Source organism: Haematobia irritans, chromosome 4 (genome assembly GCF_050003625.1).
Source record: "Haematobia irritans isolate KBUSLIRL chromosome 4, ASM5000362v1, whole genome shotgun sequence".
Lineage (NCBI taxonomy): Eukaryota > Metazoa > Arthropoda > Insecta > Diptera > Muscidae > Haematobia > Haematobia irritans.
Window position 1 is genome coordinate 218,155,868 of NC_134400.1, and position 121,896 is coordinate 218,277,763.

Sequence of the window (121,896 nt, forward strand, 5' to 3'; positions counted from 1 at the left end):
TCTTAATTCCAAACAAACTTTAAACCAAAGATGCTAAATCCTCGGAACAAGTCTTAGCCTATGTTTGAAGCGTTTTTATCTGTAATCTAAAGATTCAAGATTTCATTTAACCCATTACCGCCCTCTGCCCCCCATGTGAGGACACCTGTTTAAAGTCAAACAACTATGAGCAACTGTTATGTTTATTTTATTAAAAACTTTAAAATTATACTACCAGGTAATGGAGATTTTTGGAGATTTTCACACCTAATCTGCCCAATGTATCCACATGGGGACACTCATTTTTCTAAAAAGTTTCAAATTTTTTGTTTAAATCTTTTTATTTAGTCGTTACTGAGTTAATAAAAACACATAAAATCAATTTTGTCCAGCAGTTTCATTTTGTGCGTTAATGGGTTAATTTATGAACAATTTCTTTAAATCAAAAATGTGTTTCTGTACTTTAAGGAAAATTTGTCTTAGTTCAAAGACCTATATTAAATAAAAAAAAATTGAATCAAAGATTATAAACTTTATTTTCATTAAAATTTCATTATTTAAAAAAAAATGTCCTGTCAGTCCATGTTTTTTAAACATATATGTATGTTTGCTGGAGAAGAGACTATTACATTTAATTCATGGTGGTGGGTATTTAAGATTCGGCTCGTCCGAACTTAATGCTCTAACTCCCCAGCAAAAAAAGAGCTTCCAAAAAAGTAGATTGGATTCCCAATTTGTGATCCGAAAGTTGTGCAAAATTGAATCATCTTCAATGAATTTTACATGGTCTTGTCATAGGATGGAAGTACTCCATTTTTGGATCCTTTGCATTGCTTTAGAATTTGTGCCTGGGAAGTTCATTTGGATAAAGAATTAAAAAAACAATTAAATAACAATTTTTTCTTTTTCAATTTCACTTTCTATTTTTATTAATTTTTTTTTTTGTTACACTTTTATTTTCTTATTATCTAATTCTAACAAATTGAAAAACTTCTTCGCTTCCCCCGAGGGTTCAACCTGGGTCTGTTGGCACCATAGCAGAACGCCTTAGCACACTCAGCCACAAACGCCATTGAACACGATGCATCAAAACGTCTATTCAAATGTTTGTGATATGAACCTAATATGTATTACACCACGGCATGACATTCTAACTCCTTTCCTGAGATGTTCTTTATTATTATTAATGAAAAAATAAGGAACGCTGGTTCAAATCAATTCAAATTAAATTAACCCTCTAATGCCCCAATTGTTTGGCCAGCTGATTAAATTTTCAATGTTAACGACACAAAAGCAAGAAAACTAAATAAGAAAAATGTATACGGTAAAACTCAGTATATGCAGCAAAGCCTCTTGAACAATTTAAACTAAGTTTTCTTTTTATTTTACCCATTTTTGTTGTCTTAAAGTGCGTTTTACTAAAAGCTTCCTTATTAAATGAAGACCGCCTAAAGGCGGGATTGGGCATTATAGGGTTAAATATTTTTCTAAAAAAAATATTTTTTTGTTTTTTTTTGCGAAATTTTATTGTCCAAAACTTAAATTTTCACTTAAAACGGCCTAATTCCGTACTTTCTATGTCCAAAAGGATTTTACCTATGAAGACTATATCAGATTCTGGATTTATAAGTGTGCCAGAAAACGATGAAATAACGCCTTGATTTGAAATCTAAAATCTGTAGATTTTCACCCCCTTAATTTAAATAATTACGAGAAGTAAAATCTGGAAATTGTACATTCAGTTTCAAGCACTTTTCATGATCAGTGCGCCTTCTCTACCCTCAATAAGTGAAATCGGTCTATATAGAAGCCTTACCAAATGGAGCGATAAAAACTAAATATAAATAAAAACTAAATACTCGATACTCACCGTTTTCGGCACACCTGTTTATGGTATATATAAGCAAATTGGATAAAAACTACAGTTTCTAGAATCCTAGAATCATTTCTTGCACACCTATTTATAGTCTTTCAAAACCTCCAGATTTCGTACAAATAGGATAAAAAACGTAGCCTATAAGCCCAAGAAATAAAATCGGGAGATCGGTCTATATTGGGGACATACAAAAACATGGACCACTACACGTCATTTTCGGCAAACGTATTTTTGGTCCTACCTCAAGATTTTCAATTTCAGGCAAATTGAATAAAAAGTACGGATTCTATAGCCCATGAAGTAAAATCAGGAGATCGGTCTATATGGGGACTATACCAAAACATGGACCTATACTCACTATTTTTGACACACCTCACCGTTTTCGGCACACCTCTTTATGGTATATAAGCAAATTGGATAAAAACTACGGTTTCTAGAATCCTAGAATCATTTCTTGCACACCTATTTATAGTCCTTCAAAACCTCCACATTTCGTACAAATAGGATAAAAAACGTAGCATATAAGCCCAAGAAATAAAATCAGGAGGTCGGTCTATATGGGGGATATACCAAAACATGGACCACTACACGCCATTTTCGACAAACGTATTTTTGGTCCTACCTCCAGATTTCCAATTTCAGGCAAATTAGATAAAAACTACGGATTCTATATGCCCAAGAAATAAAACCAGGAAATCGGTCTATATGGGGGCTATACCAAAACATGGACCGATACTCACTATTTTTGACACACCTCTTTATGGCCCTAAAATACCTCTAGATTTTCAATTTCAGGCAAATCGGATAAAAACTACGGTTTCTAGAAGCTCAAGATGTAAAATCGGGAGATCGGTCTATATGTGAGCTATACCAAAACCTATACTCACCATTTTTGGCACACCTCTTTAAAATACCCCCAGATTTCCAATTTCAGGCGAATTGGATAAAAATTACGGTTTTTATAAGACCAAAACCCCAAATCGGTTTATATGGGGACTATATAAAAACCTGGACCGATATAGCCCATCTTCGAAATTTACCCGCCTGCAGACAAAAGACGAGTTTGTGCAAAGTCTCAGCACGATTGCTTCATTATTGAAGACTGTAGCGCGATTACAACAGACAGACAGACGGACATGGCTATATCGTCTTAGAATTTCTCCCTGATTAAGAATATATATACTTTATATAGTCGGAAATCAATATTTCGATGTGTTACAAACGGAATGACAAACTTATTATACCCTCGTCACCATTCTATTGTGGTGGGTATAAAAATATTAATGTAAAAGAGGGGTCAAATTTACCCCACGTCCCAAATTACGCCAAAAAATTCAGCTCACCAGTTAAAGGATAAATTAATGTAATATACTCGTAAGATATATTGTATTGAAATATATTGCAAAAAGCTTGATATAATTAAAAGAAATATAAAAAAAAATTAAATTAAGCAATCATTAGAGGGCACCTTGTTGGGACTACGTAGTGCAATAATTTCGGTCAACACGACTATTTCGTGGTTGTTTTTTGTTGAATAAATTATTCCTGAAGATCATTCTTCTAATACCAGCCCAGCTCACGTGTGGTATTATTTTCTTCCAGCAGCCACTGACATTTTCACAACATTGAGAAAGAAATTTCACCAACTTGATGAGCTCAAAAACATCCATACTACATCTATCCAGACCAGCAGCTGGTATGTTATCCATACACAACGCCTCAAAAGCGAAAGGTCACCTTGGAGCGGGCATCATCAGCCAGTGGTGGTTTCCTCAATATACAATACCAAAAGAAAAAAAAAAAACAACAAATATACAAAAACGTTGCCACAATCACGGAGTGCGTTAGTAGAGAACACATTTGCTCACCCAAACAGAGAAAATACCAAAAATACTCTCTGTTTACCTCTCACTGAGTCAACAGTTCTGTTTCAATGAATACTACGAAATTTCGTCATCAATTGTACTGGCTGGTTTGATGGGTTGGAAAGGTGGTGGGAGGAGTGAGATAAAAGAGAATTGACCGTCTGGATTGTAGTATGGTGGTATTGGTTATAAGAAATTGCATACACAGCTGCCAGACTATTGTGTATATTTTTCAAAAAAATAATCGCCTTAATATTTGCGAGAGGGGATAATGACTACCTAAACGCAAAAACTGCTATATGATGACATTTTAAGGATTTTTTCTTAGGATTTAGAATTGAGACATTGGTCTTATAAAACGGTTTAAAATAAGATAGTTTTGATGAGTTTTGTGTTGAGGTCGTACACCCAAAGAAAAAATGCTTTCCTCCGGGGACGAAATTCCAGTTTCTAATAAAGTATTTTCTTTGAGGGCACATAAACCCGAATTTATACTGAGCGATTCAACTATAGTCTCTAAAAGAAAGAAAACTCTTCTTTCAGTGTATAAGCCTGATTTATCTTTCTTTAGAAAACACCGAAAACAGCATAATATTTGGCCAAAATTTTCTTTTTGGTTTTTTTGTATACCCAGATAATTGGTTGGTTGGAATGCGAGCAGTTTAACTGAGAAATATTTTATTGAGACGTAATGGATAATCAGCCTCTCTATACATTGAAAAAAAAGCATGCCCACTTTCAAAGATTTTGTCTTTACTCCAAAGAATTTGGTATTGATTCCGAGTCAAAGAAGTGGAGAATTGTTCGAAATACTTGATACTAACAGGTTGGCTGATAAGTCCACAGTCTGACACATAGATGGCGTCGCTAGTATTAAATGCATATTATTTTTATATAGTACCAACCTTCAAATGTTTCGTGTCGAAATTTGACGTCTGTAAGTCAATTAGTTTGTGAGATAGAGCGTCTTTTGTGAAGCAACTTTTGTTATTGTGAAAAAATGGAAAAAAAGGAATTTCGTGTTTTGATAAAATACTTTTCTCTGCAGGGAAAAAATACGATGGAAGCAAAAACTTGGCTTGATAATGAGTTTTCGGACTCTGCCCCAGGGAAATCAACAATAATTGATTGGTATGCAAAATTCAAGCGTGGTGAAATAAGGACGGTGAACGCAGTGGACGCCTGAAACAGGTGGTTACCGACGAAAACATCAAAAAAATCCACAAAATGATTTTGAATGACCGTAAAATGAAGTTGATCGAGATAGCAGAGGCCTTAAAGATATCAAAGGAACGTGTTGGTCATATCATTCATCAATATTTGGATATGCGGAATCTCTGTGCAAAATGGGTGCCGCGCGAGCTCACATTTTACCAAAAACAACAATGTGTTGATGATTCTGAGCGGTGTTTGCAGCTGTTTACTCGTAATACACCCGAGTTTTTCCGGCGCCATATGAAAAGAAAAAAGTCATTGAGAACGATGGCAAAAATTCATGAATTGGGCTTCGAATTGCTTCCCCACCCACCGTATTCTCCAGATCTGGCCCCCAGCGACTTTTTCTTGTTCTCAGACCTCAAAAGGATGCTCGCAGGGAAAAATTTGGCTGCAATGAAGAGGTGATCGCCTGAGGCCTATTTTGAGGCAAAACCGAAGGAGTACTACCAAAATGGTATGAAAAAATTGGAAGGTCGTTATAATCGTCGCTCTTGAAGGGAACTATGTTGAATAATAAAAACGAATTTTGACAAAAAATTTATTTTTCTTTGTTAGACCGGGGACTTATCAGCCAACCTGTTAAGATACACATTTGAATTTATTATTTTTTTTCTAATTTTTTTCTTCATGTGCTAGCAGAGTCCTTTAAAAACGTGTGAACGGCAACACATATATTTCCAAATTCAGATTCGATTTCAAATATAAATGTTATCGATCGACTGAAATGGAAACAAACAGCTGAATTTATAACCAAAAATCAGTTGTTTCTATGCATTTCAGTCGACCGATAGTTCGGTATGTATTATTGAATAAATAAATGTCTACATCCTCAAAAAAAAAAATCGCTTCTGTAACACACCGAAAAAAAGAGAACTGTTTTATAGGGAGAATGAACTACCTCGCACGAAAATTGAACTACATTTTACTCCACATTTGGAGATTTCCAGTTCAAGAAATTACATCATCTCATAGAAGAAAAAAATTAACTAAAAGTAAAGAAGAAAATCATTGGCGCCAAATCATGACCATTTTAACCATACAGTAGTTCACTCTGACTATTTTTGGGAATCGTACGAAAATGTTCATTTGTTTTAGTTCATATTGAACTTATGTAAGTGCGGTCATTGAACTTTATACTCACGTTTAAATTTTTGAGACATACTCAAAAAAAGTAAGATTTCATTAAGCTGTGGAAAATTTCGATAAAAATAATAAAATTTATCTACAAGCAAATAAATTTTTTCCAATAAAAATAAGTTAAATTTACTACGAAAATTTTTTTCTGTGTATATACCCCAAACACATTTTGCTTCAAGCATATATATTTTTAGGTGCAAATTAAATATTGTTTATATTATTCAAATATATTATGTTTCACATTGGGGCATACACTGGTAGAAACAAATTTTAATGAAATTTTCTTTGTGTGGATATATTTTTATGGCTATTTCTACCAAAATCATAAGGGATCGATTTTGACCCAAAAAAAAAAATGGCCTGGAATCAATTTTCAAGTCAATTGAATTAAAACTGCGACCTAGACTTTAATTGCAAAAATGTTTCCGTAGACGGACGGACAGACTAATATCGCTAAATTGACTCTGGGGACGGTTCTAGAGTTGGGAAAGTAACGAGTATTTGATTACAAGTACTCGTTACTGACTAATTTTTTAAGTACTCGTTACTAGTAAATGAGTACTCAATATCTTCAATATCATTTTATTTCTACTTCTGGCGGTAGCAAGTTTCCGAATTGGAAGCAAAATCATTGGGTTTTGGGAAAGTATTAATTAAAGTTTTGGAAAATCGGGTTTCCCAATAAAAATGACGAGAAAAAACAAAATTTGGCTTCACTTCAAAGAAAGTATTACAGAAAGTGAAAAATGTAACTTGTTTCTTGTAAAGGATTGTATTTGCCACATGGGAAGAGCAATTGTAATAATGAAAAAATTTGCATTAGTTTAAGGTGGGTATTAAGTTCGAGTTTAGCCGCATTTTATGGAATAAAAACCTTGTGAAAATTTGGTTGAATGGTGAATAGCCCTCTAGTTATAATAACATTTGCAACAAAAATTTATAATTTGATGCCTTTCTTTACTGATTTAGTTTTCACTTTATCGGCTTAACTCGAACTTAGTACTAACTTTTAGATGGAAGCGTTTCGAATTTAAAGTATTAACTGTTGATTGGAAACAACGTTTCATGCGAATAGTATGATTAATAATGTCGTTGACATCAAAATTATTTTTTATAGAAGGTACCAAGCTTAGTCAGAAACCCTTAAAAGATTTCAACATTGGCTCTCATCGTAAAAATGAAATTGGTGAATATTTGTTTCTAACGAGGCCTGTATATCTAAAACTTTATAACACTTGAATAAAAGTGGAACATGGAATCCGCTTTTCTAAGCTTTTAAAAACAAGAAAATGTCTTTTTTAATTTATATTAAAGTAACGAGTAATCAATTCAAAAGTAACGAGTAGTCAAAAGTAATCAAAATTTCCAACATTAGACGGTCCAACGAAATTTTGTGATTTCTAATATCTGAACATGTGGGTGTTTTTGAAAATTTCCTTAAAACTTCATCTGGCAACTATGATGATGATGAATCGTTGTTCGGTGACGTTGATAATTGAATTTTGTTGCTTATAAAAAACAGGCATGTAACAGAATAGCCGGCATTGTTTCTAAAAAGTGAGTGAACGTGAGAACAACTCCACAAACATTAAACAAAATAAAAAGAGAGAAAATACTCGACAACAACTATTCCAGCCACAAACAAGCAAACATTAATTCCGTCAACATTCAGTCAGGCACACGGTGAGTGAGTGAGTGTGTAGCTCAGCTATAAGGCAAATTGGGCAATATCCAAGTGAAGCATTTTAACATTTTGTGGAAACAGTTCGTTTTCAAACGGCTAACAGTGCAGACCTTTAGAGCATAAAAAATAATTGAATTCTCAAGTAAATTTACCAGTGCATAAAATAAAGTGAGTGAATGATAAAAAAAAAAATAGAGAAAAAATTATCTATCCACTTCAAGGAAATGTTTATAAGGCAACAACATAAATTTAACCTCAATGTACAATTGTTGTTTGAAGTGATTGCTTTTCGAATCAGTTCACTGATGTCAATAACTCGATACTTAAAACATAAAAATTTTGTTTTACTTTATTTTTATTGTCACAAAAAATACAATTGAAATTGAGAGATTTTTAATTCATTTGATATGTGAAAATGTGGTTATTCATTTGGGTTTAGTATTGATCTTTATATATGTAATATAATTTGAAAAGTTCTTAACTTTAAATAAAAGTGAAAATATATTGAACATTGTCCATATGTTAAGAAAAAGCAATTTTGTGATAAACAAAAAAAAATAGTAGTTATTTATTTCAACTATTTCAATTATAAATTAATTAGAAGTTTATAATTGTAACAATTCCCTATGTTCCAATAATAGCAAGTTTTTGCCCAGGATGATTTCAATTTCAAACTTTACTTTGTTTTTAACTTCCTCAATTTCCTACTCAATTTTTATTTTATAAATCCTATACTCAGAAAAGTGAACTTGAGCCAAAAATGCTGCTTTTTCAATGCAAAGAAATTATTCGTTTTTAGATTTAAAACTATTGTGGTTTGGATAATATAACCAAATCAAAATCTTGTGATTTGCCATTGCGATCAAAGGCAATAGTACGAAGCAGATGTGAAATTAGCAGCTGAGACTTTCATGTCATTGACGGTGCTATGTCACTGCTTTAATTTGACTTTAGTTGCTCTTAATGAAAATTCTTTATAAAACAGCGGAATTTCGTGTGTCTAAAATTTCGTTCCAGAGGAAAATATGACGCAAACGAATTTGGTGTGACATAAGCTAATATCCCATCTTCTCTTCTCCATTGATTTGGATAATATAAAGTATATACACAATGAAACATCCAGGTCGCCTACAGTTGGGAGGTGTCCACTTATGAGAGGTTCATTTTAATGTATACGCAAAAAATTAATTCATTTTCTAGTTTGAAATTTGGGAGCCACCGTGGTGCAATGGTTATTGTGCCCGCCTAGCATACACAAGGTCGTGGGTTCGATTCCTGGATCGACCGAAAACCAAGAAGTTTTTTTAACGGTGGATTATCCCATCTCAGTAATGCTGGTGACATTTCTGAGTGTTTCAAAGCTTCTCTATGTGGTTTCACTGCAATGTGGAACGCCTTTCGGACTCGGCTATAAAAAGAGGTCATTGAGATTAACATTGAATCAGGCAGCACTGAGTGATAAGAGAGAAGTTCAATACTGTGGTATCACAATGGACTCAACAGTTTAAGTGAGTCTGATACATTGGGCTGTCACCTAACCTAACCTAGTTTGAAATTTGTCCACTTTCGTGTGGTGTCCTGTTTTTTTTTTTTTAGTGTCCAAGGTAGAAAGGTTTTCAAGTTTATAAAATGTTAAAAAGTATAATTAATTTTAGAGAAACAAAATTCTTTTCTATTATAAAGTATTTTCTTTAAGAGTACATAAATTGGAATATATGATAAACGATGAAACGTTTAAGAGTACATAAATTTGAATATATGATAAACGATGAAACGATTGTCTCTAATCTTATTTATTAACCTTTAAAGAAACTTCTGTAGCGTTAGAACAAAAAACTTCGTTTGTTTAAATTTTCGTTTCCCAGAAAAGAAAACTATTCTTTCAGAGTATTATACTATTCAACAATGAGAGCAAAGTTTGAAAAGATTTTGTTTTGGTCTGCCGATATTGTCTCCATATAAAACAATTTCCCGATCACCCATTGAGGTGCTCCAAGTATGCATTGACAGAAGAGTTTTCGTTTCCGAGGAACAAAAATGTAGACAAACGAAATTTTCTTTTGACGACACACAAGTTTCTTTAAAGACAAAAAAAAACAAAAATTAGAAACAATCGTTGCATCGTTTATCATAAATTCATAAAAGCAAATAAAAAAAAATTAAGGATATTTGTTAATTTATTTTTATCCAATCAAATCCCTCTTGAGAACTGACAATATCTGATATTGCTTTGTTTTATTGTTTACGGAAACAAACACACAACTCTTCCGCATTGAACTAACCCCTCTATAGAATTGAAGTTTATTCACCTTAGAGTGCCCTTGCGAGTAAGGAAATTCAAACTTACACTTTTTAAATGGACATGCGCACATAAAGTCAAAACAAATGCCGCAGGATATCATATGGTTCATTTTGAATTTTCAGGAATTCCTTAACAGAGAGAGAGATAACTTCTCGTATGTACCAGACACCGCCAAAAAATGACTTTGAATAAGATTTGAAGGTTAAATTTGTGGCTATCAGGCCATAATGATGTTGTATACAAACAATTCTTCCCCTTTTCCCAGGGACGGATTAACGAATTGTTTACAAATGTTATGGATGTTTGCAAAATTCTACCTATCTATGTTATATATAATTTTCATTTAAAATTTATTATTTGATAAGATAAGGTAGATTTGGCTATGCTTAAATGAAATAAAAATGCATTCCCAAAATAAACGATTGGAATTCTTCGTAAATAAAGGGTGATTCTTTTGAGGTTAGGATTTTCATGCATTAGTATTTGACAGATCACGTGGGATTTCAGACATGGTGTCAAAGAGAAAGATGCTCAGTATGCTTTGACATTTCATCATGAATAGACTTACTAACGAGCCACAACGTCGAATTTTCAGTGAATGGGCCCTAGAAAAGTTGGCAGAAAATCCGCTTTTTTATCGACAAATTTTGTTCAGCGATGAGGCTCATTTCTGGTTGAATGGCTACGTAAATAAGCAAAATTGCCGCATTTGGAGTGAAGAGCAACCAGAAGCCGTTCAAGAACTGCCCATGCATCCCGAAAAATGCACTGTTTGGTGTGGTTTGTACGCTGGTGGAATCATTGGACCGTATTTTTTCAAAGATGCTGTTGGACGCAACGTTACGGTGAATGGCGATCGCTATCGTTCGATGCTAACAAACTTTTTGTTGCCAAAAATGGAAGAACTGAACTTGGTTGACATGTGGTTTTAACAAGATGGCGCTATATGCCACACAGCTCGCGATTCTATGGCCATTTTGAGGGAAAACTTCGGAGAACAATTCATCTCAAGAAATGGACCGGTAAGTTGGCCACCAAGATCATGCGATTTGACGCCTTTAGACTATTTTTTGTGGGGCTACGTCAAGTCTAAAGTCTACAGAAATAAGCCAGCAACTATTCCAGCTTTGGAAGACAACATTTCCGAAGAAATTCGGGCTATTCCGGCCGAAATGCTCGAAAAAGTTGCCCAAAATTGGACTTTCCGAATGGACCACCTAAGACGCAGCCGCGGTCAACATTTAAATGTAATTATCTTCAAAAAGTAAATGTCATGGAACAATCTAACGTTTCAAATAAAGAACCGATGAGATTTTGCAAATTTTATGCGTTTTTTTTAAAAAAAAAGTTATCAAGCTCTTAACAAATCACCCTTTAGTTGATTATGGCTCACGTCTAATATTATTAGTCTTAATTAGCGACAATGAGTTGGTACTTGTACTTAAAGGTTTATTAATCTAATTATACAATATGTATGTTATGCCAATGATTATTAGAATTTATGTGAATGCGGTTTTGATATATTCTCATTTTATAAATATTGACTTCTCATGAATACTAATCATCTGCGGTATCCAAAGTTTCTGTTTCAATACCGGAGAGGAAGTATACACTCAACGAAAAGTTTACGTGTATCCAAAGAACTCGATCCTTTCTTTAAAAATGTTTGCATTGATTCCAGGTCCAAGTCTACTTGTGATATCACAATGGACTGAATTATCTAATGGTGATTTCGTTTGGGGAAAAAAGTGTTGCATACAAATGGTACAACATTTTATGGTGTTACCACAGTGTTGCCTAAACCCCTTGCAATGACAACACCGTTTGCGTTTGAAAACGAACAAAAAAGGTGCAACACTGATATAAAATCAAAACAAAAGAAATTTGGCGGAAATATTTCGATTATTATTAACAATTATTATTGGAATCTCGACTAACACGCAAGTTTTACTTGAACTAAGGGCAATTGTTAAAACTTTTGATTTGATATTTTTTTTAATGATCTTACTTCTACTTCAGAGTACAAATTACATCCTCCGTTGGTCATCTCGTCCAAGCAATGATGTTGTAACTTCTTCCTCGTCGTCAGAAGAACTACTCTCCAATAGCGCATCTTCAATAGTGTTGGCCAAAAAAAAAAAACGCATGTGCTTTTTACATTTTGCTATTATATTAAAAATATTTAATATCGAATTTTGTTGTCGCAGCACTAAATAATTGATATGCTTCTTCTTGGTAAATTAATCAGCTGTGTTGAAGAAATTGAAAAGCAACCACAATACACGAGTCACACACTTTCTTTTGTATTTGCAACAACGCTATTATTTAGATCGAAGAATAAAAGCGTCTTCAACATCTGATTGAAAGTGCAACCCTCTGCACCGTAGACCAGCTACGGTATAAAATGGGTTACACTTTTGCTCTTGCGATGGGTAACACTCCATCAATCGAACGTGCACATTTTGGGTAGGCTGCACCGAATTTTCCAATCGAACAAAAATTTTCGATTTATGGGGTTAAGGTGTAAATTATGCAACATATTATTTACCAATCGAAATCACCATAAGTAAGCCTGAAATAACGGACAGCCACTAACCTAACCTAACAGATACTACTTAGCCTATTTTTGTAACATAAAATTTTGGATACCTTTGTGCTCGAAAGTGACTCTGTGGTATTTTGACCCATTTTCGGCGAAGCAAAGTCTTGAAATGATCAACACTTTGGCAGTTTTTAGTGCCGACCTTACTCTCCAAAATGCCCCAGGCGAGGAATATCTTTCCTAAGTTATTCTTCGTTGATGTATGCTGAGTGAGATGGTGCTGAGTCCTGTTGGAATGCCCAGGTCTGCGTCCGAAATACGTGTCTACCCAAGGTTTCAGTACTGCCTTTAGGTCGTTTCTGATCATATTCAATATTTCTTTTGAGCCAACGGTCGATAAATACATGCGGCGAGCAACCAAAGGCCTTCATTATTACCATCGGCGGAAATTGCGTGTTTGTGACCAATCGAAGTTGTAAATTTTCAGATGACCTCCTAGCAATGTAGGTTAGGGTAGGTTAGGTGGCAGCCCGATGTATCAGGCTCACTTAGACTATTCAGTCCATTGTGATACCACATTGGTGAACTTCTCTCTTATCACTGAGTGCTGCCCGATTCCATGTTAAGCTCAATGACAAGGGACCTCCTTTTTATAGCCGAGTCCGAACGGCGTTCCACATTGCAGTGAAACCACTTAGAGAAGCTTTGTAACCCTCAGAAATGTCACCAGCATTACTAAGGTGGGATAATCCACCGCTGAAAAACGTTTTGGTGTTCGGTCGAAGCAGGAATCGAACCCACGACCTTGTGTATGCAAGGCGGGCATGCTAACCATTGCACCACGGTGACTCCTAGCAATGCAAACCCGATCATTTTGGAATGGCTTCTCATCGGAGAAAACCAAATTCAGTACCTGCACACAAATTTTTTTTTTCAGATTCAATCACGAATTTAATTAATTCAATAATTTTTTGATTGAAATGTCTTCAATCACGAAAATTATAGTATCAATTTTAATTGGGCATAAAAAAATATTTGATTAAAAAATTAATTGGTTTGATTTGAAAATTTCACTTAATTTTTGAATTGATTCAATTAAAAAGTTAATTAATGTTGAAAACATGACTATTTTCAATTACTTTCTTATCTGACTTTGTAGTTTGATTAAAAAACTTGATTGTTTGAAATAAATTTTTATTTAAAAATTAAAATTTAATTTTTTAACTGACTTACCCCCATTTTCATAAAGCTCCGTTAGTTTTCCGTTAACTAACCAACTTTTAAATAATTCTATGGTCATTTCTGGCATCATGTCTATATATTCCATATATCCGTTAGGAACTTAACTGCTGAAAATTTTTCTGTTAATTTTAACCGGAGAGACGGTATTTGCAATTTACTTTCTGTTAACTGGGAGTTAAAGCCTAACGGAGGTACATGAAAATTGCCGTTAGTCTTCCGAATTTGATTAAAAAGTTAATTGTATCGATTAATAACTTAACTGCTGAACAATTTTCTGTTAAATTTAACCGGAGAGAAGATACTTTCTGTTAATTGGGAGTTAAAGCCTAACGGAGCTACATGAAAATGACCGTTAGTCTTCCGAATTTGATTAAAAAGTTAATTGCATCAATTAATTTTTAAATTAAACATTTAAAAATTTTTCAATCATTGATTAATTCTTTTTTCATTGATTAATCATTAATTAATTTTTTTTTCTAAATTGATTATAAAGTTAATTGTATCAATTTGTTTATTAATTGAAAAATTTTTCAACTTCAATCAATTTTTTAATTGGAAATATTTTGGTGATATTTTTTTCCACTGTTTGACCACTTGCGTTCGACTCCTTGGCTCTTTATAGTGGATTTGATCAAATCTGGTCTTCAATTTTCGAATACATTTTGAAAATACGAATACATTAAGAAAATACTTTATAACAAAAGGGAGTTTTGTTTGTCCAAAAATTCGTTCCTGAGGAAAGTATTTTACCTTTGGGTGTAGAGTACAGTCACACAATATAATCATTTTTTTTTAATTCAATATTTTTCTGTGTGGGGAAAGGTTTTATTTTCGTATAAGACCAATAGACCCCGTATGTACTTAAATCAATTAGTTAGTACGGATATTGCCTAAATTAACAATAATACGCCTTTACGCAAGATACTATAACTTTGTAAAGAGTTATTATAAATTACAATTTTATTCATAAAGCAATCCATAGTAGACATAATTAGTATGTATGCGATTAACTCATAATAGCAATATCTTTCCTCTCATATCTCTTCCTATCATAGTTTTTCGGAACAGCTGTTTGATTTTTTTTTATTTTTTATGACAAACAGTTTAGTTTTGTCTATTGTGTCACTCCCTGTGTGCCCCAAAATCATGTTTGTTTTGTTTTTTGGAAATTTTTAGAAATTTCTCTATAGTTTCATTAATATGACCTTCGTGAAGGTTATATCCATCCTAGACCGAAATGGTTTTCTGTATTGATGATTGCTATGTTATTTATCCATTGTTCTCCCCCATAGGCATTCCCAGATTAACATAGAATATTTAATGCCAACACTGTGCGTGTGGAAGGAAATTGTATTTAGGTCGCACGTGCACCAAGAATATTGTTACGTTTTTATATTTAGGCGTTTTTAATTACCCGACAATTAAAACACGGTTCTTTTAAATAACGACAATCTACAATTTATTTACTATGACTTCACACTTTACAATTCGTTCACACTGAAGTTATTCGTTTGACGCTTTAATTAAGACTGACTCGTTAGCAGCATGCGAGCGCTTTTATATATGACGGTGTGGCAATACGAGAACATTCTGGTAGCACTACAATATTCTGGCAACGCCAGAACATTCTTAGACAATGCTAGAAGGATCTACGACCATTAAGTAATTCGTCTGGTGGCTGCCAAACACATACACACTCACATAGATATATGCTCGCATTACTACAACAACAATGACAATAGACAATGAGATGAAATGAGAAAGCAAAATAACAAAGCAAAGGGGTTGTTATTCTATGAGAGAGTAAGAACTAACATTTCGGTAAGCAAACAAAAGAACATAAAAGAAATTCAGGAAAATACTAGAAAATGAATGGATGATTCCAACAAGTGATAGCGAAATTTTATCGTTACAATTTTAAATTTTAAATTAACGGAAACTAATTTAAATAAACTTATATCTATAATTATCAAATTCGTAACAATATTTTATGTTGCGAACATACGAGTTGTCAAAAACGTGTTAGTGTTTAATTTAAATAAAATGAATAATAACTTATAATACTTGACATTTGTTAGTTATGATTAACAAGCATGATAGGAAGTAGTAATAAATACGGTCACCTTTGTGGTGACCATTCAAAACATGTTTGTAAACAACTTGATTTCGAACAATAATAGTAATTGAAATCTTATTTAATACAACCCTTTTCCAACATTTCTCTTCTCCGGAGTATTTCAAATATAACCGTTCACTAGTTGGGGTTTGTGACTATGCTAATGAGAAAATGTGGTTAACAGAGAAGAAAAATGTAAATGAGTATGAGAACATTTTAAGATATGTGTTGTATACATATATCCCTTCAAACATTTTCGATCACACTGAAAAAAAGGCATGCCCGATTCCAAAGATTTTGTCTTTACTTTAAAAATGTTGGTATTGATTCCGAGCCAAAGAAGCGGAGAATACAAGTGAGGATACTTTTAAGACACAATTCTCTTTTAAATTTGGGTTTTGTGTACTTGCTTCCAAGAAGCAAATTTTAATTTTTCGATTTTTCAGCTATTTTTCTTCATATACTATCAAAGTCCTTTAAAAACGAGCTAACGACAACTTTATTTTCCAAATTAAGACTCGACTTCCAGTAGTAATTATGCTATGTTTCAAGTAAAAAAACGTCTTTAAAATAAAGTGTTGAAATACATGTTCGATATTTGAACGATTTTTTGCTTTGTAGTCAAGAAGCAAAAAACAACAAATTTTAAGACAATTCCATTAGATTTAAAGAATTTTTCTGATTTATTAAAGTTAAGTTGACCTTAGTCCAAACATTTTTTCTTTCATGTTATGATACCAATTTTTAAGTGAAATCACTTAATTGTAAGGACAATACGACTTCATTGAAAAGTTTATCGACTTTTGGACAAGAAAAAAAAAAACTTTATATTAAAGAAATGCGTCTTCTATGCTAAGAAAAAAATGCATTCGAATTTAAAAGACATGAAATGTTTGACCTCACGACAATATTTTTTTCGGTGCATAATTGACTCATTATTGATTGCTTCAAGCTCACTCAATCAGTCATAGAATATATCATTTAAGAACCAGAACATGCATATTCTGCATACACACAAAAACATATTTGCTGTCATCGATCACGAAATTTATTGATACAATTAATTTTTAATAGGTGTGTGTCTTCAATCTCAAAAATCATTGTGTTAATCACCAACGTAAATTAAAAAGGTAATTGATGCAATTTTTTTGATGAATTTTTGTTTTAAGTGGAAAATTAGGTGTACCAATTAAATTTTTTAACATTCAATTATAATAGTTCTATGAAAACAAGTAATGCACAGTGATGGTGGATATGATTCAATTTGGGAAGAATTATTCGAGTATGTAAGACTGTGACGCAAAATTCAAGTTTTTGACTCCAAACAAAAAATCACTTATCCTAGCCCAAAGCACTCGGTGAAAGGGGAAAAGTAATTTCTGGATTTTGCCGTTCGTTTTTTATGAGCCTCTAAAGTTTTTTCACCAAATTCGGTTTATAGAACTTTTTTGCAATTTTCGCATGGCTATAGCTCGAAAAAAGCTGTGAATTTATTTTTGCAGTCTTCAACAAAGTTGTAGCTCTTGACTCGGCCAATAAATGTTCACTATATATATATTTATATGAGTCATCACAATGAGAACATTTCATTTATGTGCACTTTTTAGGATTCGGAAGCAAAATTGGCTCAGAAGCAATGAATTTTACATGGGATTGTAATTGGGAGGAAGTAATCTTTTCATGAATCCTATGCATTGATTTCGCATTAATTATTCATGTGTGATGTTTTTAGAAAATAAATAAAATTTTTTCTAGTTTTAACTCTACCTAAAGGTTTGAATAATATTTAATCGCACGTTCTACGTCTGCAGAGACTTTGATCGGTATATCAGTTTGGCTGATAAGTCCTCGGACTTACACTTAGATGGCGCCGCTAGTATTAATTGCATTATTTTTATATAGTACCAACCTTCAATTGATTCGTGTCAAAAATGACGTCTGTAAGTCAATTAGTTTGTGAGATAGAGCGTCTTTTGTGAAGCAACTTTTGTTACTGTGAAAAAAATGGAAAAAAGGAATTTCGTGTTTTGATAAAATACTTTTTTCTGAAGGGAAAAAATACGCTGGAAGCAAAAACTTGGCTTGATAATGAGTTTCAGGACTCTGCCCCAGGGAAATCAACAATAATTGATTGGTATGCAAAATTCAAGCATGGTAAAATGAGCACGGAGGACGGTGAACGCAGTGGACGCCCGAAAGAGGTGGTTACCGACGAAAACATCAAAAAAATCCACAAAATGATTTTGAATGACCGTAAAATGAAGTTGATCAAGATAGCAGAGACCTTAAATATATCAAAGGAACGTGTTGGTCATATCATTCATCAATATTTGGATATGCGGAAGCTCTATACAAAATGGGTGCCGCGCGAACTCACATTTGACCAAAAACAACAACGTGTTGATGATTCTGAGCGGTGTTTGCAGCTGTTAACTCGTAATGCACCCGAGTTTTTCCGTCGATATTTGACAATGGATGAAACATGTCTCCATCACTACACTCCTGAATCCAATCGACAGTCGGCTGAGTGGACAGCGACCGGTGAACCGTCTCCGAAGCGTGGAAAGACTCAAAAGTCCGCTGGCAAAGTAATGACCTTTGTTTTTTTGGGATGCGCATGGAATAATTTTTATCGATTATCTTGAGAAGGGAAAACCCATCAATAGTGACTATTATATGACGTTATTGGAGCGTTTGAAGGTCGAAATCGCGGCAAAAAGGACCCATATGAAAAAGAAAAGAGTGTTGTTCCACCAAGACAACGCATCGTGCCACAAGTCATTGAGAACGATGGCAAAAATTCATGAATTGGGCTTCGAATTGTTTCCCCAACCACCGTATTCTCCAGATCTAGCCCCCAACGACTTTTTCTTGTTCTCAGACCTCAAAAGCATGCTCGCAGGGAAAAAATTTGGCTGCAATGAAGAGGTGATCGCCGAAACTGAGGCCTATTTTGAGGCAAAACCGAAGGAGTACTACCAAAATGGTATCAAAAAATTTGAAGGTCGTTATAATCGTTGTATCGCTCTTGAAGGGAACTATGTGGAATAATAACAAAAAATGTGGTTTTCTTTGTTAGACTTATCAGCCAACCTGTTACTTTTCAATTTTTTTTTTGTTGCAAATTTCCATTATTTTATTTGTACTAGCTGTGTTCAACAGACAAAATCGAAGAATTTTTATATATCACCACAAAAAAACAGAAAATTCTTATGAAACGATAGTTAAGTCCATCTCTAGAAGAGCCCTTTGGATATTCACTGAAATTAATAACATAGGAAAAATTTCCAAATTTTTAATTGATCATCAGTTGAAGTAAAGAGCAGTCATTCCAATTATCAATCATCCTAAGGATTGAGAATGTTTGAAATGTTTTGCTTGTGTCTCTGGTCACCGTAGATGGCGCTGTATTGATTTTTTGATTTGATTTGATTTATTTATTTCAAAGACCTGCACACAAAAAAAAATCCGTAGTCAAACTAATGCTAAATTTAACTTATTTTTATTGGAAAAAAATTATTTGCTAGTAGTAAATAGTAGTAAGATATACAATTGCTACATATATTAAAACAAAATAATAATAATTTTTCTATTGACTTCTTTTTATTAATTTTGCATGTTTCTTTTCTTTCTTACAGTCTAGAAACAAACACAATGGCTTCAGTCAAGGATAATCTAATGAGTCAAGTTGCCGAGGTTTTACCATCTGCCGGTAACAAAGTGTCCATTGTTGGTATCGGTCAGGTCGGTATGGCCTGTGCTTTCAGTATTTTGGCCCAAAATATCTCCAGTGAAATTTGTCTCATGGATGTATGCAAGGAAAAATTAATGGGTGAAATGATGGACTTGCAACATGGCTCAAACTTTTTGAAAAATCCCAAAATTACCGCCAGCACAGACTTTGCCGCATCAGCCAATTCCAGATTGTGCATTGTTACCGCTGGCGTTCGTCAAAAGGAGGGTGAATCCCGTTTGTCTTTGGTGCAACGTAACACAGATATCCTTAAGAATATCATACCCAAATTGGTTGAACACAGCCCCGATACCATCCTATTGATGGTCTCCAATCCAGTCGATATTATGACCTATGTAGCCTGGAAATTGTCGGGATTACCCAAGAACCGTGTCATTGGCAGTGGTACTAATTTGGATTCGTCACGTTTCCGTTTCTTAATGTCTCAACGTTTGGATGTTGCTCCAACATCCTGCCATGGTTGGATTATTGGTGAGCATGGTGATAGTTCTGTGCCAGTATGGTCCGGTGTGAATATTGCTGGTGTTCGTTTGCGTGAATTGAATCCCAACATTGGCTCCACTGAAGATCCCGAGAAATGGAATGAAGTTCACAAACAAGTGGTCGATTCTGCCTATGAAGTTATTAAGCTAAAGGGTTATACCTCATGGGCCATTGGTTTGAGTACGGCATCATTGGCTTCATCGATTTTGAGAAATACTAGCTCCGTTGTGGCCGTATCCACCTCTGTTAAGGTAAAATCCAATTACAAGTTTGTCTAAACGAATTTCATTTAAAATCATTTTCTTTCTTTTCGTTTTGCAGGGTGAACATGGCATCGATAAGGATGTCTTCCTTTCACTCCCCTGTGTCTTGAATGCCAATGGCGTAACCCATGTTATTAAACAAATTTTAACCAATACTGAAATTGAGCAATTGCAAAAATCAGCCAACATCATGGCTGAAGTTCAAGCTGGTCTTAAATTCTAAGCCTAATGTTAATCTCATCGATAAGTTATGGTAGATCCAAATCAAATTAAATCACCTCATTTTCTTTAGTTTATATTAGATAAGGGCATTTGAGGCATAGAAACTACTGTATCTGTATAATAAAATGTTTATATAGATTATGTAGGGCCTTATCTATTAACTATTACAGATAACTTTTAAGAAAAATCTACAAGTATTTGTTATTTATTATAGATTTTTTTTTATGTTTTAATTTTTAACTTTGTGTTTGTCTAGTGTTCATTTTTTTTAAATAAATTTTATTATTTTTACAAAAATTAACTAAAACATTAAAACGGTTTTTTGTTTAAATTTTATTGTTATCTATTATTAGTTGGGCAATCATTTGTTGGTTATTGAAAATACTACATACTATAAATCAACCACTACTACCTCATTAGTGAAAATTTGTTAAGATTCGATAAAAATCTTTCGTTTCTTAGTGATTAGCCAAATTTTCTTCTAATGTAAAATTTACAAAAATAATGTAAAAAAAAAATATAGCACCGATTATTTTAAATAAATCATAGCACAATTAAATCATCTATAATGAAATTTGATGGGAGGTGTGGAGTATGTAATCAATGAAAACCACCAATATAATGTTGAATTTTTACAGTGTTTATGAATCAATGAAGGTATATATAACTATAACTACTATGTGCATAAAGTTTTTTTTTTTTGACTGGGAACCACGGTTGCCACAGATGGTAGAATTCTACCAAAAATTTTAGATTTTTTACACTTTGGTAGATTGGTAGAATTCTTGATGTTTTGGTAGATTTTGCAAAATATTCCTCTCCAACTAAGAGGCATTTTCAAAATGTTCTATAGAAATAAAATTTTGACAAAATTTTCAATGGAAATTAGAGGAGTGCACGTGACACGAAATTGTCGTGACTCACGAAAATTTTCGCGACTCACGCGTGAGTCACGCTAAGGGAAACGGCGTGAGTGTGCGTGATTCACGAAAATAATATCTTCGTGAGCGTGCGTGAGTAACGAATTTCGGAAAAACACGCTCACGAAAATAATCCCGCTTACGAACATAAAATGCTTAGGAGTTGAATTCATTTATAATTTTTGTGATATCCTAGGTGTTAAGAGTTTTATAACGCTCTCGATTTTAATCATACTCATGTTTTCAGTCAGGTTCTGTAGGTAAATTACTCATAAAATTATTCGTGAGTCACGAGGTTTTTCGTGAGTCACGACATTTTTCGTGAGTCACGATATTTTTCGTGAGTCACGACATTTAAAAGATTTTCGTGCGTGAGTACAAATTTTCTTTTCGTGAGTGTGCGTGAGTCCTACCAAAAAATATCGTACGTGAATAAGATTTCTCCGTCGTGAGTGTGCGTGAGCAAAATATTACTCACGTGCACACCTCTAATGGAAATACAATTTTGACAAAATTTTCTATAGAAATAAAGTTTTGAAAAAATGTTCTATAGAAATAAAATTTTGATAAATTTTTCTATAGAAATAAAATTTTGACAAAATTGTCTATAGAAATAAAATTTTGACAAAATGTTCTATAGAAATAGAATTTTCTATAGACATACAATTTTGACCAAAGTTTCTATAGACATAAAATTTTGACAAAATTTTCTATAGAAATAAAATTTTTGACAGAATTTTCTATAGAAATAAATATTTGACAAAATTTTCTATAGAAATAAAATTTTGACAAAATTTTCTATAGAAATAAAATTTTGACAAAATTTTCTATAGAAATAAAGTTTTGACCAAATTTTCTACAGACATAAAATTTTGACCAAAGTTTCTATAAAAATAAAATTTTTACAAAATTTTGAATGGAAATAAAATTTTGATAAAATTGTCTATAGGAATAAAATTTAGACAACATTTTTTATAGAAATAAAATTTGGCATAATTTTCAATAGAAATAAAATTTTCACAAAATGTTCAATATAAATAAAATTTTCACAAAATTTTCTATGGAAATAAAATTTGACAAAATTTTCTATGGAAATAAAATTTGACAAAATTTAATGAAGAAATAAAATTTGACAAAATTTTATGAAGAAATAAAATTTTGATACATTTTTCTATAGAAATAAAATTATGACAAAATTTTCTATAGAAATAAAATTTTCATAAATTTTTCTATAGAAATAAAATTTTCTACAGGAATGAAATTTAGACAAAATTTTCTATAGGAATAAAATTTTACCAAATTTTCTATAGACATAAAATTTTGAACAAAGTTTCTATCAAAATAAAATTTTTACAAAATTTTGAATGGAAATAAAATGTTGATAAAATTTTCTATAGGAATAAAATTTAGACAACATTTTTTATAGAAATAAAATTTGGCAAAATTTTCAATAGAAATAAAATTTTCACAAAATGTTCGATAGAAATAAAATTTTCACAAAATTTTCTATGGAAATAAAATTTGACAAAATTTTATGAAGAAATAAAATTTTGCTACATTTTTCTATAGAAATAAAATTATGACAAAATTTTCTATAAATTTTTTTAACAAAATTTTCAATAGAAATAAAATTTTGACAAAATTTTCTATAGAAATAAAATGTTGATAAATTTTTCTATTGAAATAAAATTTTGATAAAATTTTCTATAGGAATAAAATTTTGTCAAAGTTTTTAAAGGAATAAAATTTTGATAAAATTTTCTATAGGAATAAAATTTTGATAAAATTTTCTATAGAAATAAAATTTTGAAAAAATTTTCTATAAAAATAAAATTGTGACAAAATTTTCTATATGAATAAAATTTTGACAATATTGATAAATTTTTCAATAGAAATAAAATTTTCTATAGGAATAAAATTTAAACAAAATTTTCTATAGAAATAAAATTTTGACCAAATTTTCTATAGACATAATATTTTGACCAAAGTTTCTATAAAAATAAAATTTTTACAAAATTTTGAATGGAAATAAAATTTTGATAAAATTTTCTATAGGAATAAAATGTAGACAACATTTTTTATAGAAATAAAATTTGGCAAAATTTTCAATAGAAATAAAATTTTCACAAAATGTTCAATAGAAATAAAAATTTCACAAAATTTTCTATGGAAATAAAATTTGACAAAATTTTATGAAGAAATACAATTTTGATACAGTTTTCTATAGAAATAAAATTATGACAAAATTTTCAATATTTTTTTTTTACAAAATTTTCAATAGAAATAAAATTTTGACAAAATTTTCTATTGAAATAAAATTTTTATGAATTTTTCTATAGAAATGAAATTTTGCTAAATTTTTCTATTGAAATAAAATTTTGATAAAATTTTCTATAGGAAGAAAATGTTGTCAAAATTTTTTATAGAAATAAAATTTTGACAAAATTTTATATAAAAATAAAATTGTGACACAATTCCTATAGAAAATAGGAATAAAATGTTGATAAAATTTTCTATAGGAATAAAATTTTGACATTTTCTATAGAAACAAAATGTTGATAAAGTTTTCTATAGAAATAAAATTTTGACAAAATTTTCTATAAAAATAAAATTGTAACAAAATTTTCTATAGGAATAAAATTTTGATAAAATTTTCTATAGAAATAGAATTTTGACAACATTTTCTAAGGAAGTAAAATGTTGACAAAATTTTCTATAGAAATAAAATTTTGACAACATTTTTCTACAGAAATAAATAAAATTTAAAAACTTTCCTTTAGCAATAAAATTTTGACAAAATTTTCTATAGAAATGAAATTTTGATAATATTGTGACAAAATTTTCTATAGGAATAAAATTTTTGTCAAAATTTTTTATAGAAATAAAATTTTGACAAAATTTTATATAAAAATAAAATTGTGGCAAAATCTTCTATAGACAACAAATGTTGACAAAATTGTCTACAGAAATAAAATTTTGACAAAATTTTCTATAGAAATAAAATTTTGATAATTTTGTCAAAATTCTATTTCTATAGAAAATTTTGTCACAATAAATTTTCTATAGAAATAGAATTTTGACAAAATTTGTTATAGAAATTTTTTTTGTTTGGTTGTTTTTTGGAAGAATTTTCTCCAAATTTTGGTAGACTATTTTTGGCTCTTGTGGCAACCGTGCTGGGAACATGTGACATGTTTGTCGCAACCATGTTAGTTTCTCGTAATTTATGTATCTAATTTCGGGAAGCATGTTTTTTTTTGGTGAGAAAAAAATATTTTACAAAAGCCAGATTGTTGGACAGACTCAAGCCGATTGCAAGAAACTTTATTTAAAGCAAACAAACCACTTAGAATCCTTTCTCACAAGCTATACAACGGAAGGGAAATAATGGAAATTTACATATATACAAAAATATTCGAAAGGATTTTCCTTTTCAAAGAAGTTTTCATTTCTTTACTAATAATTGAAAACTTTGTTGATTTGAAATTTCAGTGGAAAGAATTATATTTTTGGGTGTAACTGAAAAAAAAAAACAAGTTCCTGCTACTGTAATGCAGAAGTTTTTTATTTTTATTTTATTTTTCACACTATTTATAGATTACGCATTTATTTTTTCATTTGCTGGGTCATTGACTTAACACACACACACACGGTTAGTTATCAACATCCGTTTCCACCAACTACGTCAATTAGCTACCTTCCAAAAGCCAACTCAATCATGAACATTAAAGAACTAAAGCCCAGTCCTATAGGCAGAATTGCCCAAACATAAATCAAATCATCAATACAAAGTACTTGCGTACTCTGTGGTGTATTGGGATCGTTTTTCGAGACTTCCTTCAATTTCAACATATCGATGAAAAGGAGATTATGCCAAGCTTCAACTAAACCCACAGCATGTACCCGATGTATAAGATAGTTGAGAGCCTCTTTATAGGGTGAATTATACTGCAGTTGAAATGCCCAAGGAAGCATGGTGTATATTTTGACACCTTCAGGAGCATGAAATATGGGACGTGAATAAAAATACTGCTGCTGACGATTCAGGATATTGAAGGTAGCTGTGGTGGTCCCATAAAAATAGGAAGTGTTCAATGATTTCCTCGTCTCATAATAATAAGAAGCATTGGTCGTAAGTTCCATCTGGTGTCTGACAGGAGCTAACTTTGGTTCGTCCAAAGCGGGATCACCGGCAATGGATAAACCTTTTATACCTCGGCGACGAAGGTCATCGAGGGTCCAGATTTGAGGATTATAAGGTGGCGAGGTCAAGAGGGTATTAATGTGGGCCGTAAATAAAGTGGCCAAGTTGAGTCCAAAATATCCCAATAAAATGTAATAGATTTTCAAACTCATTTTAGGATATGGATTTGAGGAAAAGGCAAGTCCTAGAACTCCAGGTAATATTTTGATATTCATAAGCAAATCCAAGCCAGAGATGAGACCCTTCTGCATATCAACTATGACCTTCATAGATGCTGAAAATATCACCGAAGCAAGGCCTAGACATGCAAAGAAATTCCCATTTAAGAGATTCCCATAGATCTGGGTGATGGTTAGAGGTTTAGATAGTGGTACCATAATCAGAATTTCATTTATTTCATAGAAATCTGAAGCATTCCGAGATGACGAATATGCTAAGGCGGCTAAAGCTACCAATGCTATGGGTATATCAAGTAAATTATCACTGACCATTTTATTGACCACGGTATAATGGGATTTATTGGTCACATCGAGGGGATAATACATTTCCAGCTGGGCATTATAAATTTCAGCAAAGAGTAGAACAAGTTTGGCCACAAATCCTGTCATATGAAGTTGTCCTTTGGCATCGGCATAGACGAGAGCCCGTGAAGGAGTTTGATCCACATAGGTCATGAGAGTCTTATTCTGTAAATTCTTCCAGTGTTTAGTAAAAAATTTTGTATTATTTTTTATATTCCATCTATGCCAATTAAAATCCGGATAAGGGTGAAGGTTAAAATATTGCCGTTCTTGTTCTCCATCAAGATGGCTAACAAATACCATTAACACATTTGTTAACTTGTGAATTTTAGCTAATGTTAAAATTTCGTTTTTGATTTTTGCCCCATCGAAAATATTTTCAGCGACAATTAGTAGACGACTTTGACGCATATAATCCAAAATTTTAACTGTTCGTTGAAATAATGAAAAATTCATTTTTGTAGACATAGTGAATATCACCAACACTTCGGAATTATAAAAGTCTTTGTATGTGAAGTCTTCCATATTATCTGTGATAATCATTTGTGGTATCATAAAGTTATCACTTGGTAAAATTCCAATTTTCCTTTGTCCTTGGCACAATAATATCGAATCAAATGTTTCCTCTTCATAGATATTTTTAATCAATTCGGTCAATTCAATTTCCATATTATTTTGAAGAACGTTTAGTTTGAAATGAAGTCCTAGAGCTTTGGAATATTCAACGCTTATAATAAGGGTGAGAAGTATCAAGCGAACTTTACCCGATAAGAAATTCATTATGACTGCTACAGAAATGTCTAAGGCTTTGATAAAGGTAAGGGTGATGCTTCTGGATGTTTTTCCTGTTTTTATTATTATTTTATTGTTGAATATGTTAGTAGTTATTTTAACCTCAAGGAATATGTTCACAACAGCGTTACACAATGAATTAATAATCTCTTAATGACAATTAGAATAATGTAATTTGATATATACACACAAAGGAAAAATTGTTTTCCTCTGGAAGGATATTTCAGACATAAGGTTATAACAGGTCGGCTGATAAGTCCCCGGTCTGACACATAGATGGCGTCGCTGGTATTAAATGAATATTATTTTTATATAGTACCAACCTTCAAATGATTCGTGTTAAAATTTGACGTCTGTAAGTCAATTAGTTTGTGAGATAGAGCGTCTTTTGTGAAGCAACTTTTGTTATTGTGAAAAAATGGAAAAAAGGAATTTCGTGTTTTGATAAAATACTGTTTTCTGAAGGGAAACAAGTATATACGGCCGTAAGTTCGGCCAGGCCGAATCTTATGTACCCTCCACCATGGATTGCGTAGAAACTTCTACGAAAGACTGTCATCCACAAATTTCAACTCACATGGTTGTTAAATATCACATACTACCACCACGTACCAAATTTCAACCAGATCGGATGAATTTTGCTTCTCCAAAAGACACCGGAGGTCAAATCTGGGGATCGGTTTATATGGGAGCTATACATTATTATGGACTGATAGGAACCAATTCCTGCATGGTTGTTGGATACCCTATACTAGCATCACGTACCAAATTTCAATCGAATGGGAAGAATTTTGCTCTTCCAAGGTGCTCCGAAGGTAAAATCTGGGGATCGGTTTATATGGGGCCTATATATAATTATGGATCGATATCGACCAATTTTTGCATGGGTGTTTGAGGCCATATATTAACATCACGTCTTCCAAGAGGCTCTGGCGGTCAAATCTGGTGATCGGTTTATATGGGGGCTATATATAATTATGGACCGATATGGACCAATTTTTGCATTGTTGTTAGAGACCATATACTAACACCATGTACCAAATTTCAGCCGGATCGGATGAAATTAGCTTCTCTTAGAGGTTCCGCAAGCCAAATCGAGGGATCGGTTTATATGGGGGCTATATATAATTATGGATCGATATGGACGAATTTTTGCATGGTTGTTAGAGACCATAACACCATGTACCAAATTTCAGCCGGATCGGATGAAATTTGCTTCTGTTAGAGGCCTCGCAAGCCAAATTTGGGGGTCCGTTTATATGGGGGCTATATGTAAAAGTGGACCGATATGGCCCATTTGCAAAACCATTCGACCTACATCAATAACAACTACTTGTGCCAAGTTTTAAGTCGATAGCTTGTTTCGTTCAGAAGTTACCGTGATTTCAACAGACGGACGGACGGACATGCTCAGATCGACTCAGAATTTCACCACGATCCAGAATATATATACTTTATGGGGTCTTAGAGCAATATTTCGATGTGTTACAAACGGAATGACAAAGTTAATATACCCCCCATCCTATGGTGGAGGGTATAAAAATACGGTGGAAGCAAAAACTTGGCTTGATAATGAGTTTCCGGACTCTGCCCTAGGGAAATCAACAATAATTGATTGGTATGCAAAATTCAAACATAGTGAAATGAGCACGGAGGACGGTGAACGCAGTGGACTCCCGAAAGAAGTGGTTACCGATGAAAACATCAAAAAAATCCACAAAATGATTTTGAATGACCGTAAATTGAAATTGATCGAGATAGCAGAGGCCTTAAAGATATCAAAGGAACGTGTTGGTCATATCATTCATCAATATTTGGATATGCGGAAGCTCTGTGCAAAATGGGTGCAGCGCGAGCTCACATTTGACCAAAAACAACAACGTATTGATGATTCTGAGCGGTGTTTGCAGCTGTTAACTCGTAATACACCCGAGTTTTTCCGTCGATACGTGACAATGGATGAAACATGGCTCCATCACTACACTCCTGAGTCCAATCGACAGTCGGCTGAGTTGACAGCGACCGGTGAACCGTCTCCGAAGCGTGGAAAGATTCAAAAGTCCGCTGGCAAAGTAATGGCCTGAGTTTTTTGGGATGCGCATGGAATAATTTTTATCGATTATCTTGAGAAGGGAAAAACCATCAACAATGACTATTATATGGCGTTATTGGAGCGTATATAAAGAAGAACAAAGTGTTGTTCCACCAAGGCAACGCACCGTGCCCCAAGTCATTGAGAACGATGGCAAAAATTCATAAATTGGGCTTCGAATTGCTTCCCCACCCACCGTATTCTCCAGATCTGGACCCCAGCGACTTTTTCTTGTTCTCAGACCTCAAAAAGATGCTCGCAGGGAAAAAAATTGGCTGCAATGAAGAGGTGATCGCCGAAACTGAGGCCTATTTTGAGGCAAAACCGAAGGAGTACTACCAAAATGGTATCAAAAAATTGGATGGTCATTATAATCGTTGTATCGCTCTTGAAGGGAACTATGTTGAATAATAAAAACGAATTTTGACAAAAAAAATGTGTTTTTCTTTGTTAGACCGGGGACTTATCAGCCAACCTGTTAATGTATTTTGTCTTTCAGAGGAATTAAAGTAGCTTGTATCCTGATCTTTGCGTCTAGGATGGGATGAGTCCAGAGCGATCTGGTGGAGAATCGGGTAGGTTTGGATGGAGAAAAGGAGACGCGTTTCATGTGACCCTTGGTTAAAGACGGGTCACACATCAGCTACGCTGCTATCAATCACTGAGTGGTAGGAATTGAGGCGGCTGAACTTCCTTGATCTTTGTTGGCCCAAAACTACCATAGGAGGTCTACTGTTCTGCCATAGGAGGCCTCATTCATCCAGTGCTATTGGCGAATTCCGAGAACAGGATTTACCTTGTAGCTTCTGACCTTTGATAACTCTAAAGATTGTGTTATTAATAAAAAGTCTTATTCGCTGCAAGAACTTATCAGCGGATAAGGAGAATATTTTGCTTTTTTCAGGTAATTGGAATTAAGCATAACAAGAGATTCTTTCAATTTGTGGAGTACAGATGTAGAGTATGTCCAATGATTATTATTTAACATATCATCTTTAGGCATTTGTTTTGAAGAACTTGCAACTTTTTCAAGTGCTCTGCACCAGTCCATTGTGATACCACATTGGTGAACTCCTTTCTTATCACTGAGTGCTGCCCGATTCCATGTTAAGCTCAATGACAAGGGACTTCCTTTTTATAACCGAGTCCGAACGGCGTTCCACATTGCAGTGAAACCACTTAGAGAAGCTTTGAAACCCTCAGAAATGTCACCAGCATGGGATAATCCACCGCTGAAAAACTTTTTGGTGTTCGGTCGAAGTAGGAATCGAACCCACGACCTTGTGTATGCATGCTAACCATTGCACCATGGTGGCTCTATCGACTGTTAATAAAAAAATCCTGTCTACGTGTCTACGCCCGGAGATGATTTTGATCTCCACATAAAAAAGATTCAGGCATGCACAGCGGAGACATACTGTCGCAAGGGCAGAGGTGGCCATACTGGCGCTGCATAGTTTGAACGGCCAATTGCCTTATATGTAGTCACCAAGAATTCTTTGTCAGCACCCCAAGTGCTGCCGATAATCGACTTGAGAGTCTTGTGCCTACCGAGGAGGTTATAACAAATTGCACTGGTGTGAGCAGACGTCTTAAAAAGACTATCGACCTCGAGAATCTTGGCTAAGAACTTGACGGCGGATATCCTTAAAATTCTGGTAGTGAAATAACTGGGAAATTCAGCAAATATCATCAACAATGGGCCCGGATGCTATGATTGTACAATCGCCCTCACAGAATTCAATCTCAACGCAGCCAGGTAGAGTGAGAATAAAGGATAGGTATAGGTGGAACAGTGCCGGAGATATCACCCCACCTTGGGGAACTCTCTCTAAATTCACGTACGATTGGAGCCCGCACATGCAATTAAGAACCCAACATTTGGTTCCCGTCGTTAGGGACGTGCTTTCTATACCCTCGAACGTCTGCCCATTTCGAATACTTTTGATAGGACAAGAACCACGAGTTTACTACTGTCCTGTGACACGTACTACGTATGTTCCTTTTTCGTAGAGTAGAAGACGCATCTCGAATAAACCAAATTTTTGTTTTTCTTGACCAATGAATTTGTGAAAATCTGATAAGCCTCCTGGCTTGCAGGGTCATGGATTCAATCCCAGTTTCGACCAAAACACGAAACGTTACGTGAATTCATCTTGGCAACACTGGTGAGATTTACAATAGGTTAGGTTAGGTTATGTGGCACCCCGATGTATCAGGCTCACTTAGACTATTCAGTCCATTGTGATACCACAGTGGTGAACTTCTCTACAATAATGAGATATTCCGTATAGAACACCAGTGCAACGATGTTCAGGATAGTTCAAATAAATGTCCAAATAATTATATCCTGGCTGTGGGATGGTTTAGGATATAACAACTAGATGTCCTGGCGATAAAGGAATCATGGAACTTAGGGTCACGGGGTCAATGTATTTTATAAAAATAACATTTTATAAAAATAACATGGAAAATCAAATGTTTATATAGCAAAATACTGGCTCTTTACGTACACGCGGAACTAACATAGCCGCTGCGCAAAACAAAGCTTCCGATATTGCACAACACCTACAGTGGGAACGTGACAAATGCTGCGAAATGCCATCAACTCAGGTGAACTTTAGTGATAACATTTTCTCTAGTAATGGCTTATAAGAAGAGATTTTGACACTTCATTGCAGACAATCAAGATTACGATCACAACACAGAATGACTTTACAAAGCTGGAAAATCGTAATAAGTTTAGGTCTGGTCGCACTTTGTCAGGCAGCCTCAGTGGAGGAGATACAACAGAATAACATCGAAATCTTAACGGATAGCTTTGCCAAGGGATGGAAAGAGTTTTGTAAGTAAGGATTTGCATAGACCCCTACTCCCTGGCCAATGTTTAAGATTGTCCATTTTTGTTTTTGGAATCCCCTTCCACATACCATTGCAGGTGAAGCTCCCGTTGATGAGGGTGTAATGTCCCTTTACAATGGCATCAATCCCAGCGATACCAGTATTCATGTTCTCACCATTAACAATCAAAGTGTGGAGTTGCCCATTCGTTCTTTGTCGGAGATAAGGGATTTCGATATTAATCCCCAGCGGAAGACATTGCTCTATGTCAATGGCTTCTATACGGCTGAAAGCTATTTCAGTGTCCAAGCCCATTTGCATATGATGCAGGCCCGTCGTAGAGATCTCAATGTGATCATAGTGAATTTTGCCAAGGATATACAACAGCTGTACTATGCTCTGAGACATCATTTGACTCTTCATGGTTATTTCATTGCCAAGATCCTTACAGTGTTGGTGGAGAATGGTGTCGATCCCAAGGATATCACTTTAGCTGGTCACTCGGTGGGTGCTAATGCAGCAGCCTTGGGAGCTTCTCTGCATACGGCCGATTATTGGCGTTACTATCAGAAGAACTCTACCATAGGTCAACTCATTGCCATCGATCCCTGTTCGTATGTATGCGATTCGAATGATATCTTTGTGCACAACAATGTCACATCGCGAGTGGTTGTCATTCATGGTGAAGGAAATGTTTTCGGAGTTCGTGAACCCATGGGAACCATTGATATTTATCCAAACGGTGTGGGCTTCTATCCCAAGCGTAAATTGCAGCCAGGATGCAAAAGTTGGATATGCAGTCATATGTATCCTTTCCTTTTGTTCATGGAATCCTTGGTTGAAGGTGTTTCAATTCCAGCTGTAAAATGTGCCAGTTGGCTACATTTCAAGGATGGCCATTGTGCCTTTGATGATATTATTGAGATTGGTATAAATTATCCCTCTGTCGCAGAGGGTGTGTATTTCTGTGTCACTCAGCCAACTCCACCATTTACATTGCATGAAATTGGCTTGGAATACCGAAGTCGGAATAACATACTGAAACAATGAGTCTATCTTTGTGAGATAGTCTAATAAATACAGATACATTGCCATAAAATGTGTGTTTAATGTCATTTTATTTATTGATCGGTTAAAGGGGCCTTAATTAAAGTTTTCATGGAGACGATAAAAATCTAGACTAGGGTTATCGTCTTCTTCTTTTAATTAAAATACGAGGGCAGTTCGGAAACTTCTTCTTAGCCTAGCACAAAAAGCGCGGAATAAACAGAAAAAAGTTAAGTGTTTTGGAAACTTCCATCTCTGTTATGAAAACATGTTAAATTTTCTTTCGATCTGTCAACTCCTGCATATAGAAACAGGTGTTAAAAAAAAGACACATCCGCAATTTTTTTACTATGGAAAAATTAGAAATTTTTATTTACATAAAAAAGGTTTATCGGGACAAAAAATTCATAATGATATGGTGAATGTGTTAGGTGAAAGTGCTCCTTCATATGCAACAGTGAAAAATTGGGATGCTGAATTTAAACGTGGTCGTACAAGCATTGAAGATGAACCACGTAGTGGACGTCCAAAAACAGCAACAACAACAGAAATTGTAGCCAAAGTGCATGATATGATCGGTATTAAATGATCGACGAATAAAAGTGGGTGAAATTGCTAATATCATGGGCATATTGCATGAAGAACTACAGGTGAAAAAGCTTTTTGCAAGATGGGTGTCGCATTTGTTAACAGTCGATCAAAAATCGCATAAGAATGAACTTGTTTGGATCGTTTTAAGCGAAATAAAATGGATTTTAAGCGTCGTTTCATAACTGTTAATGAGACATGGATCCACCACTATACTCCAGAGACAAAAGAACAATCCAAACAATGGACTGAAGCTGGAGGAAGTGGCCCAAAGAAGGCAAAAACAATTCAACCGGCTGGTAAGGTTATGGCAACGGTTTTTTGGGACTTCAAAGGTATTTTATTGATTGGCTATCTGTAAAACAATAAATTCGGAGTACTATTGCAACCCTTTGGATCAATTAAATGTACAAATTCGAGAAAAACGTCCTGGCTTACAACACAAAAAAAATAGTTTTTCATCAAGACAACGAACCAGCGCACAAGAGTGTTTTAACAATGGCTAGGTCTTTTTTATAAACACATTTTATAGTTCAAAATTTAATATACTACAATGTAATGTTGAACATTTTTTCGGAATCTTCAGAACATATCTGGAATATATGTAAAAAAAAACAAAAAAACTTTGGTCGAAGCAGGGATCGAACCCACGACCCTTGGCATGCAAGTCGGACGTAGCAACCACTGCTCCACGGTGCCAAACTAAATGTTTGTTTGTGTTAAATAAAATTTGTTTATTCGGTTCGTGGGCGCCGCAAGCTATGCTATATAAATATAACTTATATGGATAATTATCTATTGATGACCATAATAGGTACATAGCTCAGTGGTTAGTGTGTTGGCTTACAAAGTACATGGTCCGCGGTTCGATTCTCCGTCCAGGCGAAAGGTAAAAAAATTTTAAAAATTTATAAAATCGTATAATTTCTTCTACATTGTTGGTATTGCAGGAAAAGGCGTTAAGAACTAAAAAACCTCGTGGATGTGAGAAAATGCAATTAGCAAGAAAACAAATTATGAAATTGTTTTTACATCCTAGAAAAGAATAAACGTTTATCACAAAAAGTATATACTTTTCTTCCAAATACACTTCCTTACAGCGAAAAGCAAAAGAGAAACGAACTTTGTTTGTCTAAAATTTCGTTTGGGAGGAAAAAATTATTTTTTTTGCGTGTAGCTTTATTGTTTTTCACAATATTCCCTATTAAGATTGATACACTTTTGCATGTCTTTAAACCAATTTTCGAAGCACTTTTGCCACTCTGATTTAGGTATCTTCAAAACAGACATTCTGAACACACGAACCTCTTCTTCGGGTGTCCAAAAACATTGACCTCTCATTTTATTGTTTACGTACGGCAATAAAAAGAAATCTTTGGGTGCCAAGTAAGGACTATACGACGGATGAGTGCTCAAATATTCAGTTATTTGAGCCGATGTGTAAGAACTCGCATTGTTGTATTGAAGAGCGTTTGCATTTCCTGATTTCTTGGAAGACAATTGAAAATATGATACGATGTCCATTTTTCTGAAAAAGGGCTCGAGCAACTTTTGTTGGATTTGGCTCATCTTGAAACACCCGCGGGCTTATGTACGTCAATCCACGAATCGAAGCACCGCGATCGATATTTGAAACATTTCTTTTGACCAATCGGCACGAGCCTTTTTTTGACAATTAACAAATTGTGTGGGATCTAACGCGAACAAAATTTTTTTAACGGTCAAATGTTCATGCATTATTGAATGCATTCTGGTCCCCCTACTACCTAAGATTGTCTCAATCTCACGATATGTCATATGACCATTTTGCAATATCTCTTGGCTCACAGCATCAATGGTTTCCGGAACAACAACTGATTTTGGGAAAACTTCACGAAATTCGTCTTGGAGTGAACTACGACCTCGATTGAATCCACCATACCATCGCTAAACACTGTTCCTTGACACCAAAAAATTAATTTAGTTGACCGATGCACTGTTGTTCAGTTAATCCACGTCGAAAGTTCGTTCATCCGATGCGGTTGAAAGTTGGTATGCGATTGTTGCTTTCTAACAATCGTTCAAAACTTGGTCGATATCGGTTTATAATTATATGTAGGTCCCATATAAACTGATCCCCAGATTTGATTTCCGGAGCCTCTTGGAGGAACAAACTTTTTCCTTTACGTTAAATGTTTAACGGGACTTACCATCGACAACTGTTACCACAACCCAAGCAATTCGATTGTGGATGATAGCCCTTAGTACAAGTTTGTTTGAAATCCGTGGTGGAGGGTACATAAGATTCGTTATGGCCTAACTTTGAGCAGTGTATACTTGCTTCAAATTTATCCCCCATGTGCCGATATTCGGAATCGCAAAATATTCGTATGTCGATATTTTAATAATCCAACAAGTATATATGGCCGTAAGTTCGGCCAGGCCGAAGCTTATGTACCCTCCACCATGGATTGCGTAGAAACTTCTACTGAAGACTGTCATCCACAATCGAATTACTTGGGTTGCGGTAACACTTGCCGATGGCAAGGTATCTTAAAACTTCCTAACACCGTAATATATACCACATAGTCCATACGTGGTATATATTAAACTAAAAAAGGCCGATTAAATACGTATATAATTAAGTTTAAAGTTTCTATAAAAATAAAATTTTGACAACATCTTCTATAGAAGTAAAATTTGGAAAAAAAAATTCTATAGAAATAAAATTTTGACAAAATTTTCTATAGAAATAAAATCTTGACAAAATTTTCTATAGAAATACAATTTTGACAAAATTTTCTATAGAAATAAAATTTTTGACAAAATTTTCTATAGAAATAAAATCTTGACAAAATTTTCTATAAAAATACAATTTTGACAAAATTTTCTATAGGAATAACATTTTGACAATGTTTTCTATAAAAATAAAATTTTGGTAGATTATTTTTGGCTCGAGTGGCAACCATGATTATGAACCGATATGGACCAATTTTTGTGTGATTGGGGATCGGCTATATATAACTATAGACCGATATGGACCAATTTTGGCATGGTTATTAGCGGCCTTATACTAACACCACGTTGCAAATTTCAACCGGATCGGATAACTTTTGTTCCTCCAAGAGGCTCCGGAGATCAAATCTGGGGAACGGTTTATATGGGGGCTATATATAATTATGGACCGATATGGACTAATTCTTGCGTGTTTGTTAGATACCACATTCTAACACAATGTTCCAAATTTCAACCGGATCGGACGAATTTTCGTTCGATTTATATGGGGGCTATATATAATTATAGACCGATAGGGACCAATTTTTGCATGGTCATTAGAGAACATATACCAACACCATGTACCAAATTTCAGCCGGATAGGATGAAATTTGTTTTTCTTAGAGGCTCCGCAAGCCAAATCAGGGGATCGGTTTATATGGGGGCTATATATAATTATGGACCGATGTGGACCTATTTTTGCATGGTCATTAGAGAACATATACCAATACCATGTACCAAATTTCAGCCGGATCGGATGAAATTTGCTTCTCTTACAGGCTCCGCAAGCCAAATCGGGGGATCGGTTTATATGGGGGCTATATATAATTATGGACCGATGTGGACCAATTGTTGCATGGTTATTAGAAACCATATACTAACACCATGTACCAAATTTCAGGTGGATCGGATGAAATTTGCTTCTCTTAGAGCAATCGCAAGCCAAATTTATCGGTCCGTTTATATGGGGGCTATACGTAAAAGTGGACCCATATGGACCAATTTTTTGCATGGTTATTAGAGACCATATACTAACACCATGTACCAAATTTCAGCCGGATCGGGTGAAATTTGCTTCTCTTAGAGCAATCGCAAGCCAAATTTGGGAGTCCGTTTATATGGGGGCTATACGTAAAAGTGGACCGATATGGCCTATTTGCAATACCATCCGACCTACATCAATAACAACTACTTGTGCCAAGTTTCAAGTCGATAGCTTGTTTCGTTCGGAAGTTAGCGTGATTTCAACAGACGGACGGACGGACGGACGGACGGACATGCTCAGATCGACTCAGAATTTCACCACGACCCAGAATATATATACTTTATGGGGTCTTAGAGCAATATTTCGATGTGTTACAAACGGAATGACAAAGTTAATATACCCCCATCCTATGGTGGAGGGTATAAAAACATACAAGTTTAAAATTTGACATTATAATTCTCTTCAATAAGAAGTTTAAATGGAGTCCCAGTGTATCTCAAATTGTTTGTTATAAGAAAAATAAATTCTTGCGATTTGCGATTCCGAATATCGGAACATGAGGCAAAATGTTGGCTAAATACGATCGAAGTTGTAGCCGATTTTTGAAACCTGTCGAATATTAAGGCCGGTACTATGTTCGGTTTTCGGCTTGAAAATTGCGTGGCAACTCTACTAAAATGGTTTGATTCAAGTTCATATTATTGCGCCGTTACGGTTACTTTTCTTTAATAATACATTATTAAGATACTAACAATTTTCAACTGTTGCGTGGAACCTTTCCCCTTCAAGTTATAATAAAAGTTATAAAAAAAATGTCAAAAACGTTACCATTTTATTGTGTTTATAGAGGTTGATTTTAGCGGCTAAACTCGAACTAAGGATCCCACCTTAAAGCAGAAAATTTAATCCAAAAGGTGTGATTTTGAATTTTTATTTTCTATTTTGTAGTATAAAATATAACGCCTAAAAGTATACACAAGTATTTCTAATAAATTTGTAATTGAAATTTCCTCAACGTCTCACGGATCTATAAAACAGCTGATAGCTCTTTTATGCATGGCTGTGTGTGAGTGTGTGTGTTCAACTAGTATAGAGAGAATATGATAGAGACAAATATTTAAGCCAAGATCATGTACTCTTTAAAGAGAACAACAACGAATCTAAACATACCGACAAACAATAATGGCAACAGGTTAATAATTATACTGGCACAAGCAGAGTGAGCACAGTTTCGGCACGGGTTTCAAGCGTTCAAGTTGTGTGGCTAAAACGAAACGGAAAAAGAGTGGTCATACCAAAAAAAAAAAATACTTGCTGTGGTTAAAACAATTTGTACCAACTACATATATTATAAATAAATTCGAAACAAAAGAAAGAAGTAATTATTCAGACGGGGCGAAAACAAACAAAAAAAGTCAAAGTGTGGAGACCCCGCTAGATTAAAACGTGGAAAAAATGTAATAAAAATGAAAATTGTTTATTATGCATAGAAAAGTGTTGTTGTTCTTGAGTGTTGTAATCATAACGAAATATGGCTTAAAAGCTTAACTTGAATGAGGGGGGATTGGGGGAAACGGTTTTGTGAACATGGCCCTAAAAGAAAAGATCGATAAACAGAAGGATTGAAATCTCCACCACTATTATCTAAAAATGAAGAAGAAGAAGACACAAAAGAGTTGGATTCTATTGCAACAAAAACCAGCTGCAGGCTGATTGAAGCAGATAACAATGACAGCAATAAATTCCTTAAATAAAAAATAGTATTGTAGTACGACAACAAACACAAATTTTAATTTGTGCAAGTTTAAATAAATTCGATTTGATTGATTTATTGGGAAACTGTTGCCTACCGTTGTTTTTTGTAGTTGTGATAGATTGCTTAGTTGTTTATAGACTCGTGAAATTTACCTGCTTTACAAAACTTGTTAAACATTTTTTTTTGTTTTGTAGAATTTTTGTTTATTTTGTTGAGTGTGTGTTTTCCCCCCTTATTCTGAATTTTGAGAATACTTAAATTTATTAAGAAAATTTTGTTAATAAAAATTTGGAATGTTTGTTTTTGTTATAGGCATTGTATAGTTGTTGAACATTTCCGTTGCTGGTAATAGTGTTGTTTTTTGTTGTTGTTGTTGTTGCTCACACATTAGTATTGACTTTCATTTATTGTGTGCTTAGAGGTTGGTTGAACGTTGGCTATTCTGTCTGACTTAAACTTCAGGTTACAGCAGTCGTGGTTGTTTGGTTTATTTCCATTTTATTTTCACACATTTCGTCTGTTTGCTCATAGGTTTGAGTATCATGCATGGGGTCGTGTGTGTGTGTGTGTGGCTGTGTGTCTGAATTTGTAAATTGGCTAATGTTTCTCTTGACTTTCATTAGTCGCTTGTATTAATTACTACAACAATACACTGTGCGATTATTTTTCAATCAATACCCGCTTGTTCGGGTAAGTAGTGAATGCTTACTTATATGGCTACCTATTCGTAAACAGCCCTAGTTATAATCCTGACTACCGCCCTTGTATTTAACAAGGAGATGTCGCTCAAACAAGGAGATGTCGCTCAAAATAACCAATCGACTATTCTCTGCATTATCGATAACCCCCCATTTGGTAGCTGAAAGTTACTGACAGAAAAGGGTGGTGAATATGTGGTAGCCAAATAAGCACTTTACATCTATACCCCATTTGCTGGTTTATTCTGAAAATTAATTTTATTGTTTTTAATCAAGGCTTTTTTATTAAATAGTTTTTTAATATATAAATAACAAAATTACGTCAAGATTACACTGAAAAAAATATTGTCGTGAGGTCAAAGATTTCATGTCTTTAAAATACGAATACAAATTTTGCCTAGCATAGAAGACGCATTTCTCTAAAATAAAGTTATTTTCCTTGTCCAAAAGTCGATAAACTTTTCAATGAAGTCATATTGTCCTTATAATTAAGTGATTTGACTTAAAAATTGGTATCTTCACATGAATGAAAAAATTTATAGGCTAAGGTCAACTTGACTTTAATAATTCAGAAAAATTCTTTAAATTTAATGAAATTGTCTTTAAATTTGTTGTCTTTTTGCATCTTGACTACAAAGCAAAAAATCGTTCAAATATAGGACATGTTTTTCAAAACTTTATTTTAAAGAAGTTTTTTACTTCAAAGATAGCATAATTTCTATTGGAAGTCGAGTCCTAATTTGGAAAATAAAGTTGCCGTTAACTCGTTTTTAAAGGACTTTGATAGCATATGAAGAAAAAAAGCTGAGAAAGCAAAAAATTAAAATTTGCTTCCTAGAAGCAAGTACATAAAACCTAAATTTAAAAGAGAATTGTGTCTTAAAAGTATCCTTGCTTGTATTCTCCGCTTCTTTGGCTCGGAATCAATACCAAATTTTTTAAAGTAAAGACAAAATCTTTGGATCGGAGTATGCTTTTTTTTCAGTGTATACAAATAAAAAGAAAAAATGTTAATGTTGGTGTAAAGATGGTTTTACTATTAAATTGGTCCTTCTTTTTCCGCTGCATTGCCTCGCGTAATTGTTGTTCTGGAGGTCCATTGCTGCTAGGAAATGGAGAAGCCGCTTCTGAAATTAGAATATAAATATGAAATACATAAATACAACAGATATGTAATAGAATTATAATTAATTTTTTAACTTACATTTTTGAATTTCTTTCCTTTTGAATCACCATAAGCACTCCATATTCAGCCAAACGCATTGAAACCAAGATAACAACTGAACAAATCATTTGACGTGTTATAGCGATACTTCGCTTTTTTGTTCTTTAACATCTCTTTACGATTAGGACAAGCATAATATCTTTCTATGCATTACGCGTAAGCACCAAAACCAAATTAAGAACATAAATACTTTTGTGTTTTGTTTAATTTTGCTCGGCAAACTATTTCGTACATTACTTTTAGATACCGAAATTAAATGATCACTTTTTTAATTTCTCTCTCATTTTTTCTGTGAGAGTAACAGGGTCTTTCTTATAGATTTCATCCTCAACTGGTAATGCCCAATATAGTTTATCGACTATTTAATAGATTACTTTATGGTGCTGAATTGGGTGAAACGAAATGGTGCATTATATGCATTTAGAAAAGGGGTCTTTAGTACTTTTTGAAATCATTATTCTATACCAAAATAACCGCCTGCACATGTGGAGTGATTATATAAGCAGGGAAAAATCGACAATTGCTATTTGCCGACAATTGCTATTTGCCATTGTAATGCAATTGTAGTGCGATCGAATCGATCCTTACATCGTCAGTTCTCCCAAATACAGAAAAATCTGATTATATTATATTTTTTTTTCGTTTGGGAAAAATGGAAATTGGATCCTCTTGTCGTCAAAAGGGTCAATTTAACTTTAAATTTTAGTTCATGGAATTTATTTTGTTAACGTTTCCCCAATATGAGAAAGATTCCTTTACTTTAATAGTTTTTTACGTTAGTTAAATAAGTTAAAAAGTGAAAAAAGTTATGCACAATGAAACATCACATTTTAGTAAATTCCAATATTCCCCAAATAGCTCAGAATTTTTGAAATTTGTAAATTGGGTTTTAAATTTGCTTCGTATGGCACTTAAGACATTTTTGTTTTCGTCAAAGATTTGTTCGAAGTGGCTACTTTTGGTACGAATTATGGCCTTAAAATAGCCGACTGAACCGAAACTGTCTCTGTAATATCTTGGCCTATTATTGAGATGATTGACACTTTTTTGAGTGCCCTTACTCTCCAAAATTCTGCAGGCGTAAAAGTTCAACGGATTGAAATACGGAGATATTGGTGGCGGTGTACTAGAAATCAGAGATGGTCTGTATCAAACTTTTTTAGGTTTGCGACTGTCGCAAAGTTTTAAACGTCGTAAACGTCACATACGCGTCGTAAATGTAGAAAAAGTAACAAAAGTCGCAAACTCAAAATACTTTAGTCGCGTCAGCTAGGCAGCGAATTCGACGATATCCAAGACGATGGTATGTGCAAAGAAGTTTCAATTCTTAGGAATGTTCACAATTTTCGGTTTTAGTCCCCACACGCAGAGAAGAAACATGATTGTCACAATCATATTCGAAGAGCAAAATAATATGATAGGAGCTATTTTTGCGGCAACCATGGAACATTTTAACCTGCAACCATGTTGGCTCAATGAACATGGTTCTAAGAAAGTAAAAAATGGTTCATCTAAAATGTTATTATATTGATAAAAAGAAATTTGTTTTAATGAAAAGACAATGGTCACTATTTAAAATGTTATGGTATTCATTAAAAATGTTTTTCTCCTAGTTAAAAGAACATGGTCACAACCTAAAATGTTTTGATCTTTATGAAAAATCTTTTTTCATCGTCGAAAAAAGGACGCCACTTGAGAAAAGAAAACACAAAATTAAATTTATTTGTTTGTTTTTATTTATTTATAAACTAATTGTTTATTTGTATTTATATTGTCGTGCAAGCAAACACCACACGCACAGAAAAAACATGTTTGGACATGGTTGCCGCATCCATTTAATGCTTATTTAGAGTATGTAATTGTCCCGAAAACCATGTATTTTGTCTTTGTAAAAATAATTTTCGAGTGGAGAAAAATATATGTTGGCAATAAGCATTTAAATGGTTCTCAAATGCCGCAAACATGTTCTATTATTTAAATGATAGAATTTGAGACCATTATATGGTCAGGAAAATCATGTACCTGACCATTCAATTTTTTTTACTTTTTTGCAGAGAAAAAAGTATTTTTATAGTTTACGTATAGACATGTCTACAACCATTACATGGCCATAAAGACCATGTGCATTGTTTTCGTGACCATTTAATTTTTTTGCAGCGACAAGAATTTTATAAAAACATTGAGCAGGTACACACGATTTTCATTTTGCGCGTCAGTCGTGTGTTGATTGTTTCTTGGAATGGACGGAGAATACGGAATTATTGTGTTTTGTGTTAATTTATTTATTCAGAAATGGCACGTGGTTTTATGTGAATACAAAAAAGGAAAGTGTAATTGAAAAAATGTACCTGGTTTTTGTTCTGCATTTTGATATATGGTATAATTTATTTTTATTTGCAGTTACATGATGTGTGCGTTTGTACATTTGATGGGCACGAAGTAAATATGTGCCATAAAACCAAGTGCCACTTCTGAATAAATAAATTTACACAAAACACAGTAAGTCCGTATTCTCCGTCCATTCCAAGAAACAATCAACACACGACTGACGCGCAAAATGAAAATCGTGTGTACCGGCTCAATGTTTTTATAAAATTCTTTTCGCTGCAAAAAGTTAAAAAAAATTAAATGGTCACAAAAAATGTATATGGTCTTTATGGCCATGTAATGGTTCTAGACATGTCTATACTTAACCTATAAAAATACTTTTTTCTCTGTAAAAAAGTAAAAAAATTGAATGGTCAGGTACATGATTTTCCCGACCATTTAATGGTCTCAAATTCTATCATTTAGATGATAGAACATGTTTGCGGTATTTGAGAACCATTCAAATGCTTATTGCCACTAGATATTTTTCTCCGCTCGAAAACTATTTTTACAAAGACAAAATACATGGTTTTTTGACCCGACGGTCCAAATAAATACAATCGGAGAGCGACCATCGTTACGTCAGCCCACACCCGAACAGAAAGAATAAAATTTCAGCTGACCTCTTGGGCAAATAAACCCATCACTTTGTTTGTTCACAAACTGCTCAGTTTAGAATGGCTTCCCATCAGAGAAAAGCAAATTCGGTAATTGACCACTGACTCTTTCCATTCGAACTTTTTTGTGCATCGGTGAGCCTTGCACTTTTTAGAACTTCTATGACTTTAATCCAAGCTCATTTTTTAATATGTATTGCATCCGCTCTCGTGATATGTTCAGATTACGACTGAGTTTTCTACCACCGCAGCGTGGATTTCGGTGAAATTTTGCCTTTACTTTTCGGATCATTTCTGATGTTGTTACCGTTTTTATTTCAAACACTTTTTGCTACACTACCATTACCACTGTAATGTGCAATTAGAAATCCCCCAGTATTTTGCGTGGCTCAACTACACCCAAATAAAAGTGTAATTGGAATCGAAAGATTTTGACCTTGCACCCCAAGGATTTTGGTATAGATTCCGAGCCTAAGATGCCGCTTCTTTAAAATAAAAACATTTTTAGCGAGCTGTTTAGCTTTAAATCTAGGCTCTATAAAATTAGGATACAAATGTCAATTATCGAGTTTTATTTTGTGATGTATTAAAGCACACATATATTAAATACAAATATAAGTTCAAAAATCTAAATTTAAACAGATACTTAATTTTTTCTTAATTTAGAAAGATGCAGTGAAGTAAGTCTTAACCTATATTTGATGCATTTTTACGATTATTATCTCAGTTAACTAAAAGATTATTTCCTAAAATCAAAAATGTTTATGGAAATTTTGCTTTTCTTCAAAGACATACGACTTTAGCGAAGGAACGTAAAAAAAAGATTGGTGTCCCAAAATTAATAAAAAACAAGTATATACGGCCGTAAGTTCGGCCAGGCCGAAGCTTATGTACCCTCCATCATGGATTGCGTAGAAACTTCTTCTAAACACTGCCACCCACAATCGAATTACTTAAGATGCGGTAACGCTTGCCGATGGCAAGGTATCTTAAAACCTCCTAACACCATCTTCTAAATTGTATGTAAGTCCATACGTGGTATATATTAAATCAAAAAAGATCGATCCAATACGTATATAATTCAGTTTGACAAAGTAGACATAAAATTTTGACAAAATTTTCTACAGAAATAAAATTTTAACAAAATTTTCTATAGAAATAAAATTTTCACAAACTTTTCTATAGAAATAAAAATTTTCACAAAATTTTCTATAGAAAGAAAATTTTGACAAAAATGTCTACAGAAATAAAATTTTAACAAAATTTTCTATAGTAATAAACTTTTGACAAAATTTTCTATAGAAATAAAATCTTGGTAGATTATTTTTGGCTCGATTTTCTATAGAAAGAAAATTTTGACAAAAATGTCTACAGAAATAAAATTTTAACAACATTTTCTATATAAATAAACTTTTGAACAAAATTTTCTATAGAAATAAAATTTAGACAATGATGAAAATTTTATTATGAACCGAATAAAATTTTAACAAAATTTTCTCTAGAAATAAAATTTTGACAAAATTTTCTATAGAAATAAAATTTTGGTAGATTATTTTTGGCTCTAGTGGCAACCATGATTATGAACCGATATGGACCAATTTTTGTGTGATTGGACCAATTTTGGTATGGTTGTTAGCGACCATATACTAACACCACGTTCCTAATTCGAACCGGATCGGATGAATTTTGCTCCTCCAAGAGGCTCCGGAGGTCAAATCTGGAGAACGTTTTATATGGGGGCTATATATAATTATGGACCGATATGGACCAATTTTTGAACGGTTGCTAGATACCATATACCAATACCATGTACCAAATTTGAGCCGGAGCGGAGCTTCTCTTAGAGGCTCCGCAACCCAAATCTGGGGATCGGTTTATATGTGCTCTATATATAATTATGGACCGATGTGGACCAATTTTTGCACGGTTGCTAGAGACCATATACCAATACCATGTACCAAATTTCAGCCGGATCGGATGCAATTTGCTTCTCTTTGAGGCTTCGCAAGCCACATCTGGAGATCGGTTTATATGGGGGCTATATATAATTATGGACCGATGTGGACCAATTTTTGCATGATTGTTAGAGACCATATACCAACACCATGTACCAAATTTCAGCCGGATCGGATGAAATATGCTTCTCTTAGAGGCTCCACAAACCAAATCTGGGGATCGGTTTATATGGGGGCTATATATAATTATGAACCGATGTGGACCAATTTTTGCATGGTTGTTAGAGACCATATACCAACATCATGTACCAAATTTCAGCCGGATCGGATGAAATTTGCTTCTCTTTGAGGCTCCGCAAGCCAAATCTGGGGATCGGTTTATATGGGGGCTATATATAATTATGGACCGATGTCGACCAATTTTTGCATGATTGTTAGAGACCATATACTAACACCATGTACCAAATTTCAGCCGGATCGGATTAAATATGCTTCTATTAGAGGCTCCACAAGCCAAATCTGGGGATCGGTTTATATGGGGGCTATATATAATTATGGACCGATATGGACCAATTTTTGCATGGTTGTTAGAGACCATATACCAACACCATGTACCAAATTTCAGCCGGATCGGATGAAATATGCTTCTGTTAGAGGCTCCACAAGCCAAATCTGAGGGTCCCTTTATATGGGGGCTATACGTAAAAGTGGACCGATATGGCCCATTTTCAATACCATCCGACCTACATCGATAATAACTACTTGTGCCAAGTTTCAAGTCGATAGCTTGTTTCGTTCGGAAGTTAGCGTGATTTCAACAGACGGACGGACGGACGGACGGACATGCTTAAATCGACTCAGAATTTCACCACGACCCAGAATATATATACTTTATGGGGTCTTAGAGCAATATTTCGATGTGTTACAAACGGAATGACAAAGTTAATATACCCCCATCCTATGATGGAGGGTATAAAAATTAAACAAGTATATACAGTAGTAAGTTCGACCGGGCCGAATCTTTTCCTTTGAAAACTCTTCGTCGGTGCGGGTATCTACACGCAAAGAAAAAAAAAACAAAAACGTTTGGAAAACGTGTACCGAAAACGTTTTTCTTTTGTTAGAGTTTTTTGAATTGCTTCAAAAATGTTAAACTTTTATCACCAAAAAAATTCGTTTGTTACAAAATTTTTATATTTTCAATAAAAAAAAGTTATTTTTGAAACAACAACGCAGTCCATTTCGTTTATATCAAACACTCTTCTTTTCTGACTTTAGGTCTTTGATAAGACACATTTTACAGTTCAAAATTTAATATAGTATAATGTCATGTTGACCATTTTTTCGGAATCTTCCGAACATATCTGGAATATATGTAAAAAAACAAAAAAAAACTTTTGTCGAAGCAGTGATCGAACCCACGACCTTTGGCATGCAAGTCGGACGTAGCAGCCACTGCTCCACGGTGCCAAACTAAATGTTTGTTTCTGTTAAATAAACTTTGTTTATTCGGTTCTTGGGCGCATGGTCCGCGGTTCAATTCTAGACCTACCGAGAGGTAGGTCTATATGGGGGCTATAGGTTAGGTTAGGTTAGGTTATGTGGCAGCCCGATGTATCAAGCTCACTTAGACTATTCAGTCCATTGTGATACCACAGTGGTGAACTTCTCTCTTATCACTGAGTGCTGCCCGATTCCATGTTAAGCTCAATGACAAGGGACCTCCTTTTTATAGCCGAGTCCGAACGGCGTTCCACATTGCAGTGAAACCACTGAGAGAAGCTTTGAAACCCTCAGAAATGTCACCAGCATTACTGAGTTGGGATAATCCACCGCTGAAAAACTTTTTGGTGTTCGGTCGTAGCAGGAATCGAACCCACGACCTTGTGTATGCAAGGCGGGCATGCTAACCATTGCACCACGGTGGCTATACCAAAACATGGAACAATACTCAAAATTTTCGAAACACTGCTTAATGTTCCTCAAATGCCTCTAGAATTCCAATTTCAGACAAATTGTGTAAAAACTACGAAATCAAAATCGGGCGATCAGTCTATAAGGGGGCTATAACAAAACATGGACTGATACGGACCATTTTCGACACACCTCTTTATGGTGCAAATTGGATAAATTTGGACCATAAAGAGTCCAAGAAGTAAATTTGGGAGATCGGTCTATATGGGGGCTACAACAAAACATGGACCGATACACCCCATTTTCTGCACACCTATTTGTGGTCCTATAATACATCTCGATTTCCAATTTTAGGCAAATCAAATAAAAACTACGGTTTCAAGAAGCTCAAGACCTCAAATCGGGGGATCGGTTTATATGGGAGATATATCAAAACATGGACCGATACTCCCCATTTTCGACACACCTATTTGTGGTCTTAAAATACCTCTAGATTTTCAATTTCAAGCAAATCGGAGAGAAAATACAGTTTCCAGACGCCCAAGCAGAAATATCGGGAGATCGGTCTATATGGGGGCTATACCAAAACTTGAACCGATACTCCCCATTTTCGACACACCTATATGTGGTCTTAAAATACCCCTAGATTTCAAATTTCAAGCAAATCGGATAGTAAATACAGTTTCTAGAAGCCCAAGAAGAAATATCGGGAGATCGGTATATATGGGGGCTGTACGAAAACATGGACCGATACGAACCATTTTCGAGGCAGCTCTTTATGGTCCTAAAATACCTCTAGATTTTCAATTTCATGCAAATTACATTAAAAATACAGTTTCTGGACGCCCAAGAAGCAAAATCCGGAAATCGGTCTATATGGGGGCTATACCAAAACATGGACTGATACGCACAATTTTCGGCACACTCGTTGATGGTCCTAAAACACCTCTAGATTTCAAATTTCAGGCAAATTGGATAAAAACTACGGGTTTTAAAAGCCCAAGACTCCAAATCGGGAGGTTGGCTTATATGGGGACTATTCAAAACTTGGACCGATATAGTCCATCTTCGAACTTGACCTGCCTGCAAACAAAACACGAATCTGTGCCAAATTTCAGGACGATAGCGCCATTATTGAAGACTGTAGCGTGAATACAACAGACAGACAGACGGACATGCTTATATCTTCTTAGAATTTCTCCCTGATCAAGAATATATATACTTTATATAGTCGGAAATCGATATTTCGATGTGTTACAAACGTCACCATTCTATGGTGGTGGGTATAAAAATAGAATGAACTTTCTTATAAGTAAATTTTATTTTAAAGAAATTTGTCCTTAATATTCACACAAAAAAAATTTTTTCTGATTCAATCACGAAATTAATTGATCCAATTAATTTTTAATTGAAATGTCTTCAATCACAGAAATGATAGTATCAATTAAAAAATTAATTGAAGGTCAATTAAAAAGTTAATTGATGCAATTAAAAAATTTATTGATACTATTATTTTTGTGATTGATTTTTGTTTCAATTAAAAAATTTTTTGAATCAATTAAATTTTTAATTGAATATTTTTTAAAACTCAATTGAAATTTTAATTGGAAAATTTTTTTGTGAATTTTTTTGTGTGTTGTGTAAATTCCGTGTTATTTACACTGAAACATTTTTTTCAGTGTAGTTTTGATTTAATAAACAACCTTAAAAACCTCAATATTTGGGATGTTATTTGATTATTTTATATGTCCCATTAAATTTAATCTAAACAAATCACAAACTCCCGAGCTATACTACATATAGCTTTCTAAAGAAATAAGAATATGAGCCCCCTTCTATTATACATGCATACAAGTCGATGTCTAGGTAACTACCATAACGAATCGACCATCTACACACAGTTCAGCGCTTTACAGAATTACGTCTGTAGTGACTGATCACCCAGTTTATTGGAGGGGTGCAGAGACTAAGCTTTTATTTTAAACTCTCAGATACACTTGGTTGCTGATGTTGGCTTGGCTCAATGATTGCGTCGATTTTTGTTGTGTTTTGTTTTAATTTTCATTTGTTTATATGATAGTATTTCGTGGTCTCCACGCCATCAAGTAATAGTATTACATAGTCACTCAATTGTTATTTTGGCCCCAAAAACCATATAAAACAAAAAAAATAAATAAAATTTATTTACAAATATCATAATAAATAGAAAACAAATACTAGATGCAAAAACAATACAACACCAATAATAACAGACATCAGTTTATCGACAGAAATCGAAATGCTATAATCGAGTTCATTATTTTGAATTAATGGACATCACGAAACGTGCGGTGTTTTTGGTTTTGTATTATCATAGGGTTTAGCGACAGATTTTGAATATATGCTGGTATTAGTTTCCATCTACTCAGGTATTACCTTCTTTTGTGGTTTCTTGAGAAAAGTGCGGTGGGGATTACTTGCTCAATTCATTTTATTCGTTTTTTTTTGCAATTCAAAATCATCGGTATTCAAATATTCTATCTCATGGATGAATCTTTTGTTCTCCCTTAGGTAAGTCATCAACGTCAAGTTATTGTGATTTAAAGAATTAGAAATTCTGTATTTTTGTTCTAAAAACAATCATTATTAAATATTTGCTATCGATGTGGTTGCTGTTCTTAATTAATTGTTAATTATATCTCTTTTTGGCATTTTGTTGTTATTGTGTTTTTTTTCTGTTGTTGTTTTTATATAGACTTTTTGTCTAGTATCATATTGTGGTTGATGTTTATTTCACAGTTAATTATATTTGCTTATATGGCAAAAAATGTTCATTTATATATATATATTGTTTGACGTTAATCTGTATACTGAAAAATAAATGTATCAGTTAAAAATACAGTACATATATTGAGTTTGTGAAGTTTTATGGAAAATTTTTTAACCATATATATTTTTTTTAAATTTGCAAAGATTATTTATTTAGTGACATAAAAATCCACACAGAATAATTTTCATTTTTGAACTTATATTTATTAAAAAAACAAGTAAGGAAAGTCTAAAGTCGGACGGGGCTGACTATATTATACCCTGCACCACTTTGTAGATCTAAATTTTCGATACCATATCACATCCATCAAATGTGTTGGGGGCTATATATAAAGGTTTGTCCCAAATACATACATTTAAATATCACTCGATCTGGGGAGAATTTGATAGACTTCTACAAAATCTATAGACTCAAAATTTAAGTCGGCTAATGCACTAGGGTGGAACACAATGTTAGTAAAAAAAAATATGGGAAACATTTAAATCTGAAGCAATTTTAAGGAAACTTCGCAAAAGTTTATTTATGATTTATCGCTCGATATATATGTATTAGAAGTTTAGGAAAATTAGAGTCATTTTTACAACTTTTCGACTAAGCAGTGGCGATTTTACAAGGGAAATGTTGGTGTTTTGACCATTTTTGTCGAAATCAGAAAAACATATATATGGGAGCTATATCTAAATCTGAACAGATTTCAACCAAATTTGGCACGCATAGTTACAATGCTAATTCTACTCCCTGTGCAAAATTTCAACTAAATCGGAGTTAAAAATTGGCCTCTGTGGTCATATGAGTGTAAATCGGGCGAAAGCTATATATGGGAGCTATATCTAAATCTTAACCGATTTCAACCAAATTTGGCACGCATAGCTACAATGCTATTTTAACTCCTTGTGCAAAATTTCATCAAATTAAATCGGAGTAAAAGTTTGGCCACTGTTGTCATATGAGTGTAAATCGGGCGAACGATATATATGGGAGCTATATCTAAATCTGAACCGATTTCAATAAAATTTGGCCCACTTGACTACACTACTAATTGTACTCCTAGTGCAAATTTCAACCAAATTGGGCCAAAACTCTGGCTTCTGGGGCCATATTAATCCATATCGGGCGAAAGATATATATGGGAGCTATATCTAAATCTGAACCGATTTCAATCAAATTTTGTACACTTGACTATACTACTAATTGTACTCCTAGTGCAAAATTTCAACCAAATTCGGCCAAAAATCTGGCTTCTGGGGCCATATAAGTCCATATCGGGCGAAAGATATATATGGGAGCTATATCTAACTCTGAACCGATTTCAATCAAATTTTGCACACTTTGCTATACGACTAAGTGTTATGTTTGTACAAAATTTCAAGCATATCGGTATAAAACTCTTGCTGCTGGGTCTGGCTAGTGCATATCGGGCGAAAGATATATATGGGAGCTATATCTAAATCTGAACCGATTTCTTCCAAAATCAATAGGGTTCTATTGTGACCCAAATTAGGAACATGTGCCAAATTTGAAGGCGATTGGACTTAAATTGCTACCTAGACTTTGATCACAAAAATGTGTTCACAGACAGACCGACGGACGGACGGAGAGACGGACGGACGGACAGATGGACATGGTTATATCGACTCAGGGAGCATTATTGCCAAAGACACCATGTGTCTATCTCGTCTCCTGCTGGGTGTTACAAACATATGCACTAACTTATAATACCCTGTTCCACAGTGTGGCGCAGGGTATAAATATATATTTGGTTTTAATTTAATTTTGTTATTTTTCGAAAATTTCCAGAGCAAAATGCAATTTTTCTTATATTTTCTTTTTATTTAAAAAATTTTGTGAACTAAACGTTGATATAAAATGCAATAGTCGTACAACGGTCTATATGGAGGCTATATCAAAACATGGCCCCAGGCTACACTTATAAGGTATCTATAAAACAAAACCAATTTTCTCAATCATCTGGCTACTGCTTCTACCTTATAAGTGCACACTGCATGGACCGATACATACCATACACGGCACATTTATTTATGGATCTAAATCTTTTTTAGTTTCATGCGAATCACATTTTTAGTACAATATTAACTACCTCCAATTTTTCCTGCAATTTCTAAGGGTTTCGAATTTTTAACAAATTCTCAAATTGTTGTATTTGTAAAAGTTATGACTCGAATAGTCATAACATTATGAAGTATTTTTTCTTGGAGGAAGAAAGAAGTTGACTCTGAGAGCGTGAGATATTTCGCAGAGTGCAGTAGGGCTCAATTTTGGCTCCAATATTATTTTCGCTGTATGGGAATCAGAGAACGGCTGCGATCTACCGCAACCAACCAGTGTATTTAGTAAACACCAATATTTGCAATCTTTAAACACCAATTGGTAAAAAAAAAATTCAACCACCAATATCCAAGCAACCGACGACTGTCGGTGTTTGTCTCTCTAAAACACCGTAGTAAAGCAATCACACAAATTGGTTACCCATATCTCAGCAGTTTGGTATTCTCTTATTTGGTACTGTCTCAATTCTCTTGAGCTAATGCCAACCAGGGATGGAAAATACAATTTTTAAGAAAGTACAATAATGGTAATTTTTTGAGCGAAAAAGTACTTTTCACTAAATTTTAACAAAAATTCCATTGGAAGATTATTGTCAAGAACTTCCTTAAATTGAATTTTAAAGAAAATAAAATTTTTTTTGCCAACTCCTAAATTTTAAATATTTTCTTTTTTTAGTCTTATATTCGCTTACAAAGACTACCATAGTATTGTAATCGCGGCTGCCACAGCTCTACTTTATGGTACTACATAAATTTTCTCTGGATAAATAAAAATAAATTTTTGACAACATTTTCTATAGAAATAAAAATTTGACAAAATTTTCTATAGAAATAAAATTTTGACAAAATTTTCTATAGAAATAAAATTTTGACAAAATTTTCTATAGAAATAAAATTTTGACGAAATTTTCTATAGAAATAAAATTTTGACAAAATTTTCTATAGAAATAAAATTTTGACAAAATTTTCTATAGAAATAAAATTTTGACGAAATTTTCTATAGAAATAAAATTTTGACGAAATTTTCTATAGAAATAAAATTTTGACAAAATTTTCTATAGAAATAAAATTTTGACAAAATTTTCTATAGAAATAAAATTTTGAAAAAATTTCTATAGAAATAAAATTTTGACAAAATTTCCTATAGAAATAAAATTTTGACAAAATTTCCTATAGAAATAAAATGTTGACAAAATTTTCTATAGAAATAAAATGTTGACAAAATTTTCTATAGAAATAAAATTTTGACAAAATTGTCTATAGAAATAAAATTTTGACAAAATTTTCTATAGAAATAAACTTTTGACAAAATTTTCTATAGAAATAAAATTTTGACAAAATTGTCTATAGAAATAAAATTTTGACAAAATTGTCTATAGAAATAAAATTTTGACAAAATTTTCTATAGAAATAAAATGTTGACAAAATTTTCTATAGAAATAAAATTTTTTTTGATTATTAATTTTGTTCGGCTTGAGGTCATAGAAACACTCGATTATTGATTTGTTTTAATATTTATTTCCAATATTTCGGTTAGTGCCACTAACCATCTTCTGGGATTTTGTATTTGAGTTCGTGTGATGCTGTTCGTTCTGCAAGTCACCGTATTTTGACAAAATTTTCTATAGAAATAAAATTTTGGCAAAATTGTCTATAGAAAAAAAATTTTGACAGTATTTTCTTTATTTTTGCAAAATAAAATTTTTTGTTAAATTTTTCTACAAATTTTGGTAGATTACTTTTGTCTCAAGTTTCGACATTAATTGTAATGTTTTGCATTATTTTACAACGCGATCGATAACTTCTTATCTAGATAGTGTTCGTGTGGAAGCGTTATATAGAATCACGTGCTTTTTCGACTAAAACACTATTAAAATTCAAGCAAATCGTATTTGTGACTATGGCTTTTACAATATCGAGATTTTCTTCCCGCATGAACTTGTCTTTTTTGCCAAATTTGTACAAGACTATTAGCAAATAAGTTTGTTAAAGCCTTTCTCAAAATATTAAAATATTTTGTCAAAACTATTGTACCATATTCTGATATCGGCTCAAAAATGTCTACACAAAAGGTACTAAATCATTCGCGGGGGTACTACGATATTGACTAGGGTGAAAAAGTATTGAAAAAAGTACTATAGTACTGCATTTTCCATCCCTGATACCAACTGCTGGTAATTGTTGTTGTTGTTGAGTGCAATCACACTTAAGTGCCACACTAGTTTTTTGTTCACCGAGCGTTGTTACGATGTCGTTTGGTTTAAGATTGCAAGGCACTGCATACGAACATTGTTATATACTAGTGGTGTTTATCTCGCACTAGTATCAATGTAAAAGATCGCATAGTAATTGGTGTCTTACTCACTGCCACCGACATTTTATGGGTAAGATTGCAATACGGAAAAAATCCACCGGTTGCAGTTCTCTGATGGGAATGATGTATTTGACGTCTTGACCACTACAATCGCACTAACGATCAAGCTTTTGAGGATAGCGTGAATAGAGATTTGACAGATCTAAATAGTGGACTGGTATCGAGAAAATTCTATTGATGTAGATGTGTCGAAAATGGTAGATTCCGAATTTATCTACGATTTTTTTATAAAGGGTGGTTAAAATTTCAAGGTCCGATGTTGATTTTGAATAAAACACAAACTATTTAGGAAATTATTGTAATTTTATTGTATTATGATATAGTGGTATTACTCAATTATGTATGGAACAAAATATCGGCCAAATGGGCGCCGCGACCTCGGTGGCACACCGTCATCCGATGGTCCAAATTTTCGATGACGCTGAGGCATAATGGAGGTTCTATGCCGTTAATGTGCCGAATTATCTCATCCTTTAGCTCTTGAATTGTTGCTGGCTTATCGACGTACACCTTCTCTTTCAAATAACCCCAAAGAAAAAAGTCCAACGGTGTCAAATCACATGATCTTGGCGGCCAATTGACATCGCCATTACGTGAGATAACACGGCCATTGAATTTGTTGCGCAAAAGAGCCATTGTTTCGTTAGCTGTGTGGCAAGTGGCACCGTCCTGCTGAAACCACATATCGTCCACATCCATATCTTCCAATTCGGGCCATAAAAAGTTCGTTATCATCTCACGATAGCGAACACCATTCACAGTAACTGCCTGACCTGCCTCATTTTGGAAAAAATACGGCCCGATGATGCCGCCAGCCTATAAACCGCACCAAACAGTTACTCTTTGTGGGTGCATTGGTTTTTCGACAATCACTCTTGGATTCTCATTCACCCAAATGCGGCAATTCTGTTTATTGACGAATCCACTGAGGTGAAAATGTGCCTCATCACTGAAGATGATTTTCTTCGATAATTGATCATCCACTGTTGCCATTTCTTGGAACCATTTAACACGTTGTTGGATTGTGTATCTCTCCATGGTTCAAATTGAGTAAGTCTGAAATAGAGAAATGTCAAATAAAATTCGGAAAAAAACTTGGCGTTTAGGTGTGGTTCACATTCAACATCGGCCCTTACAATTTAACCACCCTTTAGTTGTGTGGTGTCTTCCAACAATTTTGGAAACTTGCCATTTGGAAAATGAAATCTTTCCTTAAATCGATAATTATTTTTTTTGGTTTCTAAGGATATTTCAGTTATCATGGTTCTGCCTACGTTTGCTCTATTAAATCGATCTTTTCACTTCAGATAATAATTACGATTGACTAAAGGCACTATCAATAATCGTTTTCTTGCATTACTATTTGCAAGAGTAACGATGAATATAGGTTAGGTTAGGTATAGTAATATTTCGGGGTCACTTATGGTGTTTTCTTTTTTTGTAAATAATGCTCACCTTTTTTGCATTTTGCCCGGAAAACGAGCTTTTTAGATTATTTTCTAAAAAATACAGGCAAAAGTGCGAAAAGGCTTCAAATTCTGTTGTGAAAATAGTGCCACGTAGAGAGGCAAATTGCTGGCATTTTCAGCACCGCCGACGATAGCATTTTTTTAGGTTGCTGGAAACATTTTAAAAATGCGCATTCTGTACAGACAAAATGAAGGCAAAGCACTTTTTTCAGAAAAGAAAACACCATTAGACTACACACATTTTTTTTTGATTCAATGACGAAATTAATTGTTCCAATTATTTTTTAATTGAATTGTCATCAATCTCAGTTTTAATTGGGCATAAAAAAAATATTTGATAAAAAATTAATTGATTTGATTCGAACATTTCAAATATTTTTTTTCTTGATTCAATTAAAAATTTAATTGATGTTGATTGCAAAACTCAATTAATTTCCTAAATTAAAAACATTACAATTTTCAATTAATTTCTTATATGACTTTGTGTTTTTAGTTTGATTACAAAATTAATTGTTTGAAATAAATTTTTATTTAAAAATTAAATAAAAATCCATCACTTTTTTTAACTGACTTAGTCTTCCGAGTTTGATTAAGAAGTTAATTATATCAATTGATTTAATTAAAAATTTAAACATTTTCAACCACTGACTTAATTAACTTAATGCTTCTATTTTGATTGAACAGTTAATTGTATCAATTAATTTTTTTAATTGAACAATTTTTCAACTTCAACATTTGTGATATTTTTCTGTCTATTCAGATCATTATGATATCACAGGGGTGAACTTCTCTCTTATCACAAAATGCCGGCCGACTCTATGTTTAGCTCAATAACAAGTGACCTCATTTCTCTAAGTGGTTATAATGAAACCACTTAGAGAAACTTTGAAACACTCCGAAATATCACCAGCACTACTGAGAGGGGATAATTCACCGCTGAAAAACTTTTTGGTGTTTGATCGAAACTGGGTTTGAACCTTTGAATCTACATTTTGTTTATTTATAATAAATGCTAAGGATCATATTCTAAATTATAATATTCAAAGTACTCCAAATCTGCTATAACTAAGTGTTTTCTTGGATAATTTCTAAAAATAGTCCATTCCAAATGTCTAACGAATTAAGCCATTGATGAATGTCATGCTAACAAATATTTCAACAAATTAATTACTTGAAGCACCTGTCAGTTTGTCAAATCATGCGATTATATAATTATGAAAATAAAAGAGTAAAAACAAAACGCCAGCAACCAGCACAAACGCATGCGCCAACAAAATTTTAAGTTTATATCGGCGTTGACTTTAAGATAATTGATGCTTTAAAACTTCTCTCCAGTCTTCAAAGGTTGTTCGATCATACATTCATTCGCCCGATGCTTTTAGTCTACCAAAAAAAAAAATATTAAATATGGGTAAAACCCAACAAAAAAGCTAGTTTATACTTTTTACAAAGTGTGTGTGTGTGTTTTTGGTTTTATTTCATATTTCGCATAAAACTCAAATGAGGTGGAAACCTTGAAATATTAGTGGGAATTCGGAGGAAACAAAACATTTCAATGAGGGACAAATCCCCCTTTAACGTTTAGATCAATCACATAAAAATCTTGATTTCTTGTTTTTTGTCTCGCGAAAAATTAAAGCTTACCTTTAAAGCGATTTTTTCTGGTTTGACATAAATGTGATAAAAGGCATTTATTCCGTTCTAGAAAAAAAAGTTGATTTAAAACTCCAATATTTACTTTTGCTTTTGAAATGGCCATAATATTGCCTGATAATAGGGTATTTAGCAATTTGTTCTGGTCTCGTAGTTCTGGTATGGTTAGTTATTTGGATCATATAAATGCTGTATTAAAATATGAAAAGACCCCCGGAAAGCGAAAATTCTTAGAATTTATTTATATTTTATTTGCTGTTAGTTGAATAACCAACCAAGTTCATGGACTTTTTTGTGAGTTCGAATGGTTATAAATAGCAAATTCCATGGGTTTTCTTTGTATCTCATAGGGAAGTGATTCTGACATAATCTCCTATGATTCGGGAATGGGAAAGGCTAAGTGAAAGTGCATTAGTCTTGTATGACGAAGATGTCGCAATAGATTCCCGGGCAGGGAGGTACAGGCAAAAATGATTGAATTCATCACTTGTTTGCTGATACATTTACAAACGGAAATATATCAGCATAAAATAAAATAAAAATGTAACTAACCAGTATCGCCTGTATCGGAGAATAGTGGCGAAACTCAACCAATAACCATTTCCTTTCATCCATTAACAAAAGCTGTTAATCTAAATGCAGATAATATAATCAGTGATTTAACAACAGTCATCCATGATAATCAGCTTCCTTGAAAGCAGGGACAAAGTCAGTTGGATTAGGTTGTATCCTTCTATTATTCCAGGAACATTGTGTCTCTAGCGAATTCCCTAATTTCATTCACCGATTCACCTCTGGTCATATATGGTTAAAATTTTGCAGAGTAGTGACAAGCCAAGGTCTCATTATCATCACCAAAACACGCCCTACATCAACCCCTACATACACAGAAAAAAATTTCACGAAAAATTTTCCAATTAAAATTTTAATTGAGTTCTAAAAAATATTCAATTAAAAATTTAATTGAATCAACAAATTTTTTAATTGAATCAAAAATCAATCACAAAAATTAATAATATCAATTATTTTTTTAATTGAATCAATTAATTTTTAATTGACCTTCAATTAATTTTTTAATTGATACTATCATTTTTGTGATTGAAGACATTTCAATTAAAAAATTAATTGGATCAATTAATTTCGTGATTGAATCAGAAAAAAATTGTTTGTGTGTAGGGGCAAAGTCAATATGGTTAGGTTAGGTTGAAAAGAGGGTTCAGATTGACATATTCCTAAGTTAGTATTCGGCTTATTGTGAGCTCTAACTTTTTCTTCTTTCCTTCGTACCCTTCTGTTATTCCAGGAACTCTGTTTCTCTAACGACTTCCCTAAGTTATTTGCCGCCCCCGTTTCGCAGATGTTCTAGTAAAGGATAGTGATATTCGAAAAACACGACCCACATGCAATATCATCTGCTGTTCCTATTCGGCACAGATGTGTTCTCAATTCTAGGGGCACGGTCATGATTCAAACGGTCCTCTTGAATGTCGTCCTACTCTCCATGAGTAGTTTTCCAGTACTTTTGTCGCCCATTCGACCGTTGAATTGGCCCACATCGCTTTATGTGTCTCCTGTACCCATTTATCCAACACGGCCCGCGTGTACTCTATTGGCTTTGCGTTATCTAAGGTCACTTCCTTATGTGTCCTAGCTCTTATAGCCAGTTCAATAGCTTTTACTTTTTCTCTTATTTCAGCATGTCCCGGCACCCATTTGATCTGGATACTGTCGTAGTCCGAGTATTCGTTTATCATGATTTTGCCTTCCAATGCTGTTCGAAATCGAACCGCAATGTCTGCTATTATATTCATTCATTGTCTAGCAATCTGCCTCGAGTTGGTTCCGAACAATTTAACACATTCCGTTATGTCTGTAGGATTGTACCATGTTCCGATAATTGGAATCAGTGTTACCGTTGTGCGACTTTAGTCGCATTTTGCAAACTTTTTGGCGCCATGCGACTTTTTGTGCGACTTTTTTAAAATATGCGAAAAAGGGAAGTGCTTAAAGTTGAAGCAATTTTTATAAATCGGAATTTGCCGTGCGTATTATTTCTTACGCGGGAGCCACCGTGGTGCAATGGCCCGTCTTACATACAAAGGTCATGGATTCAACCCCAGTTCCGACCAAACAGAAAAAGTTTTTCAGTGGCGGATGATGAGTGTTTCAAAGCTTCTTTAAGTGCTTCAGTGTGAAATGCCATTTGAACTCGACTATAAGAAGAAGTTCCCTTGTCATTGAACTACAAATATAATCAGCCATCAATCATTAATAAGATAGAATTTAATCACGTATGGTATCACAATGGACACCTATACTAAAACAAACCCTTTCCTGGATCCAAAAATTATGACCTTCCCTTAAGGATTTTAGTATTGATTCCCAGCCAAAGGTGCGACTTCTTGAAAATAAAGATAGTTTTTATCGACATAGCTGGCTTGAAAATCTAGGATCAATAAAAATAGAATTAGGATACTGCTGATCTCTTTTATCGAATTTTCATTCCCTTTTCGCGGTATATTAATAAAGCTATTCACGTACTAACAAATGCCAGTTTAAAAATCCAAATTATAACGTATACTTCAAAGTAACAATTATTTCCTTAATTCCAACAAAACTTTAAACCAAAGACCCTAAATAATCAAAATAAGTCTTAGCCCATGACTGGAGTGTTTTTATCTTAAATCTGAAGATTCAATATTTCACTGAATTTAAGGACGATTTCTTTAAATTAAAATTATGTTTCTTTACTTTAAGATTTTTCCTTAGTTCAAAGACATATGACTTTAACGAAGGGATGCAAATTTGCAAAATTTGTGTCCTACATTTAATAAAAAATTTTTGAAGCAAAGATTATAAACTTTCTTTTAATTAAAATTTCATAAATTTAAAGAAATTGGTCCTTAATACTTTTTAAATTGCGCCTCCTAAAATTTAGGTAACACGCAATGAAAGGTCAAGTAGTTTGATATTATAATGACAAAAAAGATTTCTTTTTATAATTTTTTTTTTTACGTTTTATTTTTACTGGGTGTTTTGACCAAGACAAATTCATCACTTGCACAATTCAATATGAAACAAATTATTCAAAACATCTTCAGTTAATCGGCCTCTTGACGCCGAAGACCGATTCGTGGCCGATTATCGATTTTTGGCCGAATACCGAAGCCGATGCTTCGGTCAAGCTCTAGTAGCCATGACAACCTTAGGTATACGATCATGGCTTCCGCCCACCTCCCACCAACCCACCTCCTATTATCAGTCTCTCCTATTATCCATTAATGGTTCGTCATGCTTCGTGTTTCCGTACTTTCTCCCAACATCTTCAATCGCAGCTATGTTTTTGATCTGAACCTCTATGGATCTTAAGTTCACTATCATTTCCAATGCTCTGGTCTTGTCCCAATTACGTCAAGACAACATGCCCGTTGGACCTGTTTGAAAATTTCTATGTTGCATTTTCTCTTCAATATGAACTCTAGGATTATTTGTTTGTTTATTATAGGAAAATTAAATTCTTCAAATTTGCGATGAATATTACAAGACCCTGGGGAATGCCAGAACCATTGTATGACAATATGATGATTGATTATTTGTCCCTTATATTAAAACCAAAAACAATTGAAGAAGAAGATGGGAAATTGGCCGACGTCATACCAAAGAGTTCATTTACGGTGTTCGATACATACACGTTCGTTCATTTTTAATATATTTTGTTAAATATTTTTTGTTAAAAGCTCACAAATGATGTTAAATTTTGTGTAAATAATAATGAGAAACTTTTGACCGATTGTTCTACGTCATTTCCTGATATAAATTTCTTTTTATTCTTAGTTTAATTTGTGGAACAAAAAATCATAAACGACACGTTTGCATCGAACGCCGTCAATGGTTTGATACCCTCTGCTGCCATTTTCCCATCTTCATCTTCCATTATTTTTGATTAAAACCGAGTGGCGTTAAGCTTGACTATGGCAAAGCTAATCCATCCTCCTTAAAGCGTAGATATGAATTAGCAAGTTTCGCGGACTTAGATAAAATTTCAAACCCATTACATGTCAATTTGATGATTTAAACAAATAAGAAAGCTAATGTCAAGGATAACTAGGAATTTAAAATTAAACACAGATTTCCCAGGGTGGGGAAAGATGATGCAATGATTATTTCCAATATTTTTATTTACTTTGAAAGAAAATTTTCTTTTAACGCCAAAAGAAAACGTTGTTGGATTAAAATTTTGTTCTTCAGGAAAGAAGACTCTTCTTTCAGTGTGGATATACTGTGTATACTTTACAGGGTTCCATACCAATCACCAGGCGCTCTTCTCACGGTATAACAATGTTATTACGCCCCCGGAATAAAAATTATTATCCAAAAATTACTCTGTTATTTAGGAACTCTATAGAAAATTGCAGATAGCATTTTCCATTTTTATTTTCTATGAACCACGTATAATTCATTGAGTGCATCTTTAAATTGTTGCCTACAGCTCATTCATGTATTCAATCTTTGTAAGTCGCTTAAAATATTAGCATAAACTTGAAGTGATGCTAATAATCAATTAAACAAAATGCTTTATTTGTTGTTTTATAGTTGTTCTTCACATTTCGTGAACTTGACGGTAATTAATTTTGTTCAAAATTAAGGTGTGTGCAATGAGGGTTGGCCTTTGGACACAAAATTTTTGTTTAACCAGAAACACACACAAAAAAATATTTCGAAGTTATTGAAGATGCATAGATGACATTGCAGTCTCTTCTAAGAATACAATTGAATTGGGCATTAAATGCCATGGATACTATCACGATTATTTGTTTGGTAGCAGTCTAATATTTACACGTACTTCGTCAGCATCCAGTAGTTCAACAGATAATTGTTAAATTGTCGGATAGCATCGTGATATATGATGAGATTAAAAGTGAGTTGATGCCGATCAAATTTTTTTTGTCGAATTTCTAGCACCTTGAGAGAAATATATAAGATACATAAGATTTAAGAGAGAAATTTTGTGCAAACGAAATTCCCTTTTGTTGGTAATATGGTTTCTTTAAGACCAAATAAAGATCGTTGGTGGAAGTCACCGTGGTGCAATGGTTGCATATAAAGTGTCCTGGGTTCGATCCCAGTTTCGATCGAACACCAAATTGTTTTTCAACCGGGGTTTATATCCTCTTTATCACAATGGACTGAATAGTCTAAGTGAGCATGAATCTTAATCGGGCTGCCACTTTAACCTTCTATCCTCTTAGTTATGGTGGTCACATGCTGAGTGTTTCAAAGCTTGTTTCCTCATGGTTTCGTTTTCTTGCTTCAAATAACAAAATTGAGAAAAGGAAATAAAATAAACTCCTCTTCCTTGTTCTTTTTGAGAACAATTAAACCGTAATTTATGAAAAACGGTCTAATGATTGTCTCTAAATTTTTTATTTATTTTTAAAAAAAGTTTTTTAGAGTCAAAATATTTCTTCGCTTGTCTAAACTTTCGTTCATCGGAAAAGAGAACTATATCAGTAATTCTTCTGGCTCTATTATTCTTATAAATCGAAGATATCAAGTTTTCATTAAAATATAAGAAAAACAAATTGGGTATAGATCCAACTCCCTATTAAATTTACTGAGTATACTTTAAAAGTATGGCAAGAGTTACACTGAAAAAAAAGAGTTTTCTTTTCTGAGGAACGAAATTTTAGACAAGCAAAGTTTTCGCTAAATTTTTTAGCGTCAAAAAAGCATATAAATAAGTGTAGGGACAATCGTTGAATTATTTATCATAAATTCGGATTTATTTGGGTATAGATCCAACTCCCTATTAAATTTATTGAGATTACTTTAAAAGTATGAAAAAAGTGTTTTCTTTTCTGAGGAACGAAATTTTAGACAAGCGAAGTTTTCTTTTGACGCTAAAAAATTTTGCGTCAAAAAAGCATATAAATAGGTTTAGGGACAATCGTTGAATCACTTATCATAAATTCGGATTTATTTGTAATAAAAGATAATACTTTATAAGAATGGGAAATTTCGTTCAGAAAATATTTTTTTTTTCTTTGGGTATATAAATAAATAATATAATTAACTAATTTAATAGGGGATTTTTTGATTATTCACAAAATCGTGTAAAATCGGTTTAGATGGCAGCCACCGTAGTGCCATTGTTAGAATGCCCGCCTTGCATACAGAGGGCCGTGGGTTCAATCCCAGTTTCGACCAAACACCAAATATTTTTAAGCGGTGGGTTATCCTAACTCAGTAATGCTGGTGACATTTCTGAGTGTTTAAAGCTTCTCACAGACAACACCCGGCTATAAAGAGGAGGTCCCTTGTCATTGAGCTTAACATAGAATCGAGCAGCACTCAATGATAAGGTAGAAGTTCACCACTGTGGTATCACAATCGACTGAATAGTCTAAGTGAGCCTGAAATATCGGGCTGCCACTGTACCTAACCTAACGTAAGGGGTTAGATCCCCTTCTCTGACCAGATGTTGAAAAATGAGATAACGTCAACTAGTATCGAACTTTTTAATGATAAAACCATTAACAAGGGAAACATCCCTACACACAATCACGAAATTAATTGATCCAATTAATTTTTTAATTGAAATGTCTTCAATCACAGAAATGATAGTATTAATTAAAAAATTTATTAACAGTCAATTAAAAAATTAATTAATCCAATTAAAAAATTAATTGAGACTATTAATTTGTGTGATTTAAATTTTTAATTGAATATTTTTTAAAACTCAATTAAGATTTTAATTTGAAAAATTTTCCTGAAATTTTTTTCTGTGTACCCAATTGTCAAAAAACTAATGTACAGATTTTTTTGTAGAGGAACCCATACTTATACCTTCAAGTACATCGAACAAGTTGATTTATTTCCAGATGTCCCGCAAAGAAGGCAAATATCAAAGAATGATATATCCTATTTGAATCACTCGAAAATAGCTTCAGCTTTTGTGCCACTTATAACTGGAATACATGAGATATACAACTGACATTGATAAAATAGAATTACTCTTGCAGTAAGATCATAAATTATTCACTTTGATGGAAGTATTATATGAGTGTAGCCATCCAATGTAGATCATCTGTTGACTATGATCTCTCCTGTCTCCTCAAATTTGGATGGATAAATCTCGCTTACTTCTCTTGTGGTTTCCCCAGTCTTCAGTATTTTTCTGGCGAACACATCACAGACCACTTTCAGTTTCCATGGAAATCACAACTGGCCTGTGACGTCGATTTACGCTAACTGACAGTTGCTGAATGAATCACTGCATGTTAAATATTTTCTTATGACAGAAAGGTGACCCATTTATCTTATCTTTACATAGTTGGCTATCTTGTCATATATTGTATATTTATATGTCAATATGTACACTTCCATTAAGATGGGATGAAAACCATTTAACATGAAGGAAGCGTACTCTTCGTGAAAACATCTTGCTCGTAGACTGAACTCTACGAATTTACACACAACATTTTTTTTATCAAATTTAAATATTTTTACATTTCATATTAGGCCGCTAATGCCCAATCCCGCCTTTAGGCGGGCTTCGTAAAATCAGTAAGATTTTAGTAAAAACGTAGTAAAATCCGTTCAAGAGGCTTTGCAGCATATACTGACAGTTAACGCATAAATTGTTGTTGTTTCGTTTTCTTGCTTTTGTGTCGTTAACATTGAATATTTTATCAGTTGGCAAAAAAATTGGGGCATTAGAGGGTTACTCGTGCGTTTCTACAAGAATATTAAGGATCTTGTTTATTTGACTCATACAAATCTACTATACCCACCTAACTTTACATGTTTCAATCCGGGCTAGTCTTCATTATAGGTTAGGCAGCGCGAGATGATTCAATACACTGATAGAAAAAAGCCGGTATGTGGCCATTACCGTTTGGTATTAATAAATTGGTTCACGTTAACTTTTAATTTTGATACCACTTTATATCAAATCATTTACATCCGGTATTACTATGATATTGACTCTCGCATCGCCGTAACATTTGATATGTAGCCGTTGCGACCAATTATAATTGGTCGCCTTGGTAGTTTATTTTTTTCATGTGGCTTGTAAATAACAATATTTTAGGATAAGATGGCTACTGAAAAAATGAATTCTGTGAATATAGCAAAGTAAATGTAAGTATAACATTTCTAAAGTTTTCTAATGCGAACCTTCTTAAATTAGGTGCGCAATTGAAAAACAAAAACCTTCCAAATACCACAACAGACAACTTGAGGGATGCAGTGACTGAAGTGCGACATGGAGCTGAATTGGGAGAAAAAGGCATGGAGATAAGATTAGTTTTATATATGTATGTTATGTATTAAATGAATTAAAGAAACAAATACATGTTACGTGTGTTTTATTAAACTAAATATGTATTACTATAATTAATACCAGGTTGGTATTAAACCCAAATAATACCTATTTGGTAATAACGCACTGTTCATACATCAATACCTTTATGGTATAGATAATAATACCGCTTTGGTGTTAACATATTTTCATTACCATATTGGTACTTTCATAATACCGAAAGGTACTTTCATGCTTTGCGTACCGGCTGTACCATTCGGTATTGATATTGTACCATATGGGGTTGGCTAACTATCAATAACGTATGGTATGGTTTTGAGACCGTATGGTAATAATTTTTCTATGGGTGTACGTTGACTTTTAATACAAGAATTATTCCCTTGCAAATCGAACAATCTAAATGAAAAAGTATTTTAGATAATACGATATTTACATCATTTCGCTATAATTTTATGATTTCATTCTTATAATTATCCAAGCTAAGGGATGCTTCCCATGGTAAGAAAAATCTAGCCAAGTCATGACTGTACCGCCACCTAAACTTCTGTTCATTCGAATTTGCTACTCTGTTTCGTACCACATTATGAGCCTAATTTAAATAAAATTACTAAGCCTAGTACTCGTTTCCAAACCATATTCTTAGCCTAATTTAATAAAATTTTTAGCCACATTTAAAGAAAGTTTTGGGGTTCATCGGATACTCTTTTTCGTACCATATTCTGAGCCTAATTTTATAAAATTCTTAACCATATTTGAAGATTTTCCAATATTTTTGTAATTGCACGATAAGGCGGGTATTGAGTTTGAGTTTATCCGCTAAAATCGCCATTTTTAATGATTACTTTTCTTTAATAATTCATTTTAAAGAATACAGACTTTATAAAAAGTTGCTTTGGGCAATTCCCCATCATGTTATAATAAAATTTGCATCAAAGAGGTATAATTTTATACTTTTTTGCTGATTTATTTTTGATTTTACCGGCTAAACTCGAACTTAGTACACACCTATGGGTGAGATTTCGATGCAGGTTACACAGAAAAAAATTTCAGGAAAATTTTTCCATTTAAAATCTTAATTGAGTTTTAAAAAATATTCAATTAAAAATTTAATTGAATCAACAAATTTTTTAATTGAAATAAAAATCAATCACACAAATTAATAGTATCAATTAATTTTTGATTTGGATCAATTAATTTTTTAATTGACTGTTAATTTTTTAATTGATACTATCATTTCTGTGATTGAACACATTTCAATTAAAAAATTAATTGGATCAATTAATTTCATGATTGAATCAGAATTTTTTTTGTGTGTAGGTACACAGAAAAAAATATTTCCAATTAAAAAGTTGATTGAAGTTGAAAATTTTTTCAATTAATAAATTAATTGATACAATTAACATTTTAATCAATATAGAACCATTAAGCCAATTATACCAATGATTAAACATTTTAAAATTTTTAATTAAAAAATTAATTGATACAATTAACTTGTTAATCACACTCGGAAGACTAAGTCACATAAAAAAATGGTCGACATTTTTTTAATTTTTCACTAAAAATTTATATCAAACTATCCATTTTTAATCAAATTAAATCACTAACCGCAATTTTCATGGAGCTCCGTTAGTGCTACGTTAGCTAACGAACTTTTATATCGTGATATCTACATATCTGTCATCTTGCGTATGCCATCTAGAAACTTAACTGCTGAAATTTTTCAGTTGAAAGTTAACCGGAGAAAAGATATTTTCATTTTTCTTTCTGTTAACTGGCAGTTAAAGCCTAACGGAGCTACATGAAAATGGCTGTAAGACAGTTAAGAAAGTAATTGAAAATAGTTACGTTTTTAATGGAAAAAATTAATTGAGTTTTGCATTCAACATCAATTAAATTTTTAATTGAATCAATTAAAAAATTAATTGAAAATTGCTAATAAAATCAATTATTTTTTAATCAAGCATTTTTTAAATTTCCAATTAAAACTGTGATTGATACTATCATTTTCGTGATTGAAGACATTTCAATTAACAAATTAATTGGATCAATTAATTTCGTGATTGAATCAGAACAAAATTTTTTTGTGTGTTGGTATAGCGGCATATTTCTGGCTCACTTAGACTATTCAATCCATTTAGATACCACAGTGGTGAACTTCTCTCTTATCACTGAGTGCTGCCACGGTTGCCACAGTGGGTAGAATTCTACCAAAAATGTTAGATTTTTTTAGTTTTTGGTAGAATTCTTGATATTTTGGTAGATTTTGCAAAATATTCCAACTAAGAGGTACTTCAATTTTATATAGAATAAAATTTTGACAACACTTTTTATAGAAAGAAAATGTTGACAAAATATTCTATAGAAATAAAGTTTTGCAAAATTTTCTATAGAAATAAAATTTGGCAAAATTTTCTGTAGAAAAAAAAATTGGCAAAATTTTCTATAGAAATCAAATTTTGACAAAATTTTCTATAGAAATAAAATTTTGACAACATTTTCTATAGAAATAAAATTTTGACAAAATTTTCTAGAGAAAAAAAATTTTTGAGAAAAATTTTCTATAGCATAAAATTTTGGTAAAATTTTCTATAGAAATAAAATTTTGACAAATTATTCTATAGAAATAAAGTTTTGGCAAAATTTTCTATAGAAATAAAATTTTGTCAAAATTTTCTATAGAAATCAAATTTTGACAAAATTTTCTATAGAAATCAAATTTTGACAAAATTTTCTATAGAAATAAAATTTTGACAAAATTTTCTAGCGAAAAAAAAATTTTGACAAAATTTTCTAGAGAAAAAAATTTTTGAGAAACATTTTCTATAGAAATAAAATTTTGACAAATTATTCTATAGAAATAAAGTTTTGGCAAAATTTTCTATAGAAATAAAATTTAGCAAAATTTTCTATAGAAAAAAAAAATTGGCAAAATTTTCTATAGAAATAAAATTTTGACAAAGTTTTCTATAGAAATCAAATTTTGACAAAATTTTCTATAGAAATAAAATTTTGACAAAATTTTCTAGAGAAAGAAAATTTTGAGAAAATTTTTCTATAGTATAAAATTTTGGTAAAATTTTCTATAGAAATAAAATTTTGACAAATTATTCTATCGAAATAAAATTTTGACAAAAGTTTCTATAGAAATAATATTTTGACAAAATTTTCTATAGAAATAATATTTTGACAAAATTTTCTGTAGAAAAATAATTTTGAGAAAAATTATCTATAGAATAAAATTTTGACAAACTCTTCTATAGAAATAAAATGTTGACAAAATTGTTAATAGAAATAAAATTTTTACAAAACTTTTCATAGAAACAAAATTTTTCGTTTTGTTTGGGAGCCACCGTGGAGCAATGGTTAGCATGCCCGCCTTGCATACACAAGGTCGTGGATTCGATTCCTGCTTCGACCGAACACCAAAAAGTTTTTCAGCGGTGGATTATCCCACCTCAGTAATGCTGGTGACATTTCTGAGGGTTTCAAAACTTCTCTAAGTGGTTTCAGTGCAATTTGGAACGCCGTTCGGACTCGACTATAAAAAGGAGGTCCCTTGTCATTGAACTTAACATGGAATCGGGCAGCACTCAGTGATAAGAGAGAAGTTCACCAATGTGGTATCACAATGGACTGAATAGTCTAAGTGAGCCTGATACATCGGGCTGCCACCTAACCTTCGTTTTGTTTTGTTGTTGATGGTTTATTCTTCAATCATTTTGTTGTTTTTGATTTCAGCTTAAAACCATGCATTGACTAAACTACAAGTTAGCTTAACCAACAGAGGAAATAAATGTTTGTCAAATTTATTTGGGCAAAGTCCTATAGACTATAGTATGAACGCACGTTTCGGAATTACCACATTCCTAATCAGCATCCTCTACTTGCAGCAAAACTATCAACCAATTATCAGAATAAATTCAGGCAGTTCACTAAACCCAAAGTGAATCACACTTGAAACAAAATTTTCTATAGGAATAAAATTTTGACAAAATAGGCCAAAAAAAAAAATTTTTTGACAAAAATTTTCTATAGTATAAAATTTTGGTAAAATTTTCTATAGTATAAAATTTTGGTAAAATTTTCTATAGTACAAAATTTTGGTAAAATTTTCTATAGAAATAAAATTTTGACAAAATTACCTATAGAATTAAAATGTTGACAAAAAAATTTTTAAAAAATTTAAAATAATCACAGAATTATCGAAAACGTCCAAAAAAGATATTTTTAAACTTGGTAGAATTGTGGTAAAATTTTCTTCAAATTTTGATAGATTATTTTTGGCACCTGTGGCAACCGTCAGTGCTGCACGATTCTATATTTAGCTCAATGGCAAGGGCCTCCTTTTTATAGCCGAGTCCGAACAGTGTTTCACATTGCGACGAAAGCACGTAGAAAAGCTTTGACACACTCACAAATATCCACCGCTGAAAAACGTTTTGATGTTTGGTCGAAACTGGGATTGAACCCATGACCCTGTTTATGCAAAGCGGGTATGCTAACCATTGTACCACGGTGGCTCCGTGGAATAGATACGATATGATATGTAGGTTAGGTTAGGTTAGGTTATGTGGCAGCCCGATGTATCAGGCTCACTTAGACTATTCAGTCCATTGTGATACCACAGTGGTGAACTTCTCTCTTATCACTGAGTGCTGCCCGATTCCATGTTAAGCTCAATGACAAGGGACCTCCTTTTTATAGCCGAGTCCGAACGGCGTTCCACATTCCAGTGAAACCACTTAGAGAAGCTTTGAAACCCTCAGAAATGTCACCAGCATTACTGAGGTGGGATAATCCACCGCTGAAAAGTTTTTTGGTGTTCGGTCGTAGCAGGAATCGAACCCACGACCTTGTGTATGCAAAGCGGGTATGCTAACCATTGTACCACGGTGGCTCCGTGGTAATAGATACGATATGATATGTAACGCTAAACAATGCTAGCACAGAAAAAGAGAACACATTTCTATGTGGACCTATATTTATTTCGTGTACTGTATTGCATATATGATGTTCGATACATATGGAAATATTTTAATTATTATTTTTTGTTCATGAAAATCTCACAAATGATGAAAACATTTTAGTAATTATTAATGAGGAATATTTATCCGATTTATCAATGTAATTTCGGACTCTCATATATTCTTAGTGTTAGTTTAGTTTGTGGAACAAATTATCGTAAACGATAAATATATATTGAACATCATCAATGGTTTCATATTTGGTAATACCAAAGAGGGTTCCGTTTGACTTTTTCTTGTATTATAAAATTCTATAGAAATAACTTCTCATTTACGAAAATATTAAAATAAAATAATTTATTCATAAATAATTCTTTCTAATTCCAGTGAAATGAATGCGATACAGAAATAACGGCAGATACAAAAAAAATCTGACTGGTAGTACCAGTATCACATCTATAGTACGGCACAATTTAGCATCAAAAAAAAAAATCCCCGTGTTTGGTATTTTGGTCAAAAGATTGAATAAAGGCAAGATGCAGTGATTTTAAAGAAATTCACCAACAATAACAAATTTAGCATCAAAAAAAAATCTCCGTGTTTGGTATTTTGGTCAAAAGATTGAATAAAGGCAAGATGCAGTGATTTTAAAGAAATTTACCAACAATAACAACAAGCGAATATATTTAAATGTAACAACAACAACAGCTACAATATACAATTGTTAACAACTCCGGTGTAATGGAACGTGTCGGAATTTTGCCTTAAAACATAATTGAATAGCAAATCACACCGAAAAAAACACAAACTAATATTTGTGAAATACACACACACGCGAATGCATGTGTACATGTAAACATAAGCAGAGTGTGAATCAAAAAAAAACAACTTAAAATACAAATTCAAATAAAATATAAATAACAAAAATTGTTAACAAATCGAAAGGTACCAACTCAAAAACTCGCAGCCATTAAATAATTAAACATTGATGACGTTTAGCCATCAGTGATTAGAGATGGCATAATACCTCAGTATAACCACATTCGAAGACGACGGTAATTTGCATTGCATTCGTAGTGGTTTTGTTAAGGTCTGAGGTGTCTTTTAAAAATGACACGTGCATGCTGTCATCGTTTCTTTACGAATTGGAGCTGAGAAATTGGCACAGTGCTGCTGGCCACTTTTTGCTTTGGAGGCGAGGGCGTTAACTCAAGAGCCCGGCCCAGTTTTTTTTTTGCAAATTTCTGCAACAATAACAACAGTGGTGGGGCAGCAAAAATCACAACATGACTGTTTCCTATGCCGGTGAAGTGCCAAATGGCAGTAGTTTTGGCTGTTTTTGGAAAATCTTATGGAAGTAAGTACCCACTTCGTAGTTATTTATTCACCTACACATACTTTTTTCGGGCACTGTATGTGTGAGTGCGATTTTAAATTTCTAATAAACAAATAAAATTTGTCAAGATAATATCTGCTACTTCAATAATAATTATTCATAAACTCACCTTCACCTCGTGGAATAATTCGTTAGGTGCTGTAATTTTTATCAATTCGTTAAAATCATTTCGCACAAATTCATGTTGAACTTAAAACAAATAATTTATTTTCAATTGCGTTTTACGAAGACGTAGAGAATAAACACAACACCTTCATTATGCAAAAGTAAATATACAATAAAAAATAATTTACATTTATCTACATTTTGATAATAATTTTACACAGAAAAAATTGGAGTTTTTCTTATTTGTTTTCATCATTTGGGAATAACTACAATTTAAATTTATAAATGCTAGTAAAATGTGTCTTTAAAATAAATACATGGAACACACTTTCTATTTTATTGTAGAGAATTGATCTTCTTGCGATATAAAATTTAGGACCAGCGCACAGTGGTTCGCAATCTTTTCTTAAATAATTCTCCAAGCTAATGTGTTTTCCTATAAATTTCGAAGTTTGTGACGGCCTATGGACGTTGATAATGAACTATCATATAACTATCTCGAGTGTGTGAAAGTTTTAGCCTCTAAACCTACAATTATGAACCGATTTACGGAGTAACGTTTTTATGACCCCAGAAAAAGGTGATAATCAACCGATCCCATCCCCTCTCTCTTATGCTGAAGCCATTTCGAAGCATATTAAAGCTTCTTTAGGTGATTTCACCCTAATGCAAACTAGCATTCGGTCATAAAAACGAGGTCCCTTGTAATTGAGCTCAACCCTTAAGGGCGCACTGTATCTTTTAAGATACAACCAGAAAAAATTCTGAGGCCTCAAAATGTTGACCGAATTCTATGAAATCAAGTTTATTGCATCAAACATCATAACGCTATTTATACCCTGCGCCACACTGTGGAACAGGGTATAAATCGACTTCAAATTTGGCACAAGTATGTGTTTTGACTCAGAATAGATCCCTATTGATTTTGGATGAAATCGGTTCAGATTTAGATATAGCTCCCATATATATCTTTCGCCCGATATGGACTAATACGGTCCCAGAAGCCAGAGTTTTACCCCAATTTGCTTAAAATTTTGCACAAGAAGAACAATTAGTACTATAGTCAAGTGTGCCAAATTTTATTGAAATCGGTTCGGATTTAGATATAGCTCCCATATATATCTTTCGCCCGATATGGACTAATACAGTCCCAGAAGCCAGAGTTCTACCCCAATTTGGTTGAAATTTTGCACAGGGAGTAGAATTAGCATTGTAGCTATGCGTGCCAAATTTGGTTGAAATTGGTCCAGATTTAGATATAGCTCCAATATATAGCTTTCGGCCGATTTACACGCATATGACCACAGAGGCCAATTTTTTGCTCCGATTTAGTTGAAATTTTGCACAGGGAGTGGATTTAGCATAGTAGCTATGCGTGCCAAATTTGGTTGAAATCGGTTCAGATTTAGATGCAGCTCCCATATAGCTTTCGCCCGATTTACACTCATATGACCACAGAGGCCAATTTTTTGCTCCGATTTAGTTGAAATTTTGCACAGGGAGTAGAATTAGCATTGTAGCTATGTGTGCCAAATTTGATTGAAATCGGTTCAGATTTAGATATATCTCCCATATATAGCTTTCGCCCAATTTACACTCAGATGACCACAGAGGCCAATTTTTAACTCCGATTTAGTTGAAATTTTGCACAGGGAGTAGAATTAGCATTGTGGCTATGCGTGCCAAATTTGGTTTGATATCGGTTCAGATTTAGATATAGCTCCCATATATATGTTTTTATGATTTCGACAAAAATGGTCAAAATACCAACATTTTCCTTGTAAAATCGCCACTGCTTAGTCGAAAAGTTGTAAAAATGACTCTAATTTTCCTAAACTTCTAATACATATATATCGATCGATAAACCATAAATAAACTTTTGCGAAGTTTCCTTAAAATTGCTTCAGATTTAAATGTTTCCCATATTTATACCCTGCGCCACACTGTGGAACAGGGTATTATAAGTTAGTGCATATGTTTGCAACACCCAGAAGGAGACGAGATAGACACATGGTGTCTTTGGCAAAAATGCTCAGGGTGGGCTCCTGAGTCGATATAGCCATGTCCGTCTGTCCGTGAACACATTTTGTATTCAAAGTCTAGGTCGCAGTTTTAGTCCAATAGACTTCAAATTTAGCACAAGTATGTGTTTTGGCTCAGAATAGAACCCTATTGATTTTGGATGAAATCGGTCCAGATTTAGATATAGTTCCCATATATATCTTTCGCCCGATATGGACTAATACGGTCCCAGAAGCCAGAGTTTTACCCCAATTTGGTTGAAATTTTGCACTAGGAGTACAATTAGTAGTGTAGTCAAGTGTGTCAAATTTTATTGAAATCGGTTCAGAATTAGATATATCTCCCATATATATCTTTCGCCCGATTTACACTCATATGACCACAGTGGCCAATCTTTTACTCCGATTTAATTGAAATTTTGCACAGAGAGTAGAATTAGCATTGTAGCTATGCGTGCCAAATTTGGTTGAAATCGGTTCAGATTTAGATGCAGCTCCCATATAGCTTTCGCCCGATTTACACTCATATGACCACAGAGGCCAATTTTTTGCTCCGATTTAGTTGAAATTTTGCACAGGGAGTAGAATTATCATTGTAGCTATGTGTGCCAAATTTGATTGAAATCGGTTTAGATTTAGATATATCTCCCATATATAGTTTTCGCCCGATTTACACTCAGATGACCACAGAGGCCAATTTTTAACTCCGATTTAGTTGAAATTTTGCACAGGGAGTAGAATTAGCATTGTGGCTATGCGTGCCAAATTTGGTTGATATCGGTTCAGATTTAGATATAGCTCCCATATATATGTTTTGCTGATTTCGACAAAAATGGTCAAAATACCAACATTTTCCTTGTTAAATCGCCACTGCTTAGTCGAAAAGTTGTAAATATGACTCTAATTTTCCTAAGCTTCTAATACATATATATCTAGCGATAAATCATAAATAAACTTTTGCGAAGTTTCCTTAATATTGCTTCAGATTTAAATATTTCCCATATTTGTTTACTAACATTGTATTCCACCCTAGTGCATTAACCGACTTAAATTTTGAGTCTATAGATTTTGTAGAAGTCTATCAAATTCTGTCCAGATCGAGTGATATTTAAATGTATGTATTTGACGGATGTGATATGGTATCGAAAATTTAGATCTACAAAGTGATGCAGGGTATAATATAGTCGGCCCCGCCCGACTTTAGACTTTCCTTACTTATTGTAGAGAATTGATCTTCTTGCGATATAAAATTTTGGACCAGCGCACAGTGGTTCGCAATCTTTTCTTAAATAATCCTTTGTATGAAAGCTAATGTGTTTTTCTATAAATTTGGAAGTCTGTGACTCCGCTGGCCTATAGACGTTCATCATCTCGATAGTTCATCATCTCGAGTGTGTGAAACTTTGTTTTAGCCTCTAAACCCACAATTATGAACCGATTTACGGAGTAACGTTCTCATGATCCCAGGAAAAGGTGTCATTAGATCAAAATTTTGTATAGTCCCCATACAAAGTGTATGTTTTCCGTCATTATATTCGCGTATTTTGGTTTTGCAACACAATAGGAAGCCACAATGGTGAAATGGTTAGCATGCTCCTCTTGAATACAAATGGTCATGGGTTCGATCCCATCGGTGGATGCCATTTCGAATTATATTAAAGCTTCTTTAGGTCCCTTGTAGTTGAGCTTAACCCTTAAATGCGCACTGTATCTTTTAAGGTATAACCAGAAAAAAGTCTTACGAATTCTACGAAATCATTTTAATTGCAATAAAAACATCATAACGCAGTTTTAAAACAATATGTTTTTCAAGAAAATCTAATAGTACACTGAAAAAATATTTACGTGATATTAAAGATTACGCAACCTAAATTTTAGGATGCGAAATTTACAAAATATTAAAGACAAATTTCTTTAAAATAATGAAATTGTAATTAAAATAAAGTTTATAATCTTTGCTTCAAAATTTTTTTCATTAAATTTTGTAAATTTGTGCCCCTCAGTTAAGTCGCATGGGTTTCAACTAAGGCTAATTTTCATTAAAGTAAAGAAACACATTTTTAATTTAAATAAATTGTCCTTAAATTAACTGAAATATTGAAACTTCAGATTTAAGATAAAAACGGTTCAAATATAGGCTAAGAATTATTTTGAGGATTTAGCGTGTTTGGTTTAAAGTTTTTTGGTTTTTTTTTTTTTGAATCAAGAAAACATTTTTTACCTTGAAGTATCCGTAATAATTTGGATTTTTAAACTGGCATTTGTTTGTGCGTGAGTGCCTTTATTAATAAACCGCTAAAAGAGAATGAAAATTTGATAAATGAGATCTGTATCCTAATTTTAATCTTATTGGTCCCACACTGAAAAACAGTGAACCCACCAGGAAGAAAACTTTCTGTTAATTTTAGAAAATTTTGAATATTTTTAGAAAATTTTAACTAAACAGTATTACAAACGTTGGCATCACACCGATGTCATAAAAATAAGTAAATATTTTTCGACAAATTCAAGAAAATTTATTAGACATAACTAAGTTTTGTTAAAGAAAATGTTGTAGTTTGAAGCAAAAACTTTTCAGTTCAAAATTGCAAAAATGTCTTTAGTGACATACGAAGTTCATAATGGACGCATTTTTGGTAAAATTTACAAATTTAATGAAATTCTGAACTATTTTGTGGAAGACACGAATTTAGTTAATCGTTATGCTTCATTTGAGTATATTTTTTCCCTTGGCTTTAGTTCATCTAGGTTAGGTTAGGTTAGGTTATGTGGCAGCCCGATGTATCAGGCTCACTTAGACTATTCAGTCCATTGTGATACCACAGTGGTGAACTTCTCTCTTATCACTGAGTGCTGCCCGATTCCATGTTAAACTCAATGACAAGGGACCTCCTTTTTATAGCCGAGTCCGAACGGCGTTCCAAATTCTAGTGAAACCACTTAGAGAAGCTTTGAAACCCTCAGAAATGTCACCAGCATTACTGAGGTGGGATAATCCACCGCTGAAAAACTTTTTGGTGTTCGGTCGTAGCAGGAATCGAACCCACGACCTTGTGTATGCAAGGCGGGCATGCTAACCATTGCACCACGGTGGCTCCCGTGGTGCAATGGTTAGCATGGTTAACTAACGTACACAAAAAAATTAGTAACGGAAAAAAAGTAAAGGAAACTTTCTCCAAACAACATAATTCCATGAACTAAAATAAAGTTAAATTGGCTTTAGTGAAATAGAGAGTTCACTTTTTTTTGAGTGTAGAGACCCTATACCAACACCATGTTCCAAATTTCAGCAGGATCGGATGAAATTTGATTCTATTAGAAGCTCCGCAAGCCAAATCTGGGGGTCCGTTTATATAGGGGCTATACGTAAAAGTGATCCGATATGGCCCATTTTCAATACCATCCGACCTACATCAATAACAACTAAACTTGTGCCAAATTTCAAGTCGATAGCTTGTTTCATTCGGAAGTTAGCGTGACGGACGGACCGACATGCTTAGATCGACTCTGAATTTCACCACGACCCAGAATATACATATATACTTTATGGGGTCTGAGAGCAATATTTCGATGTGTTACAAACGGAATGATAAAGTTAGGGGGCTATATCCTATGGTGGAGGCTATAAAAACAGAATTAAAAAAAATTGGCTATGCATATGTTCTTTTTTACCATTTTGCAAATTATATTTTAAGAGTTAACATAAAACCAGGCAGTACTCATTAATAAGAGAGAAGTTCTACTACATATAGTACTATGTATGACACTATTTTAAGAATCTCTGAAACCGACTTAAACTACATCATAATTTTTGTTAGTCTCATTCCCATTTTTATTAGGGTTTACTTAAAATATTCTAGGAAAGTGTGTGTTTTTTAACAATTTTTCTCAAATGCCATATCACGTAAATCATGCAATGTAGAGTATTTAAAATATTTTCAAAATTGATTTGCATCGCTTTCAAGAAACATTACACCATTATGGTAAACTATAAATATATTTGTCTCATGACATTTTCCATAGCTGGCGAAGGTGGAACAATGGCGAAAAAAATGTGAAATGGCGTAAAACTGTTGGAACTAACGTTAAATCACGTTCTGGCATGGAATATATTGGTTGTGGCAATGTCTAGAATGCATTTACGTCTCAATCTCGCGGAAGAAGGAATCACATATATGGTTCTGCTTTTTATTTTTTTTTTTCATATTAATGAATTAACAAATAGCTACAAATAAAGTTGGGAATAGAAAACAATAAAAAAGACTTAAATGTTTTCCCTTTACCAATATCAAAGAAAAAAAACAATTCATAGCTCTGTAATTAGCGGCGAATATGACGATTGTTATTTGTGTGACCATTGTCGTTGTCATTGAATTCCATGTCTTTTCATTGTTTATTTATTTTACATTTTTTTTTATTTTTCCTTTAATGAATAATTTAACAAAAAGACGATAAGAGATGCACATTTCCATTGATGACGGACTACAATTTATACAAATATTTTATTAACTTAAAGAATTTATTTACATTTCCTTAACAAGTTATTTCAGCCATTGTTAAAATGACAAATCGTGGGTCTAAAGATTTATGTATTCTAAATGTTTATATAACAAAAAACATGATACCCTACTTTTGCCTCAAAACGGCTGAGGCAAAAGGCTGAAAGAAACAAGTACGCAGTGAAGAAACACGGTTGTCACGATCCCATTTGAAGAGAAAAATAATATGATTGCATCTTGTTTGTTGTAACCATGAAACATTTTCACCACAATCATTTTCGATAATGAACATAATGGTAATAAAAATAATGTGGTTGTCATTGAAGATGATACAATATTGATGAGACGACTAAAAACATGATCACAATCTAATATGTTGTGGTCTTCGACAAAATATTTTACCCTGTCAAAATAACATACATAGTTTTTTTCAATTAAAATATTTTATGTTTTTGCACCTACATGGAAAAAAATATTGTCGTGAGACCAAAGATTTCTTGTTCTTAAAATACGAATGCGTTTTTTTGCTTAGCATTTTTTAGCAGTTTAATTCCTTGTCTCAACATCAATAGACTTTTAGTGAATTCGTTTTATCCTGGCAAAAAACAAAACGCATTTGCTTTTTGCAGTTTGCTATTATATTAAAAATATTTAATGTCGAAATTTGTTGTCGCGGTACTAAACAATTGATATGCTTCTTCTTGGTAAATTAATCAACTGTGTTGAAGAAATTGAAGAGCAACCACAATACACGCGTCACGCACTTTCTTTTGTATTTGCAACAACGCTATTATTTAGATAGAAGAATAAAAGCGTCTTCAACATCTGATTGACAGTGTAACCATCTGCACCGTAGACCAGCTACGGTGTAAAATGGGTTACACTTTTGCTCTTGCGATGGGTAACACCCCATCAATCGATCGTGCACATTTTGGGTAGGTTGCACCGAATTTTCTAATCGAACAAAAATTTTCGATTTATGGGGGTAAGGTGTCAAATAGGCAACATATTTTTACCAATCGAAATCACCATTAGACTATTGTGATACCACCACTGTGGAACTTCTCTCTGTATCCTTACTTGAATTCTTCGCTTCTTTGGCTCGGAATCAATACCAAAATCTCTAGTATAAAGACAAAATCTTTAGAACCGAGCAAGATTTTTTTTCACTGTATTTATAATAAAACAGAAAATTAAATTGTTTAGTATACTTAAAAAAAATCGGTCGCCGAGTACATATAGAGAAATGAAGTGATGCATTTTTGTCAATTTCTCTGAGAAGTCTAATGCACTAGGGTGGAACACAATGTTAGTAAAAAAATATGGGAAACATTTAAATCTGAAGCAATTTTAAGGAAAATTCGCCAAAGTTTATTTATGATTTATCGCTCGATATGTATATATTTATTAGAAGTTTAGGAAAATTAGAGTCATTTTTACAACTTTTCGACTAGGCAGTGGCGATTTTACAATGAAAATGTTGGTATTTTGATCATTTTGTCGAAATCAGAAAAACATATATATGGGAGCTATATCTAAATTTGAACCGATTTCAACCAAATTTGGCACCCATAGCTAATTCTACTCCCTGTGCAAAATTTCAATTAAATCGGAGTAAAAGATGGCCACTGTGTCATATGAGTGTAACTCGGGCGAAAGATATATATGGGAGCTATATCTAAATCTGAACCGATTTCAATAAAATTTGGCTCACTTGACTACAGTACTAATTGTTCTTCTTGTGCAAAATTTTAAGCAAATTAGGGTAAAACTCTGTCTTCTGGGGCCATATAAGTCCATATCCGGCGAAATATATATATATTCAGAAAAATTCTTTAAATTTAATGAAATTGTCTTTAAATTTGTTGTCTTTTTGCATCTTGACTACAAAGCAAAAAATCGTTCAAATGTAGGACATGTTTTTCAAAACTTTATTTTAAAGAAGTTTTTTACTTCAAACATAGCATAATTTCTACTGGAAGTCGAGTCCTAATTTGGAAAATAAAGTTGCCGTTAACTCATTTTTAAAGGACTTTTATAGCATATGAAGAAAAAAAGCTGAGAAAGCGAAAAATTAAAATTTGCTTCCTAGAAGCAAGTACACAAAACCTAAATTCAAAAGAGAATTGTGTCTTAAAAGTATCCTTACTTGTATTCTCCGCTTCTTTGGCTCGGAATCAATACCAAATTTTTTAAAGTAAAGACAAAATCTTTGGAGACGAGTATGCTTTTTTTTTCAGTGTGGGAGCTATACCTAAATCTGAACCGCAATAAAGGCTTCTATTCTGAGCCAAAACATATACTAGTGCCAAATTTGAAGTCGATTGGACTAAAACTGCGACCTAGACTTTGATTACAAAAATGTGTTCACGGACAGACGGACATGGCTATATCGACTCAGGAGCCCACCCTGAGCATTTTTGCCATCACCATGCGTCTATCTCGTCTCCTTCTGGGTGTTGCAAACATATACACTAACTTAAAATACCCTGTTCCACAGTGTGGCGCAGGGTATAAAAATTGTGAAGCCAAGATTATAAACATTATTTTAATTAAAATTTCATTATTCTAAAGAAATTTGTCGTAATATTTAGTAAAATGCGCATCCTAAAACTAATTAAGGTTGGGTAATCTTTAACGTGATAACAAATATTTTTTCAGTGTATATTTACCCCAAACTAGAAAATTCAAATAATGGTATCCCATTTGTGGATTTTTCACAAAATAAAATAACAAACCTTTAAACATTTTTTGACGTAGTGATAGCTTACTATTATCTACTGGTCCCACACACACTGAAAAAAGTATTTACGTGATATTAAAGATTACGCAACCTAAATTTTAAGATGCGAAATTTACAAAATATCAAGGACAAATTACTTTAAAATAATGAAATTTTAATTAAAATAAGTTTTATAATATTTGCTTCATATTTTTTTTTTTTTTAATTTAGAACACCAATTTTGTAAATTTGAGTCCCACCGTTAAAGTCGCATGTCTTTGAACTAAGGTAAATTTTCCATAAAGTAAAGAAACACATTTTTGATTTAAAGAAAGTGAAATATTGAAACTTTAGATTTAATATAAAAACGTTTCAAATATAGGCTAAGACTTATTTTGAGGATTTAGCGTCTTTGGTTTAACGTTTTGTACATTTTGTACATTTTGTAATTTGAAGTATCCGTTATAACTTGGATTTTTAAACTGGCATTTGTCTGTACGTGAATATCTTTATTAATAAACCGCAAAAGAGAATGGAAATTTGATAAATCCTAATTTTAATTTTATTGGTCCTAGATTTAAAGCCAGATAGGTCACTAATAAATTTCTTTATTTTAAAGAAGCTGCATATTTGGCTCAGAATCAATACCAAAATCCTTAAGGGAAAGTCAAAATCTTTCGATCCAAGTAAACTTTTTTTGAGTGCAAGAACAACCTCCACAGAACCGCATTAGCATTCTTTGTCTACTGCCCAGTTCTATATCCTCCCATATTATATTAGAGATTCACCGTTTGTAATTTTTGAAATTTAACCTCTACATTTGCGAAGAATATAAGCATATCAAATTCAATGTTTTAGACCTAAGCTGTTCGAAAATGTATCTTATGTAGCAAAGACGACCATATTCGTATATATTATGGAATGGCCCATATCCTAAATGTATATTTTTAAAACTTAATTCTAAAAATACCTTTCTAATCCATTGATAGTGAAGATGATTCAATCTCTTCTAATTATCCATTATATTCCCACCAATACGATAACTATACCATAGATTTCGAAAGGTTCATTCAATAGCTTAACTTGGCATTAATTACATAAAATTTCCATTATAGGTATTGTTAGAGGATAATATTATTTCGAACAAAATTGTTTTAACAATTACAATTTCCATTGTTATTTCCACTAAGCGTGATAAAAACAAACAAACAAAGCTAATGGCGGAAAAAGAAGAGAGCTAATAAAAAAAATTGCTAAAACACTTTTGCAATATACGGCAACAAACTTCCTTGGAATCGTTGAAACTTTTACAGAAATCTATTTTGAAATATTCCAGTGACTCATCTGAAAAGGTGAACTAATAGTGTACAACTATATGAAGTTATTAAAACAACATTTTCAAATAAATACGCAAATATAATTATAAAAGGCTAATATTAAATTAAATAGCCGTATAAAACAATTAAGTAAATTATAGAAATTGAATTATTAGCTACAATTAAAAGTCTATAATTTTATAAGATAAGAGAAGCAAATTTTGTCCGATCCGGCTGAAATTTGGTACACGCTGCTAGTAGGTTAGGTTAGGTGGCAGCCCGATGTATCAGGCTCACTTAGACTATTCAGTCCATTGTGATACCACATGGTGTTAGTATATAGTCTTTAACAAACACGCAAAAATTAGTCCACATCGGTCCATAATTATATATAGCCCCCATATAAACCCAACCCCAGATTTGGCTTGCGGAGCCTCTAAGAGAAGCAAATTTCATCCGATCCGGCTGAAATTTGGTACATGGTGTTAGTATATTGTTTCTAACAACCATGCAAATTGGTCCAAATCGGTCCATAATTATATATAGCCCCCATATAAACGATCCCCAGATTTGGCTTGCGGAGCCTCTAAGAGAAGCAAATGTCATCCGATCCGGCTGAAATTTGGTACATGGTGTTAGTATATGGTCTCTAAAAACCATGCAAATATTGGTTCTTATCGGTTCATAATTATATATAGCCCCCATATAAAACGATCCCCAGATTTGACCTCCGTAGTTATTGGAGGAACAAAATTCATCCGACCCGGTTGAAATTTGGTAGGTGGTGAAATTTGGTATATTGCGCTAGTATATGGCCGCTAACAACCATGCCAAAATTAGTCCATATCGGTCTATAGTTATATATAGCCGATCCCCAAAAATAATCTACCAAAATTTTATTTCTATAGGAAATTTTGTCATAATTTTATTACTATACCCAACAAAACTTATGATTACTGGTGGTACCTTCAACTTTTGTGGAAGTGGAAAATCTTACTCACACTTCACATCATTGTTGTTGCCATCATCCCTGTAGTTGCTTTCTTCGCCGTTTTGTGGGTTGTTGAAACTTCGTTTGGCTCAATTATTAAAATATAATAATTATAATTGCTGCATTGTTGTTGGTGGGTGTAATTGGAATTCGGTTGTTGCTTCTTTCAGGTACAAAAAGTAATAATTTACCCAGTCCTTCATTGGATTTTATTTCTATAGAAAATTTTGTCAAAATTTTATTTCTATAGAAAATTTTGTGAACATTTTATTGCTATAGAAAATTTTGTCAAACTTTTATTTCTATAGAAAATTTTGTCAAAATTTTATTTCTATAGAAATTTTTGTCAAATTTTATTTCTATACAAAAATTTTGTGAACATTTTATTTCTATAGAAATTTGTTTGTTTTTTTAGTGTAGGTATACAAATCTCGCTGGTATTGTCAAGTTAACCCTCTAATGCCCCAATTTTTTTGCCAGCTGATTAAATTTTCAATGTTAACGACACAAAAAAGCAGGAGAACTAAGCAAGAATTCATACGGTAAAATTCAACAAAGCCTCTTGAATAGTTTCAAATAAGTTTTCTTTTTATTTTGCCCATTTTTGTTGACTTAAGGTGTGTTTTACTAAAAGCCTCCTTATTAAATGATGCCCGCTTAAAGGCGGGCTTGGGCATTAGAGGGTTAAATTTTGATTAAGAAATGTTTTCTTGATTCATGATATTTATTTTGATTATTTCTTCAATACCCAGCAAAAAAAATTGGAAGTTGTTCCACAAGCATTTCTTTTAAAGCCCATCCCAGAATCCCCCATCGAGTTTTTCCAACTTCCGATGCAGTCCTTTTGGACAAGTCCAACAAACATTTCTTCTAAAGAGCATCGCGGGATCCCCCAATAATTTTTTTCCACTTGCGATGCAGTCCTTTTGGACAAGTACACAAACATTTCTTCTAAAGCGCATCTTGGGATCCCCCAATGGTTTTTTTCACTTCCGATGCAGTCCTTGTGGACAAGTATTAGAAAGAACGCAATCAGGCTATTTTATGTGCAAATTTTGGACAATTAAATTTTACAAAATAATAGAAAACTAATAAAAAAATAGAAAATAAATAAAAAAGTAAAATAATAATAATAATAAAAAATAAATTTCATCCCCGCTAGGATTTGAACCTGTGCTATTTGACTTTTTCGCTTCCATGGAAGTTCTTTTGAGAAGGTTTTGCAAATTACGAGAATTTTTAATTTTTGATTTTTTAATGGAAAAAATATGTTTATACGAAAATATATGCCGAAAATAAAAAATAAAAATGATGCATAACATAAAAAAAAATATTTTTTTAGAAAAATATTTGTTAAGAAAATTGCCGCTGGTGAGATTTGAACCTGTGTTTCTTATTTTTTCGTTCATACTAATAAAGAACATCTCCAGAAGCAATTAGAATGTTATTCCTTGGTGTCGTAATACGATCATATCACAAACATTTGAATTGACCTTTCGACGCTTTATGTTCAATGGCGTTTGTGGCTGAGTGTGCTAAGGCGTTCTGTTATGGTGCCAGTAAACCCAGGTTCAATCCCTGGTCGGAGCGAAAAAGTTTTTCAAATTGTAAAAATTAGATAATAGGAAAATAATAGTGTAATAAAACATATGGATGAAAAAAGGGAAATTGGCTGAAAAAAAATTTTTTTTCGCTTTGTAAATTTCTTCATTCAAATTAACTTCCAGAGAACAACTTCTAAAGCAATGCAAAGGATCCAAAAAGGGAGTACTTCCGTCCTATGACAAGCCCATGTAAAATTTATTGGAGATGATTCAAGTTTGCACTACTTCCGGATCACAGATTGGGGATCCAAACTACTTTTTTGGAAGCTCTTTTTTGCTGGGTAATAACATATTAATTGGCTTAATGAAAACATTTTTAATTATTCAGAAATGTTATAAACTAAAAACCTAAAATTGTTTATACTTTCTACGATTGTATTTAAACAGCTCTATTTCATAGTTTTGGACAAATTCTGCTCAGTATTTTTTTGCTCCAATGCGAAAATAAAACAAGTTATCATTTAGACTTATACTAAATCTATAAAATTTGTATTAACTTTGAATTAAACGGAATTTGAATTATTTGGAATTAACAAAAATATTTCTTTGATATTCCAAGACCCGTTGCAAAACACAAAATACTTAAATGTTATTGAGCATTTTCATTTAAAAGTATTGAATGTATGGTGGTTTCTTGATAGGATCAAATATCTTTCTAGCAAAAAAACGTCAACAAAAATGTAGTGAAAATGTTAGTTTTGGATCTGGAAGTGATGCAAAATTGGAGCAAAAGCGATGAATTTAAAATGGGCTTGCAATGAATTTGCAGCATTTCTTATGTTAAGGTGCGAATCGAATTCAGTGTTTTGGAATTAAACAATTTTATGATATTTTGCCAAATAAATAATTTCTATAATTTTTTATGACTATTTCATTCCAACACTTGTCTGAAACGTTTGACTTCAACAATTTTAAAAAAATAGCAATTTTTCTAGATTTTGGATCTTTTTCGACAAAATTTGAATAATTTGTACCATTTTATTAATTCTTACTCTGTTTTTTTAAACTATTTGAAACAAAAATTGAATTAATTAACCTATTATAAAAAATTTAATTAAAAGAACTTCCTGTGTAGTTAGAATAAAGTACATATTTGGGATAACATTTTTGGAAGTGCTTTTAAAGTGGTGCCTTTAGAAGAACTTCCAAATTTGTTTGCTGGGCTTTAAAACAATCTGCATGATAATTCGAGGATATATACTGACATTACATGTCGAATTTCAACCAAACCGGACGAAAATTGCTGCCTCAGAATGCTCAAGAAGTCAATCTCCAGATTTGACTTTTTGGTTTATATAGGATCCGATATAGATAGTATATTCCTACACAATAACTTTAGTACTACATTTTCTAAACTTTATTTTAAAATATTATTTCAATATTTTTTATATATAATATTAATAGTTTTTTTTTCTTTTATTTCTAGATGGCGAGGCAGTGTTTACAAACTAGTGTGGCGTGAATTAATCGCTTATTTATGTTTATATTATACAATAAATTTTTTATATAGATTTGCTTTTACCGAATATCAACAAAAGTAAGTGGTCTTTGAATTTGCATGCTTTTTTTGTAATATCCATCGCTTATTTAAAATGCAAACTATTTGAAATATGACCTTCGCAGGCATTGATTATTTAAGTCTTATATACTTTTGCATTTTACATGACGATTTATTTACAAATATAATTAATAAATATTTTTCTTCTTCTTATGCAGAATATTTCATAAGATACGCACATACTTTGGCCAACAGGGTGAAAGTATACCCATGTCCTTTGTTTTAGGTTTCTATGTGAGCCTGGTGGTGAAGAGATGGTGGGAGCAATACAGACTCTTGCCATGGCCAGATACGCTGGCCTTATTTATAAGTGCTGCCATACCAAATTCAAATGGAGGCGTAAATGTAAATCAATAAATGGGTAATTCCATGAAAATAAAACAACATCTTTAAGTTGAAAAAATTTGTTTAGGGAATGTAAATTATTCACATCGCTGTGTTTAAGTGTTTAATCTAATACAAATAATAAATATGTTTATAGCAAAAATGTTATGATCTGGGCGAGAAGAAATCCGGTTTCATATTTTAAAGGTATATTGGAGTCACAGGTCATAATATATTGCAAGAAAATCTTATACATAGTAAAATTTAATATTATTTTTTTTTCATGGAATTACTTATTAAATCTGATAACCCAACCTCATCAACATTTTTCCAATAATTGAAAATTCATTATTTTTTTCAATATTTTCTAGAACGAAACAGGTCGTTTAATGCGTCGTAACATAATGCGTTACATGGTTCTGGCATATGTCATTACTCTGCAACGCATATCATTGAGAGTGAAACGCCGTTTCCCCACCACTCAACATCTCGTGGATGCTGGTCTCATGCACGAGTCTGAAATGAAGATATTCGAGTCTCTGAATCAGAAAAGTCCCATGTCCAAATATTGGATGCCCCTGGTTTGGGCAACAAACATAATCAATCGTGCTCGCAAAGAAAACCTTATAACCTCCGATCATATTGTACAAACTATACTAGTGGAACTATCGGATATACGAAGAAGATTGGGTGGTTTGATTGGATATGATACCGTATGTGTGCCATTGGTGTATACTCAGGTGAGTTGTAATAAATTTAAATAAGTACAGATTTGAAATTGAATTGATGCAACTTTTATAAATTTAATTATGTTTAATTATGTTAAATGGTTATTAATTAATTAATATGCGTTATTGTCTACACACAAAAAATCTTTTTTGGATTCAACCACGAAATTAATTGATCCAATTAATTTTTAATTGAAATGTCTTCAATCACGGAAATGATAGTACCAATCACCAAAGTCAATTAAAAAATTAATTGATACTATTAAATTTTGTGATTGATTTGTGTTTCAATTAAAATTTTTTTGAATCAATTAAATATTTAATTGAATATTTTTGAAAAATTCAATTTTAATTGGAAATATTTTTGTGAAATTTTTTTCTGTGTACTTTCATTTTGCAGTCAGGCCCTCGTGCTTAACCGTCCAGACTGAATTCGATGTGTGTAGACACAAAAAAACAATTCAATCACGAAATTAATTGATCCAATTAATTTTTTAATTGAAATGTCTTCCATCACAGAAATGCTAATATCAATTAAAAAAATAATTGATCGAATTAAAAAATTAATTGATACTAGTATATTTGTGATTGTTTTTTTTGTTTTTTTTTTTTGTTTTTTTTTTTGTTTCAATTTAAAAATTTGTTGAATTACCCAGCAAAAACTAGGTAACCACATCTCATTACAATTGGCATTACCAGGAGTAAAGCTGTCATTACACGTTGCATTACATTGCGGTGTGTTATAATGACTTACTTGTAATGACAAAAATAAATATAATGCCTAATAATTTTCGAATTGTTATTCTCAAATTTTTAGGCAGTTGGCTTAATAAAATAGAATTGAAAGGATTGAATACTTCTTAGTACGAATGAACTGAAATATTTTTCTATGCTAAGTGTTATTCGTATGTATGATAAGCTTTCTATAATAAAGGAAGTCAGAGTTATCATTTTATATGAAATTGTACTAAATTTGGTTTTAGTTTTAGTTCGGTTTTTGTTCATTTTTACGAATGCTTTGTTATCAGTGAATAAAATTTTCTTGTTCAGTAGTAAATTCGTATACCCCGCGAAGAAAACAGTATTAGTAAAATGCCATGCCTTATTCTAGCTAATGAACTATTCCTAACTGCTTTCAGTTTAGGATTTTTTTACTGAAGCAAGTAAATTTTATTATTTCACACAATAACACTAGTTTACAAAAAATAAAAAATTCATATACACTTAATGAAAGGCAACTTTTCTTATGTATTTTGATCTGCTGTATTCGAAAAAAATTAATTTTTTTTTTAATGGAACGACATTTTTCGGTCGTTTTTTTTCTAATTGATCTTATTACTTACGTTAGAGTATCATCTATACGATCATGAATTTCTCTTCCAGACGTTTTTTCAATGGTTTATACTTTTCTGGCGGAAAAGGTCCTTTGTAAATTTTTTGAAAATTTGGCTTTTCGCATCGAAAATTTTGAACCACTTAACTTATCACAGATCCAATTATACACGATTATTCGTTATTAATTAATAGCTTTCATTTAAGTACCAACGACGATATAATCGGACATTTTCAACTCGAAATATAATTTGTTTAGAGAGAAAAGAGCGAAAAATAAAAATAACAGGATATCTCAAAAACTGTTCCATAAAAAAAATTTAAACATTTTTTTTTTCGAATTCAGCAGATCAAAATACATAAGAATAGTCGACTCTCATCAAGTGTACATTTTCAGTGTAAACTAGTGTAATTTAACTTAATGCAAATAAAATGGCTAATCTAAATTGATGAATATTTTTTCCTTTAGTTTCGAAGGCACTTTTTTCTGGATGTAGTGCTCCTATTACAGCATTACTCGCCATATTTTGATCCATTGTAATCGGCGATAGAAATCAATATTTTCGAGATTTGGTTCCCTGAGACAATAAGTGGCTATTTTCCAAGCTTTGGTGTATCTACGAATAAGTGATTACATATTAGGTTATTATATGCTTTAAAAGCACTACTTATTTCATGGCCGAAAGTATGCCTGGGGAGAAGTACTTTCCTCCTAGGACATGCGTATGTAAATGTAATCCGGAGCGATGCCAATTAATAAGTGGTTATTATTTTTTAAAACGGCTTACCTACAAGATTACCGGGTAATGAGAGTTTTTGCTGGGTAATTTGAATATTTTTTAAAACTCAAATAAAATTTTAATTGGGAAAATTTTCGTGAAATTTTTTTCTGTATAAAATAGGGAATTTTAAGATGTGCTACAGCCAGAGAAAGAATATGATCTCCTCAAACTGGTTCCATGAGCATAATGTTACTCTTACACGGAAAACATGGAACATTTTTGTTGCAAAAATATCTTCTTCTCGCCCATCACATATATGCTTGCCGAATTCATACACATTGTGCGCTATCAAAGGGAATTTCTAAGTCAATTCCTGAGAGCCAGTGAATCGTGTTATACACTGAGACGAAGGGAAGATCGAAACGATGGACTGTACACGGGGAAGACAATCATATTGGCTCCAAAAGATTGTGGCTACCGTTTTGTGGAATTCAAGATGATAGATCCTACCAGCAGTGCCGAATCGACCACGAATTTAACAAAATCAGAATCAAAAAGTCAACTTTCACCCTTTCGGAAATTTGGAAATTCGACTTTTCAGCTTTTGACTTCGACAGAAAAAGATTAAACCAACGACGAAAAATCCTTGAAATAAATCTTAGCCTATATTTGAAGCTTTAATTCAATAATTCAATCCCAGCAAAAAATACTTCAGCAGTAAGAGTTTTGCAGCGCTGTTTGGTATACAATAAAGTAGGTAGTGCATCCACACTGCATGAATCGGTAGCAATAAGGTAAACGAGTAATCAAACTAGTTTATGATCATTCGTTTACGTTATTGTAACCAATTCATGTAGTATAGATGCATGAAAGGTAGTGATGTTTTCCGTCACGCCAACAACTCTATACTCAAGATTATATATCACTTCTGAGCAATATTTCTATTAAAATGAGCAATTATATCAGCGCTATGTAGAAGCTGCTCTAAATCGGGACATCGCCCACAAAAATCAGCGCTGATTCGGTTGTTTTGTAAGCAGTTGGTACTACCTCTCTCTCTTACAATCCTGCTGAAATAGTGCTCCATTTTTTGCTGGGATGTTTTAGTTAATATAAAACAAATTCTTTAAATCAAAATGTTTTTTCTTTAATTTAATAATAATAAACTTTGTGTTACTTCAACGACATACGAATTTTGGACTTTTGTATCCAAATTTTATTCGAATAATTTCGATGATTTATTGAATCCATATTCGTACTATTCAATCTATCTGTTATTAGCAGAGTACGATTTCATCAGACGGATTAAATCAACTAAACTTTTTACGACGCTCAAGAATATAATTGTCTTAAGGGTCTGAGATGACAATACGATAATTTTTTTTTACTTTAACAAATTATATTAAACAAATTTTTTTAATGTTTTTGTATATTTTTTTATACTAATTTTTTATTTGTTGGCATTCATGCATTGCTTAAACTTTTAACGCCACTTTTCCCTTTCTTCTCTCCTCTTATCTTTATAGGTTGTAACCTTGGTATTGTACACCTATTTCATTGCCGCCTTAGTTGGTCGCCAAATGTTGCCATTTATGCCAAATCAAAATGGCAAAGAAGATAACGATTTGTACTTCCCACTGTTCACCGCTTTACAGGTAATACCATCACTAATAGATAGTTGTGGTCAAACCACAAAACTCATATTAAATTCAAAGGTAATAAAAATAATTAGAAAAACAAAAAAAAAACTCAATATCAAAATGAACTACGTGAATATGGATTACTACTTTCATTTCATAAAAGAAGCTCATTTGTTTTTTTTGTGTTTTTGTTTCTATCAAAACTGGAATTGAGTTTATTTGCAAAAAAAAAAAAAAAAAAAAAAAAAAAACGTATAATAAATATTTAGTGTAATTATTATGACAACTGTGGATGGTACTCCAAAAACACTTGTCTTCATAAATGATTTTTGTTTTATTGGTAATGCCAAGCATACACACTCCAAGCCAATGTTGTTATAGAATCATTAAATATTTATGCAAAAACATTATGCATAAAACACGAGAAGAGACTTCGGAAACTACAATATGGAGGGACAAAATGATTTTGGTATATTAAATTAAATATAAAGAATTATTAGATATGAGAAAAAATTAGTAAATTGAATATATTTTGAATGAAATATTCTAATTATAGACATTTCGGATATGAAGGTTTTTATTAATATCATGATAAAAAATAAAGATATAAATTAGGTAAATTCTTCGGATCGCATACAAAGAATTCTCTGGTAAAAACGAAAAACTGATTTCTTTCGAAACGAAATTTTACACAAATGAACTTTCTCTTTATTAGAAAGTATTTTCTGTTTAATAAAAATTACCCGACTATATGACAATACGCAAATCTGTTTTTTCAGTTCAAAATTAGTTGGATCGTGATTGAAGCCAAAGATATACGCGCAAACTGTTAATTTCTTTTAGGTTTAGACCAACGGAGTTTTCATTTATTGCGAAAATATCTTTCAGGCTAATCGATGTTCGTTGGTTACAAACGAGAAAATATGTACCATAAATGAAATAAATATTTGTCGGACAACGGTTCCAATAAAAGAAAACTTCGTTTGGTATACAATTTTGGAGGAAAGATTAATTTTTAGGTGTACTTATTTCCACGATACCAATAAGATATTATCCGAACTCCTAACACATAAAGAAAAAATACTTACCACCCAACGAAGACAAATAATCATTGGCTAATCTTTTTATTGGCTTTTTAAGTAAAGTTTAAAATTCGATTCACCTTTAAAAAACAAAACAAGAATCGAATCAATGGCCGATAAGGATGTGTTCCATTTTTCTAGAATCTGCGGCTAATACCAATCCCACACCCGTCCTATTTCGAAACAATTTTGATAATAGCCGTTTACGGGAATATACTACCCCACAGCCGATTGATCATACACTGAAAAAAAATGCTTGCCCGGTTCCAAAAATTGTGTCTTTACTTTAACAATTTTTGTATTGATTCCGAGCCAAAGAAGCGGAGAATTCAAGTAAGGATACTTTTAAGACACAAATTAAATTTGGGTTTTGTGTGCTTCACTCTAGGAAACTAATTTTAAGTTTTCGCTTTTTCAGCTATTTTTCTTCATATGCTCTCAAAGTCCTTTAAAAACAAGTTAACGACAACTTTTTTTTCAAAATTCAGACATGACTTCCAGTAGAAATTATGCATGTTTCAAGTAAAAAACGTCTTAAAAATAAAGTGTTGAAAAACATGTCCTATTTTTGAACATTTTTTTGCTTTGTTGTCAAAATGCAAAAAAACAACAAATTTAAAGACAATTTCATAAATTTTAAAGAATTTTTCTGAATTATTAAAGTCAAGTTGACCTTAGTCCAAAAAATTTCCCGTATTCAAGTATTTATTTTCGCAGCAAAAAATTGTGCAAGTAGTTCCAAAGGCCAACTTTAAAATCACTTCCAAAAATATCCTCCGAAAGATGTTCTTTATTTTTACTACACAGGAAATGCATTTAATTCAATTTTGTATAACTCGCTTTTCAAAATCCAATCTAGAAAAATTGCGTTTCAGACAAGCTTTAGAATACATTAAAAATTATAAAAATTATTTATTTGGCAAAATAAAGGGTGATACGGTCAAAATTTGGTCAATATAAACTTGACGTATTTCTTTCAATTTTGCATTTAAAAAACCTGAACACCCCTCATTTTGAAGGTGTGTGTGTGTAGAATGTTGCCCCTATTTTGATTTTGGAATTCACTCTTCAGTTGTCAAAATGCCGTCCAATCAAGAAAAAATTTTGCTCGCGCATCGCGAAAATCCGAGCTACTCGCACGCAAAGCTGGCAAAATCGCTACAAGTTGCCAAATCAACCGTTACAAATGTAATTAAAGTGTTTGGGGAACAGCCAGGAAGTCTGGATCGGGGGGAAATCGAAAACCGGAAGCCGCTGAGACGACAAAGAGAGTTGCCGGTAGTTTCAAGCGAAACCTTAACCTCTCTCTCCGAGATGCCGCAAATAAGCTGGGTGTATCGTCTACAACCATGCATCGAGCCAAAAAACGAGCCGGACTATCGACTTACAAGAAGGTGATAAACAAAATACGACGGCCAAAGCGCGATCCCGGAGGCTGTACACGACGATGCTGACGAAGTTTGACTGCGTGGTAATGGACGACGAAACCTACGTCAAAGCCGACTACAAGCAGCTTCCGGGACAGGAGTTTTATACGGCAAAAGGAAGGGGAAAGGTAGCAGATATTTTCAAGCACATAAAACTGTCAAAGTTCGCAAAGAATTATCTGGTTTGACAAGCCATCTGTACCTGTGGCTTGAAAAGCAGCATTTTCATAGCTTCCGGGACTGTCAACCAAGAAATTTACGTGTAAGAGTGTTTGAATAAACGTCTGCTGCCTTTCCTGAAGAAACACGGTTGTTCCGTACTGTTTTGGCCGGATTTGGCATCTTGCCATTACGGTAAAAAGGCCATGGAGTGGTACGCCGCCAACAACGTGCAGGTGGTTCCCAAGGACAAGAACCCTCCCAACACGCCAGAGCTCCGCCCAATTGAGAAATACTGGGCTATTGTCAAGCGGAACCTAAAGAAGACCAAAAAACTGCTAAGGACGAGCAGCAGTTCAAGGCAAACTGGCTTTCTGCGGCGAAGAAGGTGGACAAGGTGGCTGTACAAAATCTGACGGCAGGTGTCAAGCGTGAGGCCCGGCAATTCGGATTTGGAAAAGCGAAAGCCTAACTGAATATTTTTCCTGAATTTTATACTAATTGAATTTGAAAAAGAAATTTAATTTGATTTTTTAAATAAACGATTTCACCGATTTACACGCGTTTTCCTTTGACCAAATTTTGAGCGTATCACCCTTCATAGACCGATATGGACCTAGTTAGGCATGGTTGGCTCGGATGAAATTTGCTCCTCAAAGAGGCTCCAAAACCAAATCTCGGGATTTTTATGAGGGCTATATATGATTATGGACTGATATGGACCACTTTTGGCATGGTTGTTAGATATCATATACTACCACCACGTACCAAATTTCAACCAGATCGGATGAATTTTTCTCCAAAAGGCACCGAAGGTCAAATCTGGGGATCTGTTTATATGGGGGCTATATATAATTATGGACCGATTTCGACCAATTTTTGCATGGGTGTTTGAGGCCATATATTAACACCACGTACCAAATTTCAACTGAATTAATTGAATTTTGGTCTTCCAAGAGGCTTCGGAGGTTAAATCTGGTGATCGGTTTATATGGGGGCTATATATAATTATGGATCGATGTGGACCAATTTTGGCATGGTTGTTAGAGATCATATGTTGACACCATGTACCAAATTTCAGCTGGATCGGATGAAATTTGTTTCTCTTAGAGGCTCCGCAAGCCAAATCGGGGTATCGGTTTATATGGGGGCTATATATAATTATGGATCGATGTGGACCAATTTTTGCATGGTTGGTAGAGATCATATGTTGACACCATGTACCAAATTTCAGTCGGATCGGATGAAATTTACTTCTCTTAGAGGATCCGCAAGCCAAATTTGGGGGGTCCGTTTATATGGGGGCTATACGTAAAAGTGGACCGATATGGCCCATTTTCAATACCATCTGACCTACATCAATAACAACTACTTGTGCCAAGTTTCAAGTCGATAGCTTGTTTCGTTCGGAAGTTAGCATGATTTCAACAGACGGACGGACGGACATGCTCAGATCGACTCAGAATTTCACCACGACCCAGAATATATATACTTTATGAGGTCTTAGAGCAATATTTCGATGTGTTACAAACGGAATGACAAAGTTAATATACCCCCATCCTATGGTGGAGGGTATAATAATTATCCTTGGTTCTTAAAGAAAAGTTAATTCTATTAAAAGAATTCCGAGTCTATATATAACTAATTTGCTTTATCATATTCCATTAAAATTAAAAGTTTTAATGTCGGCGAATATATTCTCGCATATAAAGAATGTAATCATAAATTTATTGTAATCGTAAACGAAATTAATGATAATATAAAAATATACATATTTATACCAAAAAAATAAAATTCAAATTAATGTTAATAAGTATTTAACAGATTATAATAAAAACACTTCAAACAAAACTCCATAAGAGAGCGGCTAATGACCAAATATTTGTGTACGATTCCATTTCAATAATGGTCATTCACACTATCAAGTGGGTTTGCCTAATTTGGAATAATACTTGAATATTTGGTGAAAATTCCATTTCGTTTCTACTTTCAATTTGGGAATATGGGTGTAATAAGAAAAAATAATTTAACAAACAAATTTGTATTATTCCATTGTTAATAGATTTGTTTTACTAATATCCAAGAGTCGTTTATTTGGTCATAAAACAGATAATAAATCAATATTGAAAATAAAAAAAAAAACTTAAGATGATTTCGTTACTTTAAATTTAATAACACATATTTAGTTTTTTTTACTTGTGACTTTGTTTTATGATTTTTTATTTTGTGTTTTCATTTTATTTTGCAAACTAGTTTGTCTTCTATGTCGGCTGGCTGAAAGTTGCTGAAGTACTCATCAATCCCTTTGGTGAAGATGACGATGATATTGAACTTAACTGGTTAATTGATCGACACATAAAGGTAAGTGCATTGATAAACAAATATTAAATAAGCATCTATCCAATCATCCGGTTCATTGTATAATGTATAATTAAGCTTTTTATGGGATTTCTCGTAAAATTTATTTTTTCGTATTAATTTTTTATTTTCGAAGTATTTAAAATTACCACACAAAACAGTATTAAAAATGTAAAATTATTCAAGTGAAATAGGTTTATAATAAAACTTCTCAATGGGACGACACACCCTATGGGAGAATAGTAAAACTAAAGGCGTTTTCGTTTCGCAAAAAATATGTTGCCTACTTTTTCTCTCATTGTATTTTCGACCAAATGATAGTGCCATATCATAATTATTGCTAATTCAAAGTATTGTGGGGGATACCGGACCCAGAAACTATGATAGTGCCCTTCATATTTTGCAATCAATTTTTGTGAATGTTGCACCTTTTTCCCCAATCGAAATTGCCATAAATGCAACATAATTTGGATATAGGGTGACACTGATAAAAATTATTTATGTTATATGCAATGATATTTAACTATCACTACACCTAAAAAAAGGGGGCTCTAATGCCAACTGAACTTTATTTTAGTTCATGAAGATTAGTTGATTTTTGTTAAGTTTTGCACAATATGAGTAAATGTTCTTTATTTAAATAATTTTTTGCTAACTTTAATGACGTGAACTAAAAATAAGAAAGAAAGTTGTATACAAATATAGTGCACAATTTTAATAAAAAATAAAATAGTTCATATTTTCCTAAAATGGCAGAAGTTTGCTTAAATTGTGTTCATAAGTCTCTCAAATGAGTAAATTTTACTAAAATTGTACCTGTCATGAACTTCGTATAGCGCTAAAGACATTTTAACAATTTTTAAATCCAATTTTTTCTTTCAACATATGAAATTTTCTTAAACAAGAGAAATTACTTATTTTTAATAAATTTTCTTCAATTTGACAAAAAGTATTAACTTATGTTACAATGTTGCAATTAGAAAACTATTTTAGTTAAAATTTTCTAAAATAAACCTACATTTTCTTCAACGGTGGGTTCACTTTTTTTGGGTGTACACTGATGGTAATGATGATTATTATTTTGAAACAAATAATATAAGTTTCCTTTTAATTATTCTTAATGTTATCTAAAGATTTGTGTCCAAAATTTTAGGTTGCATAATCTTGTGTGAATTTTTCATTGTTGCACTTGACTATACAAAGAGATAAATTACAATTCATTTCGTCGTGGAATACATATTCCAACAATACAAAAATTTGTTAAATCCTTTTGCAAATTTCCAATTTTATTATTCATGGACACTGCAGACCACAAAGTTATTCTTGAAAATTAATACCATTGCCAATTTCCTATACATCAATTGATTCATAACAAAACACACACAATCTGGAAACAACCTGACTTTCGAATTAAATATGCACATTTAACTGCAATGTGGTTTGTTGGTCAACTGTTATGATCTCTTGTTTTTTTTTTGCAATTCGAGTTTATCGGTCAAAATTGTTTGCTTGGCTGGAATCACGATTAGCAAACCAGTTTGGGCACTTGCCCCTATGTACAGTGTAAGCTATTGTATGGGCCAGCATGTGTTTGGCTGGTTTGATATGATTTTAGCCAATATGTTTTCAAACCTAAAACAAAAAAAAAAAAAGAGATAAAAAAAGATTCTTTGTAGTGGCTGATGTCCATTCACCAACAATATTTGTGGTCTTTAAATTTGAAGTTTATTTTTAGCACGTGCCACTTTACAAGCCCCCTCCTAACAGCAACCGAGTAAGATAGTGGCCGATTGTCCTCTTGGTCTGGAGCATTAAAACTTCAATAATTTATGAGTGAATGTTTGTTACCAGTTTTTAAATCACGCTTAACAAATTAACAAAGCCCGTCTTCATGACAAAATACTATTTAACAAAAACAGTCCTCACTGTTATTGTGCTGATTACAGCAACATTAATCGCAAAATTATAGCTGTCGCATATTAAAGAAAAAAGTTTTGAATTTTTGATTTTCGTCTATTTCATATGATTGGAACCCACCAAAATTGCTAACAAATGAATTAAACGATAATAACCACTAGCTTTGAATTTTATTCTCCAATTTAAATTGGATTTTGCTAACGGAAATATTTAAATATTAAACATACATACGTGATTTTTCATGACTTAATTTGAATATAGATGGAAAGAAGACATTTTTATTATAGTCTACACTTACTATTTAATTTGATTTTTTTCACAAGAAAAGAAGTGTTACCTTTACTGAAGAGCGAAAATATAAACAAGCGAAGTTCTTTTTTGACGCTAAAATTCTTTTGTTTTTAAAGAAAATAAAAAACGATTACCGACAATTGTTGCTTCGCTTAAAGAAAATACTTTGTACACAGAAAAATATCACCAAAACATTTGTTTTAATTGAATCGATCTAAAAATTAATCATGAAGTTCAATTTTGTAAAAAATTAGCTTATTTAAAAGCTAATAGAGTTTTACGATAAAAATCAATGATTTTTTTGGAAATTTTTAATCATACGAGTATAAATTAAAATATAACTGAAAATACAGAAAATCAATTGACTTTTTAATCAAGCCTATTTTTTATGTGGAATTAACTTTAGCATTTTCATGATTAGTTTCTTTAAAAAAAAAAATAATAGAATCAATTATTTTGTGAATCAGAAAAATGTGTTATACCATCAAAGGATGGTCAGTATACTAATTATATAACATATATATGTATTCTTGCTCATGGTAAAATTCTGAGTGGATCTAACGATGTCCCTCTGTCAGTTTAAATCATGCTAACTACCGAACGATTGAAAACTGGTACAAGTAGTTGTTATTGATGCAGGTCGCATGGTATTTCAAATGGGTAATACATGACCAATTTTGGGTATAGTCCCCATATAAACCGTCCCCCAGTTTTAACTTCCGAAGCTTCGTGGAAGAGCAAATTTCAACCGATCGGGTTGATATTTCGTAATTGATGTAAGTATAACAATCATGGACAAATTGATCCAAATCGGTCCATATATAACCCCCATAAAAAACGGATCCCAATATTTTACGCAATGTTGTATATTTCGTCTAACAATATTTATAAGTTAGGTATAGTGGCACCCCGATATTTCAGGCTCACTTAGACTATTCAGTCCATTGTGGTGGTGAACTTCTCTCTTATCACTGTGTGCTGCCCGATTCTATGTTTAGCTCAATGACAAGGACCTACTTCTTATAGGCTAGTCCGAACATAGTTCCACATTGCGATGAAACCACTTAGAGGCTGTGAAATACTCAGGAATGCCATCAGCATTACTGAGATGTATAATCCACTGCTGAAAAACTTTTTGGTGGTCGGTCGAAACTGGGCTTGACTAAGTATTGCACCACGGTGGCTTCAATAGTTATATATAGCCCTCATATAAACCGATTCCTAGATTTGACCTACAGAGCCTCTTGGAAGCGTATATTCTCATTCTCTGTAACCACCATATAAACCGACCTCAGATTTGATTTCTGGATCAACGTTCATCCTATCAGCAGATAGGTTCCTTCATTCAAATGAACTAACTTAAAGTAACTAACTTTAAGCTAATTGAAAGTAATGCGCAGTCGGACAATTGATTACTACCTAGGACATCACACACCGAAAAAAGTAAACTGTAAACTTTTATAGGAAGAATGAACTACCACGCACAAAAATTGAACTAAAATTTACTCCACATTTTGAGATTTCCACAAAGCGTTGTTAAAACCAGGAAATTTTAATGCCCTGTTGTACTTTTTTAACATCAGTTCACGAAGTTATATAATCTCATAGCAAAAAAATTTACTAAAAGTAAAGAAGAAAATCATTGGCGCCAAATCATGACCATTTTATTTCTGGGAATCGTACGAAAATTTTCCTTTGTTTTAGTTCATATTGAACTTATGTGTACGGCCATTGAACTTTATACTTACGTTTGGTTCATAAAATTTTTGAGACATACTTAAAAAAGTAAGATTTCATTAAGCTGTGGAAAATTTCGATAAAAATAATAAAATTTAACTACAAGCAAATAATTTTTTTACAATAAAAATAAGTTAAATTTAGCGTTAGTTTAACTACGGAAATTTTTTTCTGTGCAATGTCAGTTAATTGCATATAAAATCAATCCACATTGAAAAAAAATATTGTCGTGAGGTCAAAGATTTCATGTCTTTAAAATACGAATGCAAATTTTGCTTAGGATAGAAGACGCATTTCTCTAATATAATGTTTTTTTTTTTCTTGTTCAAAAGTCTATAAACTTTTCAATGAAGTCGTATTGGCCTTATAATAAAGTGATTTGACTTAAAAACGGGTATTAACTTGACTTTAATAATTCAGAAAAATTCTTTGAAATTAATGAAACTGTCTTTAAATTTGTTGTATTTTTGCATCTTGACTACAAAGCAAATATAGTACTTGTTTTTCAACACTTTATTTTAAAGAAGTTTTTTACTTGAAACATAGCAAAATTTCTACTGGAAGTCAAGTCTGAATTTGGAAAATAAAGGTGTCAATAACTCGTTTTTAAAGGACTTGGATAGCATATGAAGAAAAAAAGCTGAAAAGCGTAAAATTAAAATTTGCTTCCTAGAAGCTAGTACACAAAACCCAAATTTAAAAGAGAATTGTGTCTTGCAAGTATACTTTACTTGTATTCTCCGCTTCTTTGCACGGACGAAAAAGACTGTTTTTCATATGTTTGGGTGTAAAAATTATATGTTTGGAACTCAAATTTGTTTAACACAATATTTTTAAGTGCAAGCATATAATGTTCATAAACTAGCATAACTTGTGTGGGACATATATGTTAATATGTTAGAACATATTATGTTTGGGACATAAACTGTTTTGTAAATATAATATGCTTGGATGCAAACATATATTAATTTAGAAATAGCCCATAAACATATATGTGTTTACAAAGAGAGACAAAGTGTATGCTGGAAGTAAAATAATGAAAGTAACCAATTGGCGCATTACAAATATATATACACACAGAAAATTTCATTACATTTTTTTCTACCAGTGTATGCCCTAAGGTGAAACATAATATGTTCGAACAATACAAATAATATTTTGTTTGGACCAATCCTGAAAATATATATGCTTGAAGCAAAATGTGTTTGGGGTATATGTTACAGAAGCGATTTTTTTGAGGGTGCGGCTCGGAATCAATACCAAAATTTTTAAAATAAAGACAAAATCTTTGGAACTGGGCATGCTTTTCTCAGTGTATGGACAGTCTACAGGTGTTAAGACAAAGTATCTTAAAACTTCATAACATTAAGTTTTAAGATACTTTGTCATACAACAACCCAAGTAATTCAGTTGTGGATTATAGTCTTGAGTAGAACTTTGTTCGTAATCCATGGTGGAGGGTTAGATTAGGAGAGTACATAAGGATGTTGCATACGGTCGAACTTTCGGCCATACATACTTGTTTTGTATAACAAAGAAAAATTTCGTTAGACTGCATTTTCGTTCCGTATTTTTCTTGAGTATATGAAATATTAAATTTGGAATAGTTAGCACTTCGTGTCAGTTGCATTTTTTATCTGTACACGCAAAAAAATAATTCTTTCCTCCCAAACGAAATTTTAGACAAACAAAGTTCGTTTCTCATTTGCTTTTCGCTGTAAGGAAGTGTCTTTGGAAGAAAAGTATATACTTTTTGTGATAAACGTTTATTCTTTTCCAGGATGTAAAAACAATTTCATAAAGACTAGCTCAAAAAAAAACATTATTTTCTTGCTAACTGCATTGTCCCTCACATTTTTCTCACATCCACGAGGATTTTTAGTTCTTAACACCTTTTCCTGTAATACCAACAATGTAGAAGAAATTGTACGATTTTATAAATTTTTAAAAATTTTTTTACCTTTCGCCTGGACGGAGAATCGAACCGCGGACCATGCACATTGTAAGCCAACACACTAACCACTGAGCTATGTACCTGTTATGGTCTTCAATAGATAAATATCCATATAAGTTATATTTATATAGCATAGCTTGCGGCGCCCACGAACCGAATAAACAAAGTTTATTTAACAGAAACAAACATTTAGTTTGGCACCGTGGAGCAGTGGTAGCTACGTCCGACTCTCATGCCAAGGGTCATGGGTTCGATCCCTGCTTCGGCCAAAGTTTTTTTTTGCTTTTGTTTTTTTTTTACATATATTCCAGATATATTCGGAAGATTCCGAAAAAATGTTCAACATTACATTGTACTATATTAAATTTTGAACTGTAAAATGTGTCTTATTAAAGGCCTAAAGTCAGAAAAGAACAGTGTTTGATATAAACGAAATGGACTGTGTTGTTATTTCAAAAATAACTTTTTTTATTGAAAAAATAAAATTTTTGTAACAAACGAATTTTGTTGGTGATAAAAGTTTAAAATTTTCGAAGCAATTCAAAAAACTCTAACAAAAGAAAAACGTTTTCGGTACACGTTTTCCAAACGTTTTTTTTTTCTTTGCGTGTAGATGCTTTTATTAGAAATAATTTATGTCCAATGTATATATTACATATGTATGGCCTGCTTTGTCTACATTATCTCCGTTGGTTATTCTAATTACAAATCGTCTCACAATTCGAACTACAAAGATTTTTTGTCTTCCTCTAGAATTTCAATTGGAAAAAATCGTTGTCTTTTCTTTGAGTGTAAAATTATTGGGAAATCTTGAAAAACAAAATCATTTATCCATTGTGGTTTTTTGTAGTTCCCATATTGTATATCTTCCTATTAAGCTACGAAAAAAAAACCACCTTGATAACAAGGACATATGACCATAAATTATAACCTCGAAAGTCATGTTTCATATTCCATAATCACACCTATATTTTATACCGAAATATTAAAATAAACAATTGTTTTTTGATGTATGTCGTCACATTGCCGCAAATAAACCAATCACCACCAGGAACTTAAGGTACTTAATGTCAACCATTGTTTCGCAAGTCGTAAAATATTAAAATATTAATTGTGGCCCGGCTATCTTCTCAAAACGACAATTAACACAGTTTTATGACACTGAAGGACAACTTCACTCGTTCATTTGCCTATTCTATTGGCTGTTTATCAATGTATGCAAGTGTATGTGTGTGTGAGTGAGTGATGGAATGATGCGAAATCTATTCGCAACGATTTTAAAATTACAGGTTATACATTATACGCTCGGGGTTTGATTGTTTCACTTAATATATTGTTGTACCAGTACCACCAGCTAATTTGTTTTATATGTTAATTGTTGTATTCGTATATTTTTTATTAATAATTTTTTGAAGGTTTTTTTTGCCGAAATTGCCAAAAACAAAAATAAAAATGTAAATATTGACTAGTAGTACTAAACCGATGAAAACAAATACAAAATAGATTCAAGCAAATGTTTTTATTCGCTAAAAACAGCATTTAATAAAATCTCATTATTTATAACAAGAAAAAAGTGAGAAGACCTTATAGCCAATACACGTTTATTAAGTCTCCTCGTGTATGAACACTTTGAAAAATAATACTAAATATACAATGAAATTAGACATGGCAAAATAATATTGCAGTTTAGGATATTCATATAGTCTTCACTTCTTCATATGGAAGCGGCCGGTCACTTGAGCATGGGTTTCTCTTGACAGGTTAAATTTACACTTTACCATGAACCAGTCTTGGAGAACCTCTTAAGAAACTGTTTTATTTTGGCAGTTTGCTCCATCACAAATAAATTTTGCAATATGTTGAACAATAGATTATTCAAATAATTGTATTTTAGTAAATATTTAGTTCCAATGAGATTTTGATATGCCGAATAATTAGAGATTGTAGATTATATAGATACAAATTTGAAAAATACAATAAATGGGAGCATTGGTAATGGTCCCTGATAAGTCCGCCAGTGGCAATTTGTACGAATTTCCTGTAGGGCACTTATTAGTGATCAATTCAGGTAATTAGCCGAATATAATACATTGTCAAGTAATTGGACTAATTAGTCTTTTCAATGAATTCTTCCACAACACCAAATTACTAAAACTGTATCCACTAAAGAAGGGGTCAAACACTGAAAGAAGAGTTTTCTTTTATTTAAAAGTTAAAACCATTTCTTTAAACCCAAGTAAAACAGGTTATAGACGTTGAAGAATCGTTGAATCGCTTGTCATAAATTCGGGTTTATTTTCTAAAAAAGCAAAACAAATACTTTACAAGAGAAGCGAATTTTGTTCATCTAAAATTTCGTTCCGGAGAAATGTATTTTTTCTTTGGGTGTACTTTTTCGTACGAATTTCGAACATTAGGACAACATAGCTAACGAGACTATAAAATTCGAATATATAATAAAGCCAAACTCAAACAAGTATATACGGCCGTAAGTTCGGCCATGCCGAAGCTTATGTACCCTCCACCATGGATTGTGTAGAAACTTCTACTGAAGACTGTCATCCACAATAGAATTACTTGGGTTGCGGTAACAATTGCCTATGGCAAGGTATCTTAAAACTTCCTAACACCGTAATATATACCACATAGTCCATACGTGGTATATATTAAACTAAAAAAGGCCGATTAAATACGAATATAATTAAGTTTAAAGTTTCTATAGAAATAAATTTTGACAAAATAATATTTGGAAAAAAATTCTATAGAAATAAAATTTTGACAAAATTTTCTATAGAAATAAAATTTTGACAATATTTTCTATAGAAATAAAATTAAAAAAAAAAAATTCTATAGAAATAAAATTTTTAAAAAAATTTTCTATAGAAATAAAATTTTGACAAAATTTTCTATAGAAATAAAATTTTGGTAGAGTGGAAACCATGATTATGAACCGAATAAAATTTTAACAAAATTTTCTATAGAAATAAAATTTTGACAAAATTTTATATAGAAATAAAATTTTGACAAAATTTTCTACAGAAATAAAATTTTGAAAAAATTTTCTATAGAAATAAAATTTTAGTAGATTATTTTTGGCTCGAGTGGCAACCATGATTATGAACGATATGGACCAATTTTTGTGTGACTGGGGATCGGCTGTATATAACTATAGACCGATATGGACCAATTTTGGCATGGTTATTAGCGGCCTTATACTAACACCACGTTGCAAATTTCAACCGGATCGGATGAATTTTGCTCCTCCAAGAGGCTCCGGAGGACAAATCTGGGGATCGATTTATATGGGGTTAGAGACCATACATGGTTGTTAGAGACCATAAACTAACACCACGTACCAAATTTCAACCAGATCGGATGAATTTTGCTCCTCTAAGAGGCTCCGGAGGTCAAATCTGGGGATCGGCTTATAAGGGGGCTATATATATTTATGGACCGATATGGACCAATTTTGGCATGGTTGTTAGAGACAATATACTAACACCATGTACCAAATTTCAATCGGATCGGATAACTTTTGCTCATCTAAGAGGCTCCGGAAGTCAAATCTGGGGATCGGTTTATATCGGTTTATAATTATGGGCCGATGTGGACCAATTTTTACATGGTCATTAGAGAAGATATACCAACACCATGTACCAAATTTCAACCAGATCGGATGAAATTTGCTTCTCTTAGAGGCTCCGCAAGCCAAATCGGGGGTTCGGTTTATATGGGGGCTATATATAATTATGGACCGATGTTGACCAATTTTTGCATGGTTGTTAGAGTCCATATACTAACACCATGTACCACGTTTCAGCCAGATCGGATGAAATTTGGTTCTCTTAGAGGCTCCGTAAACCAAATCGGGGGATCGGTTTATATGGGGGCTATATGTAATTATGGACCTATATGGACCAATTTTTGCATGGTTGTTAGAGACCATATACTAACACCATGTACCAAATTTCAGCCAGATCGGATGAAATTTGCTTCTCTTACAGCAATCCCAAGCCAAATTTTGGGGTCCGTTTATATGGGGGCTATACGTAAAAGTGGACCGATATGGCCCATTTGCAATACCATCCGACCTACATCAATAACAAGTACTTGTGCCAAGTTTCAAGTCGATAGCTTGTTTCGTTCGGAAGTTAGCGTGATTTCAACAGACGGACATGCTCAGGTCCACTCAGAATTTCACCACGACCCAGAATATATATACTTTATGGGGTCTTAGAGCAATATTTCGATGTGTTACAAACGGAATTACAAAGTTAATATACCCCCATCCTATGGTGGAGGGTATAAAAATTAATTGTCTCTTAAAAAGTTTTCTTGAATTTGTCGAAAAATAGTTACTTATTTTTGGTGATATTGATGTGAGCGTTTGTAAAACTGTTCAGTTAAAATTTTCTACAAATATTCTAAATTTTCTAAAATTAACCAAAAGTTTTATTCCTGGTGGAATCACTGTTTTTTCAATGTAGATTTAAAGACAAATAGGTCGCTAACGGAATGTCTTTATTTTAAAGAAGCCGCATCTTTGGCTCGTAAACAATACCAAAATCCTTTAGGGAAGGTCAAAATATTTGGATCCAAGTAATCTTTTTTTGAGTGTATGATCCCTTATGAACCAATTTTTCGCATGATTGTTCTAAGGCTCGATGAACTCTGTTCCTCCAGCAGGCTCCAGAAGGCAAATCAGCGGTTGATACACTAAAAAAAATATTGACCTAATATGGAAGATTGAGCAACTTAAATATTAGGAATTGAAATTTACCCAAAGTTAAGGACAAAATTCTTTAAAATAATGACATTTTAATTAAATGAAAGTTTATAATCCTTGCTTCAAAAATTTTGCTTTCATTAAATTTAGGACACAAATCTTGAAAATTTTCGTCTCTCTGCTGAAGTTGTAGATCTTTGAAGTAAGGCTAAATTTCCTTAAAATAAAGAAAAACATTTTTAATTTAAATAAATCAACTGGCATATTGCATTTTTAAATTTGAGATAAAATCGCTTCAAATATAGGCTAAGACTTATTTTAAGGATTTGCATTTTTGGTTTAAAGTTTTTTTTTTAACATTAAGAAAACTGTTTTTACTTTGAAGTACTGATCATAATTTGGATTTTAAATTGGAATTTGTTTGTACATAAATACCTTTATTAATATTTCGCAAACAGAGGATAACGATCCGATGAATGAGATCTGTATCTAATTTTAATTTTATTTATCCTAGATTTAAAGCCAGGGAGGTCCGTCAAAGATGTCTTTATTTTAAAGAAGCCGCATCTTTGGCTCGGAATCAATACCAAAATCCTTAAGGGAAGGTCAAAATCTTTGGATCCAAGTAAACTCTTTTTTTTCTTTTTTTTTAATGTATGGAAGCTATTATATATAATTGTGGGCCGAATAGGACCAATTTTTGCATGGTTGTTAAATGCATATATGTTACTAACACATCCACCAATTTCAACCTGACCACATGAAAATTCCTTAGGCTAGGTTAAAGTGGCAGCCCGATTTATTTTCAGACTCACTTAGACTATTCAGTCCTTTGTGTTATCACATAAGGCTCTAGAAGTCAAATCTAGGGATCGGTGTATATGGGGACTATACCTAAAAGTGCTCTGAGAAACCATCCGACCTACTCAATGACTTCTTGTGCGCGCGATTTCAACAGACGGACAAGCAACGCATATAATCAAGCATGTCTATTTATAGATCACTACACAAAGCGGCGCATTAAAAAAAAACTTCGTTTATAGAGAACTATCAAATTTAGTTGCAAACTCCATTTCTTACAAAAGATACTACGATATTTTTGTGTAAAAAAAATATTTTTTTTGTAGAGATGATTCGATTTACATTAGGGATAATTTATTCTTTCTCCTTAGAAGTTGTTCTATAGGACCCAAATTGAGCCATCTCCCCCAATCACATCTATGAAGGCTATGAAAATGTTCACTCGCTCGGACTGAAACATGAATAGTTAGGCTCGCAGGGCCGTATTTAACCTTTTAGAGGCCTTGGGCATATTAGTATAATGGGGCCCCATGACTTTGACAGAACACTAGTAGTAGTATTCTTTATTTAAATTTCATTAAATTACAATTCAAATATATGAATAAAAGTAAGCAATATATGTATGTATAATTTAAATATAAGAAAGATAGGATTCATTCGACTATGACCTAATTCGTCAGTCTTTTATAATATTTTACATAAAATTTGGAAGATATACATGTTTTGATTTATAAGTTGTATTCACTTAGTAGATACGTTCTATATTGAGTACATACTCTGATGAAAGAAGCAAAATTTTTCCAGCTAATTATAAACCTATTTAGTATTGATATAAGTTCATGCTCTTCAAGGAATATCCTTTGGAAGTACATTTTTCTGAATTCCTTTAGGGCTGGACATCGGCCTAGAAAATGTAGTATGTTTTCTGTCTCATTTAAATTACACATAGAGCAATTCGTATTACCACCCATGCGAAAGGTTCTGCCATTTAATTCTATCATATCGGCCCTTGCCTTAAGGATCCATGTAATTTCATGTTGAGCTAAGTTTTCATTAAAATATGTATGCCCTACTCCAGGGTCTAGTTTTGAATAAATTCGATTTGTTTGATTTGTTTTAATGTATGCACTAGAAATGTATTGTGTTCATCTAACAATGCGTTTAATTCTTTTGTCCAAAATATCTGGGCTTCCAACGTCTTGTTTGCTAATTCCTGTGGCAGTCTGCCATTGTTGTGACAGAACACTATTTTGTTATAATAAACAAAAAAATAGATAAACACGGTTTTTATTGATACTCGTGTTAAGCGAATAGATAAATGTAATATTTGCAACAAACTTAACTCCCTTAGCATTCACAGGTTAGTGAATTAAAATCTATGTAAGAATGCAATGATATTAGAATTCAAGAAATTTCAGTTTATTAATTCTTTTGTAAAAACTACGAAAAATTAGGAGAAAAGGTCAAATTAAAAATTTTAAAACATAATCGATCGATGGTTCTTTAAACCGGCAACTGTAACTTTAAAGCAAAATCGATTAGAATACGCGACAGAGCAGAGCAACATTAAACGACTTACTTCTTTGACAACTTTTTACGACTCAACCATCTTTTCTCCTGGACGTCAGAGGTTGGCGTTAGAGAGACTGGCATCAGGGTTGCCGCCTAATTTATGTCGTTTGAAGAGGAACCCTTCCAGATTTGAGACAGTCAAAATCGTTAATCACGTCGTCTAATTCTATGTTTTTTAGCAAATCACATTCTATGGACATCTGCAATCTCCCTAATCTTAATCTCTCTTGAAGCATTGTACTTCTCAATTCATTTTTAATTCTTTTTAGTTTGTAGAAGGAACGTTCCCCACTGCAGTTAGCAACCATCATGCTTAAAAAAATTCTCATTGCGATTTCTACATTTGAAATGTTTTCTTTCTATTTTTAACATAGAATTAGTTCCCTCATTTTCTCTGTCCACAATTTTCAAGTATTCTAGGGGGCCCTTATCTTTACCACTAGACCCTGGGCACGTGCCCAGTGGCAAAGAGGGTTCTGTAGACTTGTATAGATCTTCTTTTCAATGACTCAGTCAAATTCCTTTTGCAAAACCCAATAAAAGTTCAAATAATAATTATAATAAATATGAATATAGTTAATGCAATTTTAATGTGTTTAATTTAAATGTGCAATTGGGACTTCTTTGCATTCCATTTCAACCACTGTGCGAACATACTCCCACATGTATGCTGGCACATACCATACAACAAACTCAAATTGAAAACAAAAAACACTTGAATTTTTTGCAGTAAAAAGCAAGGCTAAATTCTACTGGTTTATCGTTAACGAATAATTAATAATTGTCAAATATTCAAGATAATTAAATTCATGTTAATAATGACAATACAAAATAATACAATTACACTTGTATTAATTTCAGGCTGCCTATATGATTGTCGATGAAATGCACGAAGAACATCCAGAACTATTGCGAGATCAATATTGGGAATGTGTAGTACCGAAGGACTTGCCATACACAGTGGCCTCTGAACATTATCGCAAAGATGAACCCAAAGGCTCAGCAGAAAATTATAAAATTAAGAAAGAAGATGCCATGTATGCCAATATTGTGCCAGGTGGAGGAAAGCGTACCATCTCTGATGATGTCTATGCGGATTATGTGAGTATTATTAATGCAAGGTACAAGGAGAAATATTGAACCAATTTGAACGATATAGAGGAATGATTTCGAATCGCTAATAATAGAAGTTATTCTACTTTTGAAAATTTTAAAATATTTAAAAGATTGAGTTACAAAAGACCATTTTGGCTCTGATTGTATGCTATTTTTTTTTTTAAATTAATTTATTAAAATTTACTTTAAAATTACCTAATCAAAAATCAATCCTTGTACCTTCTGTATGTTTCCTCATCTACTAATTTTCCTACTCACTATTCCAGGAAAGTGTTGATACACCCATGGTAGAGAGACGTAAAAATAATAACTGGCTTGTCCGTCAACTATCCCGTATGGGTTCTATGCGCAGCCAATCCACAGCCTATTCTTCAGGAGGTATGGCTTTCAATCGCAATCGTTTGAATTCCGTATACTCAAGTCCTGAATCTGGCCTACCCATGACCATAGTCCAGCAGCAACAACAACAACATATGCAACAGCAGATGCAATCTAAGCCCAGCCTTTATGACAAATTTGTCCATCGTAAGTCTTTGCGGGCCCAAAGGCAATTAATAAAACAAAGTAAGTTATTAATTTGAATATACAACCATAGGTAAAGGTATATAGAGATTAAGTTTTGCACTAAAGTCGTATGGTAACGATGGTCTCATTATATGGTATATGGGTTCATAGCGAATACACTCCTCAAATAATCTGTAAAGCGTTTGATGAAAATCAAAACTTTTTAAATATTTTTTTTTTGTATTTTTATCCATTGGAAAAAAGGATTTATAATTCTAACAAAAAGTCGACCAAAAATCAAATAAAAAATGAATTAAAAAAAAATTGATTTATTTGAAATTTTAGACAAACAAAGATTTATTTTATAGCTCAGCTTTCTTTAAAAGCAAATAAAAACGAGTGGAAAAAATCATTGAATACATTGTTTATTTTCTTTTAACCCTTAAATGCACACTGTATCTTTTAAGATACAACCAGAAAAAATTCTTACGTCTTAAAATTTTAACCAAATTTTATAAAATCACATTTGCCTTTAAAACATCATGACGCTATTTTAAAAAAAATATGTTTTTCCGGAAAATTTGTAGTACCACTGAGTAATCTGCAGTCAAAAATTAAAATCAAAATTTTGACGAAAAATTCAGAAATCTACAAAATGGAAGTTAAATAATATTAACTAGAGTAATGTTGGCAAAGCAACTGTGTAGTGGAAAAATATCTCTATTCTCTACTAAAATCAAATTAATTATTTGTAAATAATTTCGTATGCAGATGTTCTTTTTTACCATTTTGCATATTATACATTTTTTCGGAGGAATCGTTGATGCACATTTAAGAGTTAAAGAAACTACTTTATAGCAAGGGAAATTTCGTGTATTTCTATATAAGTTTAAAAACGATGGAGCCAAGTCTTGAGTGGGAATGAGCCCCATGAAATAACACCCCAAATGAAAGAGAGAATAAAATAAAACCCTTAACCCTTTGACCACCGATTCGATAACGACACCAAGTTCTAACTCCTCACTTGATATCGATTTATTTCTCGATGTTATTTTAAAGTCGAGGCTATAATCTATATACACTACACATATTTTCCCAATTGGTGACACTAAAATGCATTTTTGAAAACTTCTTTAACAATCAAGGAAAAATGCAAAATTTTGACACTTTTTCACTGTAAGTCTCTAGTAAATAGACATTCATAAAAATTTATAGCTGATACTATTCCAGAATCATTTTTTCTCACACCTTGTAAGATGCTATAGACCAAATAGGATTTATTTTCATAAGGTCATTTGGTCACAATTAAAGAATCAAGATTTCAGAACAAACCCATATAGCATTATAACAAATTGAGGTAGGCCCTCACAATTACAATTTTTTCTACATGTTGTTAGTACAAGTAAAAAACGAAGGAAAATAAAGGTTTTGATATTAGGTCTAATCCGGTAGTGAAAACAATTTCCTGAAAAGTGTGATGATTTTAAGCGGAAAGAAAATGGGCTAAAGGGAGAACGCTCGCTGTATTAGCCATGCACACAAATCATCTTGTGTCTAATAAGTGCATACTCTCTGGCACTATCATGGGAGTCTTTGCACGCAGAGAAGGAATATGATCACCTCAAACATGTTTCATGAGCAAAATGTAACATGTTTGTCACTAAAATGTTATTTTCTCCTCAAAAATAACCTGCTTGCCGAAATCAGATACATGATTTCCGAGAAAATAAAACCGTTTCGCATGGTCACCACCCAAAAATAACATTTTGCTCTTAAAACATGTTTAAGGTGATTATATTCCTTCTCTGGGTGTGGCTTTATGTTTGGCAGCTTTATGTTTGGTTACGTGTAGTGTCATCCCGATGGTTTAATTCTTTCAGATAGACCATTTAGAAGTCAATCTCCGTTTCGACCGAATTTAAAAAAACAAGTATAAACGGCCGTATGTTCGGCCAGGCCGAATCTTATGTACCCTCCACCATGGATTGCGCAGAAACTTCTACGAAAGACTGTTATACACAATCGAATTACTTGGGTTGTGGTATCTTAAATCGTTTTCTAAATTGTGAGTTAGTCCACACGTGGTATATATTAGACAAAAAGGTATGTAAGTCTACAAATAATTACGAATTGACCGGTGTGGACCAATTTTTGCATGGTTTTTAAAGACCATATACTAACACAATGTACCAAATTTCAGCCGGATCGGATGAAATTTGCTTCTCTTAAAGGCTCCGAAAGCCAAATCGGGGGATCGGTTTATATGGGGGCTATATATAATTATGAACTGATGTGGACCAATTTTTTCATGTTTATTAGAGACCATATACTAACACCATGTACCAAATTTCAGTCGGATCGGATGAAATTTGCTTCTCTTAGAGGCTCCGCAAGCCAAATCGGGGGATCGGTTTATATGGGGGCTATATATAATTATTGACCATATACTAACACCATGTACCAAATTTCAGCCGGATCGGATGAAATTTGCTTCTCTTAGAGGCTCTGAAAGCCAAATCGGGGGATCGGTTTATATGGGGGCTATATATAATTATGGACCGATGTGGACCAATTTTTGCATGATTGTTGGAGACCATATACTAACACCATGTACCAAAATTTAGCCGGATCGGATGAAATTTGCTTCTCTTAGAGGCTCTGAAAGCCAAATCGGGGGATCGGTTTATATGGGGGCTATATATAATTATGGACCGATGTGGACCAATTTTTGCATAGTTGTTAGAGACGATATACTAACACCATGTACCAAATTTCAGCCGGATCGGATTAAATTTGCTTCTCTTAGAGCAATCGCAAGCCAAATTTGGGGGTCCGTTTATATGGGGGCTATACGTAAAAGTGGACCGATATGGCCCATTTGCAATACCATCCGACCTACATAAATAACAACTACTTGTGCCAAGTTTCAAGTCGATAGCTTGTTTCGTTCGGAAGTTAGCGTGATTTCAACAGACGGACGGACGGACATGCTCAGATCGACTCAGAATTTCACCACGACCCAGAATATATATACTTTATGGGGTCTTAGAGCAATATTTCGATGTGTTACAAACGGAATGACAAAGTTAATATACCCCCCATCCTATGGTGGAGGGTATAAAAAAAACAGCGGTGGTTTAGTAAATTTGATAAAATTTCAGAGTATTTCAAACCTTAACTAATTGTTTTCACCGTAATGCGAAACGTCCTTCGATTTCGACTATAAAAAGGAAATCTCTTCTATAACATATATTTTTATGAATTTCAGTGTAGAGAAATCAGTATGATATAGATCCATAAAAAATAAGAACTAAGTTCAGAAGGAGATTTTTTGGGGCTTATAAGAAAAAAATTCCCAGACTTCAAATTAAAATTTTTAAAATTTGGTAGATTTTTGATCAAATTTTCTTAGAATTTTGGTAGATTATTTTGGATTCGATATTTGACACTGATCGATAGTCAAATATTAACCTACACACAAACAAAATTCAAGAAAATTTTTCCAATTAAAATTTTAATTGAGTTTTAAAAAATATTCAATCAAAAATTTAATTGATTCAACAAATTTTTTAATTGAAACAAAAATCAATCACAAAAATAATAGTATCCATTAATTTTTTAATTGGATCAATTAACTTTTTAATTGACCTTCAATTAATTTTTTAATTGATACTATCATTTCTGTGATTGAAGACATTTCAATTAAAAATTAATTGGATCAATTAATTTCGTGATTGAATCAGAAAAAAAAATTTTTTTGTGTGTAGTGAGAACATACCATACCTTTGTGGTAAGATTATATTAAACTCGTTATTCTCGTTTGGCGAATAAAATGCAAATATTGTAGACTTTTGGGCAATGTTAAAGTCTAGTTTTTATTGATAGTTTTTCGAAAATAGTTTATTCGTTTCCTCTAAATTTAAATCTGTATCTTTTCCTCTCTCATAATGTTTGGAACATAATATGCACAACTAAACAAGCCAAAAACATACTACTATCCCTATTATTTCGTCCTTCTGATTTTACTTCCTCTTCTATGTAGACTCTCGTTTGAATGGTTTGAATGTAAATGCTTCAAAATCTCGTCCTCGTATACCCACTCCTGATGTAACCAAGGATCCAAATATTGACAAAGAGACAAATGGTAATTTGTGTTTTTTTTTATCGAATTTCAAAGCAAAATTTTATTTCAAAATTCAGCATCATTCAAATCACTCATTATTTGAATTTATAATTTATTTTTATAATTGCACCTTTTTTATAGCCACCATAAATACCACGAACACCACAACCACCACAAACAATGCAAATACAGCGGTTCTTATGACACCCCAATTGAGTACACAAACCACCATGTATCCCTATGCAAGCACAACCAACAATAATCTAGATGGTCAAGTATTGGGCACCCTACTATTGTCACCCATCAAGGAGATGGATAGTACATCTTCCAATAACACTTTGATTCCAGGTCATCCACAAACTGCGGCACTTGCACAAGCTGTATTACCAACAAATTTAACATCTAGTGAGTAAATTATTGTGAATGTATTATTGTGAATGAATTAACTCTATATGTGGTTTATAAGGGGAAGATATCAAATCCATACAATATGAAAATCCAAAATGTTTTTGTCACAATCTTATCCTACAATATGCACGTTCTTGAGCTAGAAAAAATCATATGAACTCTACAAAAATGTTGTTCCCTTCGAGTTAAGGATATGAGAAAATCGACCTTTCGGCAAATTGACAAGATTTTTTCCAAATCGACGGTTCGTCTTTGTCGTAATCGTCTAATTGACTTTTTTATAGGGACCAAATGGACTAAACAACATTCGATATTAAACACCATTGATTAATCCAAGTTTCCGAATGTGGTCCCATAAATGCTAAATCTCACCGCACGCAGAGAAGGAATATGATCACCTCAAACATGTTTCAAGAGCAAAATGTTATTTTTGTATGGTGACCATGTAACATATTTATCACTAAAATGTTATTTTCTCGTCAAATATAACCTGCTTGCCGAAATCAGATACATGATTTTCGAGAAAATAACATGGTTGCGAAAACCATGTTACATGGTCACCACCCAAAAATAACATTTTGCTCCTAAAACATGTTTGAGGTGATCATATTCCTTCTCTGAGTGCGCCTGATGCAAGTTGCAAAAGCAATTTAGCATCGTATAGTACATTCTCATAAAACGCCAGCTTCACCCAGAAAAGGATCGCTTCAAACATGTTTCAAGAGCAATATGTAATATTTTTAGGTGGAACCTGTAACATGTGTGTCGCAACCATGTTATTTTCTCGGAAATTATATATTTGATTTCGGCAGGAATATATATGTTAGGCGAGAAAAATATTTTTCCGACAAAAGCGTAGGATGTTTCTCTTGACAAAATAATATTATGTTCTTATTACCCTCTTCTTTGAAAAGGAAAATAACCTACGATCTCGTGTTCATAGACCGCGCTATCAGAGAGAGAGAGTTTCTGTGAATTGACAGTTGAAGAAACGAGGATCCACTAATACACCAAAGAACAATCGAAACAGTAACGCGGCCTACGTGCTCCTTGGCCGGAAAAGTATTGCAATACCACATGTGGTTAACTTCTGTTTTATCAATGAGTGTTGTCCGATGCTATGTTAAGCTCATCGACAATACAGGTCCTTTATATCGATCTCTCAATAATTCTGGTGACATTTCTGGGTGTTTCAAATCTCCCCTAGGTGGTTTCATCGCAATGTCTAACCCCGGGAGATGTTCACCAATTGGGTACCACAATGGAATGAATAGTCTAAGTGAGCCTGGAATATGGGGCTGCCACCATACTTAACCTAAAGGGTGATACGGTCAAAATTTGGTCAAGGGAAAACGCGTGTAAATCGGTGAAATCGTTTATTTAAAAAATCAAATTAAATTTCTTTTTCAAGTTCAATTAGTATAAAATTCAGGAAAAATATTCAGTTAGGCTTTCGCTTTTCCAAATCCGAATTGCCGGGCCTCACGCTTGACACCTGCCATCAGATTTTGTAGATCCACCTTGTCCACCTCCTTCGCCGCAGAAAGCCAGTTTGCCTTGAACTGCTGCTCGTCCTTAGCAGTTTTTTTGGTCTTCTTTAGGTTCCGCTTGACAATAGCCCAGTATTTCTCAATTGGGCGGAGCTCTGGCGTGTTGGGAGGGTTCTTGTCCTTGGGAACCACCTGCACGTTGTTGGCGGCGTACCACTCCACCGTAATGGCAAGATGCCAAATCCGACCAAAACAGTACGGAACAACCGTGTTTCTTCAGGAAAGGCAGCAGACGTTTATTCAAACACTCTTTCACGTAAATTTCTTGGTTGACAGTCCCGGAAGCTATGAAATTGCTGCTTTTCAAGCCACAGGTACAGATGGCTTGCCAAACCAGATATTTCTTTGCGAACTTTGACAGTTTTATGTACTTGAAAATATCTGCTACCTTTCCCCTTCCTTTTGCCGTATAAAACTCCTGTCCAGGAAGCTGCTTGTAGTCGGCTTTGACGTAGGTTTCGTTGTCCATTACCACGCAGTCAAACTTCGTCTGCATCGTCGTGTACAGCCTCCGGGATCGCGCTTTGGCCGTCGTATTTTGTTTATCATCGCGATTTTGAGTCACTACCTTCTTGTAAGTCGATAGTCCGGCTCGTTTTTTGGCTCGATGCACGGTTGTAGACGATACACCCAGCTTATTTGCGGCATCTCGGAGAGAGAGGTTAGGGTTTCGCTTGAAACTACCGGCAACACTCTTGTCGTCCGGTTTTCGATTTGCCCCCGATCCAGACTTCCTGGCTGTCGACAAACGTTCCCCAAACAATTTAATTACATTTGTAACGGTTGATTTGGCAACTTTTAGCGATTTTGCCAGTTTTGCGTGCGAGCAGCTCGGATTTTCGCGATGCGCGAGCAAAATTTTTATACGCTGCTCTTCTGGCTTGGACGGCATTTTGACAACTGAAGAGTGAATTCCAAAATCAAAATAGGAGCAACATTCTACACACACACACACCTTCAAAATGAGGGGTGTTCAGGTTTTTTAAATGCAAAATTGAAAGAAATACGTCAAGTTTATATTGACCAAATTTTGACCGTATCACCCTTTATGTTTGAAGTCTATTTCTAAATTAATATATGTTTGTATCCAAGCATATTATATTTACAAACATTTTATGCCCCAAACATAATATGTTCTAACATATTAACATATATGTCCCAAACATGTTATGCTAGTTTATGAACATTATATGCTTGCACTTAAAAATTTGAGTTCCAAACATATAATTTTTACACCCAAACATATTAAACAGTTTTTTTCGTCAGTGTACCTTGAAAAGTTCATTCGCCCCACGGTGATTACAGAAATATGATTGAAAATTATCTTTTATGGCTCACAAAATGAATATTGCAGTCATTCCTTAAAGTGTCCTAACCTTTGGTTTCCCAGTTTGGAACAAATTTCGAACAATTGCATTTATTTTTACTTATTTTTTTCACTTTATCTTTCAGCTATGCCGGTGACAACGAATATCACTACGCTCTCATTCCCCTTCACGGTGACCACCAGTGCAACGGATACAGCGGCCACTCTGAATATTGTACCGATTACATCAAATCAAATACCAACTATAACCACTACATCATCGGCCTTTGACAATAATGAGGTTATAACCACTATACCGGTGTCACTCTCTATTCAAAGGTCTCCGTCTACATTATCGATAAGTGAATTAAATTTCAACGATAAAGGAGACAACAATAATGCCACTGGAACAGCCATACTCTCAGTAAAACCTCTCAATGGTGGAACCAATATTTCCCGCAACAATAGTTTCAATGCTAATTTAAATTTAAATATAAGTGACTCATATCTATTGGAACGTCGCAATTCTGTACGTTCTGAGGGCCATCCGGAAGTTAAAGATATTACCGATAGTGTAACTAGCCCACATTTGCTTACTACCGGCAAAGATAAGAATCTTGCAAATGCTGCATCGGCACCTTCAACTTTAGCCAAACGCCCACCTGAACAGAAGACCGGTGAAGTTTATGTGTAATGCAGCAATGGAGACCAATTACTATAAGCCAATATAGGCCATGTTTAGGTCGATGTATAAGAAAACACGTTACATTATTTGTCTAAAATTTGGTTTGTTTGAGTATAATCTCCTAGGAATAGGCGATTTTAACAAAGGTTGTGAAAGTGGAATCTTAAATTATTTCTTTACTTTTTTCTATGACTTGTGTTAATTTTCATACTTCGTTTCTAATTTTAGTCAAAATAATCCTTAAAAAGGATTTACTATCTAAATACTAGTTTATTATTCTAAGAATCGTAAGTGGTAGTAGCAACAATCTTGCACTCTACATTTTAGGAATCTATAAAAAAAAAAAAACAATTGTAGAACTTTTAAAACATAGCAGAATACTATACACATGTATGTATGTATGTAGAAGTATAAGAATCTCGTTTTATATTTTATTTAGTTGAAAGCATTAAAAATTTTTATTAATTGTATATTTAAACAATTAATATGTATGAATGTAGTTATTTATTAAGAAAAATTGTATAATTAAGAATAAATATTGTTTTGCCTTCTAAACTAAGAAATAAACATTGGTATATTTTGTATAATTTTTTTTAGAGACATAAAAGTTGAGCTTCGGCATTTATACTACACACAAAAACTTTTTTTCTAATTAATTGATCCAATTAATTTTTTAATTGAAATGTCTTCAATAACAGAAATGATAGTATAAATTAAAAAATTAATTGGCAGGCAATTAAAAAATAAATTGATACTATTAATTTGTGTGATTGATTTTTATTGCAATTAAAAAATTTGTTGATTCAATTAAATTTTTAATTGAATATTTTTTAAAACTCTATTAAGATTTTAGTTGGAAAAATGTTCCTGAAATTTTTTTCTGTGTACTCTAATGTTATGTTCCCACTTAATCGTTTTTCGAAAACATTTCACCGTTCAAACCGAGTTGAAATGTTTTTGTTTGGCAGATGCCACACTGAAAAAAAAGCATACTCGGTTCCAAAGATTTTGTCTTTATTTTAAAAAATTTGGTATTGATTCCGAGCCAAAGAAGCGGAGAATACAAGTAAGGATACTTTTAAGACACAATTCTCTTTTAAATTTAGGTTTTGTGTACTTGCTTCTAGTAAAAAAATATTAATTTTTCGCTTTCTCAGCTTTTTTCTTCATATGCTATCAAAGTCATTTAAAAACGAGTTAACGGCAACTTTTTTTTTCAAATTAGGACTCGACTTCCAGTAGAAATTATGCTATGTTTGAAGTAAAAAACTTCTTTAAAATATAGTTTTGAAAAATATGTCCTATATTTGAACGATTTTTTGCTTTGTATTCAAGATGCAAAAAGACAACAAATTTAAAGACAATTTCATTAAATTTAAAGAATTTTTCTGAATTATTGAAGTCAAGTTGACGTTAGCCCCAAAATAGTTTCTTTCATGTTATGATACCCATTTTTAAGTGAAATCACTTAATTATAAGGACAATACGACTTCATTGAAAAGTTTAACGTCTTCGCGTCTTCTATGCTAAGCAAAATTTGCATTCGTATTTTAAAGATATGAAATCTTTGACCTCGAGACAATATTTTTTTCAGTACATATAAAC

At 32.9% G+C, this 121,896-nt stretch overlaps 4 protein-coding genes across 7 annotated transcripts; 3 read left to right on the forward strand and 1 right to left on the reverse strand.

Moving 5' to 3' along the window:
• Positions 1 to 7,610: 7,610 nt before the first annotated feature.
• Ldh (Lactate dehydrogenase) lies at positions 7,611 to 20,998 on the forward strand. Of its 2 annotated transcripts, none has more exons than XM_075305948.1 (3): positions 7,611 to 7,758; positions 19,600 to 20,449; positions 20,520 to 20,998. In XM_075305948.1, the coding sequence occupies exons 2-3, from the start codon at positions 19,616 to 19,618 to the stop codon at positions 20,682 to 20,684; spliced, it is 999 nt and encodes a 332-aa protein (XP_075162063.1). In that variant the 5' UTR covers positions 7,611 to 7,758; positions 19,600 to 19,615; the 3' UTR covers positions 20,685 to 20,998. The 2 variants fall into 2 exon arrangements, with proteins under 2 accessions (XP_075162063.1, XP_075162062.1); XM_075305947.1 differs by lacking the exon at positions 7,611 to 7,758 and adding an exon at positions 7,765 to 7,927.
• A 4,298-nt stretch (positions 20,999 to 25,296) lies between these two features.
• LOC142235990 (uncharacterized) lies at positions 25,297 to 27,108 on the reverse strand. Its single transcript, XM_075307240.1, has one exon. The coding sequence runs from the start codon at positions 27,106 to 27,108 to the stop codon at positions 25,297 to 25,299; it is 1,812 nt and encodes a 603-aa protein (XP_075163355.1).
• A 4,775-nt stretch (positions 27,109 to 31,883) lies between these two features.
• LOC142236373 (lipase member I) lies at positions 31,884 to 33,152 on the forward strand. Its single transcript, XM_075307615.1, has 2 exons — positions 31,884 to 32,057; positions 32,151 to 33,152. The coding sequence occupies exons 1-2, from the start codon at positions 31,922 to 31,924 to the stop codon at positions 33,101 to 33,103; spliced, it is 1,089 nt and encodes a 362-aa protein (XP_075163730.1). The 5' UTR covers positions 31,884 to 31,921; the 3' UTR covers positions 33,104 to 33,152.
• A 5,497-nt stretch (positions 33,153 to 38,649) lies between these two features.
• Best2 (bestrophin 2) lies at positions 38,650 to 120,868 on the forward strand. 3 transcript variants are annotated; one of them, XM_075304497.1, is made up of 12 exons: positions 38,650 to 38,884; positions 72,005 to 72,974; positions 87,698 to 87,808; positions 87,988 to 88,174; positions 88,525 to 88,893; positions 92,462 to 92,590; positions 97,497 to 97,604; positions 111,461 to 111,700; positions 111,982 to 112,279; positions 116,262 to 116,363; positions 116,484 to 116,747; positions 119,753 to 120,868. In XM_075304497.1, exons 2-12 carry the CDS (start codon positions 72,904 to 72,906, stop codon positions 120,298 to 120,300), a joined length of 2,427 nt encoding a protein of 808 aa, XP_075160612.1. In that variant the 5' UTR covers positions 38,650 to 38,884; positions 72,005 to 72,903; the 3' UTR covers positions 120,301 to 120,868. The 3 variants fall into 3 exon arrangements, with proteins under 3 accessions (XP_075160612.1, XP_075160613.1, XP_075160614.1); XM_075304498.1 differs by lacking the exon at positions 116,262 to 116,363; XM_075304499.1 differs by lacking the exons at positions 116,262 to 116,363; positions 116,484 to 116,747.
• The last annotated feature ends 1,028 nt before the right edge of the window (positions 120,869 to 121,896 follow it).

Coding starts and splice junctions, on each gene's coding strand:
- LOC142236373 (XM_075307615.1), top strand. CDS start 31,922: ATGACTTTACAAAGCTGGAAAATCGTAATAAGTTTAGGTCTGGTCGCA. Junction 32,058..32,150: donor CAAGGGATGGAAAGAGTTTT/GTAAGTAAGGAT, acceptor ATACCATTGCAG/GTGAAGCTCCCGTTGATGAG.
- Ldh (XM_075305948.1), top strand. CDS start 19,616: ATGGCTTCAGTCAAGGATAATCTAATGAGTCAAGTTGCCGAGGTTTTA. Junction 20,450..20,519: donor CCGTATCCACCTCTGTTAAG/GTAAAATCCAAT, acceptor TTCGTTTTGCAG/GGTGAACATGGCATCGATAA.
- Best2 (XM_075304497.1), top strand. CDS start 72,904: ATGACTGTTTCCTATGCCGGTGAAGTGCCAAATGGCAGTAGTTTTGGC. Junction 72,975..87,697: donor TTTTGGAAAATCTTATGGAA/GTAAGTACCCAC, acceptor TTTTATTTCTAG/ATGGCGAGGCAGTGTTTACA. Junction 111,701..111,981: donor ATGATGTCTATGCGGATTAT/GTGAGTATTATT, acceptor TCACTATTCCAG/GAAAGTGTTGATACACCCAT.
- LOC142235990 (XM_075307240.1), bottom strand. CDS start 27,108: ATGAATTTCTTATCGGGTAAAGTTCGCTTGATACTTCTCACCCTTATT.